Source organism: Aotus nancymaae, unplaced genomic scaffold (assembly GCF_030222135.1).
Source record: "Aotus nancymaae isolate 86718 unplaced genomic scaffold, 86718_ANA_hifiasm-v0.15.2.pri h1tg000040l, whole genome shotgun sequence".
Taxonomy (NCBI): Eukaryota; Metazoa; Chordata; class Mammalia; order Primates; family Aotidae; genus Aotus; species Aotus nancymaae.
In genome coordinates, this window is record NW_026988454.1 from 11,239,618 (window position 1) to 11,383,796 (window position 144,179).

At 42.4% G+C, this 144,179-nt stretch overlaps 1 long non-coding RNA gene and 1 pseudogene across 1 annotated transcript; one reads left to right on the forward strand and one right to left on the reverse strand.

Annotated features, from left to right (window-relative positions):
* The first annotated feature begins 1,394 nt into the window (after window positions 1-1,394).
* Window positions 1,395-81,394, forward strand: LOC135268279 (uncharacterized). Its single transcript, XR_010336544.1, has 3 exons — window positions 1,395-1,481; window positions 3,709-3,830; window positions 81,259-81,394. It is a non-coding gene; the product is annotated as an uncharacterized LOC135268279 (long non-coding RNA).
* On the reverse strand, window positions 48,877-48,958 carry LOC135268457 (U4 spliceosomal RNA; annotated as a pseudogene).
* Window positions 81,395-144,179: the final 62,785 nt, after the last annotated feature.

Below are 144,179 nucleotides of genomic sequence, written 5' to 3' on the forward strand. Positions count from 1 at the left end.
GAAGATCACTGAAGTTAAGTGACAAAAAAATTCTGTGAGCTGCAGAACAGAAAAGCGTGTCCAGACCCGACCCAGCTGCTTCTCCTAGTGTATGAACTTGGCAGGAGAAGCGCGGAAGTCCCCTGGTCTGCCCTTGTCCTTTTCTAATGGATAGGATTTCCCCTGCGTACAGGCCTCTAATCCTGTCTCCTCTCTGGCCTTCCAGAGAGTGGAGAAAAAGTGCTCTGCTTCAAGAAGAGGACAGAAAGAGGAGGGTGAGAATAGAAGGAAGAGGAGGAAATGAAAATGGCTAGTGAGAAATACTTGGAGAGAAAAAGAAAGGTCAAGAATGAAGTCAGTTCTCATTTACGTTGCACTGAAACTTGAGTTTAAATAGGTAGTGCCGCAATGAGCTCATTTGCACGATTTTACACAAATATCATCGCCGCCGTGGGCCTTTTTCTTGTCTTACTAGGGAGATATTCACAGCAACCCCATCCAGCTCTGCGAATTTTTGCGGAAGTGCCCATGTGGGGCTTCTGCACAGTGGGTGTTGAATTTAGTTTTGAAACTAACATTCCTCTATGACCGACTGCAAAGCAATGCAGTAATATTTACGCTTACATGAGATTTAAGGTTAGAGGCAGGCTTTTTAGTGACAGGGAAAGCCAGGTCTAAAAGGAAGGAGCGACCTTTGGCCTAGCCAAAGGGGAGGTGGGCCGCTGTCCCGCACCCTTAAGCGGGAGAAGGTTCCAGGCTTTTCCAGAGTGATCTCTCTGTTCTTCCTAGGGAGGGCTGAGGGCAAGGGTTACCTTTAGGTGATTTCTTCTCTCTGAATTCAGCTACTAAGCATGTAAAGGAGGGGAAGCTCTGAGCTATTCCTACCGACGCAGTGTTGCATGTGTGTGTCCGTCTGCATGTGTGTGTCTGTGTGTCTGTGCGGTGCTCCTGACAGGTCCCCAGTGCAGTGCAGAACGGCGCAGCGCACAGGCAGCCGGAGGCCTGCAGCCGCTGGGCGTTTTCCCAGGCTGGCCTGCGGCGCGGCCGGCGTCCCAGACCGGTGCTGGGCGGCTGCACCAGTTTCGCTGGGCCGGCGCCTCCCCGGGGAGCGGGTAAGGGCGGGAGAGGGGAGTTGAGCAACAGGGCCCGCCCCGCCCCCGTCCCGGGCCGGCTCTGCGCAGAGGAAGCGTCTGGAACGCCGGCACTGGTGTGTGGCTCCCCGAGGGCGTGTGGTGTGTAAACAGAATTGTTGTCAATCAAGTCGCTTCTTAGAGGCTCCGGGGGAGCCCGTGAGTTCCAGGAGCCCCGCGGTGGATCCCTGTGTGGACGCAGAGGCTTTTGCCGGGAGCACGCGCACCCCTGTGCCTCCCCCACTCAGGCTCTGTGACCTCCCAGCTTTAGTCTGTAGTTTCTCTCCTCAGCCCTCCTTTCTGATGCGCTTTTCCGCCCTGTAACCCTACGTTTCCCACTCGCCAGAGCTGCTGATACCGCGTGGCCATGAGGTAGAATTTCCCAGCTTTTAAGCCGGAGCTTTTAACCCCCAGACTGTGGTGGGTGGGTCACAGAAAGGACGAGAACGTCCCTAAACCCTCCAGGCTTTGAGACAGTGTGTGTGCTTTAAGAGAAGTTAATGGCTGGGCGCGGCGGCTGACGCCTGTAATCTCAGCACTTGGGGAGGCTGAGGCGGGTGGATCACCTGAGGTCAGGAGTTCGAGGCCAGCCTGGCCAGCATGGCGGAAACCCCCGTCGCTACTAAAAATACAAAAATTAGCTGGGTGTGGTGGTGCATGCTTGTAATCCCAGCTACTCAGGAGACTGAGATAGGAGACTCGCTTGAACCCAGGAGGCAGAGGTTGCAGTGAGCCAAGATGGCGCCACCGTACTCCAGCCTGGGAGACAGAGCGAGACTCCGCCTCAAAAAAAAAAAAAAAAAAAAAAAAAAACGAAGAGAAGAGAAGTTAGTATGTAAAAATATTAAAAAAAAAAAAAAAAAGAAAAGAAAAGACAGCGTGGAACCCTTGAAACACCCACCTTTGATCTTGTGGAGCAGGGGTCCTCACCCCACGTGTGGGCCCCTTGGGGACTGGGTTGCCCCTTAATTCTCCCGAAGAGACAAATATATTTCACTGGGGATGAAATGGTTTAAATAGTGTTTTGGAGGTCCCAGACATGCACAATGCAGCATGACTTGAAGGTGCAATTATCCTTAAGGGAAAATGTGGACTGCACGGAGTGTTTTCCTTACCTGCTTTTCAAGCTAGCTTGACTCCGTTGCACTGACGAAGCTGTTGAACCACGTGCAGATGTGTAATCCAGCCCCTGGCGGAGTCGGCCACGCTGTGCTGATCGGGTCTGCCAAGCCTGGAAGCTGGGCTGAGTCACCCAGGGGCTGCTCTAGTCATGGATTTTCCCCTCAATTTAGAATATATTGGTAGAATAAAATGACTACCACTTTTCACATATACAGTGTCTTCATATCTCTCTCTTTTAGACATGTATTCTTTTTAGGAAGGGAAGCGTTTTGTCTTAATTTTTCCCTCCGGTGGAGACACTTTGAGTTTTAAAAAAAATTGAGTAATAATGACAATCAAATATTCTCATTAAAAATCATTTCTGTTTTGGAGAAATTAAATGGTTTGGAAATCCTGTTTTTGCCAGAAATAAAAATGTAAAAATATTTTTTCAAATTATTCCAAAAGTTGATGATTTTACCTTCAATTAGTTACATTTTGAGAGACACATTTAAATTAATTTTTAATAACTTTCATTATATGAGTACTACTTTCAAATTATGAAACATTTCAGGCATACAGACAAATATCTACAGAGAATTTTATAATAAACACATGTAGGCTGAGGTGGGAGGATGACGAGCCAGGAAGTTTGAAGCTGCCGTGAGCCATGATTGCGCCACTGCACTCCAGGCTGGGCATCAGAAGGAGACCCTGCCTCAAAAACAACCCAAAACAAACAAACAAAGAAACACCATATGTAGTCCACTACCTAGCCCAAGAGATAAGGCCTTACAGGTGTAACTGAAGCCCCTCACCACTGACGTGTCCCCTTCCTAATCTCATTTCCCTTCTTCAAATTCCAGAGATAAACATTACCTTACATTAGGTATTTATCGTTTCCATGTATTAAAATTTTTACTGCGTATGTACAGGCATATACAGATAAACAATACATCATAAAGTGTTATTTTGCATTTTTTATTTTTTTGAGATGGAATCTTGCTCTGTCGCCCAAGCTGGAGTGCAGTGGCACAATCTCGGTTCACTGCAACCTCTGCCTCCGAGGTTCAAGCGATTCTCCTGCCTCAGCCTTCCAAGTAGCTGGGATTATGGGCGCACACCACCATGCCTGGCTAATTTCTGTATTTTTAGTAGAGATGGGTTTCACCATGTCGACCAGGCTGGTATCGAACTCCTGACCTTGTGATCCGCCCCCCGGGCCTCCCAAAGTGCTGGGATTACAGGCGTCAGCCACCTCACCTGGCCATTATTTTGCATTTCAAACAATCTTTATATGAACGGTATCATACTGCACTTACATTTCTGCAGTTGGCAGCTGTATCACTCCAGCTATATCACAATATTTTTCTATATATACACATTGATGACAGCAGCTCTGCTGCCGAGGTTTCCCTTGTCTAGAATGGCCATGCTTCTGTTGTTGATGGATATAAATATAAATTGTTTACATCTTGTTTTTTTTTCTTTTTCCCAGACCGGGTCTTGCCCTGTCACCCAGGCTGGAGTGCGGTGACATGATCTCGGCTTACTGCAGTCTCAACTGCCAGGGCTCAAGTGATTCTCCTACCTCAGCCTCCCAAGCAACTGGGACCACAGGTGTGCACCATTATGCTAGGCTAATTATTTTTTATGTTTTGTAGGGAAGAGGTCTCATATGTTGTCCAGGCTAGTCTCAACCTCCTGGGCTCAGGCAATCCTCTGGCGTCCACCTTCTGAGTGTTAGGATTATAGTCATGAGCCACCGCGCCTGGTCTTGTTTCTACTTTTTCTCTACTGTAAACTGTGTTGGTGTAAACCTTCTCGTCTGTGTTGCATTGTGCACATGTAAAGACTTTCAGCCAGGAGTAAAAATGTTTCAGGATTTTAAGTATACAATCTGCAGCTTTATTAGATACTGCCAAATTGTTCTCCAGAGTCACCAGTTTTACATTTTCACTGTAGAAACATAAGAATATGCAATCAATGAGAGAAAAAAAAGGAAAAGTCATTCCCCATCTCTACATTCAGAGAAACCCACTTCTAACTACTTAAAAATCTTTTTGGTATATAAACTTCCAGGTTTTTCTGTGCTAAACACACACACACACAGAATCCAGTATACCATATATGTCTCTATATATGTACACATAAATGCAGAAACCACATATATACACATAAATACATTATATGTCATGTATGTATACATTCATATATGTTATATATATATATACACACAAACATGCATATATGTGTGCATCTGTAGCTCTGTGTTATGTATATATTTATAATTATATTTAATGTTTGAGGATCCTATATTTTTAAATTTAATATAACATTAATGTATAATAATATAGTGAACATTTCATCTCACTAAATATTCATTAAAAATACAATTTTAATGGCTGCAAATTTGTTTGATGTAAGAATATTTATTTGGTTTATTACTATTCACCTATTAAATATCTAGATAGTAATTTCTCACTCCTATAAAAAGTGCTGTGATGAAGTTCAATGTGGTTTTAAACCAAAACTTTTTTTGAGACAGAGTCTTGTTCTGTCACCTAGGCTGGAGTGCCGTGGCATGATCTTGGCTCACTGCAATCTCTGCCTCCTGGGTTCTAGTGATTCTACTGCCTCAGTCTCCTTAGTAGCTGGAATTACAGGCATGCACCACCACACCTGGCTAATTTTTGTATTTTTAGTAGAGACAGGTTTTTGCCATGTTAGCCAGGCTGGTCTCGAACTCCTGACTGCAGGTGATCCACCCTCCTCGACCTCCCATAGTGCTAGGATTATGTGAGCCAACATGCCTGACTCCCAGATATTTTTGATTTATCTTCTTCACGGTCACTTTAGTGGCTTAATCAGTCCTTTGTCACTAGAGCAGCTAAAATCTTTCAGGATAAAATAAAGAAGGTATTTTGATTTAATTTTTTATACTCTTATGTTAATGCAGCGCAGTGGCACAATCTCAGCTCACTGCAACCTCCGCCTCCCTGGTTCAAGCGATTCTCCTGTCTCAGCCTCCTGAGTGGCTGGGATTACAGGTGTGCACCACCATGCCCTGCTAATTTTTTGTATTTTTTGTAGAGACAGGGTTTTACCACGTTGGTCAGGCTGGTCTCGAACTCCTGACCTTGTGATCTGCCCACCTCGGCCTCCCGAAGTGCTGGGATTACAGGTGTGAGCCACTGTGCCCAGCCGATGGGTCATCTGCTTTTCAGTCAGGGAGCTTCCCCCAGGCTCTGGTCCTCCAACTCAACCAACAACAGCCAGTTACATGGCCCAAGAAGATACTTCACTTTTGTGAGTCTCAACTTACATCATCTGCAGAATGGAACTAACAGAAGTAATAACTAATATTTATTGAAGGCTTATGAGAAAGCAGCAACTGCTCGGAGTACTTCACATGAATTACTTTATTTAATGCCACATCTCTATCAAGTATATACCATTACTACTCCTATTCTGCAGATGACTAAGTCAAGGTAGAGAAAGCTTCAATAAATTACCCAGATTACAATCACTCATTGCCAGAGCCATGATTCAAACTTGCAGACTCTGCCCCCAGAGCCTGCCGCTCCCTTTTCAAGACATTTTATCACATTTGCTTTCTCTGTTTCTCTCTCTTTCTTCCTTGTCTCTCTCCACAATTTTTTTACAAAGTTTTTTGCTGAACCATTTAAAAATTGTAGACATCTTGACATTTCACTCCTAAATACTTCAGAATTGTCACACAATAAAATTAACACTAATCTAATATCACCTAACCGTAACATACAGTCCTGTGTGTGTGTGTGTGTGTGAGTGTGTGTACATATGTCTCCCAGAACAGAATGCCTGGGATAGAGGGTGTGCGCACCAACTTTACTAGGTAATACACATTGCTTTCCAACACGCTTTACCCATTTAGACACCTCCCCACCCCATACCATTTTGTACGAGAGTTTCTGTAGTTTTACGTCCTCATCAACACTTGGTATTGTCAGACTACAGATTTTTGCTAATCTGATGGAGTGTGAAATGGTGTCTCACTGTGGCTTTAATTTGCATTTTCCTGATTATTTATGAGGTTGAACTTAGGAGACTATTCTCTTTCCCTCTTATGTGAAATGCCTGTTCATTTCTTTTACCCATTAAAAAAATGGTTTGTTTGTCTTGAAGGCTTTTCTTTTTAAGATGGAAACTGGCATGATGAATTCTTACTGTAACCTCTGGTTACTCAATGACTTGGCATCACAAATAAATAAATGGTTCATAGAGAATGAAGCTGAAAATAGAGGAATGCTTTCCTAAAAGTGATTACTTAGAAATTTGGATTTCAGAGGTGGAAATGAAGCATATTCATGCTGAATAGCAAAATATACCAATACTTACAAAATTTCACAAGATAAGTAACAGAAATAGCAGCAGTGCTATATTTAAGTAAGAGAGATGAGTTGAATTCAATGTCCTATTTCCCACCTGTCCTATTTCCAGGCGTTGAAATCTAAGTCATGAGGATGGTTGTAAGGATGAACTCCAAGTGGGTCTTCTGCCTTTGTACCTGTCCTTTAGACAGTGAGGGGACTTCAGTCATTAGAGCGGCAAGTTGCTCCATTTTCACCAGTACTGAGTGCTGAAAATCAATAGTAGGATCGTTTAATAATGCTCCAAAGGCTTGAAAAGAGCCTGTTAAGAGAGGCTTAAGCCAAATAAAGGAACTTCAGAGTGAGGTGTGCCTGTATTTGTTGTTATTTTCTTTTGACTTAAAAAGAACTATTTGTAGCCCTGTACCCCTGTGGCTAGAATAGAATTCAGCCGAGGCTGTTAATCCAGATTTTTCAGATAGGACAGAAGATAAGATGTATCGCTTATTCATGTGACGGCGTAAGAAAATTTGAAAGAAATAAAGTATGATGAATCGCTTTTCAGCATATAAATGTTAAGATTTGTACTTGAAAATACAAATCACTTTACAGTGATTTATAGCATTTACTGTTGCTTATCTAAGTGACTACAGAAAATAGAACTGTTCTTACAGATGGGGTAAAATGCACTGTTTGCTACACTGTCTCTCATTAGCTTTAAGTCTTTGGTGCTATTTCTACCATTTCAAATAGAAGATTTGGAAATTGAAGAAGTTATTGTGCTTCATTGCTATTGGGTCTATCCAGGTAATAAACTCCCTTTAAAAACGACTTTAAACTGTATCCTGATTGAGATGGGTATATGGTTTCATCAAAGTTAACAGAATTGCATATTTAAATTATGTACATTTTATAATATGTAAATTATACCTCAATAAGAAAAGAGTATTGGGGAAAAAATTCCATTTCAGACTCTCCCACTGGCTGGAATGGTAGAGGTTATATCGTCCTCAGAGTGTCACGGGACCCTCCTACAGTCAGTGAAGGCCTTTACAGGTCTGGCCCAAGAAATAATGTCTGGTGGTCTTGATGTCTGGGTAAAAATCTTTGTCATCACTTTGAGAAAAAGACAAAAGAGCAGAAGCTCTCTCTCTGTCTTTCTCTCTCTCTGTCTCTCTCTCTCTCTCTCTCTATATATATATATATTTTTTCTTTTTCTTTTTATAAGACGGGGTTTCACCATGTTGGTCAGGCTGGTCTTGAACTCCCAACCTCAGGTGATCTGCCCGCCTTGGCCTCCAAAGTGCTTGGATTACAGGCATGAGCCACCATGCCCGACCTATATATATATATATATATATTTTTTTTTTCTTTTTCTTTTTCTTTTTATAAGACGGGGTTTCACCATGTTGGTCAGGCTGGTCTTGAACTCCCAACCTCAGGTGATCTGCCCGCCTTGGCCTCCAAAGTGCTTGGATTACAGGCATGAGCCACCATGCCCAATCTATATATATATATATATATATTTTTTTTTTTTTTTTTTTGAGATGGAGTTTTGCTCTTGTTGCCTAGACTAGAGTGCAATGGCATGATCTCGGCTCACTGCAACCTCTCCCTCCTGGGTTCAAGCGATTATCCTGCTTCAGCCTCCCGAGTAATTGGGATTACAGGCATGTAATCCACTATGCCCCGCTACTTTTATATTTTTAGTAGAAACAAGGTTCCTCCATTTTGGTCAGGCTGGTCTCAAACTCCCGACCTCAGGTCATCTGCCCACCTCGGCCTCCTACAGTGCTGGGATTATAGGCGTGAGCCACTGTGCCTGGCCCAGATGCTATATTTTTAGTTGCCATAAACTTAGTAATAAAAACTAGTAGCAAAATTTCCCACTGATCCTTGATTTGAAAGAGAAGTAATTCTATCCTCCTTTCTCTCGACTCTGGCCAAGGTAAAGGAGGCCAATACCTGAAGAATTGTGTAGAAAGCTATCAAATTTATTCAGATTCTCTTTGCATCCATCTCTTTCCTTTAGTGAGAAATGACAGAGAACAAGTAGGTAAAAGTAGGTGAGTGATTTAGTTTTACTTCTGAGTTCTTCCTCTTGTTCCTCCCCTTTCTCCTCCCTCCTTCCTCGCTTCCCTCCTCCTCCTCTACATAATACTGGCAAACGGTGGTGGGTGGAGGGACCTCCCTAGCTTGAGGATTTTAGAATTGGCTCACAACTCTAATCCCAGCATTTGGAAGGCTGTGGTGGGAGGATTGCTGAGCCCAGGAGGTTGAGACCAGCCTGGGCAACATAGTGAGATGCCTGTCTCTACAGAAATTTAAAAAAAATTGCCGAGGTGTGGTGGCATGCTTCAGTAGTCCCCGCTACTCAGGGGGCCAAGGAAGGAGGATCTTTTGAGCCCAGGAGGTTGATGGTGCAGTGAGCCGTGATCGTGCTACTGTACACTAGCCTGGGAGACAGAGTGACACTCTGTCTCAAAAAAAGAAAGAAAGACAGAAAAAAAAAGAATTAGAAGCATCCTGAGGGGTCTTTTACTTGTTCAACACCATTTGCAGTTTTTACCCCCAAATTTTCAGATCAGTAAGTTTGAGAACCAATGATCTAGTGAACCCTTTTGACTTCAGAAAGAGGTCTTTATTAAATTAGTTGAATTATTCTTATATGTAAATATTTCAAGGAAACAAGACTCTTCTAAAATATATACACTAAACTCTGTCAAATATTAAAATATCCTAGAGTCAATAGTCATCCTTCATTCTAGTATCAGTCTTTTTGCAAATTAAATCCATTTTCTTTTCCAGTTAGGAGGTCAAAGCCAATGCCAGTAACTGAAGGCAAACTTTTTTTTTCCTTTTTATTTATTTATTTATTTATAGGGACTGGGTTTCACCATGGCCTTGATCTCTTGACCTCATGATCTGCCCGCCTTGGCCTCCCAAATTGCTGGAATTACAGGCGTGAGCCACCGTGCCTGGCCGGCAAACTTTTTTTATCTTCCGTTAGCACCATGCCAACCAAAGATGCCATTCATTTCCTGCAAACGTCTATTGAGACTGATGACAAATTTGATGATGGTTTAATTGGATGTTTTTTTGCTTTTAGGAGATTTGCTTTTGTCCTTGTTAAGATTTTTCTTCTTATCACTGACCTTCTGAAGTTTCATCATAGTGTAGCAAATTGTGACATTTAATACTTGATTTTTATACCTCTAGGGCTTTTGTATGCTTCTGAAATCTGAAGACTTGTTTATGTTTTTCTTTAGTTCTGAAAAATTCTTAGCTGTTTTTTAAAAATATTGTCTCTCCTCCTCAAGCCCCTTTCTCTGTTCTTTGTTCTGCCTGGAATATCTACTTGATATATATTCATCTTAACCACACTTTCGTTACTTTCATAGTTTCTATTTTTTTTCTGCATTCTGAGAAATTTCCTAAAACTCTATCTTCTGATTTATGGATTCTTTCCTCACTTTTATCTATTCATTACCCTGCTCATTAAGGTCTTTCTCCTTTCCTTTTGCCTTCCCTTTCCCTGTCCCTTCCCTTTCCCTTTCCCTTTCCCTGTCCCTTCCCTTTCCCTTTCCCTTTCCCCTTCCCTTTCTCCTTCCCTTCCCTTCCCTTTCTCCTTCCCTTCCCTTCCCTTCCTCCTTCCCTTCCCTTCCCTTCCTTTCCTTTCCCTTTCCCTTTCCCTTTCCTTTCCCCTTCCCCTTCCCTTTCTCCTTCCCTTCCCTTTCCTTTCTACTTCCCTTCCTCTTCCCCTCCCCGCCCCTTCCTTCCTCTCCCTTCTCCTCCCTTCCCCTTTCCTTCTTTGTTTTTAAGATGGAGTCTCACTCTGTTGCCCAGGCTGGAGTTCGGTGGTGCAATCTTGGCTCACTACAACCTCTGCCTTTTGGGTTCAAGCAATTCTTGTGCCTCAGCCTCCCAAGTAGTTGGGATTACAGGCTCACCTCACTATGCAGGGCTAATTTTTGGAATTTTGGTAGAGATTAAGTTTCACCATGTTGGCCAGGCTTGTCTCGAACTCCTGACCTCAAGTTATCCACCCACCTCAGCTTCCCAGAGTGTTGGGATTACAGGCATGAGCAGGATTACAGGATTACCACCCCTGGCCCTGTTCATTGAGTTTTAATTTAAATTACCATATTTTTCACTTATAGAGACTCAATTTTTTTTTTTTTGAGTTGGAGTCTTGCTCTGTCACCCATGCTGGAGCGCAGTGGCTCAATCCTGGCTCACTGAAACCTCTGCCTCCTGTTTCAAGCGATTCTCCTGTCTCAGCCTCCTGAGTAGCTGGGATTATAGGCACGCACCACCACACCTGTCTAATTTTTGTATTTTTAGTAGAGACAGGGTTTCACCGTGTTGGCCAGACTGGTCTCGAACTCCTGACCTCATGATCTGCCTGCCTCAGCCTCCCAAAGTGCTGGAATTACAGGCATGAGCCACCGTGCCTGGCCTCTGGTGCTTGCTTTTTATTAAGTAGATGTGATGTGAATAAACTTGTTGAGGGCTTTAGTTTCATAGCTGGATATCATGGCATCTGTGTCAATATTTAATCCTATTTTCCTAACTATCTGCAAAATGATGTCAAATAATTGTTTTATAATGACTTGGGGCTATAATTTCCTTTTAACTTCTGGAGAAGGTACAGGAAGAGAAGCAGGGATCCTGTGTCCACACAGGCTCAGGCTCATGGTAGTGAGCCCCATCGGGAGGACTTGCATGTAAGAGGGTGATCTTCTTGCGGGGATACCATTCTCTGAGCATGCAGACCTCCCACTCATTGATGTCCTTGCCACAGCTTGCAGGGATTCTGGAGGGCTGTGTGTGGCTCAGTACCAGCGGACTTCTGCCTCATGATTCTAGCAACAACCAGCTGTGACAAAGGCCATTGATGACCCACATGTTGCTAAATCTAATCGAGGCGGCTGGGTGTTGTGGCTCATGCCTGTAATGCAGCACTTTGAGAGGCTGAGAAGGGCAGAAAACAAGGTCAGGAGTTCAAGACCAGTCTGGCCAACATGGTGAAACCTTGTCTCTATTAAAAATACAAAAATTAGCTGGATGTGGTGGTGCGCTCCTGTAGTCCCAGCTACTTGGGAGGCTGAGGCAGAAGAATTGTGTGAACCTCGGAGGTGGAGGTTGCAGTGAGCTGAGATTGTGCCACTTTACTCCAGCCTGGGTGACAGAGCGAGACTCTTGTCTCAAAAAAAAAAAAAAATCTAATAGAGGCTTTTTTGCTCCTCATCTTTCTTGAGTTTTGAGCAGTCTTGCCACTGTTAAGACTGTTATTTGCTCTGTTTTTTCAAAAATACTCTTGTCTTTAGGGGCTTCTGAGGCAGTGTATTCTCCTGATTCTCTTCTCTCCCCTCTGGCTAGCCCCTCTTAATATGAATAAGTTTATTACTCAGATGTTAAATTTGGAGCTTCTCAACATTAGTCATGAAATCTCTCGCCCGTCTTTTATACCCAGACAAACTCACCACTGCCTATGGCTACCATTACATGTCAGTGATTCCTACATTTTTATGTCTAACCCAGGCTGTCCTTTGAGTCCTAGATTTGTAGCCAACTGCTACTCAGCATCAGTTGGCTGTGTCAAAGCCACCTCAGATTCCACATGTTCTAAACTAACTTCATGATCTTTTCCCTCAAATATTGTCCTCCTTTAATTTTACACATTTCGTCATAAGTCACCATCATCCTTGATACCTTCATTTCTCCATTCTTCCCTGCCACCAACAAAAGATCCATATATATCACCAAGCCCTAAAAACTCTACCTCTTAAACCACTTTTGGATATATCTACAGCTTTCTATCTCTGTGTTCACCATTGTCCAATATACCATTATCCTCTATTTGTGAATATAATAACTGCCTGACTGGTTTCCCAGAATCTCTGTTAGTTTCGTTTCAGTCTACTTCCAGAATAGCAGTTACTCATCTTTTTAAAATATAATTTTCATTATTGTCATGGACTGAATACTTGTTTTCCCTCAAGATTCTTTTGTTAAAAGCTTAATACCCAATGTGGTGGTATTTGGAGGTAGGGGATTTGGAAGGTGATTAGGACATGAGGGTAAAGCCTGCATGAATGGGATTAGTGCCCTTTTAGGAAGAGACAGGTGACTTTCACGCTCTCTGCTCTTCACCATGTGAGGATACAAGGAGAAGACAGCTATCTGCAAACTGTGAAGCAGGTTCCTTACCAGACACTGGATCTGCTGGCACCTTGATCTTGGACTTCTCAGCCTCCAGAACTGTGAGAAACAAATTTCTCTTGATTATAAGCCACCTAGTCTGTGGTATTTTGTTGTAGCAGCCCAAATGGACTAAAACAGGCATGTTCCCTTAGGCCTCGTAAAACCCTTTGTATTTGTCAGAATAAGTGAAGTAACACTGTGGTAACAAACAACCTCAGAAATCTCATTAGGTTTCAACAAGAACAGTTTATTGCTCATTCATGGTATATCTGTGGCCTGCTCCATGGAAACTTTGGAATTCAGGCTGAGGAAGTGGCCTCTATGTAGAATATTGCTGGTCAAGGTAGAGGAAAAAGAGAAAGGGCAACCCATATGCAGGTTCTTAAAGCTTCTGCCTGGAAGGGATGCTCATCACTGCTGCCTACATTTCATTGGCTAAAAAGCAGGTCACAGAGTCTCCTCTGAGTTTGACAGCCACAGGGAGGTGCACTGGAGGAAGTGAAGCAAGGGTATTTGGTGACCAGTAATACAATTTACCATAGCTTTCAGTGACTTCCTATTGTTTTGAGTATAACACCCAAACTCTAACAGGCCTTTAGGGCTCCCGAAGATATTATTTCTGCTGGACTCTCTAACTTTACCTCTCACCTTTCTATCCCTCATTCTCTGTACCCTAACCATGCTATTCTCTCGTGCTTTGAGGATGCCATGCACCCTGTCTTTTCAGCATCCATGAAATCAATGAACATGCTTTTTCCTCTGTTTGTCTTCCTCCCTTCACCCCTTTATTCTGCTATTTTTTCATGTCTCAATTCAATCATCTCTTTATCAGAAAAATCTTACCTGGATTCTCAGAGGCGGTTTCCTTTGTCTTACGCTTGCATAGAATGGTGATCTTTTCCTTCTGAGTCCTTATCTGAGCTTTTAATTATCAATCCACTAGTGTGATTACGTGCTAAATGTCTTCCCTGTCTTGACTCTGAGCTCCATGAGAAGAGGAACTATGTCTGATTTTGCTCATCATTATACAGATAGCATGTAACACAATGCTTTAAACATAGTGGATCTTCAGTAAAAGGATTGAATGAATGAAAGAGAAGAACGTTGAAATGCCTAAAAGAACCATTGGAAGAATCAAAGCCCTCTGACTTGGAGAAGAGAATATTCATGTGGAAGAGTGAAAAAGCTATGGATTTATGAAGGGCTTTCTTGGAAAAGTGGGAGCAGGCTTTTTTTTAATTCCTTCAAAGAGTATATTTAGAACCAAAGTTTAGAAGTTAGAGGTAATGGGATTGGGTGTGGTGGCTGTAATCACACCTGTAATCACGCCTGTAATCCCAGCACATTGAGAGGCCGAGGCAGGTGGATCACCTGAGGTCAGGAGTTTGAGACCAGCCTGGCCAACCTGGTGAAACCCTGTCTCTACTAAATACAAAAATTAGCTGGGTGTGATGGTGGGTGCCTATAATCTCAGCTATTTGGGAGGCTGAGGCAGGAGAATTGCTTGAATTCGGGAGACGGAGGTTGCAGTGGGTGAGCTGAGAACATGCCATTGAACTCCAGCCTGGGCAACAAGAGGGAAAGATGAAACTCTGTGTAAAATAATAATAATAATAATAATAATAATAAGTTAGGGGTAATGGATCAAGTGTTTGTTGACTATAAGAATAAACTTTCTGACAATGTGGACATGACATCAATATTAGAAATGTGTTATATGCACATTTCTAATATTGATAGAAATATTCAACATCACATGCATTTGTTGATGCAAAGACCAGATGACCAGATGTAGACAATGTCAATGGACATTCTAGGTAACAGCAGTAGTGGAAGGAAGGCATGATACTTGATCCCTTCAAACATCAAAGCGTTATAATTCTATTACAAAACATAGAGATAGTAAAACAAGGAGACAAGAAAACACAAGGCATCAAATACAAAGCACCATAGCTGTGTCTACAGAGTGGCCCAGCTGCTAGGCGCCATACTGATGATGCTCCTCTTGGCTTATAATTTTAAAACTTGTTAAAAAAATAATCTTTGGGTAGGTTATCTACTAATCTATGTCTTCATCTATTAATATCATTGCTGAAATAAATTGAATATATATATATCTCTTTTAGAGGGTTATGGGAGTAGGCAAAGTAGTTTATAAACATGAACAGCCTCAAAAACGAAGACCTCCAACACTATAGCATGTTATGTTAAGCAGTGCTTAAGTAATGGTCAACGTTTAGACACTACATGAAAACATATATATTAGAGCCATTGCCTAATGCCATAGCATATATATAGATTTCTCAGAAAAACTTTCCCTTTTTACACTTTTATAGAAATAGCACGCATGATTTCCTTTACATGGTAAAAATAATCTGGATGAAGTGATTACATAATATCATAATATACTCAATAGATATAATCAATATTATAATAAGACTATTTCTCAAACTACCTGTTCAGAAGGAGATTCACACTACATTGGAATAGCTAAAGCAGTTTTCTTGAAGAAGGACTTCTCGGATTAGTCCCTAGACAATGGGGTAGATTTTAATAGATGGCTGGAGAGGAAGAAATGCTATGGATAGGGCTATCTCATGTTCTAGATTTTCTGGAATAGTGTTGATTTCAGATATAACCCAGATTATGCAAATACGGTCATAATTGTTAGAGTGGGCCTCTCTTTTGAGTCTGAAATATGGTCAGTGTAGACATGAACAAGTGTGTGGAAGTGGGAAGAAGATGGCCAAGCAATGAATCAAGTGGAGCAGTGAGTATGTGTCTTCTCCCACCCACCAGCCTCCCGCCCTCTCTCCCTGTTATATTGTCCTTTCTTCCAATAGTAAGCCAATGTAACATCCTCCTGTTCCAGAGGTAGAAACATTTGCAACTGCTGGAAATGTGATGGAATCAGAAATGTGTAACCGGTATATGCAATCAGCTGCATAGATTGTGAAACAACAGTCATGGTTCTGTTTGTTCTGTGACAGGATAAAAACTGCAAATCTTTTATAAGACAGGAACTGAAGCCTAAGAGAGACCTCAGCAGCATTCCCTGTGCTGTGGGTCCATTTCACTTTTTGTAATCTCCTCCCACCTTCTCCCTCCCCAAGTCCTATTTTTTCAGCCAGTGTTCTGCCCAGGGACACAAGGCACAGGTTTTGGAGGGGCAGAGCAGTTTGGTTGGATTTTGCACACAAACACTGTAGGTGTCCTGTTTTTCTTTTCTTTTTTTCTTTTGAGACAGGGTCTTTTTCTGTTTCCCAGTCTGTAGTGCAGTGATATGGTCATAGTTCACTGCAGCCTCCAGCTCCTGAGATCAAGTGATCTTCCCGCCTCAGCGTCCCAAGTAGCTGGGACAACAGGTGTGTGCCACCATGGCTGGCTAAATTCTAAAAATTACTTTTAGTAGAGATGAGATCTTGCTATGTGGCCCAGACTGATCTGCAACTTTTGGTTTCACGTGCTCCTCCTGCCTTGGCCTCCCAAAGTGCTGGGATACAGGCGTGAGCCACCGTGCCTGACAGTCTTGTTTTTCTTTGCTGTTACAGTAGCAAGGGCATAGAAATGCCATAGAAAAAGGGAAGATGGGACTCCCAGAAAGTAGGAGAAACTAAAAGCAAATAGGGTTTTCAGTTTTTTGTTTCTCCAAATGATGAATAAAATGCTTATGAATAAAGAAAAAGGTGCCTATAGAACACATAATAAATACTATGTATTTAATAATATTAGCCCATTCAGATCACTCAGAGGAAGAACATGCTTAGGATGAGAAGGTTTATTTCATTTTTAACTTTTCTTGGGTATCAGGTCTAAATTTCATCATAATACCTGAAAAAATTCATTCTTTTTATAAAATGGGAATATTTATATGGAGCTAGCTAAATGTTTGAATAGTAAGTAAAGATTCATTGTGTTCATGTTGCTTTTCTTTTGTTGATTCCTGCTTAAATTCGCGTCATTCTACTATTTTGGCCTAAGCAGTCTTCCTTTGATTAAGAATATTCAGTGTCTGGCATCTACATGGTAAAATCACAGCAAGAGATTGAAACTCTAGAGATTGGAACTGTAGCCACAATAGAGACGGCTGACTCCTGTGGTCCACATCACACTACGAAACACCATGCCTGGAACTTTATCCACAAACACACATTTTCCTCTCAGTATTAGAATGTTTAATCTCCCTCAGGCCTCCCTTTTAGAATTCCCTGGATTCCCGAAGTCCACCTAAGTCTGCAATATGATCACTACATGTATATCAAATTAAAATAAAGACCTGTGTAAAAGATAAAAGTAGCTTTTTTGTCTCTCTTTCTCTTCTGTTGCTGCTGTTTCTTTTCAGCTGATTCAGCTGTCCACTTCATTCCAGGGCAGCTCTGAGCACATGGTCATATAATTCATTAGCAGTTAGAAAGGGGCTCCATCTCAGCCCTGAACACATTCATGCTAACAGCTTTCGGAAAAAGGTTTGATAAACATCTTGTAGCATTGGTCTGTGGTTTTAGAAAGACCAGCCTCAATCTTCTCATTTTCTTTCTTTCTTTCTTTTTTTTTTTTTTTTTGAGACAGGCTGGAGTGCAGTGATACTATCTCAGCTCACTGCAACAACCTCTACCTCCCAGGTTCAAGTGATTCTCCGGCCTCAGCCTCCAGAGTAGCTGGGATTACAGGAATGTGCCACCACACCCAGCTAATTTCTTTGTATTTTCAGTAGAGGTGGAGTTTCACCATATTGGCCAGGCTGGTCTCACTCCTGACCTCAAGTGATCCGCTTGCCTCGGTCTCCCAAGGTGTGAGCCACTGTGCCCAGCCAATCTTCTCATTGTCTGACTCATCTATTTCTCATTCTGTTTTTCCTCTCCTTTTCCTTTTTCTTCTTTCTTTAGAACCTCTTAAGTTTTTTCCTACTCAGATTTGTCTTGATTTTTTAAGTTTTTCTTTCATCTCTTGGATGTGAAATTTTCCCATAAAAATCTGTTGTTTTCTTGCTTCATTCCTTTTGGAAAGGAATATCCTTCAACTAGAAAAGTGAAAAATATCCACCAATTTTAAACGTTAAAATAACTGTGCAAATATATAACATATTTTATTTTTAATTATGAAATTATTAATTCAGTCATTGATTTGTTTGTTTGGCATGAGACCATGCTGTTCAGGGAATTTCTGCCCATTTTGAGAATATCTTTCTTGCATTCCTTACTTAATGGACTAAGCAACTTAGCTAAGACTGAAATAATTTTAACAAATATGAAATTCTGCAAGAAAGCATGGCCAACAGAAAACCTTCATTCACTGTGTTAATGTTGGTACTGATCTTCACTGCATGCTGTTAACCCAACATGAAGCTATGCTTTTTAAAACAATTCAAGTTCAAGGGCATCCCATTTATAACCAGTCATGTTCCAGGCCTATAAAGCATTTGCAATAACAATCCAAACTGGCATATAAGTTAAAGCTCACCCTAGGCAGCTTAAATTTACACGATTAGCCTGGGACTTGCTCATCCTGTAGCATCGGGAAGCACAACCTCATGATCAAGCACAATTCACATCTCACAATTCTAGCAATCGATGTACATGGATACACCATTATATTATTATTAAATCCAATTGCTTTACAATTAACCCAATATGACACCTATACAAATGATTTAAATAAAGAGCCCCATGTTTCACAGGGGACAATCAATATAGTGAAATCACAGCTACTGACAATGCCAGCAATTTGGCTTGTTACTATAGTGCTACATTTTTTCTCAGGTTGACACTACTATTCCCGCTTCTGAATTACAGCTACCATAACTTTCAACTATTGGCAATGCCCACACCTCAAAAAAGCATAATATTCAAACATGCTTGGCCATTCCTAACCTACGTTAGCGGTGTCATGAAAAGTTACACCCCGTCTAAGATATGCTAAATCATAATTTTAAAAATCGTCTTCCTTTGCTAAAATGAAATTAGGACTTCTTTTTCTCCAGGAAAAGCTCCTTAATGGTGGAAAAGAAAAGTATTAGACTTATCGATAGATTAAATGAGTTTTTAGGGAAAAATGATTCTTGCCCTTCCCCTTGCACAAAACTCTTACCAGGAGATGTCTGAAAGCAAAACCAATCACAACGGCATCTTCCCCAACTATATTATTAGTAGTCTGTAGCTTTATCATCTCTATTTTAACTAAGTGAAAGCACTTTACAGTTATAATCTGATCAAAACCAACCTTTTAAAAACATTATAACCTTCATTTTATGTCACCCTCTTTTGGCAGATTTTGCCAGTGTATGTGTTTGTCAGACAGCCTGGCTTTGAGCACCATTTCCCATCAGCCATTTCTACAGAATTGCGTGCTGACATTCAACAGGTATTTATTGACAGACTATTTGAGCACTACTTTGTTAAGACCCCACAACTCCTTATTTCAAGTTGACTGAACTTGACCTTTTGAAGCATTTAGGACAAGCACTGACCGAAAAATGTATCTTTTCTGTGTACCTTTCTATATTGTTTCCAGAGACCATTTGAGTCAGATATGTTTCTATGAGGCCATTTCCATCTCCTAAATGGGGAGAATAGTACATTAAGTATGCAATAAAATGTCTCTGCTTTTAAATATACAGTGTGGACAACTGAAAATAATGACTTATTTGATATTTTAATAGAATCTGCATGAATCATACTGTATACATAATGGTGATGAAAATGTTCAGGTTTGAAATGTCTCCCTTGCTAGAGAGGAAACCATGGGGGTGAGTCATGGTTTTAGTGATGACTGTCCTGGGAAAGTGAAATTGGAAAGCCACAGGTTCAAAAAGGAGTGAGGAGTGATTCTTTAACAGGAATGCCATAGTCATAAACTCCAAGAAGGTGAGAGACAGTTCCTTCTGCTACTCGCACCTAGGCAGGAACCCGCAGAAAAAGAGCTCTTGGTGGCTTACCTGCGGGAGAGAAATCCCAAAAGCCTAGGAAACCAAATGCAACATTTAAAGTCACCTATAGATCGGGAAAAGAAAGATGACCAGGACTTCGTATTGGGGGAAGAGCGATATAAATGACTGCCCGTAAAGGGGAACAGAACTGAATGCAGTCACTCAAGTGAACAAAATTCATTTAAGAGCAATAGGATTAGAGATGGAGATTTACATGGCTGACTTTTAACGAAGAGAAGCGTGCAAGAGACAGGAAAGATGCACATCAGTCATTTGCTACAAAACTGTAACCAGCATTGTTAAATGGGAAAATGGGCCACTAAATTGTAATTAAGCTATGGCGATAATGATGTGTGCTATGGGCAAAGACTGACTGGGACTACATAGAAATTAACCTAGTTACTGTGTTAATGTATTGATGTTATTTGTTTTCTGTTTTTAAATTGTGTGGTGTGAACATGAGGATGGGGGTGGGGCGAGACTATATATAGAGAGTTTAGTAATAAGACAAGGAACCAGGAAGCTGTCTTTAAGTTTCACACGGCCACGCCAGCTGCGATTGTAACCTCCCTGAGTCTCAGCGTCCATATATAGAAAGTGAGAAGAAGAACACCTGCCCTGCACTAATACGGTAGTGAAAGCACTTTATAAATTTGGAAGTATTGTATATTGTAGGAGATTGCGAGAGGAATTAAGGTCAGAGCGCTATCTAGATGAGAGACTTAAGAAGTCCAGACCTTGAAAAGTTATACTGAATCTCTTTTCTTAGCAGTTACTGTGGAAGCTGGAGAACATGTGTTATCTCATTTAATTTTACAGTAAACAAATTACAAACACTTATTGGGCATCTGCTAATTGTTTCACTAGCCAGGTTTTCCAATATCATTTATAGAAAAATCTGCTTTTCCACCATTGATCTGAAATGCTCCCTTTATCACAGCCTGAGTTTGTATCTGAACTCTGCTATTTTACTGCTCACCATTCTGTTTTAATTATTGTAGACTGATGACATTTTTTAATCTGGTAGGGCAACTTGTTACGGTTGTTGGTTTTAAAAAACAGGATGCAGAGCAGAGAGGGAGCTATTAAGGAGGATAACCAAGCTTGAACCCAAGGGAGTAGCTAACCAGCCCAAGGGCATGCTGCAGTGTAGCAGATTCTTAGAAGACATTCTGGAATCAGAGGAAGCTTACTTCAAATCCTGGTGTATGATTTATCATCCACATGACCCAATGTACATCACTTAATTTCTTTAACCTCTTTCCTCATCTGCAAATTGAAGACAATACCAACTACCTCAAAGTGTCCTGGACCGTACAAAACAGTCAGGCAGTCCAAGTCTTAAAAATTAAGACTTAAAAAATTAAAGTTAAAACAAAAAAAAAGTACAAAATGGATGTCAGTTTCTTTAGGACCATACCTGGCAACCAGCTGTCACATTCTTTCCTTCTTTTGAAGGCGTTCCTAGTGGTAGGGACATGGCTTCCCTTTCTTAGGTTTGCTTGCATCTGCAAAAAAGAAAGAAGAACAAAGAATGCTCACAGCATTCTGCAGGCTTGTTTCGCTGAGTGGAGATAGATACATGGTAACTGTCTAGGGCATTTCAGCTATGCTTGTGTATTTGCTCCTCCCTGAACATGGCAGAGCAGGAGATACTGTAGGCCATAGAATTCATAAAGTGCACTGTCATTATCCAGCCACGAACAGGGGGTGTCAAACCAGGTAGGAGTGCTTGGCGGTACATTCCCCCTGAGGGGAAGCGAAAGGGGAAACCGCCCAGGCCCATGAGCACTGGTTAGGGAACAGGTGCAGAGTGATGGGGCCTCTCTTCTCAGCCAGGTTTAGACTTTAAGTGATTTGAGGGGCAGAGCTCACATTGAGTACCTCCCTTTTTGTAGTTTCTTAGAGATTGAGTAATATTTTAAAATATTTGATGATTAGAGTGAAGAAATGTCTCATGGGGCCTCAGAGCAACCCTCCACCTCCAGGAGTGGCCAGGATGACTTTGGAGGGACACCTCTGTCATCTTTTCTCCCTAAGTGATGAATGGATAAAGTCTGATCATAATTAATTTTAATAGAGACTTGATGTGCTGGGAGAGAATCTTGGCCATTCAAATGAAATAGAATCGATAGCCGGCCAGGACAAAAATAATCTCAGTGCTAGCTCACCACTGGCTTTAGAACATAAGAAGTCTAGGTAAGAAGTTTTTATAAGGGAATCTGTGCCTAGGACTATAGAAAGGGATATAAAAAGACCCTGTCTGACATTCTCTGTCTGAATTGGACAGACAAGAAATATAATAAAATAATAATGTACCATCTGTGAGGCCCTGACATACGGTATACACTGAGTTATATGCTCAGTGGGCATTATCCCGAATTCATTAATTATTTTCACTAATGTTCGTGGAGTCCCTATTCTGTGCCAGGCATTCTAGTTGCTGGGAGAACTATAGGGCAGAAGGCAGAGCAAGTCCCTGCCTTTGGGAACATCCTAGTTCTTATAAGCAAATGAGTATACACGATCATTTCAGGGAATGATCAGTTCTTTTTTTTTTTTTTTTTTTTTTGAGACGGAGTTTCCCTCTTGTTACCCAGGCTGGCTGGAGTGCAATGGCGCTATCTTGGCTCACCACAACCTCTGCCTCCTGAGTTCAGGCAATTCTCCTGCCTCAGCCTCCTGAGTAGCTGGGATTACAGGCACGTGCCACCATGCCCAGCTAATTTTTTTTGTATTTTTAGTAGAGACGGGGTTTCACCAGGGAATGATCAGTTCTATAAAGAAAAACAAGCAGGCTACAGGGATAGAGGGGGGGATTTGGGCCCAGCTGGGGATATTTTAAACAGGCCTCTCTGATGAGGTGGCCTGGGAGAATGAAGTAAGCCCCAGAGGACGAGGGTCCAGGCAGAGAACAGTAAGTATAGAGGCGCTGCGTGAATTCCTGAGGCCAGGGCTGCTGGAATGGGGTGAGGCAGGCGGAGGGGCAGCAGAAGAAACCAGAGAGACGGTTAAGTGACTCTGCTGTGTCAGGTCTTGCAGGAGATGACAGTCATTGCAGGTTTCATTCTGAGGCCAAGGGCAGCTCTTGAAACATTTTGAGCAGGAGAGGGTTACCTGGAAATAGACCCTGAGCTGGAGATGCACATGCAGAAGTCGGAAGAACAGGAGAGAGGCAGGACTGGGAAGAGGGAGAACGTGGGTATCTCGACAGAGACCCCAACTGATCCCGTTGAAGCTGTGGGGTTGGGAGGACCCTTCAGAGTTTTCTCCAGTTGAGGCAAGAGGGCTGGACCTTATAAGCTGGCACCAACCACTTGCTGTCTCCAAAGAGGGGTTATAAACTTGGGCTAGGCAGCTCCCTGTGGGAGCCGATGCCTGGAGAGGGGTGCAGCTGTGGGCGGCCAGCGCTGAACATTCCCAGCAGCTGGGGCAGTGGCGCCTGAGTCCTGAAGCGGGGCTCTCCACAGCTTCCGCTACAGATCTGTTGATGTTTTCATTCTTATAAAAATCCTCTAAGTTAGGTGTTTTTTTACCCCTTAGACAGGAAGAAACTGAGGCTTGGGGAGTGTAGGCAGCCTGCTGCAGGTCATACCTAGGAGATGTTGGATCTGACACTAGATCTCTCCAAATGCAAGGACCATATACTTTAAAAAATTGTGATAAAATACACATAAGTAGAATTTTCCCTCTTAACCATATTTCAGTATACAGTTGGTAGCTTTAAGTACATTCGCATTGTTGTGCAACCACCCCACTATCCTTCTCCAGAATTTTTCTTTTTTTTTAAGATATGGAGTCTTGCTCTGTTGTCCAGGCTAGTCTCGAACTCCTGGGATCAAGTCATCCTCCTGCCTCAGCCTCCTGAGTAGCTAGAACTACTGGAGGGCACCACCACACGCAACTAATTTTTATTTTTATTTTTTGTGTAGACAGGCCCTCACTATGTTGCCCAGACTGGTCTCAGACTCTTGAGCTCAAGCTATCCTCCTGCCTCAGCCTGTTGAGTAGGTGGGACCACAGATGCATGCTACCTCACTTGGTTTCATCTCCAAAACTTTTTCATCTTGCATAAGTAAAACTCTGAGCCTGTAAAATAATAACTTGTCATTCTCCCCGCATATCCCTAGTTCCTGGTAACTACCATTCTACTTTCTGTCTTTATGAGTTTGACTATTCTAGATACTTCATGTAAGTGACATCATACAATATTTGTCTTTCTGTGGTTGGCTTATTTCACTTAGCATGTTGCCTTCAAGGCTTATCCATATTGTAGCATGTATGCAAATTTCATTCCTCTTTAAGGCTGATTCATATTCCGCTGTATGGATATTCCACCATTTATCTATTTGCTCATCTGCAGATGGGCATATGGGTTGGTTCCACCTTTTGGCTGTTGTGAATAATGTTGCTGTCAACATGGATGTACAAATATCTCTTCATGACCCTGCTTCCTCCCTTCCCTCCCGCCTTCCCTTCTTCTCTTTCCATCTTTCCCTCTTTCTCTCTTTCTTTCTTTGACAGAGTCTTGCTCTGTTGCCCAGCGGGAGTTCAGTGGCAGGATCTCGGCTCACTGCAACCTCCGCCTCCTGGGTTCAAGCGATTCTCCTGCTTCAGCCTCCTGAGTAGCTGGGATTACAGGCACGTACCACGATGCCTGGCTAAGTTTTGTATTTTAGTAGAGATGAAGTTTCACCATGTTGGTGAGCTGGTCTTGAATTCCTGACCTCGTGATTTGCCTGCCTTGGCCTCCTGAAGTGCTGGGATTGCAGATGTGAGCCACCGTGCCCAGCAAACCCTGCTTTCAATATTTGGGGTATATATACCCAGAGGTGGAATTGCTGGATCCTGTGGTAGTGCTACTTTCACTTTTTGAGGAATCATCATAGTGCTTTCTCCACTGGCTTCACCATTTGCCATTTCCACCAGTATTGCACGAGGGTTCTAGTTTACCACATCCCTGCCAACATTTATTTTCTTCTCTCTATCTCTCTCTTTGATAATAGCCATCCTATTGGGTGAAGTAGTATCTCACTGTGGTTTTGACACCATGTGCTTTTCATGCCACCATACTACCTCTTTGAAGGGAATCAAAGATTTCAAGCTTGCATCCAATCCCACCATTCCACTTGTGGGTGAAAATGGTGACAATGCTTAGTCAAAACAAAAGCTTACTGGGCATGGTGGCTCATGCCTATAATCCCAGCACTTTGGGAGGCTGAGGCAGGCAGATTGCCTGAGCTCAGGTGTTTGAGACCACCCTGGGCAACATGGTGAAACTCCGTCTCTACTAAATACAAAAAATTAGCTGGGCATGGTGGCACGTGCCGATAGTCCCAGCTACTCAGGAAGCTGAGGCATGAGACTCGCTTGAGTCCTGGAGATGAAGGTTACAGTGAGCCAAGATGGCACCACTCCACTCCAGCTTGAGCTAGAGAATAAGACTCCATCTTAAAAAAAAAAAAAAAAAAAAAAAAAAAAACACAAAACCTCAGTCAATTTCCCTGGATTAACAGTGAGCTATAGAAGACCACATTCTAAATATCCCCCAAGACACCCACGCAACTGAAGAGCAATACAAAATCTGGCACTGTATGCTGAATTAGTCTTTAAAGTTTTTGCTCAAGAACCCCAAAATAGTTTAGAAAACAATGCTCTTCTTTGCATATTTTAAAATGGATACCTATAATTTTATCATACATTTGAATAGTTATAAAATTGTGAATTCTAGCATATTGTAAATGTTGACATTTTAAAAGAAAACTGTGATGTCATCTTCTAAATGCATCTCAATGAAATTCAGATTCCATCACAGTTTGTTACCCACCATCATCCATTTAAGAAATACACAACAAGCAAGCTCACCCTCAGCAAGCAAAAATTCTATTCCATTTTCTTTTTGAAATTTTATTTCCATTCTACTTCCCCTTCAGAATTTTATGCTAATATAATGTAATGATAGAAAGTCTTTTACTGAACATCTCATTGTACTTTTATCTATCAAACATATGCATACAAACTAAAATTTATATACTTTGAAATTCTTCTGACCTTAGGCTCTTAAGTGTTTTCTGAATTGAGTTATCATTGCAATGAGGAGTGTTATACAATTGATCCAGACAATCTAAATGAATACCAAATTTTGATAAATGCTAACATGAAAAGTAAAGTTTTACTGAAAGTTTGCATTTCTTAATGATATAGATGATGGCTCTCCTTTTTTCCAATGAGATGTGACTGTGGATAAATGCTACTCATTGCTAGATTGCTAGGATGACTGTGTACCATTGGCTCTAGTTCTATTTCTATTTCTCATTTTTGAGAGATGAGAAATCCTTGTTCTTATAAATAAGGAGAGGGGAATGGAAAAAATTTTGTAAAAATGTCTTTCAATTTTTTTTCTTTTGGGATAAATAATCTTTTCTGACTTATTGCCTCAAATCACATGGTAATCTATTATCGAAGATGATTTTCTAATGATCTGTCTGCTGAAAAGTTTACTAGATCCTCCTTCAGTTTTGTTGAAATCAAAATATTGGAAACCGTGTGGTTTGCAAAGCCTTTGTTACCCAGTCTGTGAAGGACTGACTTGTGTTCCTACAAATGTACATGTTGATGTCCTAACCCCTAGTACCTCAGAATGGGCCCTTATTTGGAATTAGGGTCACTGTGGATATAATTGGTTAAGATGAGGTCATTAGGGCAGGCCCTAATCCACTATGACTGGTGTTCTTATAAAAAGAGGAAATCTGAACATAGGGACAGACACATCTAGAGGGAAGATGATGTGCCGAGACACTGGAGGAAGATGGCCATCTACAAGCCAAGGAGAGAGGCCTGGCACAGCTCCTTCCTCCAGCCACTTGGAAGGGACCAACCCTGGAAACACCTTGATTCTAGACTTCTGGCCTCAGAACTGTAAGATGAGAAGTTTCTGTTGTTTCAACCCTGCAGCATGTGGTCCTTTGCTAAGGCAGCCCAGCAGACTTAGAGCCACTCACTCCTTTACACCTACACCAGTATTTTCCATTTTTCATTTACTTGGTGTCCAGGAGGCTTTTTAAAACCCCAGTGCAAGGCACCCCAGGAAGACTGGAAATGCAGGAGAGGGATGCTTCTCTTTTGTAAAGTGGAATAGGAGCCACTGCAAAAGGGACATGGGTGCTTAATAAAAAGCAGATATTGAATTTGAAGGTCTGGCATGTTGCTTTCTTTCAAAATATCTTTGTCCATGGGCCCCTTTGGAAAGTCTCAGGCCCAGAGGACTAGGTGTGCCTTGTTTGAAGATGGATGTGCTGAGCTGTAAAATACCTACTGAAATTCAGGAGTGTGTGAAGGCCTTTGTCTGTGAAGGTGTCAGTGACATTTTCATGGAGGCTATGACATCTAACTGGCCTTGTGCGTAGAATTTTGATTTGTGGCAGAGAGAAAGAAGGACATTCCAGCCAGGGAGGAAGCAACTTGGAAAAGGACTTTTGAGTAAAGTAGGAGTTGGTAGGGTGGGACCAGTCTTCAGGGGTTCACCAGCGATGGGCCTTGGAGCTTGTACTTAGGCACTAGAAAGCGTTTCGTGAGCAACTGCCATGATGACAGTGGTGCTTAGGAAGATGAGTCGGGCTGCAGTGTGAGGATGGGTGGGTGCGTGCAGAGCTGGGGCAGGAGCAATCCAGGGGTGTGGCTCTCCACGCATGGATCTGTGCAACCGAGCTCGAAACGGGGAAGCAGCTGCCTGTTGGTTGTGACGGAAACAGAAATCGAATGCCCATGTCACAGTTGAATTATGTGACCACTGCTTAATGATCTTTATTTTAGAGGGGCCGCCAAGTCCCTGAACTAACCGTGTCTTTCCTCTGCTTTTCTGCTGTCTTCTGTAGTGGTGGAGGACTTAAAAGTCTAGAAAGACTAACAATTTCCAGCGAGTCAAGTAGAGGCACAGTGGGCCAAAACTTCTCTGTTATGTGACTGATCCTTTCATTGTAAGGATGAAATGAGTCCATGTGTGTGAAGACACTTGGTTAACTAGAAAGTGCCCTGAAATGTGAAGCTATGTCTCCTCATTACTCATTACTTACTGTTGCATGCTACTCTTCTCAGAGGTAGTGAGGAGATTTTCTGAGTGCCTCACTTCACATGAGCCTTGAGTCACTGAAATCCAGGTAATAGAGACTCCACTGTGCATTGCCTGAGAATTTCCTTGGGCTTATATCCGTCTCTGAATTGGGAAGGTGTGACAATACCCCCTGCTGAGCCCTGCTGGGGAGAAGAGCCACTCACTGCACTCCTGGATTCTCTGAGGTGTCTGACCTCATGCCCAAACACCCTCACAGGACTGCTCTTTTGCTGTCAGAATTGCCAGTCTTCCTGATTAGTTAGTAATGGAAACAGAGCTTTCCTGTGCCCTGAAAAACCACATTTTTAAAAAATGGCCATATGCTCTCCACTCCCTGATCTAAGCATAAAAACCCATAAAGCATCAGAACAACCCGACACACAACTCTCAACTCTCGTTTTCTCTATCTCTTACACACACACACACACACACACACACAGACTCAATACCACTTGCGTTTTTATGACCCAGAGAGGATAAGAAAACTAGTTTATTCTAGAAGAAACTGGTGATCATTAAACTTATAGCCATCTCTCTAAATGTCATTCATGCTCTCTGTGTGACCCTGAGGGCCACTGGAACTTTCTGGTGTTCTTGGTTCTCCAGAGGATTCTCTTGGTCATTGTGGTAGAGACCTGTCCTACTGGCTATGTGGCTGCTGACTCTGCTAGGACATGAACATTTGGAAATTCTTCCACGGATGAAAAGGACAACATGGTAAATAATGTCCGAATGAGTTTTCTTACCTACGTTGCCTCCACCATCTCTTATTCAGAAGTAAGTATCTCCATTCATGTGGCTGCCATAAAGCAAATCCAGTGGTAGGAAGACAAGGTGGAAGCTTCAGATGATCCCCTCGGCATCGACACCTGCTCCCATTTAAGAGCAGGGAGAGAAGCCGGTGTGTGAGATGATAACAGCTCCTGTCATTCCATGTGTACTTACCAGGTGCCAGGTTGTGCCAAGCACTTTGGATGTGGAACTTATTTTGCCCTCCAACCCTATGGAATAGGAATGCCAACACCTACATTTTATAGGGGAAGAGATGGCAAACTGAAGCAGGTAGGTAACATTCTCAAGGTCACAAAACTAGTAAGTAGCTGTGTCACTCAGGATGACTTAAACTGGGTTTTGATAACAAAGAGCTCTCAAATCTTAGTGGCTTACAATTTCAAAGATTTATTCCTCCCTCCTGCTAAATGTCTACCAAGGTCACTGGAGGCTCTCTTCTTCCTCAGTCTAGGACCTTGGCAGACACTACCAGGACACTACTGGTTGTCATGCAAGTGGAGAAGGAGAACACAGCAAAGTGCTCAATGCTGACACATGTTCCTTGTCTTTATTTTGTTGGCTAGAGGCTGTCACGTGGTGTAACTTCAGAGGGGTGAGGAAGTACACTCTCATTAGCTGAGAGGGAGAGGAGGAATGTTTGCAGGCAGCTCTAATGAACACCACAGTGGTAGAGGAAGGATCCGAGAAGAAAGGTATTTTCTTTCTTTCTTTTTTTTTTCTGAAAGAGTTTCACTCTTGTTGACCAGGCTGGAGTGGAATGGCGCGATCTTGGCTTACCACAACCTCTGCCTCCCAGGTTCGAATGATTCTCCTGCCTCAGCCTCCTGAGTAGCTGGGATTATAGGCATGCGTCACCACACTCAGCTAATTTTATAGTTTTAGTAGAGACAGGGTTTCTCCATGTTGGTCAGCCTGGTCTCGAACTCCCGACCTCAGGTGATCTGCCCACCTCAGTCTCCCAAAGTTCTAGGATTACAGGCATGAGCCACCACGCCCTGCCTAAGAAAGGCATTTTCTAAAGCCTATGCGCTTCGCCTCCATGAGGGTTTCCACTTGCTGAGCCCTGAGCATCTCGTGGGGTCTAAGCACGAAGTGTTTTACAGGTATCATTTCTGGTCTGCACAACCACTTGTTAGGTAGATGCTAATATTCCCTTCATTTCAAGATGTGGTTACTGAGGCCTAGACAGGTCTTGAAGTAGCTTGAGCTGGATTGCACAGGGAGTAACAAATAGCACCTGTGCCGGCCTCTGATGAGCGTGACTCAGGAGGCTGTCTTCTTTCCTTCTTTGCCTTGAGGATTTCCAGTGCCACAGACATCATTTCAGTTTCACAACAAAAAACCCACACACATTTTCACAAGATTAAAACTTTGCTTAATCTTGTGTTCATTTATTTATTGTTTTATTAATTGCTCATTGAAAAATTCAGGTAATACAGGCATGAAGGAGAAGGCAAAAAATCACTAACAATCAACATATCTAGAGAGAGCGGCTGCTAACATTTTAAGTATGTCCCTCCAGATCTGCTCATCTGTAATTTGTTTCTTCACATAACAATAGATTGTGAACATCCTTCCAATAAATACACTGCATTTTCAATGACTGCATAATATTCTATTGAGTAACTGCGACAATTTATTTAAAATTCCTTAACGATGCACATTTATCTTGTTTTCAATCTATCGCTGTTCTCTTGCTAATTCTGAGTTCCATCTCTTTCTTAACAGTGATGTCTAAAATCTCCTGTGTCTCTTATGCTTTCACTGATGAGAAACGTTGTTGTGGTCAAAGATCTTTAATCAAAACACTACTTCCTCTTTGTTACTCTATTCTTTCTCCCTCTTTTATAAAGACCCCCCACAAATGGTATTGAATGTTTTGTTCTGGGAGTTTCAGGCCAGGGATTTTCCTTGAGTTTCTTTTTTACTTCATGTGATTTTTCTGAAATTCCCCTATAAGCTGTCCTGTTTTTCTTCTTTTGACTTTTGTTTCTGTATATCCACATTCCTCATTTTACTACAGATTTGCATGCGCATATTCCAGAACCCCTGAGCAGCATGTTTTGTGCTTTTCCTGGCTGTTACCTATGTGGCAGGGTATTCAGTGGCTGCCTGGCTTCCTTTTCTATGGCCCTTGAGTAACCCCCTGTGTAGATTCACCACTTTCCTACTCATGGTACGTTCCCTGCTTTATTCGTGCTGTTCCCTCAACCGGGAGTGGCCTTTACGGTCATCTAGAGCTGGTTTTCAGAATCCAGCTCAAATGCCTGGCCTTTCACAAAGCACCGTCTGACCCTTTAACTGTTCTTTCCTGTGCTTGGCAGCACTTTACGATCACCTCCAATATGTACTCTTGTAGGAGGCATCTACTGAGCACCTATGGTGTGCCCTGGCGAGCTGGGGCAGACACAAGTAACAACTAGTCTTGGTATCCACCCGGCTAGGAGTCTCCAGCCCGGGGAAATAGGAAGCCAGCACTGGAACCCAGTGTAGTACAGGCTGCAATGGAGGTCAGCAGAAACGCCCAGGGAATGACACGGCCACGCCAGCACTCGCTGGCTGTTATTTAAGGCATGTTTTCCCTTAGTAAAAGTCAAGATTCTGAGGAGAAGTCATGCTTTCGAATTAGCCTTTTCGGGACTTTGGCAGCGCTTAACGCGCCTTATGCTAATGGCGCACGTCGGGGGGCTCTCGGGAGAGGACGGGTGGACGGGCCCCAGGCGCCGGTCCAGTCCCATTACCCACATTTCCCGGAGCCCAGGCTACTTTTCACATCTTTCATTCTCCCTGAAATAGATGCACATTCGCCTCCAGATTTAGAATAGGAGCAATGACTATTTCACGAAAGCCTGGAAAATATGACTTGTCCAGAAATGGCTTAAGTCGGTCATAGATCTTCAGGCTCCTGGCAACTGCGGGACAGGGCTGTGCCCTAACTGCATCCATTTCCTCCCAGGCCTGATTGGAAATCTTGCACCGGCAACGCGAGCCCCGCTTCTCGGTTTCCAGGAGCGAGTAGGGGAAGCGGGAGAGGGGCCTTTCTTCGGGCGCGCGTCCCCCCGCCGGTGGCTTCTCCAGCTCCTCGCCCGGCTGCGCTGCCGCCCAAACTCCGCTGCGCCTTCCGCTCCGTAGTCGGCTCCGTCCCAGGTTTTGCGGCCCGCCCACCGCCGCGCTCTCCGAGCCGGAGGCTGGCGCCGCCGAGGCCGGGGCGTGGGGGTCGCACTGCGCACGCGCGCCCGCGGCGTCGGAGGCTCCCTGCGCCCCGACTACGCGCGGCCGGAACCCTCGAGCCGCCGCCCCGCCCGGAGCCGCCCGGGACCCGGACCCCGCGCGCCCCGCGCGCCCCGCGCCGGGCGGGGACTATTTTCTCTGCCCGTGTCCTCTCTTCTCCCCACGCCGGGGAGGAACATTCCTGGCTCTCCCCGCCGGGCTGCGTCTGTTCCCGCTCCTCCCCCGCCGCGTGTTTTCCGCCCCAGTAAAGATCGTGCCACACAAATAAGCCTCGAATGCCCTTTGCCGAGCGGGCGGGAGGGCAGCGAGCGCAGAGCCCGAGCGGGCCATTTTCAGGGCGCGTCTCCGGAGCCGCTAAAAGTCTTGTTTTCTCCTAAAAGTGGAAGGTTGGGGGTGGGGGGGGGCGGGCGTGGGGCCGCTTCCAACTGCTACACACGCTCGAATAGTTGTCAGTAAAATCAAACTGACGTCAGCCCCGGGGAAAAAGATAGGTCTCTTTTGTTCTCATGTTCTCCCCCCGCCCCCTGCGATCAAAGGCAAAAAACATTTTTTGGAGGTGGGGGGGAAAGGCAAAAAGGGGGAAAAATTGCAATGCAGAGAGATAGCTTCCATTAGAGCTCCTGCCCGGGCGATGGGAATGTTTAATGAATGCATCAAGCCTTTTGATCACCCTCGCTCGGCTGGGTTCAGTAGTGCCGGAAGGTTAGTTGCATCTCCTGTGGCTGATCTGAAATTCGATCAGCAGAGGGGGCAAAGAAAAGAAAAGCATTTTAATGGGAATCAATAGAGGATCATAGGTCTTGGAAGGAAATACGTGTTGATTAAAAATGCCACAAGATTAAAAAATGTCCACGACTTGTTTAAAAAGAGGAAAGGAAAAAACAGGAGAGAAAGGAGAGAGAGAGGAGAGAGAGGAGAGGGGGAGGAGGAGGGGAAAAAAACCCTTAGCAATCTATTTTCTCTGTGTGTTGCTGCCAGAGAGGCAGTCAGCAGACCAACAGTTTGTGTAATGCTTCAAGCTACAGCGGGCAAATTTAAAGCTGTATGCTCAGAACAACATAATAAATACTTATTGAAAATGCATTTCTATTTCTAAGCGGGGTTCACTCATGCATTATACAAAACACCTAGGGCTGCAGTAGCGAGACACAAGGGGACAAATAAGGTGTACTGTGGCTCAAGTTCTTAAAAGTAAACTCTCCAGCTTTAAACAGTTGACATCAGGAACATAGACACTTAAAAAAAATATTTAAAAACTAAACTAATACCTTGAAAGATACCACGGACTTAAATTGTCTGAAACTTAAGAAAAGTTGTAATTTAAAAAATCTGATAACTGAGGTTGAGGAGAAGGGTAGCAAGGGGAGTTAGTGGTAGATAGCATATTGATTGGGCTACAGAGTGGAAAATTATTGCCCTGTAGGTAGAGAAAGTGATCAACAGTGTGATAAAACGGTGGAGGGTTTTATGACTCTCCGTCTACTACAGTGGGAAAGGGAAAAGGGCTTTTAAAACTCACTCTTTGGCAGAAAAGCACAAATATACACCCTGTTTGCATAGCCTTTTAGAAAGAAATCAATAGCATTTACATATTTGCACATTAAACAAAGAAACTTTCTTCATTATTGTGAGAGAATCCAGAGAGCAATGGTGGTGGAGCCTTTCCTTCCTTCCTTTCTTACTTTCCTTTTTTCCTTCCTTCCTTCTTTTCTTTTTTCAGTGGAGCCTCGCTCTGTTGCTAGGCTGGAGTGCAGTGATTCAATCTCAGCTCACTGCAACCTCTGCCTCCCGGGTTCCTCAGCCTCCCGAGTAGCTGGGACTACAGGCGTCTGCCACCACTCCTGGCTAATTTTTTTGTATTTTAGTAGAGACAGAGTTTCACCGTGTTAGCCAGGATGGTCTCGATCTCCTCACCTCGTGATCTGCCCGCCTCGGCCTCCCAAAGTGCTGAGATTACAGGCGTGCTCCACTACCTGGCCTGAGACTTCCTTTCAATAGCCTTAATATGCTCCTCGAGGGCTCCTGCATTTTGGTCCTACCCTTCACTCATCTTATTTTTACCTTTTCTTTCAGTCTCTCTAAAGTACATAAAAAGTGTCAAAGAGGTTTCTTAGGGAAATTTCCCTTGTGTGTTCCCACATTTAATTTAAGTAGTTTGGAAAAAGGGGGATCTGTTATAAGGAGGTTTCCTTGTTCAGCCACAGATTCTCTTATCTCAATATTTTTGGTCTCTGCTAGATTATAAAATCCTTGAAGGCAGGGGATATATCTCCTCTGTCATTGATACTTCCAGTAATGCACCTTAGAACAAAACCTTGCAACTGGGAAATAGTAGAGAGAGCTCATTGAGCACTTTGTGTTAATAGTGGCAGATGGCCTGTTAGATTTCATAGAAGAAAAATCATTGCTGGGTAACCTCAGATAAGTGACTTAGCTTCTCTGAGCTTCAGGTTCTTCATCTGTAAAGTTTGGATGCTTGTATCTACCCACGAGGAATCACTTTTGTGAATGAAATAACGTTTGTAAAGCACACTGTATAATAGGTAGTATATGGATATATGTACATATATGTCTATATATAAAAATTTTATCTATCATCTATGTATCTGTGTATCTGTCTATCATCTATGTATCTATATATCTATTGTCTATGTATCTATGTATCTATGTATGTGTCTATGTATGTATGTATGTATCTGTCATCTATGTATCTATGTATGTGTCTGTGTATGTATGTATGTATGTATGTATCTGTCATCTATCTTGTTCCTTCTCCTAAGATTTCTCGAACCCAGAAGCCCTGACTCCTTTATTCACCCTCTTGTGTAGTCCGCTCTTTGAATCTGGACTGTAGCTAGATTGATGCTTTATGACATTCAAGGCTAGACTGTAAGAATCTTGCTGCGTCTTCTTGGGCCTCTTGGAATGCTCACTCTCGGAGCATTCCCTCTCAGGATCCAGCTGTAGTCTTCAGGAATCAGGGATCTTGTGTAGGTGAGATCATCAGGTGGGCAGGTTGACAGTGTGCAGTGCCCTCTCAGCCAACAGATACCGTCAACTGCCAGCCAAGTGAATAGGCCATTTTGAATGGCCAGTCCTGTCGAAACCCCTGATGACTCCAGCCCCAGGTGCTGTCTGACTGCAATTACATGAAAGACCCCAAGCAAGAACTGCCCAGCCGAGCTGAATCAGTCCACAGAACCATGAGAGATAATATATAAAATGTGCAAATAAAAAAATAATTTTACAGTAGGTACTAAACCTGCTTGTTGAATAAACAGAAATGAAATAAACTAGCTGCTCAGCAGTCTCTTCCGTACCCCTTCCCTCCTGTCCCTGTTATTCGTTGTCATTCCGAATGCCACGCCAGCCCTTATCCCCAAGGCTATTAAACTAGCTGCAGCTACATAAAAATGGAATTTGGTAAGCCCTTTCCTCAGGAGGCTTAGAGTCCAGCTGGGCAGAGAAGAAACTTCTCAAAAGGGGAAGCCATTTATGCACTGCTGGGTTCTGGCATAGACTAATAAATGTTAAACTATCTGTTGTTAAAGGAAAACATTGTTTATTTTCTGTAACATGCTGATTAGAGGAAGGAAAATTTATCTAGGATTTGAGGTCGCTTTTGATTATAGGGATTCTTTTTTCAGCTTTTTTCTGATGTAGTTCTATCTTTCCTGGGATTTTCAAAAATTTTAAGAGTTCGGGAGAACAAATTTCCACTAGTTTAGAAGCCACTGAAATGAGAAGATATAGTATCTTACTGTATTCATTTTAGTACCTGTGCACTAGCTAGTCACTTGGAATATGCATCTCCTTGTTCATAACACAGTCAGTGCCATTCGGCCCTTGGTCAGGTGTAAACAATGATTTTCCTGCGGAAGGACTGGCGCTTGGGCTGCAGGTGTCGTGCACCTCATTTGCTAGGGCCGCTGTGGTCATCAGAGGTGATGCTACCTTTCTTCCATCACAGGTGATGCTACCAAGAATGATTCCAGGAAACAGGAGGTGTGGGCAGGAAACCAATTGGGGTTCACAAGTAAATAAAGTGCAACTTAATTAATTTTTGAAAGAAATTCTGAACTTACTGACTTGTTTTAAAAATTGAATAAACAGACTGGGCACAGTGGCTCACACCTGTAATCCCAACACTTTGGGAGGCCACGGTGGGTGGTTTGTTTGAGTCCAGGATTTTGAGACCAGCCTGGCCAACATGGTGAAATCCTGTCTTTACTAAAACTACAAAAGAATTAGCTGGGTGTGGTGGCACATGCCTGTAATCCCAGCTACTTGGGTGGCTGAGGTACAAGAATTGCTGGAACCTGGGAGGTAAATGTTGCAGTGAGCTGAGATGGTGCCACTGCACTCTAGCCTGAGAAACAGAATGAAACTTCATCTAAGAAAAAAGTATAAATAAATATCATACGTGTAAAGAAAAAGCCATAAATCTCACATTGGCAATTTGAAGGCAGAGATGGACATGGAGAAGAGAAAGGTGGGTGCTTTGAGGGTGGAGAGAAGAGGGATAAGTGGCTTGGTGGATCCCAGGACGAGTCCGTGTCACTTGGATATTTACTTGAATTAGGAGTGTAGAGATTCTGGGAATATCTTGAGTTGCATGTTTCTGTGTTTCTTCTTGTCTTTACAGTAAAATGTTTACATAGATAAAACACAAAACCTTTTTTTTATTTTGTTGATACGGATATACATACACATAAGAAGCCCAGTGAAAAATATTTTTTATGAGCAAATGGGTCAGTTACTCTGCATAGCTCTTCACAGGACTTTCAAACATTGTATTCTGAATGCAGTAATTACAGCAACCTTCCAGAACAGAAATTGCATTCTGGAATGCACCAGTTGGGAAGTGCAGTATCTTCTGATGAGCTACTGGCTAAAGTTGCATTCCGATCTCTTGCTGCTATGTCTCGGTTTGTATCATTTCCATGGTGGCTTTTAATACTTCATTCCAATTGGATTGGTTGGGTCCCCAGATCCGTCTTTGGTTTTGAGCCTGTCTCTTGAAATTGACCCCTCTTCAAGAAGCTTGATCCGTGTGTTCCATTCATGTAATTCTTCATTCATTCCTTCAGCAAACATGTATTGTCTGTCAACTCTGGGCCAAACACTGTACTAGGGGCTGGGGATACATTGATGAACAAGGCTCCATTGTAGCCTTCTAATGGCTTCCAGGCTTATGGGACGGACCCACAGGCAATCAGGGGAACACTGGTAGGGAAACTGGAGTGATTTTGAACACTTAAGGAAGCCATCAGAGAAGGGAAAAGTGGGAAGCGTTCTTAGAGAGTCTGAGTTGAGACCTAGATAAATGAATCATCCAGGCGAAGCCCACGGCGTGGGGAAACATAGTAAGAAGAGATATTGGAATTGCAAGTATTTGAGATGTTGTTTGGAGGTTCCTGATTTTGCCCTGAGATCTGTAAAGATACCTAAATGTAGAGATGCTTCAGCTAGTCCTGATTTAAACAAAATTTTAAACTGAGTGATTAATGCAAGACTTAGTCACCTTTTAAGCTATGAGCTGTTTTGCAGACTAAGTGTGCTCCTCTTGCACTGATGTCTGTCAGCGATGCTTCTCCGGAATCTGACTGACCCTCTGAAGCTAAGTTTCAGTCTGTTAGTGGTGGTAGTCACTCCCATTTTGGAAAAGGGACTTTTTTCTTTCTTTCATATATATATATATATATATAATTGCATTTTAGGTTTTGGGGTACATGTGAAGAACATGCAGGATTGTTGCATAGGTACATACATGACAACGTGGTTTGCTGCCTCCATCCCCATCAGCTGTATCTGGCATTTCTCCCCATGTTATCCCTCCCCAACTTGTTATCCCTCCCCAACTCCCTATCCCCCACTGTCCCTCCCTTAGTCCCCCCGACAGACCCCAGTATGTGATGCTCCCCTGTGTCCATGTGTTCTCATTGTTCAACACCCACCTATGAGTGAGAACATGTGGTGTTTGATTTTCTGTGCTTGTGTCAGTTTGCTGAGAACGATGGTTTCCAGATTCATCCATGTCCCTACGAAGGACACGAACTCATCGTTTTTTATGGCTGCATAGTATTGCATGGTGCATATGTGCCACATTTTCCCTGTCCAGTCTATCATCGATGGGCATTTGGGTTGGTTCCAAAGAGATTTTTTTCTTTCACTTTTATGGTTGCATCTCAGTGCCATTGTTGATGGTGATTATGTTCTATAATCTTAGTTGCTTCCTTTTGTGCCTACAAACATTCCAAGATGTTAGCATTTTTTCTAGTTGCAGTATTTTAATTTCATTTCATATTTTTTTACTGTGACGACATATACACAACATAAAATTTACCGTTTTAAAGAGTATAGTTCCGTGACATTAAGTACATTTGCAATTGTTGTGCAAGCAACAGTCACCATCCATCTCCAATAAATCCCCATTTCCCCTTCCTCCAGCGCCTGGCAACCACCATTCTACTTTCTGTCTCTATTAATTTGACTTCTCTGGGTACCTCATATAATCATTTTACATTTTAAACTTTTTGGCAGAATGGCTGTCAGACTTGAAATGTTACTGGAGAAAGATTGTACAGAATGAATTACTGAAAATTTTAATGCATTTAAGTGTTCTGCACACAGTTCTAAAATTTTCTGTGAATGTATAATTTATTCTGAAGCTGGCTATATCAGTGTGTCTTAAGTCATCGTTGATGAGAGAGGTCAAAACTTTTTGCCTGATGAAGACTATTAAACAATTAAGATGGCGTAATAGCACTACTGGTATAAATTGTGTCATGAGAGTCTATCTGATTTGATTGGATCTTTCTCCCATATGTAAAATTAAATGTCCTCCAACTGAAATAGTCCTATTCAATATTCCTCAGTACAACTTCGTTAGTAGCTCCCTTAATGCATGAGAGAAGATGGTAAACATTATGATATATTTTTATAATCACTCATCTTACACATTTCTGAAGATAGTAAAAATAATATTTTGTTTCAGTTACAAATATCTGAGAAACAACACTTTATACTCTAACGTATAAAAATTTCTTAATGGTAAAAGTGACTGAGAAAGATAGAAAACTATAGCTCACATTGTCTCAAACCTTTGTAAAAAATATTTCATGGTAAGATTACAGACATACTCAGATTATAAATAATTTTATTGCCAAGTTATCCAGGTGAAAATTTAATTAACGTAAATTATACGTTGCAGTAAAAACGATCTCTATTATGGCCACATTTCGGCTTTTATAATCTTTTGCTTTCAGTATGATGTCATCTTTGCCAGAATGATCTGAAAAAGGCCTTCACTCTTAGAACTAATTTCTTTATAGGAGTTCTAGCTCTTAGGTTGCAGTAAAGACAGAGGAACCTCATTAATTCTCACTTTGCTAATCCATAAACTCTGTACTTTCCACAAAAATTCCTCAGCAATGCCATTTTACTTTACAGGAAACATTTTATAGCCAGGAGCTCTAGGCAAATCTCAAATCACTAAGAATCCATTACTTTTGCCAAATATACTACAGGCCATTCACTAGCAATCATAAAATATTATGACTCAACTACATTTATCTAAATAAACTAGTAAAGCAAATATCATGATTCCAAATTCAGATGTGAAAAAATCATGTGCACATATTCACATATTTCCCTACATTATGTGTGTGTGTGAGATTATTACGATAGCCCCTAATAATTTGTGAATTACACTTCCCTGTATTCATGGCTGCTTGCTACTCCTTCCAACAAAAGGAGAATTACTTTTTTTTTCATTCTTTGACTGCAGGCTGGTCTTGTGACTTGATTTGACCAATAGTATCTGGCAGAAGTGACACTGGATGTCTTCTGAGGCCAGGCTTATAGAGGCTGGGGAGCTTCTCCGTTTGGTCTCTTGCTACTCTGACTCCATGCTGTGAACAACTATGCTCAAGAAGAAAGACCTTCTTCAGAGAAAGGCCCAGGAGAGCTCAGTCCTAGTCAACCGCCGCTGACTATACCCAGGCAAGACCAGAAAAGAATTCCTCAGCCAAACCTATAGAATCATGAGAAATAATAAATTGTGGTTGTTTAAAACCATTACGTTTTAGGGTGTTTTGTATGAGGACGTCCAGTCGTTCCAGCACCATTTGTGGAAAAGGCTATCTTTGCTTCCCTGCATTGCCTTTGCTTTTTGTCAGAGAAACTGAAATAGAAATTGTTATCTAGCAGTAGGTGCAAGTGTAGCAAAATCCTAAAACATATGACAATGGTTTGGTGACTGGCTGGCAGGTAGAGGCTGCAATAGAAGCAAGAAGTTTGTTAGCAGATGCTGGAAGAACAGTGAGGAAATGGCTGTTGTTAAGACTTCAGAAAAGCTTAAGGAGGTGCCTAACAGCCTCTGTCACCAGACAAAGAATCTTAAGGGCATTGTTTGATAGCAACTTGACATGTCCAAAGTAGAGGTATGTCTTGAAAAGAATTATATAGATATGCCTTTTGGGCTTGGAGAGAAACTTTGTAAAATTAATAGGAAACCCACAAAGTTTTTTGAGAGTGTTGTATCTGTGAGAGCACTGTCAGCTTGGACTGAAAGGGAAAGAGAGAGTTCAAAATTAAAAAGTGGCCTCTGGACTCTCAACTTTCCACTGGCAGAAAGAAGACTAAGAATGCTTCTTAGCTGCAAACTTGGGCCATTTTTGAAGATAAATGAAAGGTGTCTCAAAGGGTAAAGCCGCAAGGCTAGAACCAACAGCTGGGAAGAATAAGAATGGAGAGAACCAATCTTAGGGAGCAGAATTGGCCCCCAGTAAAGGAACATTCTTTATTCCCAGGAGAGAAGGCCTGAAACATGTGCCCAGCTGGATTTCAGGGTTTTTATGGACCAGGGACAGTTCTATGTCTCCCATCCCCTTTGTTTTTGAGTGGAAGTATCAATTGCAGTTATCTTATCCGTGCCTTTCTATTGTACATTGGGTGTCTGTGGGGCAGATAATTGTCTTTTTAGTTCATAGAGCTCTAGATTAAGAGCTGCTCCACCAAAGAGCCATTCTTTAGCAGCTTCATCTGTATTGGTACTTGATGATCTGCATGAGATCATGGGCTCTGAGACTGATGTTGGGATTGGATGAAACTTTGGGGATTTGCATGTGAAGGAGACGTGAATCAATGAGGCCGAACGGAAGCTGTGGCCCAATAATACTTACAGTAATGGCCCCTGATGAATCGTGTCTTTTTGTGTTCATGCCTTTTGGTGATGTGACTTTGCTGCTCCTCTCATCAGGAGGTGGCATCTAGTCCCTCACTCCTTCAATATGGGCTGAGCGAATGGACTGGCTCTGACCAATGGAACGTAGCAGTAGCAACACTGTCCAGCTTCTGAGGCTAGAGCCTAAAAGGCGTGGGGCCTGTGCTTTTCTGTCTTGGACTTTGGTGGTCACCATGCCGTGAAAAACCTCTATATAAAATACTGTGTGAAGAGAGGGGCGCAGCTATTTCAGCCGACTTAGCAGAGCACAGAACCCAACTAGTCTACCAGCAGAATTTGGTTGGATAAGTCAGCTCAGTGGGAGCAATGGAACTTCCTGGTCAACCCCCAGAATCATGAGTAAGAATAAACTGTTGTTATTTTAAGCCACTAGGTCTTGGGTGTGGCTTATTATACAGCAATAGATACCTGATACAAATTAGAATTTAGAACTGGTTGTTGTGAATAAAGATTTCATTTATTATTTTATTTATTAGTCATTTTATTTTATTTTATTGAGACGGAGTCTCACTCTGTTGAGCAGGCTGGAGTGCAGTGGCAGGATCTTGGCTCACTGCAACCTCTGCCTCCCGGGTTCAAGCAATTCTTGTGCGTCAGCCTTGTGAGTAGCTGGGATTACAGGTGCCCACCGCCATGCCCAGCTTATTTTTGTATTTTTAGTAGAGACTGGGTTTCACCATGTTGGCTAGGCTGGTCTTAAACTCCTGACCTCAGGTGATCCACCTGCCTTGGCCTCCCAAAGTGCTGGGATTACAGGTGTGAGCCACTATGCCCAGTGTAATATAGCTCCTTGATGTGTGGCTTGGTTGATGGTGTGAGGTCTTTGGCTGCTGGAAGTTAAGTTAAAGCTGGAAAACCTTAAGAAGAAAGAGTCCAAGAAACGTAAAGTGTGACAGGGTCCAATTCCGTTGCTCGGGAGCTGCAACTGTAATTGAAGGCTGGGTGTGGTTTACCTCTGTAATCCCAGCACTTTCAGAGGTCTGCTGGCATTGCCAAATCAAGGAACAATTTTAGAGTTGACTCCATCTGAGGTAAAATCTTAGCTCTGGCACTTACTAACTTTTTAAACAAATTAGTAGATTTTATATTTTAGATTTTAGGTTCACAGAAATATTGGGCTGAAAATACAGAGTTTCCATATACACCTATCCCCACACACGCATACCTCTCCCAATATGACATCTCCCAATACAGTGGTACATTCGTCACACTCCATGAACCTACGTTGACCTGTTAATAGCACCCAAAGTCCATGTTTTACATTAGGCTCCACTCTTGGTGCTGTACATCCTACGGGTTTTGACATGTGTATAATGACATACGTCCACCATTGTAGTGTTATACGGAAGAGCTTCACTGCTCTAGAATTCCTCTGTGCTCTCCTTATTCATCTCTCCCTTCTTCCTAACCCCTGGAAACCATTCATCTTTCTACTCTATTGTTTTTCCTTTTCCAGAATATTATGTAGTTGGAATCACACAACCTGTGACCTTTTCAGATTGACTTCTTTCATTGTAATATTTATTCAAGGCTGGGTGTGGTGGCTCATGCCTGTAATCCCAGCACTTTGAGAGGCCAAGCGGGGCAGATCATGAGGTCAGGAGATGGAGACCAACCTGGCCAACATGGTGAAAGCTCATCCTACTAAAATACAAAAAATTAGCCAGGCATGGTGGTGTGTGCCTGTAGTCCCAGCCCTTGGGAGGCTCAGGCAGGAGAATTGCTTGAACCCAGGAGACGGAGATTACAGTGAGCTGAGATGGCACCACTGCACTCCAGCCTGACAACAGAGCGAGACTCCATCTCAAAAAAAAAAAAAAAAAAAAAGCATTCAAGTTTCCTCCATATCTTTTCGTGACTTGATAGCTCTTTGTTTGTTGTTGTTCTTGCTGAATAATATTCCATTGTCTGGATACGCCACAGTTTATTTCTTTTCTTTTTTGTGTTTTTTTGAGATGGAGTCTCGCTGTTGTTTCCCAGGCTGGAGTGCAATGGCGCAATCTTGGCTCACCGCAACCTCTGCCTCCCGGGTTCAAGCGATTCTCCTGCTTCAGCCTCCTGAGTAGCTGGGACTACAGGCGCCCGCCACCATTCCCGGCTAATTTTTTGTATTTTTAGTAGAGACAGTTTCACTATGTTAGCCAGGATGGTCTCTATCCCCTGACCTCAGGCGATCCACCCATCTCGGCCTCTCAAAGTGCTGGGATTACAGGCGTGAACCATCGCGCCCGGCCTATTTATTTCTTTATCTACTGAAGGACATCTTGGTTGCTTCCAAGTTTTGGCAATTTAGAATAAAGCTGCTATAAACATTTATGTGCAGGTTTTTGTGAGGACATAAGTTTTCACTCTGTTTGAGTAAATAACAAGGATTGTTAGATCATGTGATAAGAGTGTATTTAGTAAGAAACTGCCAAACTGTCTTCCAAAGTGGCTATTTTGCAGTCCACGAGCAAGGAAGGAGAGTTTCTCTTGCTCCACATTGTCACCAGCATTTGGTATTGTCACAAATGCTTTTGGCTTTTGGTCATTTTCATAGGTATATAGTGGTATCTCATTTTTGTTTTAACTTGCAATGCACTAATGACACACGAAGTCGAACACATTTTTATATGCTTATTTGCCATCTGCGTGTCTTCTCTGATGAGTTATCTGTTCGGGCTTTTCACCCATGTTTTTATCAGGTTGTTCTTTTATTATTGTTTAATTTTAAGAGGTTTTTTTTTTGTGTATTTTGGATAACATTCCTTTATCAGATGTGTCTTTTGCAGGCCGGGCACAGTGGCTCACACCTATAATCCTAGCACTTTGGAAGGCAAAGGCAGGAGGATTGCCTGAGCTCAGGAGTTGAACACCAGCCTGGGGAACATGGTGAAACCCCGTCTCTACTAAAATACAAAAAATTAGCTGGGCATGTGGCATGTGCCTGTAGTCCCAGCTACTCAGGAGGCTGAGGCATGAGGATTGCTTGAACCTGGGAGGCAGAGGTTGCAGTGAGCCGAGATTGCATCACTGCACTCCAGCCTGGTTGGCAGAGCGAGACTCTGTCTCAAAAAAAAAAGTATCTTTTGCAAATTTTTTCACACAGCGTGTGGCTTGTCTTTTTATTCTCTTGACGTTGTCTTTCCCAGAGCAGGAGGTTTACATATTTAAAACTGATATATCATAGTTGTACATATTTTGGGATATATATGATATTTTGATACATGTATACAATGTGAGGGCAGTTAGGCGATTGAGATATCCATCATCTCAAACACGTAACTCTTCTCTGTGTTGGGAACATTACAGTTCTTCTCTTCTCACTATTTTGAAATATATAATAAATTATTATTAACTATAATTTTCCTAGTATACTATCAAATACTAGAACTTATTCCTTCTATCTAACTATATTTTTGTACTCATTAACCAACTTCTCTTCATTCCTCCCACCCCATTCCCCTTCCCATCCTCTGATAACCACTGTTCTACTCTGTACCTCCATGAGATCCACTTTTTTATCTCCCACATTTGAGTGGGAACATGTGATATTTGTCTTCCGGGACCTGGCTTACTTCACTTAGCATAGTAACTTCCATTCCATCCATGTTGTTGCAAAACACAGGACTTCGTTCTTTTTTCATGGCTGAATAATATTCCAATGTGTATATGTACCACATTTTTTTTTAACCCTTTCATCTGTTGATGGACACTCAGATTGATTCCGTATCTTGGCTATTGTGAATAGTGCTGCAAGAAACATGCAGGTGCAGATACTGCTTTGATTTACTGATTTCCTTTCTTTCGGATGCATACCTAGCAGTGGGATTGCCAGGTTGTATGGTAGCTCTATTTTTAGTGTTTTGAGAAATCTCTATGTTGTTTTCCATAGTGGCCGTACTAATTTACATTCCCACTTACAGTGCACGACGGTTACTCTTTCTGCACATCCTTGTTAGCACGTTATGCCTTTTTGATAAAAGACATTTTAACAGGCAAGATGACATCTCATTGTACTTTCGATTTGCATTTCTGTGATGGTTAGTGATGCTGAGCGTTTTCTCATATACCCAATGGCCATTTTTATGTCTTCTTTTGAGAAATGCCTATTCAAATATTTTGCCCACATTTTAATTGGATTATTATTATTATTTTTTCCTACTGATTTGTGTGAGCTTCTTATGTATTCTGGTTATTAATTCCTTCCCAGATGGGTAGTGTGCAAACACTTTCTCCCATTTTGTGGGCTGTTGCATTGTTTCCTTTGTTGTGCAGAAGATTTTTAGCTTGATGTGATCCCATTTATTTATTTTTGCTTTTGTTGCCTGTGCTTGTGAGCTCGTACTCAAGAAATTGTTGGTCAAACCAACATCCTGGAATGTTTTCCTAATGTTTTCTTCTAGTAGTTTCATAGTTTTAAGTTCTGGAGTTAAGTCTTTAATCCATTTTGATTTGATTTTTGTATATGGTGAGAAATAGATAGGAGTCTAGTTTCATGCTTCTTCCTATGGATATCCAGTTTTCCCAGGACCATTTATTAAAGAAACTGTCCCTTCCTTAGTGTATATTCTTGGCACTTTGGCTGAAAATAAGTTGGCTTAAGTGCATGGATTAATTTCTGGGTTCTCTGTTCTGTTCCATTTGTCTATGTATGTGTTTTTTATTGCAGTACCATGTGGTTTTCGTTACGTAGCTTTGTAGTATAATTTGAAGTCAGGCAGTGTGATGCCTCTAGCTTTGTTCTTTTTTCTCCAGATTGCTTTAACTATTTGGGGTCTTTTGTGGTTTCATATGAATTTTAGGATTGTTTTTCTATTTCTGTAAAGAAGGTCATAGGTATTTTGAAAGGGATTGCATTGAATCTGTAGATTGCTTTGGGTAGTATGGATATTTTAACAATGTTGATTATTGCAATCCATAAACATGTCATATCTTTCCATTTTTTGGTGTCGTCTTCAATTTTTTTCATCAGCGTTTTATAGTTTTCATTGATGAGAACTTTCACTTCTTAAGTTTATTTCTAGGTATGAGAACTTTCACTTCTTTAGTTAAGTTTATTTTTAGATATTTTATTTTATTTGTAGCTATTGAAAATGGAATTACTTTCTTAGTTTCTTTTTCGGACTATTTGCTGTTGGCATATGGAAATGCTACTGATTCTTGTGTGTTGATTTTGTATCCTGCAACTTTACTAAATTTGTTTATTGGTGCTAATGGTTTTGGGTGAATGGAGTCTTTAGATTTTTCTAAATATAAGATCACATCATCTGCAAACAAAGATAATTTGACTTCCTCCATTCCAGTTTGGATGCCCTTTATATCTTTTTCTTGTCTAATGGCTCTGGCTAAGACTTCTAGTGCTGTGTTGAATAAAATTGGTGAAGGAGGGCATTCTTACCTTTTTCCAGATTTTAGAGTAAAGGCTTTCAGTTTTTCCTCATTCAGTATGATAACAACTGTGGGTTTGTCATATATGGCTTTTATTGTATTGGAGTGTGTTCTTTCTATACTCGGTTTGTTGAGAGTTTTTATCATGGAGGGATGTTGAATTTTATTGAATGTCTTTTAGCATCTATTGAAATGGTCATGCAGTTTTTGTCATTCATTCTGTTGATATGATGCATCACATTGATTGATTTGCATATGTTAAACTGTCCTTGCATCCCTGGGATGAATCCCAATTGATCATGATAAATGATCTTTTTAATGTGTGGAATTCAGTTTGCTAGGATTTTGTTGAAGATTTTTGTTGACTTTTTAATATTCACCTTTATCCAGCAACCTTGCTGTAATCACTCTTTAGTTCTAGAAGGGTTTTTTTTTTTTTTTTGGTCTTTTTAAAAATTTTCTAAACAATCATGTAACCTTTGAATGAATACAGTTTTATTTCTTCCTTCCTAATCTGCATACCTTTTATTTCCTTTTATTGTCTTATTGCATTAACTAGGGCTTCCAGTACAGTGCTGAAAATCAGTGGTGAGAGGGGACATCCTTCCCTGTTTGTGATCTTAGTGGGAAAGTTCTGAGTTTTTCACCATTAAGTATGATGTTAGCTGTAGGTTTTTGGTAGGTGTTCTTTATCATGTTGAGGAACTTCTCTTTATTCCTAGTTTGCTGAGAGTTTTAATCACAAATGGATATTAGATTTTGTCAAATGCTTTTCCTCATCTGTTGATATGATTTTTGTGATTTTTCTTCTTTAGCCTGTTGATGTGATGGATTATATTAACAGATTTTTGAATAGTGAATTGGTCTTGCATACCTGGGATAAATTCCACTCAGTTGTGCATAATTCTTTTTATATATTGTTGGATTTGATTTGCTAATATTTCGTTGAGGATATTTGCTTCTATGGTCATGACAGGTGTTGGTCTGTACCTTTCATTTCTTGCAATGTCTTTGTCTGATTTTGGTCCTGGGGTAATACTGACCTCATAGAATGAGTTAGGAAGTATTCTCACTGCTTACACCTTCTGGAAGAGAGTATATCTATAAGTCATGTAGGTATAATTTCTAGTTTAACTATTTGGTAGAATTCACCAGTGAACCCATCTGGGTTTGGTGTTTTCACTCTCACAAGGTGCTTTATACAAGGAAATTTTAAATTATTGATTCAATTTTAAATTATTGATTCAATTTCTCTAATAGATATAGGCCTATACAGATTGTCTTGTGTGAGTTTTGGCAGATTGTACCTTTTAAGAAATTAGTACATTTCATCTAGGTTATAAAATTTGTGGGTGGGTGTTGATCATAATAGTCCTTTATTATCCTTTTAACGTCCATGGGATCTGTAGTGATGTTCTCTCTTTCATTTGCGATACTAGTAATTTGTGTTTTCTTGCTCTTTTTAAAAAAAATTTAGCCTGGCTAGAGGTTTATCAATTTTATTGATCTCTTCAAAGGGCAAGCTTTTACTTCTAGTTGCTTTTTTCTGTTATTATTATTATTAATTTTGAGACAGGATCTTACTCTGTCACATAGGCTGGAGTGCATTGGTGCTATCTCAGCTCACTACAACCTCTGCTTCCCAAGCCATCCTCCCATCTCAGCCTCCTGAGTAGCTATGACTAAAGGTGTGTGCCACCATGTTTGGCTAAATTTTTGTATTTTTAATAGAGATGGGGTTTCACCATGTTGCCCAGGTTGGCCTAGGACTCCAGGACTCAAGCAATCCACCAGCCTTGGCATCCCAAAGTGCAGGGATTACAGGTGTGAGTCACCACACCTTTCTGTTTTTCTGTATTAATTTTCTGTTTTCAATTTCCTTGATTTCTGCTCTAAGTTTTATTATTCCTTTTGCTTACTTTGGGTTATTTTCTTCTTCTTTTTCTAGTTTTCTAGGGTAGAAGCTTAGGTTATTGATTTTTGATCTTCTTTTCTAATATATGCATTCAATGCTATAAATTTTTTTTCTAAGCACTGCTGTCCCTATATCCACAAATTTTGGTAAGTTGTATTTTAATTTTCACTTAGTTCAAAATATTTAAGACTATATCTTGAGATTTCTTCTTTTTCTCATGTGCTACATAGACATGTGTTGTTAAATCCAAGTATTTTGGATTTTTAAAGCTATCTTTCTGTTATTGATTTCTAGTTTATCTCCATTGTGGTCTGAGAGCATACTTTGTATAATTTCTATTCTTTTAAATTTGTTAAGATATATTTTATGGCCTAAGATAGACCAGAATGTGGCGTATCTTGGAGAATGTTCCATGTGAACTTGAGAAAAATGTATAATTTGCTGTTGTTGGATGAAGTAGTCTATAGATGTCAATTATATCCAGTTGATTGATGGTGCTGTTGAGTTCAGCTATGTCCTTACTGATTTTATTTTTCAATTAGCAGTAATCGCGCCTCGGATAAACCGCATTGGCTACAATACTGCCACTGCGCAAAGCTTACTGATTTTATTTTTATGCCTGTTGGATCTGTCCATTTCTGATAAAGGTGTGTTAAAGTGTCCAAATTTAATAGTGCTTTTATCTATTCTGCCTTGCAGTTTCAGTTTTTGCCTCATGTATTTTGGCACTCTGTAAGGTGCCTGCACATTAAGGATTGTTATGTCTTCTCTAAGTATTGACTTCTCAATTGTCATTATCATTATTCCTGATAAATTTCTTTGCTCTGAAATCTGTTCTGTTGAAATTAATGTAAATAATCTCACTTTCCCTTGATTAGTGTTGGCATGGCAAATCTTTCTCCATCCCTTTACTTTTAATCTACTTATGTCTTTATGTTTAAAGTGGGTTTCATGTCTACAACATGTAGTTGGGTCATGTTTTTTGATCCACTTTGAACATCTATCTTTTGTGCAGTGGTAGGAACTTGGCTCACTTCAGCCTTGACCTCCCAGGTGCAAGCGATCCTCTCACTTCAGCCTCCAGAGCAGCTGGGACTACAGGTATGTGCTACCATGCTTGGCTAGTTTTTGTATTTTTTTTTTTTTTGTAGACATGGGGTTTTGCATGTTGTCCAGGATGATCTTGAACTCCTGAGCTTAAGCGATCTGCCTGCCTTCTCCTACCAATATATTGGGATTACAGGCATGAGCCATCACACCCAGCCCTCCATTTATCTTTTAAGTGCTATATGTGGATGATTGACATTTCAGGTGATTATGGATATAGCTGAATTGATGTCTGCCATGTTTGTTATTGTTTTCTATTGGTTGCTCTTGTTCTTTGCTCCTATTTTTGTCTTCCACCTATTTTTTTGCCTTTTGTAGTTTTTTAAAATTCATATTTTAATTTTTTAAATAATTTAATGCATTTTAAGATTTACAGGAGCAGCACAGAAGACAGACAATATTAGAAACATGTACTCATGTAGGGTAACTCAGAATAGTGAATAAATGGGGTCTACTGTATGATAAAAATGCTACAAACACCATTTGGTTGCCATCCATAGAAGTGGAATTGTTTTAAAAAATTCAAATGCTGGCATTGTCCAGAAAAATTTAACAGGTTTGTTTATAATTATTATAAAGTTGAATCGCTGAAACTTGTTCACTGAAACATTTTGACTTGCATTAATGCCTTATGTCCCTATATTTATATTAAAAATTCACACACAAATAAAAATGGAAAAACTGCCAATACTTGATTTAAGTCCTGTATTTTTCCACTCACAATCACGTACATAGGTTCCTTTTGACCCCATGGGAAAAAAAAAAATCTTAACGTTCAGAACTATCAATAACAGGTGAAGATGATTTTTTTTTTTTTTTTGAGAATGAAATGTTTCCCATCATAGTGGATCTTTAGAACTGTCAATAACAAGTGAAGATAATGAAATGTTTCCCATCATAGTGGCCCTTAAGCGTATTCTCCACATATGGGGCATGTTAGCTGCATGTCTTCTGGCACAATAGTTTTACGTTCGGCTGGATACCACACAGGTTGGTGTTTTCAGAAAGGCCTCACTTGTCTCCTGCAAAGCACCAATGCTGCGCTCTGGAAGCGCAGATTGGTTTTAAAGTCCTGAGCAATTTCTCACCGCAGATGCTGGGAGGGAGGTTTGCGAAACAGGAGTTCGTGGACTTCCGATGACGTCTGATTTCCCGTAGTGCCACGGTACCGGGCCTGGAACCATGAGTTCCTTCGCCCCTCCGGTAGAGGGCGCACTCTGCCAGCAGCTCTTGTGGCCAGTGGCTTCCTGGGCGCTTCACATCGGCGGCCTTGCGGGCAGCGGGCTTTGTGGGGAGCCGAGGTGTGGAGAGCTGCTGGCTCAGGCCCCCTCCTTCATGGAGCGCACAGAGGTAGAGGCGGCGCTGGTGTTAGCGAAGGTAGGGCTGGGAGACTCCTTTTGCAGTTTTAATTAAGCATTTTATATGATTCTATCTTCTCTCCTTTTTCAGCATATCAATTACACTTTTTTAAAAAAATTGGGGCCGGGCGCGGTGGCTCAAGCCTGTAATCCCAGCACTTTGGGAGGCCGAGGCGGGTGGATCACGAGGTCAAGAGATCGAGACCATCCTGGTCAACATGGTGAAACCGCGTCTCTACTAAAAATACAAAAAATTAGCTGGGCATGGTGGTGCGTGCCTGTAATCCCAGCTACTCAGGAGGCTGAGGCAGGAGAATTGCCTGAACCCAGGAGTCGGAGGTTGCAGTGAGCCGAGATTGCGCCATTGCACTCCAGCCTGGGTAACAAGAGCAAAACTGTCTCGAAAAAAAAAAAAAAAAAAAAAATTGGGTTGCCTGAGAGCTCGCAATGTACATTTACGATTAATCCAAATTCACTTTCAAATAACACTATACTGTGTCAGGAGTAATGCAAATATTTTTTGAAAAATGTTGGGGGAAGGGGAGGGAGGAAAGTAAAAAAAAAAAATATATATATATATGTATGTATGTATGTATGTATGTATGTATATGTATATTTTGAGACAGAGTCTCACTCTGTCACCCAGGCTGGAGAGCAGTGGTGCGATCTCAGTTCACTGCAACCTCCGCCTCCCGGGTTCAAGTGATTCTCCTGCCTCAGCCTCCTGAATAGCTGGGATTACAGTCATGCACCACCACATCTGACTAATTTTTTTTCTGTACTTTTAGTAGAGGCAGGGTTTCAACATGTTGGTCATGCTGGTCTCAAACTCCTGACCTCAGGTGATCTGCCCGCCTTGGCCTCCTAAAGTGCTAGCAATACAGGTGTGAACCACCACATCCGGCCACAAATAAAACAAAACACAGTCCTGATTCCATTTTTGTGTCCATTGTATCACTGCTGTCATTCATTTCACTTATACGTAAGCATAAAGAAACACACACATATGTATGCATACACAAGCATGTACACACACACACAGAAATAAATACATCGTTGCTATTATTTTAAACAAATTAAGGATGAGAAAAATACGTTTTTATTTTGCCATCACTTATTCCTTCTCTGATGCTCTTCCTTTCTTTTTGCAGATCTGACTTTCTGACCTATATCACTTTTTTTTCCCTCTCTGAAGAACTTATTTTAAAATTTATTACAAAGCAGGTCTACTGGCAACAATTTCCCTCATTTTTTTTTTTTACTTTGGTTTTTTCCAAGATTTTTCCTTTTGGTTTTTCTGAAGTTTGAATATGATATGCTCAGGTATAGTTTTTTTCCATTTTGCATTTTCCTGCTTTATGTTCTCTGAGCTTCCTGGATCTGTGGTTTAGTGTCTGAAATTAATTTGAGGGAAATTCACAAATTGCTTCTGTTCTTTTCTTTTTTTCTCCTTCTGGGATTCCCCCATGCATGTATTACACCTTTTGTAATTGTCGCATAGTTTTTTGATATTCTGTTCAGTGTGTTTCAGTCTTTTTTTGTCTTTGTGTTTCAGTTTGGAAGTTTCTGTTATCATATCCCCCAGCTCAGAGATATTTTTCCTTGGCCATGTCCAGTCTCCTTGTGAGCACATCAAAGGCATTCTTTGTTTCTGTTACAGTGTTTTTGATCTTTAGTATTTCTTTTTGATTCCTTCTTAGACTTGCCATCTCTATGCCTACATTATCCAGGGTTCTTACATGTTGTCTACTTTCTTCGTTAAAGCCCTTCTCATACTAACTCATATGAGATATAGGAGCTGGGATTTTCCCTTTTCCCACATGGAAGGCTAGAGCGGGCTGGGATTGGTTATTTCCCTTCTCCAGGTCTGTTAGGCTCTGAAAAACACCTGGCAGGTGAGGCTCAGGTAAAACAGTTTCTCTTGAGGGCAGGTCTTTTTAGAAGAACAGAATGCTGTTTTATCTCAACCCCACCCCTTGCTGGAAGCTCAAGGTGTTCCTTCCTTCCTCCCTTCCTAACTTCCTTCCTAACTTCCCTCCCTCCCTCTATTCTTTCTTCCTTCCTCCCTCCCTTCTTTCTTCCTTCCTCCTTCCCTCCCTCCCTCTTTCTTTCTTTTTTCTTTCTCTTTCTTTCTTTCTCTCTCTCTTTCTTTCTTTCTTCTTTTCTTTCCTTACTTTCTTTTCTTTCTGGCAGAGTTTTGCTCTGTTGCCAGGCTGGAGTGCAGTGGTGCAATCTCGACTCACTGCAACCTCTACCTCCCAGGTTCAAGCAATTTCCCTGCCCTAGCCTCTCCAGTAGCTGGGATTACAGGCACGCGCCACCACGCCTGGCTAATTTTTTGTATTTTGGTAGAGACAGGGTTTCACCATGTTGACCAGGATGGTCTCGATCTTCTGACCTCACGATCTGCCCACCTCAGCCTCCCAAAGTATTGGGATTACAGGCGTGAGCCACTGCGTCAGGCCAGGGTTTTTCTTTCTTTAACATTCACTGTGCAGCTGCTTGAGCTCCTAAAGGTAAACTTACAAAAGTATGGGGGACCCCTGTGACTGGGTTGTCCTGGAATTTTTAACTCTCAGATTGTCCACACTGAGCCTCCAACAATATCAATTACAGTTCAGGGGTTTCTACCCTGGTACTGGTTCCCACAGAGGTTTCTGCTCTGGTAAGATGTGATTCTCTGTATCTGCCTGCCTGACTCTCTAATTTTGGGGCATCAGTGTGCCTTTGGCCTCATTTCTCTGAGGGCTATAAGAGGAGTTATTGATTTTGCAGTTTGTTAATCTCCTGGCATAGATGGTTGATAGATGGTAGCTGTGGTGGGGGGACTCTCGGAAGCTCAAGTTTCATTTGGGCAGCGCTGTGGGGTTGGAGCTTGTCCATGCTCTCAACTCAATGCCCTTATCACTAGGATGCTCAGCAGTTTCCTGATACCCCTGCTGTTTCCTGGGTTATTGCGGGTGAAGGAGGTATGTCTCTCCTACAGCAGCAAAGGCTTCCCAAGCTACTCTTTGTAGCATCAATTTTTGTCAAACCAGAGGCATGAGCTGACCATCCCACTGTGGGCAGGAAGCCATGAGCTCCCTCCCCTTGGACCAAAGGCTTCAGGTTACCCATGAATCTAAGGAGCAGAGCAACAGAGAGTGACAAGACGGTGGCTGCAAACCACGGAACAATTTATGGAGCATGGAAAAGACTCTGGAGTTTCCCATTGGTATTTAAGCCACATTCTGAGGCTCAGAGAACAATCACTGTCAGGCACATTATCTTTGAATACAAAGGACAACAAAGTGTAATACAGTCTGCCGTTCAGCCCAACGTTCTTGTCGGTAACATTTTCAATTTTTCATTTTTCTCACTACTTGACAATATTATGATTTCTTCCTACAGGGGATGAAGCTACAGGCCCTGCCTATTTCCCTGCTTGGCTATTATTTGAGGTTCTATTATAAGCCTCTGGCAGGCTGCAGACATATAAACCTTTTTTTTTTTTTTTCAAGGCTACACACGTGGTACTCAGTTTCCATTCATCCTCTTTGTCCACTCTGGTCAGGGATGGTGCTGACGACAGAACCCAAGATCTCAGTAATCTTGGGAATTAGCTTGAGGTTTCAGAACTCGTGATTGCAGAGTCAAATCATGCAGACTTGGCAAAGCCGTCCCTGCCAAACGCCCCTATTATCTGAATTAAAAAACATGGTGCCAGATTCCAAGCTGTGTGCTCATTCCGAAATGTCTTATGTTTTCTGGCATCATTTAACTTTCAGGTCAACAGAATTTAAAATATATCTTTGCCTTTTTCCATGAACACCTAACAAGGCCCTACGTAGTTTTAGAAAAGCGCTATCAATATTACAGTATTTTGTATTTGAAAGAAAAAAAAACAAAAAAAATCTGACTATTTCTATTTCTTCTTAAAAAAACTGAGGAGCAAGTAAGCAAGCAGACTTAGTATTCAAAGTATTATAACATGTTTTTAAGTTAAGGTCTCTTTCAAGATAAAAGCGCATTTTAAATATTACTGTTTCGTACTTAGCTGTGGTATGTGGTTTATTTTGCAACTTCAATGACCCTTAAAGGAGTGTGTGATTTTGTGCTTATCTTAGAGGGCATGGGTTAATACAGGTTGAAAAGACTGTTGTAGATTTCAGTTTTATTACGAATTCCTTGCTCATTTAAAGTGATAGTTACCACCTACGTCTTCTCCAACAGAGACACCAAGGTGCAGGTAGGTTCATTACAGAAAAACACAGTATGTTGAAAAACACTCTTTGTTCTGTAAATTGATTGGGCCAAATTTCTGGATTTAAAGAGAATTGGAAGGGAGCTCCGGTGCCATGAAGGGCCCAGCAGAGACAGGGGCATGTGGCGTGGTGATGCTTGGAGCTGCCCCATGTCTGCCTTGCACTGCGGGTGAGTGTTTGTTTGAAGGTGTCGCCGAGTGGGTGAGGGGTGGCCCTGGCTGGTGCCGCAGCCTCTGGTGCTCCTAAGTGGCAGTGACAGCTCATTCAGCAGCATCCTGACCTTCAGGGGAATACCTGCCACTCGCCGGCTTGGGAGAATCCCAGACTTTCAGGCCAAAGGCCCTTTACCTAGAAAATGAGGGATATAGATTAGGTGATTTGCAAGGTCCCTCTCCAGTCTAAAATGCTATGATTCTATGAAATTAAGCCCATTCGATCTAAGATTAGAACCAAAAACCTTCTGTGTGTGTGTGTGTCTGATTGTAATGTAGATAAGACAAAACACTCTTTCAGCCTTATTTTTGCCTTTCCCCATCTCAAAGGTGTGTGCGTGTTTTTTCCCCTCAGTGCATATTATCTGCTCTGTTCTGAGCAGGTTCAGAAAAGTATAAGTCATATTCCTTCCCTTAGGATGCTGAAAATTTCGTAGAGGAAGTCACTAACACATGAAATAGTAACATGGAGCCACGGATAATTCTTTCTTTCTTTTTTTTTTGAGACAGGGTCTGTTCTGTTGCCCAGGCTGGAGTGCAGTGTTTTGATCTCTGCTTACTGCAGTCTCCACCTCCCATGCTCAGGTGATCCTCCTGTCTCAGCCTTCATCTCCCTAGTAGCTGGAATTATAGGCTCACACCACCATACCCAGCTACTTTATATATATATATATATATAAATATAAATACGGTAGTCTATATATATATAGGTTGAAATATATATATAATTATTTGTTTTTGAGACAGGGTCTTGCTCTGTTGCCCAAGCTGGAGTGCATGGCTTGATTTCCACTCACTGCAAACTCTGTCTCTTGAGTTCAAGCAAGTCTCTCACCTCAGCCTCTTGAGTAGCTAAGACTACAGGCATGCACCACCATGCATGGCTAATTTTTTTTTTTTTTTTTTGTATTTTTTGGTAGAGATGACGTTTCACTATGTTGGCCAGGCTGGTCTCGAACTCCTGACCTCAAGTGATCTGCCTGCCTTGGTCTCCCAAAGTTCTGGGATTACAGGTGTGAGCCACCATGCCCAGCCTAATTTTTGTATTTTTTGTAGAGACAGGGTCTAGCCATGTTGCCCATGCTGGTCTCAAACCCCTGGGCTCAAGCAATCCACCTGCCTTGGCCTCCTAAAGTGCTGGGATTACAGGTATGAGCTATTGCACCCGGCCAGCCATATATAATTCCGGGTGGAAGGGAACTGTAGAGCTGAACTGAGAGGAACAGCTTCAGGTTTTCACTCGGATCCCACCTTGTCAGTGGGGTTGAGCCCCACCACCTGTGTATTATTGCAGTTTACACCTTGGTGTTTCCCCCAGTTCTGCTCCTCAGCCTTAGCCTACTCTCCTTTGTTTTTTCTTTGCTTTTGTTTACTAATATTTCCCAAGTGCCTCAATAAATTAGGCACTGAAATAGACATTTGTTGAATGAATGAATGGATGGATGAGGGAAAGTAGGGAAAGAGAGCAGAAACAGAGAGGTGGGATTTAGATGGGCCTCGAAGGCTGGGTACATTCACCTTTGCAGAGATGGTACCAGGCCACTTGTAAATGATAGGGCTCCTTACACTGTTAGGTTGACAGGTCTCTCCTTTGAGCACTGTTTGGTGAGATCAAACTCCTGAAAATACCCTGGAGACCCCCGATCCTGTGTTCTCCATGGACACAGTAAACCCCCGCAGAGGCCGTTTTGATTGTAAGTGAAGCTTTTTACTTTGGACAGTAAGGTATCACTGGGTGGGCCCCATCCTGTGGCTTTCTTTCACTCCAGGCAAGCCATTCTGAGAAGTGCCTCTCCGTGCTCAGTCACTCAAACAGCAACAGATGCTCCTGGGCCCGTCCTGAGTACCTGGAGGAGCAGAGTGAGGTGAACACGAAGGGACCTGAGGATCTTCCAATCTGCTGGTTCCCCAATGCTGGCTGCACATTAGGATTCCCTAGGGAGCTTTTAAAAAAATACTGGGGCTTTGGCCTCCACCTCCGCCCCCAGATTCTCACTTAATTGGTCTGGGAAGGAGGGGCCCAGGCACCGTGGTTAGTTTACAAGTTCCCCAGGTGATTCTAATATGCAGCCAGGGTTCCAGCCACCAACGGCTTCTATCTCTCTCATTTGATTAGCAAGGGAGCCCAGGCCCAGAGAAATCAAACGGCTTGTCTAAAAGTGACAGGCTGTTATTACCTTCAGGTGGCCATCAGAGGAGCTGCACAGAATGTCTTTGGACTGACAGTTTTCAGTTTGCCAGATTCTATGGCAAATTACATTAATCTAGCCTAGATAATTAAGTCATAGACACAGAGCACTTACTGGAGATGTGCAAGGTGCCTATCTGGCTGAACAGGCTCAGGCGTGTTTACCATGAGGACCCCTGTGTCACAGGTGCCAGTAATAAGTGACGCAGAGCCCTCGATGAACCACAGATAAAGGCGCTGGAAATGGTCAACACTGCAGGTCACAAAAGGGAATTGTCCTGGCTTGGGTGTTTCCTGGAGAGCCTTGATTGCAGAGCTCATGGTTTTTACATGGTGTGCTCTGGGAGTCCCGGTACTGTCGGGCTGGGCGCTTCCTCCTCTCAGAGGGGCCTTTCTGCGTCTGATCTTGCAGTAGGGAACCACACCATTGCAGAAGAATAGCCAAGGCTTGCTTTTCCACTGGGTGCTCAAAATCGTATTGGGAAAAAGGAATGAACAAAACAACCTTGTTACCAATGTGCTGTTCTCAGAAAGATACACTGTCAAGGAACGAGCTGTGTCTGCCGCTTAGGACGACTGGGTCTCCACACAGAGCCCTTATACCCAGTCAGTGATGGTTACAAGAATACTCACTCCCAGTGAGATGAAAAATTAAAGGAGAAAGTTTCCTAAGAGTCCAGGGGGGTCAGGAGGAAAGGCTCACACCCAGTGTTTTTTCTTTGGGGGGCGAATGTGACACCAAGGGGTGGCTTGGTCTTAAAGCCAGGCACAGGTGGGGTTGGGCACCTTTGTTCTGGCTTTTAGTGTTCTCTGGTTTTGCAGCTCCTGGGCCCCATGACTGTTCTGTGAGAAGGAACTGTGGTACTCCCTGTTGAAGGCAGCTGCTCTAAAAGAGAAAATTGTGGTCAGTGGTCTGCACTGTCAATACTTCAGGCCACGGGGAGGATATTGAGCTGTGGAAAAGATATGTAAGAGGTTGTTTCTTGGGTAGGGGGAATTCATTCAAGAGACATTCATCAAGTTCTTACTTGAGAGTCTGCTAAGCCTGGAGAGAGGGCAGTGGTTGTTTTAGATGTAACCAGAATCAAAAGCAATGAGCTGGACAGGAGAGGATAAATGCATTTCTCTCTCTCTTTCTGCTTATGGAAATAATTATTGGGGAAAGAAAGCCCTGTCTAGGAATTTGATCTGGCCCAAAGAACATAGAAACTATAATTTTGGAGTTGTATATTCTTTGTGAAATTAAGAGGGAAGATGAGGGAAAGGTGATTGGTGTTTCCAAAGGACAATTCTCGGATACCGCATCCCTGTTCTCATAGAGCTTATAGCCTGGTGGGGAAGATGAACAACACATAAATAACTAACCACACACACACACACTTACATCTGTATGTGTGCTGATAACTTCAAGGAAGAAAAATGAATCAGGGTAAGGGTTGGAGGACATTTTAGATAGGGTGGTGGAGAGGCCTCTGAGGATATGAATTTGAGTGAAGGCTGAAGGAAGTGAGAATTTAGCTACATGGAGTCTGGTGAGGGCCTGGTAGCCAGAAGGAAGAGGCGTCCCAAAGACCTTCAAGGATGAAGGACTAACATCTGGCGTTGAGAAAATATCATGAGCAAGGGCAAGAGCGCAGTGGTCAACGGTCACTTCTGGCTGGGAGATAAAAGAGGAGTCCGTGAAGGTGGTGGGACCTACTCTAAACCCGGCAGGATTCGTAGGATTTCAGCAGGCTGGATTCTAAGCAACCCGAGGGAAAACAATGCCCTGATGTTCACCAGACCTTATACAAGGGAGACGTTCAATAATATTTATGGAATAAGGGAACAGGTGGAGAGGAGGAAGGTATGAAAGATGAAGTGCTGCAAATAAAGATGTAGAGGTGGAAACTGTGGGTTATATTCTGGGAATGGTGGAGTTTGGTTGGAATATTGGTTATGGAAAGGATAAAAAATGGGTCATGAAAAATGTCGATCGGTGAATTGATACTAAACCGTAAGAATACTAAATTCTGCAGCTTGGACTGTGCTGTGCAGGCAAGGAGGAGTCATGGTGGGTTTCTGAATAATGCAACTGCACACACCAAAACAGAACCTATGCTGAGAATAGGCTGGCTGGTTGGGAGATAGAGTGGAAGTGGACACCTGCTATGGTTCCTCCAGAGAGAACACGATTTGAGCTAGGGCTGGGTTTCTGTGATAGAAAGGTAGGTTAGATATAGTACAAACAAATGGCTAATATTCTGTGACTGTTCAAATGTGGGAAGAGAAGAGAGAGGTAGAGTCAAGGATGTCTAATATTTCACATCTGACTAACTGGGAAGATGGCGGCCTAACTGATGGTAAAACAGAAGTAAAATGATATGGGATGCTTTAGAGATGGCGGTAGTGCACCCAGGGGTTGATGTTTAGCTAGTGGAAAAGCAGGGATGGTGCTCAGAGAACAAGTTGGGATTGGAGAGGGAAGCTTGGAATTTCTACCTAGAGGAGATACAGGTATTTAGGAAATGGAAAGACAAAAGACACCAGAACAGAAACACAGAGATTCTCACATTCAGGGATGAGAAAGAAGACGAGGAAGCCACAAAGGCGAGTCAGAGGAGCAGCGGAAGAGGCAGAAGGACCGGGGATGCCAGGATCGGAACTTTAAAGTGAGGGCCAGCAGTGGTGCCAAGCATTTCACCCAAAAGCAAGTATTTTGGCAACCAGGACTCATGGCCGACTTCCAGGAGATGATGCATCAGTTAACCATTAGTGATGTAACTATGACCTTTGTCAAAGGGGACCAGTCTACTCTCATCAGAGGGGCTCTGAGGCTTTCTGCTGGCTCAAATCTAGAAATTGGTTGAGGGGTCACAATTCTGTTGGGATGATTCCTGTCAGAATTCTATTCATCAGACCCAGCAGGTGGAATGTCTATTTCAGTTCTAGAGATAGCAAAGATTTCCGTAGGTCAAACCATTGTGATTTCTCCGGTAGCTCTGGTGCCCATGATGGTGCCATCCTTGTCTCTGTGAATAAGGGCATCTGTCACCTGACATTTCTATCCTCATGAATTTGGCAGTCTGACTCGGTGACTGCAGTTCCCACTGTTGTTCCTGGCCTGCAGAGAAGAGCCACCCTAAACTCTTCTATCTCCTGGTAGATATGTAATTTTATATCAGCCTTGGACTCTCCTGGCAGGTACAGTTAGGAATGGGTGAACAGATCTTTTCTATTTGAGACAGAGTCTTGCTCTATCGCCCAGGCTGGAGTGCAGTGATGTAATCTCAGCTCACTGCAACCTCTGCCTCCTGGGTTCAAGTGATTCTCCTGCTTCAGCCTCCAGACTGAGTAGCTGGACTATAGGCATGCGCCACCAGGCCCAGCTAATTTTTATATTTTTAGTAGAGATGGGGTTTCACCATGTTGGTCAGGCTGGTTTTGAATGCCTGACCTCAAGCGATCTGCCTGCCTCTGCTTCCCAAAGTGCTGGGATTACAGGTGTGAGCCACCATGCCCAACCTGAACAGATCTTAAGTAATAAATCCACGCTACAATTCCGATTTCCTAAGCCTCTGGATCTCATCTTTTAAAGTTTGCTGAGCAAGTGCTGGCCTTTCAACGTCAGTCAGTAAAGGCCATTTTTGTTCCTGCATTTCAGAGAGTGAGCTGTACAGATGTTTAGAGCCACTCCCGACTGCTCACATTAACACACTGAATCCAGAGTCTCTGCTCAGCGTATCTGTGTCAACAAATTTGGCTTAATCTGGAATCTTCCTTCCACCTGGATCCAACACCGTGGGAATTCATTCCCAAGCATGTTTTCCAGGATATGTTGATAAATGTCACTGTCTTTTGGTCCTTCTGGTGCATATGGTGCCTCCCGTGGGTTACACTTTGTGCCTCAGCTCCTGAGACCTGCCAGGACGTGAGCCTGGTCAGAGGTCTAGAAGCAATGGGAGGCAGCTGGGTAGGGTCAGGGGAGAATTGGTCCCTGAAAGGCAGTGACCTCGGTGGAGACCATGACAAGCTTCTCAGGCACAGAAAGACCTCAGAAAAAGGAAGCTCAGACAAGGAGGAAGGGCTGCTTCCACTGAAAAAAAGACCTGGTAGAAATGATCTCACATTTTCAGGGACCCAGTCCATGCCCTGATTTTTACATATGAGATTTTTGAAAGGTTGTGAATTCAATGCGCTTTGTCATTCAGCAGTCCTTAGGATTGAATTTAGGATTGTTTTTCAGAGATCTTGGCTACAAAAGAAAAGAAATCCTTTAGGGAAGTCCTAGAAGCTTCATGTTGTTTTTTCTCCAGACCTTGAGCTGAGAATTGGAAGCCCCAATCTCTTCATTTTCTTTTGCTAAGTTCTGCACTACTCTTAAAAGCAACCAACTCCATTAGACTCTTCATTTTCACCGTAAGTATTATAGCAACAACTACTTGGTCACCTAAAGCCTTGTCTTTCAGACAGTTGATCACAAATGACAATTTAGTGAATATTTTGCCCTTGCATGTCACAGGCTACCAATGCCCCTTGGCTACGGTCATAGGCTATTAGTGCTTTTAAATCTAATCAGATCAGAGAACCAATTCTAGATAAGCCAGTTCCAAGTCAAAGAATCCATTTTCAAAGCTCTGTTCCCCTGAAACCACTGCCAGCCCCAATATGTGCATCAGAGAAGCAGAACCACTGTGAGTGATGTGCCTTTGGGATCATCTCTTATGGCAGTTGGGCTGTATGCAATCACAGAAGCTGATGAAGACATCTTGGAAGGCTGTAACCTCTGTGTTGGGTGGGTGAGGGAGTCTATTCTAAGTCAGCAGGACCAGAAGTTGGGAAGAAAAGCCAGACGTGAATGAAGCACAGGAAATTGAGGATGAACTGGAAACTGTGAAAACAAACTAAACCCACAAGGACAAATGGTCAGCCAGGCGCGTTGGCTTACACCTGTAATCCCAGCCTTTGGGAGGCTGAGGCGGGCAGATCACAAGGTCAGGAGTTCAAGACCAGCCTGGCCAACATGGTGAAACCCTGTCTCTACTAAAAATACAAAAATTAGCTGGGCATGGTGGCGCATGCCTGTAATTCCAGCTACTCCAGAGGCTGAGGCAGGAGAATTGCTTGAACCGGGACCGGGGAGGCGGAGGCCACAGTGAGCTGACATTGATCCACTGCACTCCAGCCTGGGCTACAGAGCGAGACTTGATCTCAAAAAAAAAAAAAAAAATCTGTCATAAGATTAGTTATATATATATAAAAAAAGACAAATGGTCACTTGTGTCTGTCTCTTGTCACCTGCAACCTGGATGACACAAGTGACCGGAAGAAGCTGGCATCCTTTGCTGTGGAGCTGTGTGGTGCTTGACTCAGGACACAGATAAGCTGGAGGGGAGGTCCAGTGGGAGGAGGAGGCCCCAGGCCAGCACCCGAGCTAGCAGATTGTACCATCATGGGACCGCTGAGTGGCAGCCTGTGGCTTTGATCCTGCCTTACAGATCTCACATCTGTTTCTCCGGTGGCCAGTCCTAAGCCAGAACCACACAGGTTAGGAAATTCTCTGACTTGCAGTTTAACTTAGCTGTGTTGTCACATTACAAAAATGTATTTTTCTGGCTGTTTCTAAAAGCACGGCATAAACACAGGATGTGGATGCTGGAATCAAATCAGCTGGGTGAAAATCCCAGCTCTGGTCCGTGCTGGCTGGGCAAACCTGGGTAGGTTTTTACCCTGGGTCTCTGCCTCTTCCTCTCTAAGTGTGGGAACAACCACATGTAGGCCAGAGCAGCCTGAGCAGTGAATGCGGAGATCCAGGTGAACACCGGGCGAGGCGCCTGGTATCCCGCCAGGGCACCAGCATTCTATCAGCTGTTGTGGTCAGAATATTTGGGGATGGTCAAGAGTGATTTTGGAAATAGTGGAGTGTGGATCTGGTTTCAAAATGCAACTATTTTGGCCAGGTGTGGTGGTTCACGCCTGTAATCCCAGTACTTTGGGAGGCCAAGGCAGGCGGACCACCTGAGGTCAGGAGTTCAAGACCAGCCTGGCCAACATGGTGAAACCCAGTCTCTACTAAAAATACAAACATTAGCCGGGCGTGGTGGCATGCATCTGTAATTCCAGCTACTTGAGAGACTGAGGCAGGAGAATTGCTTGAACCCAGGAGGTGGAGGTTGCAGTGAACCGAGATCATGCCATTGCACTCCAGCCTGGGCAACAGAGCAGAGACTCTGTCTCAAAAAAAAAAAAAAAAAGAAAAAGAAAAAAAAGAAAGAAAAAAGAATAAAATGCACCCATTAGAGGTCTAGTCAAGAAGCTTCCTGGTGGATTTGGTATCTTTTATCTGGCTTTTCAATAGCTGGAGTGCAGTGGCGTGATCTCAGCTCTGCAACCTCTGCCTCCTGGGCTTGAGATAGTCTCCTGTCTCAGCCTCCCAGGTAGCTGGGACTATAGGCATGTGCCATCACACCCAGCTAATTTTGATATTTTTGGTAGAGACAGGGTTTCACCATGTTGGCCAGGATGGTCTTGAACTCCTGACCTCAGGTGATCTGCCTGCTTTGGCCTCCCAAAGTGCTGGGATTACAGATGTGAGCCACTGCACCAGCCCCGGACAGGACTCTTGAATACCAGTTCTCCGTGTCCTGCTGTCTTGTCTGGCCCTGGTATCTGGCCTGCTGTTTCCCAGCACGTGCTAGGAGTGCCCCTCTCCTCCTCCCAGGCCCTGACTTCTCTGGTCACTTCCTCCTGGCTCCTGTCTGCTCAGTCTGTTGTTTACTCTTCGGATTTTCTAAAACATGGCAGCCCTGAGTCTTGGGCCCATGAAGGAGAGAACAGGAACCTGAGCAGGTGACCTCCATCAAGCCTCGTGTGCCGGGAGAATGTGGTGCCCTGTGGAGGGTGACAGCAGCTGCTGCCTCCCATCACTGCTGGTCCCTATGGGGGCTGTTCATGGAGAGTCAGCCTCTCCAACTGGGGAGCAGGAGGGGCACAGGGAGAAGAAGGGCAGAGGGAAGAAGGGGGAGCATTCTTCTTAGCTTCCTTGCTTCCCCTAGTCAGGACTGGGCTCCTGGGCTCCGAGGAAGTGAGAGGCAGGTCGCTGTGGCGATTCCTAGCGCTCACATGGGCAGAACTGCATGGGTATTCACACCACAACTCTCCTGTGTGATGGCGAGGAGGGTATTTTATTAGTTTGGAATTAATGGCTTGTCTCAGTGATGGAGTCTTTTTTCTTTTTCTTGTGGAGGACGGGAAGGCTGTGCGGAATATTTTATGCACAGTAAGGCTGTCTACCCTCTGTGTCGAATTGAAGAAGAAAAATGGAGAAACTCAGCCTTGTAAGAGTTCCCTTCTCCCAGAGGCCGGGAACATCCATGTGTGTAGTGCTTTTGATTAGATCTGCTGTTTTGCCCATGGCTGTTATCCATAAAAACACTCTTCTCATACACATTGTTCAAGCCTCTATGCACGATGCAGTTGCTCCTTTCTTTCTTTCCTTTTTTCTCCATCAAAGCCAAACAGGGTGGTGTTTTTCCTTAGTAAAACCCCTCTTCTTTTTGGCTCTATGCCTGGCTCTTCCCAAGGTGCTTGGAAAGAGAAATTCAGAATCATTTCCTTTTGTTCTTGACTGATTCATGGGTGGAGGGAGGAAGGGGTGGTTTTCCGTTTGAAACATAGAACTGTGTTCAAGCAGTTTTCACCAACGGTGTTCGCGGATCCGGATTGTGTGGCACTGCCCCATTAGTTGCAGGTTCCTTTTTTGTTTCTTCTCGTTTCTTTTTCTGCTTGTCTTTGAATACCCAGCACCCAGCACAGTGCTTGGCACAGAGTAGGTTTCTGGTGAGTGTCGACCACAGAATGTTGACGGTGCACTCGCTCCTGTGAAGCACGCAGGCGCTATCGCGTGGGGCTGAGTGCTGATTAATACACATGTGAATTAAACACAACATTTGTGGCTACACTTTCCTACTTCCAAAGCTTTATTCATGGAGTGCTGTGGCATAAATCAGTCTCAACTTTGCTCAACCCCAAACAAGAGTTATGTAGGAGCAGGAAAATCAAACCAGTGCTTTCTTAATTATAGTAGTGGTTTGAAAGCAGTTATTGACCTGTAGAGTCTCATTATTCGTCTTTCTGTCCATCCATATATCCATGTGACTTGCACAGTCAAGAGGTCAGATAGGAAAACAGCCAGAAATATGGTGCCTCTAATGTAACTGATAAGAATCTGAATTGGTGTGAATCTCCGTGGCGGGGGTCTACTTCCAGCACCTGATAAAACCAGACCGGCAGCCCTGGGAGGGAAGCCCTTCAGCACGATGGTTCTGCTAACGTCATCATGTGAAAAAAAGGCATATGCTTTTATGGGTATATTTTGTGAAACCGAGAAAATAAAAGACAAAAGAATATGGCTGGAAAAAAATAGTACCATCGTACACATTTCTTAAAAGGAAAAGTCATTCTGTTCTCTTAGCCAGTGCAGACTTGCTGCCTTAAAGGAGAAGCCCATTAAAAGAACATATTTGTGTGTGGAACAAGGTCACGCACTTATTGGTTTTCTGCTGCGCAGCATAAATATACCAGACAAGGAGAATCGGTGCTTTTACTATGGCCTTGTACTGTGCACAAAGGCTGCAGCACACACATATTTTCTAATCCAGGCAGTGCCGAAGTACAGAGGAACCCAGAGTCAGGGGTTTCAAAATTAGAGAAGAGTCCAGTGTTTGTTGCAAGAAATAAACATATTACCTGGAAAAACCCACTCTGGTCTTTTTTATAATTCCTTTTCTTAAAAATTTTAGTGGACAGGAGGAGTCTCGTTGTGTTGTCTAGGGGTTGGCCTTGAACTCTAGTCTCCAGCGATCCTCCCACCTCACCTCTTGAGTAGCTGGGACTACAGGTGCGCGCCTGGCTTCCAGCATCACATTCTGAGCAGTCAGTGACTGTGGTAGGAAGCGGGTGGGGTAGCCTGGGTCATCCAGGTTTCCGTGAAGCTATTCCACAGACAAATGACTTCCGTGTTTCTCGGATTCTCCCTTCTCTCCTGCGCCAATTTGTCCAGCCATTGGAGTTTGACTAATGTTGTTCATCTCCATTGTGCTGCTCTTGTATTACTATTACTAATGTGGTGACTCCTCATTCATCCAGCCTCATCCAGGCTTAGTGTTCCACGTAAATGCATTTTCCAGCCCACTGACATCACTTCTTCTGTTTTTTTCTTTTTACTTTTTTTGAGACAGAGTCTCGCTCTCTTGCCCAGGCTGGAGTGCATTGGCATGATCTTGGCTTACTGCAATCTCTTCCTCCCAGGTTGAAGCGATTCTCTTGCCTCAGCCTCCTGAGTAGCTGGGATTACAGGTGCCTGCCATCACGCCCAGTTAATTTTTGCATTTTTAGTAGAGACAGGGTTTCACCATGTTGGCCAGGCTGGTCTCAAACTCCTGACCTCAGGTGATCTGCCCGCCTTGGTCTCCCAAAGTGCTGGGATTACAGGCATGAGCCACCGTGCCTGGCCGACGTTACTTCTTTGAGTGTCAAACTTTAGTTTGTTTTCATCATTCTGAATAGCGATTTTCCTAAAATGTTTTAAACTCTTGCCTTCTTGAATAGCTTCCACACATTTGATGTAGCCTCATCTCAGGGATTCGGGGCATTTCTGCATGGACTGGTTTAGCTGTGCTGTAAAGCAGGGCTGTCCCTCCAGGCCATGGTGTTACCTAGGACTGCTTGGCTATGCTGAATGGCTCCGATCATTCACTGCTCATTCTGAGTGAGGGCAAGTTACTTTACCTTTCTTAGAATCAACTTCTTTACCTGTAAAATAGAGGCAGTAGTGCCTACCTCATTGGACAGATGGGCGAATTAAATTAAATTACACTTAGAAGGGTGCATGGCCATGACAGCTGTTCAATATGAGTGAGCCATTCTTAAGTGAGGAATTCCATCAGTCATCACCAACACAACATTAGTGCAATAATGATGACATTGGCATATATGCATGGAACACTTTAAAGATGTATACGGGGCTGGGTGTGGTGGCGTACACCTGTAATCCCAGCACTTTGGGAGGCCAAGCAGGTGGATCATGAGCTCAAGAGATTGAGACCATCTTGGCCAACATGGTAAAACCCCGTCTCTACTAAAAATACAAAAATTAGCTGGGCGTGGTGGCGGGTGCCTGTAATCCCAGCTACCTGGGAGGCTGAGGCAGGAGAATCGCTTGAGCCTGGGAGGTGGAGGTTGCAGCGAGCTGAGATTGTGCCACTGCACTCCAGCCTGGCGACAGAGAGAGACTCCATCTCAAAAAGAAGAAAAAGAAAAAAAAGACATATGTGGATATTTTCTCCAACAGTTTAATATAATTTACTCACTACCTGGGAGGGCGCTCCTGGCTGATCAGGGAAGCCTGGGAGTGGTTCTGCCCCATCCCTTCCTTTCTCCCCCAGAATGTGCCTGAACACTCATCCATGGCCTGCTGTTCAAGCTGAGGTTCCCCAGGAACACTTCCTTCCTCTTTTTGACCTAACTTGCATCTGACCCACTTTTGTGCTTAGTATCCCCTCAGCTCCCTGTGCTCCATTTGTTCCGTGTCAATTTCTGGTTGTAGATCGGTTGCTTTGTCAGGTGTTCTTGGATGTGAAGTGGGCTGTGGACCTGCAGGCTTCATTAAGTCAAGGCATCCAAATGCCCATCGCAACCACCCAGCGTCCTTGTGGCCATGTTGTCTGGGATGCATAGAATGGAAAAGATGATGACGGATTTGTAATCAGCCCCGATGGGAGGGGAGGGCAGATTCTGACATATCACAAAGGGCCCAATAAGAGTGGAAGTGGGCAGCGCTGTGGCTCCGAGAGACAAGCTGTCTCCATCCACCTGGGGAGACTGTCCCAGGACCAGGGTCTTGGTGGCATCAAGGCTGAGTGAGTGGATGTGGCGTGTGGGGGCTGAACTTCCACCATGTGGGGAGTGCTCCTCACGTCTGGGCTTCTGGAGGCTGCCTTTGGGCTCTGTGCAGGCCTGGACATCTCTGCCCCCACCTCCTTTGCCCTTACTCGGGAGATTCCTGCCTCCTTTCGCTCAGGCCCACTCCTCCCTCCTGAGCTGTTTCCTTGAACTGACTACTGAGCTTGACACTTTATTGACAGTGGAAGCTGACTCTATCCAGAAGAGAAGCTCAGTGTCTTAACTTCCAACGAGAATCTAGACTTAGTCATACCTGGAGCCTCCTTACCTTCCATTCACTCCACCAACCGTGCAACTAACTTTGTGTTTCCAGCATCCTCTCCGGGGTGCTCCCATTCATTTTCTCTTTCTTTGGGGAGCCATGTCCCTTGTTCTTCTGCAGAGCAGAGGTGATGACATCAGGAGCCCAGGGCACGAGTTCTCCCGGAGAGTTCTCTCACGGCTCTGAGAGATGTGGTCCTCCTGGGTGGTGTCACTATTGCTTTGCAACAGGAAAAGAACTACAAGAACAACAATTTCAACTCACAGTGAGAGAAGATGGTGTTTCTTTCACACACCATCTTACATAATAAGTGTATATCATTGAAATAAGTAAAATCATGTTTAAAGAGAGCTAGGCCAGTCGTTCACAAACTTGTTTAGGCCATAGTATAACTAGAAGTCTTTATGTTCTTTCCTGTATAAACGCATGATACAGAGACACATTCAGTGACATCACGTGAGTCAGGGACAACTTTACCAGCAGAACGTACGACTATGCCATATAAGTGCAATATAAAATCACAAGCATAAAATCCCCCAAAAATCGGGCTGTCAAATGTGACATGATCGGTTTTTTCTTTAATGATTGCTTAGTATGTGTTTGTTTGCTCCTTTATCAACTCTTCCTTAAGAGCAGATAAGTGGTACAAGCACCAAATGTTTAGGAAAAATATATGGGAGACCAAATTTAAATGGTTAAAATTATATCCAGTAGTCTAAGCCTAAAATTACATCCAGTAGTCTAATTTAAAATTCTGCCATTTTTTTTTCAGTTTTAGTGGTCAAACACTTTTGTTCTGCTTATGGGCAGTGTTTGGCACTTGGTTTTGAAAGTTTTTGCTGTAAGAGGACTCAGCCTCGATTTTCTCTCCATAAAAATGGAAATAGTAGTCAAACCTACCACACACGATTAGTGTGAGGGTGAAATGACATAATGTATGAAAATCATATATAAAGAGTGTTTGGCTGAAAACAAGTTCATCCTGCCCAAAGCAAGACAAAGATTTAATAAAATCCCTACAGAAACTCTGATGGCATTTATTACAGAAATAGAAAAAAAAATCTAAAGTTTTTTTTTTTTTTTTTTTTTTTTTTTTTGAGACGGAGTTTCGCTCTTGATACCCAGGCTGGAGTGCAATGGCGCGATCTCGGCTCACCGCAACCTCCGCCTCCTGGGTTCAGGCAATTCTCCTGCCTCAGCCTCCTGAGTAGCTGGGATTACAGGCACGCGCCACCGTGCCCAGCTAATTTTTTGTATTAGTAGAGACGGGGTTTCACCATGTTGACCAGGAAAATCTAAAGTTTTATGGAACAACAATGGGTCCCACTCAGTAGATGGTAGATGTCGTTTATAGTCTAGACTGCAATTCTTAATGATTTAACTAAGACATTTAAAAATTATACAAACATTTTGGTGATACCATGTACCAACTTACACTACTTACTGCACAATGCACACTGCACATGTGGGTAATAGTGGTTGTGTGTATAAGCGTTCAGACTGTGGTACGATGGCCCTTGGAGAAATTTGATTGGAACATTCTGCATTGGTCCTCAGTGGCTAACCAGGTGAAAGCGGGTTTATAAGAGTAGGATTCTTGGAGTGCCTATGGTGACTGAAGAGGTGTTTGATTGAACTACCACAGTGGACGTCATGCTGGCGAATAATTGCAGTAAGATTGTTCCTGTGACCTTTGATTCTATAAATGCAAAGTTTCAATGAAAGGGAGCAGCAAAGGGAGAAGAGAATTAAACATTTTGGGTAGGTCGAGCATGGTGGCTCACACCTGTAATCCCAGCACTATGGGAGGCTGAGGAGGGTGGATCATCTGATGTCAGGAGTTCAAGACCAGCCTGGCCAACATGGAGAAACCCCATCTCTACTAAAAATAAAAATAAATTATCTGGGCATGGTGGCACATGCCTGTAATCCCAGCTAGTTGAAAGTCTGAGGCAGGAGAATCGCTTGAACCTGGGAGGTGGAGGTTGTGGTGAACTGAGATCGCACCATTGTGCTCCAGCCTGGGCAACAAGAGCGAAACTTTGTCTCAAAAAAACAAAACAAAACATTTTGGGTAATGAGCTGGCAGCTAATGGTGGTAGACACTGATAATTTCCTCCCTTCCCTCCTTTTTTCCCTCTCTTTGTTCTGTCCTCCCTCCCTTTTCTTCTTTCCACCATCTCTGCACTCCCCCCAGCTTTAAAAAATAAGACACTTTTTTTTATAGGAAAGGATAAACTTTTCCCCCTTAGAACCTTCCCAAGTACTTTTCTTAGGTATATTTATTGTTCTCGTCTTGTAAATTGGTCATGCAGGGCTTTTTAAAAGGGAAATTTGTCCTTGACTGTAAGTCTTCTGTTCATCTTCAAGAACAGGCTAAATGCTTGCCACAGCTACCACCTCTTCTTCCTGGATGTGATTTTTACATTTACTTCCCCTCAAAAACCACGTCATTTTCTGCCACTTCCCATAAGGCAGTCAAGCTGGTAACTGTATTTTGATACTACTTACCAACCACCAGATAGAAGCCCTGACAATGATTACTGAAAATAGCCGCTAAGGATGGGTGAGCGTTTTCTTTTACCTTTCAGGCTCTTTACACCATTTGTCTCCAAACCTCTTTTGTGCCTCTATCAAAAAGAATACTGCAAACACACAGTGTATACGTATGTGTGTTTTAGATGTATTACATGTATGTGTAATTATGCATAGTTGTATTATGCCTATCATGAAACATACATAAAAATATAAGTAAATGGGATGAGACATGTGAGAGAGCTAATATGTTAAACATTAATTTATTCTATTTTTTTTTTTTTTTTTGAGATGGAGTCTGCTCTGTCGCCAGGCTGGAGTGCAGTGGCATGGTCTTGGCTCACTGCAACCTCCGCCTCCCAGGTTCGAGTGATTCTCCTGCCTCAGCCTCCCAAGTAGCTGGGACTAACAGGCGTGTGCCACCACACCCAGCTAATTTTTGTGTTTTTAGTAGAGACGGGGTTTCACCATGTTGGCCAGGATAATCTTGATCTCTTGACCTCATGATCTGACTACCTTGGCTTACCAAAGTGTTGGGATTACAGGCGTGAGCCACCGCGCCCAGCCTATTTTATCTTATTTTAATGGTTGTGATGGTTAATTGTATGTGTCAACTTGACTGGGACACAGGATATCTAGATATCTGGTTAAACATTATTCTGAGTGTGTCTGTGGGGGTGTTTCCAATGAGATTATGCTTGAATGGGTAGACTGAGTAAAGCAGATGGCTCTCCCCAGTGTGGGGGGCCTCATGCAATCTCTTGGAGGCCTGAATAGCACAAAAGGCAGGGTAAGGGAGATGCACATTCTGGGCCTGACTGTTGGGCTGGAACATTGGTCTTCTTACACTGGGACTTACACCATGGGCGCTTACACCATGGATCTTAGGCCTTCACATATGGTCTGAATTTTATCACCAGATTTCCCATGTCATCAGCCTGCAGATGGCAGATCATGGGACTTCTCAGCTGCCGTAATTGCATGAGCCAATTCTTTACAATATCAGTCTCTTTCTCTCTCTCTACACACACGCGCGTGCGTGCACGCACACACACACACATGAGAACCCAGACTAATACCATGGTATGATTAATTTTTGCTGTCATTAAATATCTCACAACCTCCAAACCTCAGGTACTTTTGGGGTAAATTTCACTGGCCTTTGAGGAACCTCATGTGCACCTGGACCTGATATAAATGATGAGACTCTAAACTTTGAATGGAGTCTGTAAGGAGATGAAACTTTTGGGACACTTGAGAGGGAGTGAGTGTATTTCGCATGTGGGAAGGACATGAATTATTAGGGGTCAGAGGGTGGACTATGGTAGCCAGCCTTCAAGGTGGCCCTCAGTGGTCCTCGCCTCCTGGTATAGTCCATTCCATACTATATCCAGGCTGACATCCGGGTTGGTTTGTGTGACCAACAGAATATGGTGAGAGTGATGAGTGATGGTGTTGACTTCTTCTTTTTTTTTTTTTTTGAGGAGTCTTGCTCTTTTGCCCAGTCTGGAGTGCAGTGGTGCAGTCTTGGCTCACTGCAACCTCTGCCTCCCAGGTTCAAGCGATTCTCTTGCCTTAGTTTGAGTAGCTAGGACTACAGGCGTGCACCACCGTGCCTGGCTAATTTTTGTATTTTTAGTAGACGTGGTTTTCACTATGTTGGCCAGTCTGGTCTCGAACTCCTGACCTCAGGTGATTCACCTGTGTTGGCCTCCCAAAGTGCTGGGATTACCGGCATTAGCCACCACGGCTGGCCTGATGGTGCCGACTTCTATGGCTAGGACTTTGCCACTTTTGCCTTGCTCTCTTGTAACACTCAGTCTGGGGGAAGCCAGCTGCCATGTTGTGAGGAGACTCAAGCAGCCTGATAGGGAGGCCCATGTGATGAGGAATTCAGACCTCTTTCTAAAAGCCAGCCAAAAGAGGAAATCTTGGAAGTGGCTCCTTCAGTCCTAGTGAAGCCTTCAGATGACTGTAGCCTTGGCCAACGTCTTCACTGCAGTCTCATGTGAGACTCTATGCCAGAATCACTCAGAGAAGTTGCACCCAAATTTTGACCGATAGAAACTGTGTGAGATACTAAATCCTTATTATTATTTTAAGTCACTAAGTTTTGCAGTGATCTGTTTTACAGCAATAGGTAATGAATACAGATTTGAATAGTTTTGTGGACCGTTTTTCAGATATGATTAATTTTTCCACTCTTTTTGTCTTTTTGTGACTAACACATGTCATATTAGGACTTGGAGATGTGTGGGTTTTGTCATGTTTGTGTTATCATTTGTGCTTGTATTGTTGGTATTGTGTTCGGTCTGAGGGTTCTTTGTGGAAATCGTACAAACTGTAATGTGCTATGAGGCACTGAAAGTAAAGAAAGACTGAGGACCACTGGCTGTGCTTGGGCAGCTCTTTTCCCTCATGATTCTTTTCGTACCATGTGATCTCATGCTCTGACATCAGATTGAGGCCGCCAATGTCAACCTGTATATTAAATATTAATAGATTAGTGTCTTTCTGGATTTTTTTGGTGGTGGGGGATAAAAATCATAAACAAAAGTACTAACATTTCTCCCCCACCACATCCCAAGGCTCGAGGCTCATCTTAGTTGTTTTTTTTTAGACAGAGTCTCATTCTGTTGCCCAGGCTGGAGTGCAGTGCCCTGATCTCGGCTCAATGCAACCTCCGCCTCCCAGGTTCAAGCAATTCTCCTGTCTCAGCCTCTCAAGTAGCAAGGGCTTCAGGCGTGTGCCACCATGCCTGGCTAATATTTTGTATTTAGTAGAGATGGAGTTTCACCACATTGGCCAGATTGGTCTTGAACTCCTGACCTCAGGTGATCTGCCTGCCTCGGCCTCCCAAAGTACTGGGATTACAGGTGTGAGCCGCTGCACCCAGCCCAAGGCTCATCTTTCAGGACCACTGCTTTAGAACAGGGGTTGGCCAATTACTGGCTGTTTTTATAAAAGTGCCATTAGGACATAGCAACACTCCTTTGGTCATGTATTATCTTGGCTGCTTTTGTGCTACCATGGCAGAGTTGGGCACTTGCAACTTGTGATCTTCAAAGCCCAAACCATTACTAGATGCCCCTTTACAGAAGGTCACCACTGTTGTTTTAGAAAATGGATGGAGCTTGAGGGTGCTTAGCATCAACTGACTTGCGCCCTTATGCAGGGGCAGGCAATATGCAATACAGAGTCACCCAGGGAGTTCTGAGAAAACACAGTTCTGTGTCTGCCCTGGCAGTGTCATTCTGGCCTGGGGCTTTGATTATCCCAGACTGTATCCTAGAACCTAGTTACGACTTGAACTTTAACCAATAGCAATATGGCAATGCAAGTGACAGGGCAGATCTGAACTAGGGCATTTTACATTCTATGGCTGACGGAAAACATCCTTCTCCTTTCTTTCTACTATGTCCATCCTAAACCATGATCTAAAGGCTTTTGTTCCTTTCTTTTCTCAGAGCCCCTGTCCTCAACCCTTCTTCCCTTTGGATTGCTCTTCTCAAAGACCTTGGCTTGATTGGCACCTTCTCATCTAAGCTCAGCTTAAATGCCACCTCTATAGAGAGGCCTTTTCTGGACACCTAGTCTAAGATGGCCCCAATGACAGCTCCATCACTCTCTATCTTATGTTCTGTATTATTTTTTCTTATACTTATCAATATCTGAAATTATTTTATTTATGCCTATTTATTGTCTTCTAGATAACAAACTACTAGAATGCAAGAACCTGAAGAAGAAAGACCTTGTCTGTCTCATTTGTAACTGTATTTTCAGGGCTTAAAAATAGTGCCTGATTCAAAGTTTGAATATTTGAGAATGAACAGGAGGAATTGCCTGATATTATTTTGTGTTTGGCTGTAGAATGGTATTGCATCATGGCTCATAAATCATGCAATTGGCTAGGAAAAGGTCTGAGCCTGAATAAAACATGTTGCTTTTTTTTTCCCATGCTCTGGATTCATTAGCAGTTATCAATTATACCAGTGTTTAACCCATGCAATGATGTTGTTTTTGAAAATTGTAATGATGGTCTATTTGCTTATTCCTATAATTCCTATTTAGTTTGTCTTTTATTCTTTAATGCTACCTCTTCCTTCTCCCTCTCCCAACCTCATTACTTTTCTGTTCTTTTATTATGGTTTATAGACAATCTTTTGTATCTTGGGTAGGAATGTTTGCTTTATATCTCTCAGAGAACACATTTTTCCATTTGCTGCCTCTGCCGATTATTCCACAGTGACTCATTTCCCTATGTGGCTTGTCATCTTTGCGTGTGAGCTCATCTTCGGTGGGAATTGATTTTCTGGGATGACATTGGATCCTGATTGTGCTTTTGTCTAGAGATTCTTATTTTCCATTTGCTCTTTGCTTTTCCCTGGTCTGTACCAGTTTTCTTTTTAATTTTTAAATTGTGGTAAAATAATCATAATGCAAGTTTACCATCTTAACAATTTTTTTTCAGTAAACAGAGTCGTGCTCTGTCACACAGGCTGGTGTGCAGTGGCACGATCATAGCTTATTGCTGCCTCAAACTCTCTGGGCTCCAGCAATCCTCCCACCTTGGCCTCCCAAAGTGCTGGGATTACAGGTGCGAGCCACTGCACTTCACCCATCTTAACAATTTTTCAGTGTACAGTAATGTTCAGTAGCATTAAATATATTCACGGTATTGTGCAATCAATTAGCAAAACTTTTTCATCTTGGAAAACTGAAACTTTATACCCTTTAAGCAGTGACTCGCTGTTTTCCCCTCTCCCCTCCACTAGCAACCACCATTCTACCTTCTGTCTCGATGAGGTTTGGCTACTCCAAGTACCTCATATAAGTGGAATCACACAGCATTTGTCATTTTGTACCTGGCTTATTTCAGTTAGCATGATGTCCTCAAAGTTCATCTAGGTGACAGAATGTTCTTCCTTTTCGAGGCTGAATAATATTTCTTATATGTATATACCACATTTTATTGATCAGTTCAATTGATACCTGGGTACTTGTGTCTATCACCTTTTGGCTGTTGTGAATAATGCTGCTATGAACATGGGGGTTCAAACACCTCTTTGAGACCCTGCTTTCGGTTGTTGTGGATATGCTTGGAGAAGTGGGATTGCTGCATCAGTGCCTGTCTTAATTTCTCAGCTGGGGTTCCCTCCTCACGTAGGTAATAGAGATGTGAACGCTACACATGTGCGTAGCAGGCACTGGCTCCAGCTTCCTACGGGTGAGGCTTTCTACCCATTGCACTGAGCTGATGGCGAGCTTTCTTGCTGATTCTCTAAACCAGGGCGTCAACTTTCTAAGCTCATTGTCACCCTCCAGGCAAAGCTTCATGGCTTCCAGTTTAAACAGGAGCTTTGTTTCAGCTTTGTGTCTTGCACGGGCCCAAGGCCTCATCTCCTTTTCCTGTACAGGTGTTAAAACGAGTCCCACGCCTGTTAGGCTATGTCTGTTTACAACACCCCGTCGTCTGTTTGGCTTCAGCTCACACTCACCTCTTTTTCTTTGAGTTGTTCTTTATTCCTGACATCAGGGAATTTTCTTTCCTTGCTTTTGAGTATGCATTAAAAAACAGTTTATCCAGCATTTTCAGTATTCGGTGTGTATGTGTATGTGTGTGTGTGTGTACTTTCAGTTCTATTCGACCTGTAGTGCCAATAGATATTTATTTGTTCATTCAATATTTTCTGACCATTTATAGCCTACACAATGATAAGCCTATGAGAACTAAATAGTAATCTTCTGAACTCCTGTAACTCAGGAAGATGTTAAATCTTAATACACTAACAGGCAAGATGTAGATATTGCTGTGCAATTGAGGCAGTGGAATCCGTTTTTAGCTTGGATCCCAAACAGAAAGGTTCTTTTCCTACCAAAGCTGCAAATGAGCCCCTCCTCAAGTAGTGTGAACCCCAGGTGCAGAGTACAGAGATCCGCGGACCAGAGCTCTGAGCACTGATGTTGCAGAGAAGATCTGGAGCCAACACACCAGAAGGAAGGGGCGTTTCCCTGGGTCAATCAGTAAGAACAGGCAGGCAATTTTGCAACACGCATTATAAGATAAGCTATGTCACAGACACATGGTCTTGTTAATTAATGTTTAATATATATGTAACAAGCATATCAGCAAAGATCAAGAATTTTCTGCAGATAAGAAAAAGGGCAGTGAGACTTGCTGGGGTTATTTTTGTCCACACCCATTGGTTTCAGGGTTGCCAGCTTCTTTCTTTCCAAGTCTAGGGTATATGAGACAGAAAGAAAACCCAGGGAACTCAACACTCTTCATTCCTTGCGTCCCAAGGTCCCTATTCAGTCTACCTCCTTCCATTCACCTTTCAGAGTCTTCTGACGTTTGATTTATATACATAGGTAATGTCTAGGGTTTTTAGTTGCAATTAGTGGGAGAAATAAAAGAAGTACAGCTACCCTATCTTCTTGGTGGATGATTTTTTAAAAATAAACTTGTTGTGTTATTTTACTCCAATCATTAAATTACTATATGCTTATTAAAATCTTTATAATATAGAAATGATGAAATTGAGAATAATAATTGGGCTGGGTAAGATTGTGAATATATGAAAGAAACAAACACAGTTCAGGTAAGAATATGGGATTAGAAAGCTGCTTTTTATTTCACTACAACTTCAGACATTTTGTGTTCACATTTTTTTCCTTTTTTCTTTTCTTCTTTCTTTTTTTTTTTTTGAGATGGAGTCTAGCTCTGTTGCCCAGGCTGGAGTGCAGTAGCGTGATCTCGGCTGACTACAACCTGCGCCTCCTGGGTTCAAGTAATTCTTCGGTCTCAGCCCCCTGAGTAGCTGGGATTTACAGGTGCCTGCCACCACGCCCAGCTAATTTTTGTATTTTAGTTGAGACGGGGTTTCACTGTGTTGGCCAGGCTGGTCTTGAACTCCTGACCTTATGATCCACCCACCTCAGCCTCCCAAAGTGCTGGGATTACAAGTGTGAGCCACTGTGCCCGGCCTCACATTTTTTTTCTGTAACAAAAATTTTCTTTCTTTTTTTTTTTTTTTGAGACAGAGTCTTACTCTATCACCCAGTCTGGAGTACAGTTGGTGCGACCTCGACTCACTGCAACCTTAGCCTCCCAAGTAGCTAGCATTACAGGTGCCCACCACCACGCCTGGCTAATTTTTGTATTTTTAGTAGAGGGGGGTTTCACCATGTTGGCCAGGCTGATCTCAAACTCCCGGCCTCAAGTGATCCACCTGCTTTGGCCTTGCAAAGTGCTGAGATTACAGGCAAAAATTTTCAGTTTTATAAAGACAGATGAATAGAGATGAACTTCCCTTTAAGGAAAACTGTTACCTATAGATTTGGATTTACAAAGTGAACAGATAAGGATGTGATTCTGAGTTTTACTCTGAGTCACCCCAAAATTTTCAGGAACTCATGTGTTGTATGAAGTCAACTCGAAATAATTTTACTTGATTATCACTCTGGGATTCTTGATATCAATAGAATTCACATTAGTAAGTACAGTAAACCCCTGGGTCAAATCATTTTCCAGGTATAATTCCTGATATATGACTTGAATAAAACAACCTCTGAGGCAAATATTATTCTTGCATTCTGATACCAGGTCACAATAGGGTTCTACTGAATTATTAGGGAAAAAGATGCTCAATGAGATTTCTTGCCCTGGATGTAGACTTCAGCCAGGCATTGATGTTTTTGCCATTAGACTCATGAAGCTGAATGTTACTGTAATGGTATTCTACTGTCACACAACATTGGGGTCTAAATGAGTTTTTCCTAAAACAGGCCCATTCACAAGGTGGGCCCAGCCATCTCTCACCATTTCCTTCATGCCTCTGTTTCAGGAGACATTTTCCCAATCTTCATTCATCTTCCTGCAAGAAACAACTCCAATTCACACCAGGAATTGTAATGTTAACTATACTGTAAAGTGGTTATTTAAAAGCCACAATCCGTGTTGTGTGAAAGCCAAACTTATAGTGGGGGAAGGGCAGACAGCCCCAGTCATCAAAGGATAAAAATCTATACTAATCTTAAAAGCAAAACACAGTGCAGTGTTTCTTGTTTATTTTTCTACAAAAGGAGGCCATTGTATTTCTGTTCCTGGCCATGTCAGCAGTGATGGGCCTCCCCAACCGCCCCCACCAGTTTTTTTCAAGCATTGATTGTTGACTTCCCCTGACACCCCATCACAACCCATTAGTACTGGAAACTGACAAGCCCAGCTGCAGCAGCAAAATGGCAAGTTTGAAAGAAAATATCAGAAGCACAGGCAAAGCCCAGCTCTTAGGGACCCGCACAAGACCCAAATGCAGTGACTCCTCCCCGCCCCCACAACACCTTTGCGAAGGTCAGCAGAATCAGCAGATTTTCTTTAACCCACACTTCAAGGTCTTGCGGAAATTATAAGGAGTATTGCTTTATTTTTACTTTCATTTTCAAAGGAACCGGGTTGAGGCATATGAAAACAGAGTTGGCTAAAGTGCTTTTGCTGAGAATGCTAATATACATTATGTCTCTTTTCAGACTCAAGCGTTTCAGGCATTAGTGGCTCAGCAGTCCTGGGCCACTTTAAATCCTGGCAGCTTCTTAAGTTATGAGTCTTTTTCTTCTTTTTTTTTAATTCAGCAGAGTTATATGGTGCCTGTGTTCCGAGAGTTACAGTAATAGCAATCGCCAGCATTCCCTGTGATTGTACAGTTGATTGCCCAGGGGAAAAAAGTGACAACTCCAGATTTCCAATAGACCTTGTATTTGCAGAGATATGAGTTCAAGCAAGGCCAGCCAACTTGTCAAAATCTTAAGAGCCAAGACACAAGGTGAATCTAACTTTAGCTAAAGGGCTGGATGTAAGTTTTGTGCAGTCAAAGCCCTGGAGAGGGGGTAACTAAAAAAATGGTGACCATCATCCATGTAGGTGAAAAAATCTAACTGCAAATGGTGGTTGAATCAAGAGTAGATAATAAAGAGCCACATAAAAAACCAGCATCAAGCAGGAGTTCCTACATTTTTACCCCTTGTGAGCAGAGAGGCGGCAATACACAAGCGTGGGCTAATGGCAATGATGGTCTGCCTCAGGAACGGGCACTTGGAAGCCATCGTTTAGCACCGATCTTGCCTGGGGATGGCAAGATGGCCTTAGGGGGAAATAAGAGCAAATCCTGTAAGTGACTTTTTTTTTTTTTTTGGATGGAGTCTCGCTCTGTTGCCCAGGCTGGAGTGCAATGGTGCGATCTTGGCTCACTGCAACCTCTGCCTCCCAGGCTCAAGCCGTTCTCCTGCCTCAGCCTCCTGAGTAGCTGGGATTACAGGTGCCCGCCACCACACCTGGCTAATTTTTGCATTTTTTAGTAGAGACAGGGTTTCACCATTTTAGTCAGGCTGGTCTCGAACTCCTGACCTCAGATGATCCACCTGCCTTGGCCTCCCAAAGTGCTGGGATTACAGGTGTGAGCCACCATGCCCAGCCCCTTAAGTGAGTTTTATGGCCAGCTCTACCATCAAGCCTGTGTGCACTTGGGAGTTACCCACTTCCTCCTTCGCCTCTGATTGTGCTTGATGTCTTACTAAGCTGATGATGTGTTTCTTGCCTTCCCAGAACCCCTAGGAGAGGTCTGGGAAGTCTGGAGTATGGGCCACCTCTGAAGTCCTGCATCTTAGACTTGCTTGCCTGCTGCCCAGACAGCTGGCGGACCCACAAACTCTCCCTAGTTTCCCATGAGCCCTCCATGTTCTCTCCCTTTGGTAAAGATGGCTGCTCTGGCAGAGGAGGGGCCCACAGGGAAATTGCAGTGCTCCTAGGCTTCAGGGCCTCCCCCCTGGACCTTGCTGCATCTGCCAGGGTGCAGGCTGAGCCCCAGTCAGAGAGAGCTCCTCAGTGACAGCCATGCAACCTGCAGGCAACAGGCCAGCCTAGGTCGCGAAGCCTCAGTATAGAATGGCTTGCCTGGTACATGGTCCAGCACTCAACCCATGTCAGCACTGAAACCTGGAAGATGTGGCTTCAGCTCTGCCTTTGGCTCTGAACCAACCCTTTTCTTCATCTGCAGGAGCCTCTGAGAGGACCTGGCCCTGCCTTGTCCTCAGTGCTTCTAGAATGACAGCCTCGTGCTTCTCTGCCCTGTCCCCAGCATCTGCAGTACTCGGCTCCCCTGATGCCACCCGAGAGCCTACTTGACTCCCTCGGATCACCTGTTCTCCCCTGACAAGAGCAGCCCTTTGAGTTTGGGCTGGGTCTGGATCTTTGGCAAAGATTTGACAGCTTCAGCAGCTTCCTGGTTTTGGGTCATCTCTGGACTCTTGGCCCTGTGTGCCAAGTCATCATTTAACCATCTTTGGAGTTGGTTTCATGCTCTGAGCCCAGCCCTGTGCCCATCTGCAGATGACCAGTTCAGACCTTCCTTGTTCTAGCCCATTTGGGCCGCTTTTGTATCCAATCTTTCTAGAAAGCATTCTTTTGCATTATTTGGTTGCACCACACCTGACATTGTCCTGAAATGCCTGAGTGTCTGGTTCTTCTCCCTATATTGAGGAAATAGGAAGGGTAGATCTTCTCCATGGGTGCAGGGTGGGAGAGTAGGGGGCAAAGGCCAGAACCATGAGCAAGGGAGAGGCTGGAGATTGCATGAGAAAGGTGAGTTTAACATGGGCCACAAAGGCAACCAGACCCTGACTGTGCATCGGGAACTGAGGCATATTCCCAGAGAATACTCAGAGAACCACCCGGGATGAAGATGGGTGTGAGATTCGCCAGGAAAGAATTTGTGCCTGGGAGGTGTCCAGATGGAATCCAGAGAGGGGTGCGGAACTCTGGTGGTGGTTTTCCGTGCTTCTGGCTCTTGTTTAAGTGAGGCAGGGCCATTTAAAGCTGCTATGATATGAAACCTTTTGGCTTATCATCAATAAAGATTTAGTAAGTACCTCTGGCTACTAACCTGAGTCCTTACAAGGTGAGAGAGCTGAGGTGAGGGCTAGTGTTCTGGAGTGGAAGTTGGAGGTGTGGTAGTAGCTATGCACATAGATCATGAATTTTCAGGGCTCTCTGATGAAAAAATCCCATGTTCTGATTTCAAAAGGAGGTCAAGGTAATGAAAAAATGTGGATGGAGGCAACGATTGCACCCTTACTGCTTGCTAGGCAATGAATCTCTCTCTCTCAAAGATGAATATATATATATATAAATATGTATATGTATATATCTAATATATATTTCTATATTCTTAGAATATATATATTCTAATATATACACTATAAATGTATATAGTATGTATATTCTTTGCAATATATACTATATATTTTTATATTATATATTTATAGTGTATGTATTCTTAGCAAGGTATACTATATTTTATATGCTATTTATAATATGTATTTACAGTGTATATATTCTTAGTAATATATACCATATATTAATTATATATATTTATAGCATATATATTCTTAGCAATATGTACTATATATGTATTATTTATAATGTATATTTATAGTTTATATTTTCTTAGCAATATGTACTTTATATATTATTTATAATGTATATTTATGTATTCTTAGAAAAAATATATTCCTATATATAGATAATATATTCCTATATATAATAATGTACTCCTATATATTATACATATTAATCCTATATATATTCCAATAATATATATATATATTTTCCTAAGAATATGTATGTATATGTTCTTAGTTCTGACAAAATCTTTTGAAGCTTGGATTATTATTATTAATACCATCTTATATTAATTGATGAAGCAACTCAGATCGCAAGATTTAATTTTCATATATTTCACACCTGGGCCCTTCCATGACCCCATCATGGTTCCCTTCTATTTAAGAAGCGTTTAAACTAAGTTTTATTAAGACAAGTTCCAGCTACAAATGATTAAAATGGGCTTGAAGGAGACAGATACCCAGGTCCTCCACTTAGCCAGATCTGAGATATGCAAGACTGTCTGGAGGGAGATTTTGTACCTTGACCAGAAGATGTGAAGAACAATTTCAAGAAACATTTACTTAAGCTTTTTCATGAAAAAAAAAAAAAAAAAAGTGAAAGAATAACTCCAGTTTCCTTGGGCTGATTCTTTTGTGAAATACTTTGGCAATGATCAAGAAATGGATTTAAAATACTGGTTGAACTATCAGATTCATCTTCACTATTTGGTATTATTTTTCTAGGTCTCCACTGAGGGAAAAAAAGAAGTATGTTAAGAAATCGGCCCAATAATTTAAACATTATGTATTTCAGTGTGTCCAAAAGCAGAAAGGAATAGAGGACAAACTAAGAGGATTAAAAAAATTATACTGCTTTAAATAATAAACCAACAAAATCTGGTAAAGCATTTTTCCTAACTCTGAATTAATGTAAATTTCACCTCAATTTGGCAAATGGGAAGCAAACCTGTGATCAGCGGGCTTGGGTGGGAGGTTCATACAGCAGGACTTCTCCACTTCCCTGGGGAGTATCCGAGACTTCTGAAACCATGATCATCATGGTTCTTTGGATTCTAAGGGCTCCTCCAGGTGCGTTATTTAGTAGACCCAGGTGCGAGCACTCAGATGCCTCTAAATAAAGTTTTGCCGAGACAGGGTATCTTGAAATTTAGAAATGCTAGGATGCTTCAGGAAGCCTCAGAAGTGCTCTGCTACCACCAAGAAGAAATTGGTGACTTGAGAAACCAGTTCCACATTCAGACACACAGGTGATGATGCTTAATTGTTTGTGATGAGTGTGGGACCAAATCCAGAATTGTGAACAGCCCTGGTCTGAGCAGGCAGGACATTGCTCCCTGTCTGTCCCCAGCAGCCTACCTCAAACCTGACAAGTCACCCTAATAAGACACATCCTAGCCTGGGAACCGGGCTTCCGGTCGTGGGGTTGCGCTCAGGTCCCTTGGATCCGCGAGGCTGCAGTTCTTTAGGCTGGGCCAGGTGATCTGTCGCTGGGCAGTGAAACACTTCCTAATGCAAAACACGACTCAGCTGCAGGCGTTGTGCTAAAGCTCCTTTTCAATGGCAGCCTTGGGCCCCACCTCCAGGGCCCCCAGCCTGGACTCCGCTCACCTGCTCCCTGCCGGCCCAGCCCTGTCACCCGCGAGCGTCACTGTTCTCGGCTTCCTGGTCATCACACATCGCCACTTTTCATAGGTAAGAGGAACAACTGGAGCGCCTAACATATGCTGGACGTTGCGCTGAGTTGCTTCATGCATGGGTATTACCTCCTGAAAGCCAAACTGTGAGGTGGCTGCTATTATTAACTCGTTATCCGCGGAGATGTCTGGTCCCTCGCGTAAGGACGCACCAGGGGCACGGTTGAGCCAGGATCCGAACTAGGTTCTCTAGGCCCTTGCGCCTGACCTTGACCTGTACGCTCCTCCCAACCCACGAGCTTTCTCACGCCTCTCTGCAGAGGAGGGCCCCATCCCCTCACAGCCACTCTTAAAATCTACCTGCAGTTGGCCAGGTGCGGTGGCTCAGCCTGTAATCCCAGCACTTTGGGAGGCTGCAGGTGGATCACCTGAGGTCACGAGACCAGCCTGGCCACCATGGCGAAAGCTGTCTCTACTAAAAACACAAAAATTAACCGGGCTTGGTGGTGTGCCTGTAATCCCAGCTACTAGGGAGGCTGAGGCAGGAGAATTGCTCGGAGGCAGGAGAATTGCTCGAAGCCAGGAGTTGGAGGTTGCAGTGAGCTTAGATCGCGCCACTGCACTCCAGCCTGCGCCATGGGAGCGAGACTCTTATCTCGAAAAAGAAAAAAAAAAAAAAAACTACCTGCAATTGGACTCATCTTTCCACTAATAATCTCCCTGAAATACTTTTTTTCAGTTTCCATAGACACGATGTAAAGCCATTACAGTATCGTTGAATGTATAAAGGGGTGACTCTTAGTCAACCACATAGCATTTGTCTTTAGTTCATTCTAAGATGAGTCTTAGATTTGATTTGTGGTTTATGAGACAAAATGGTAAAATTTTCTTTTCTTTTCTTTTTAGTTTTTTGTAAGACAGAGTCCCATTCTGTTGCTCAGTCCAGAGTGCAGTGGCATGATCTCACAACCTCCACCTCCTGGGTTCAAGCAATTCTCCTACCTCAGCCTCCTGAGTAGCTGGGACTACAAGCACCCGCCACTATGCCCAGCTAATTTTTTGTATTTTAGTAGAGATGGGGTTTCACCAGGTTCTCCAGGTTGGTCTTGAACTCCTGAGCTTAGGCAATCCACTGTCTCAGCCTCCCAAAGTGCTAGGATTACAGGCATGAACTACTGTGCCTGGGGCCAAAATGGTGACATTTTTAAATGTCATTTTTAATGGATTTCAAAGCAAGTTTGTACATGACCAGAGATCATGGAAGGGCATAATTCTATTGAAGTGCACAGATTAAAAATCATTTGCACCTGTGGTTAACTGCATATGAATTATTCGTGTATATGTTGCATATATATATATATATATACACAGTCATGTGTCTATTAACAATGGAGATGCATTCTGAGAAATGTGTTGTTCAATGATTTAATGATATGCGAACATCATAGAGTGTACTTACACAAACCTAGATGGTACTGCCTGTTACATACCTATGCCATATAGTACAGCCCATTGCTCCTAGGCTACAAACCGGTACAGCCTGTTACTGTTCTGAATACTATAGGCAATTCTAACACAATGACAAGTATTTGTATCTACACACATGGAAACATAGACAAGGTACAGAGAAAATACAGTATAAAACATAAAAATGGGCCTGGCACAGTATGCTTATAATCCCAGCACTTTGGGAGGTCAAGGCGGGTGAATCACTTCAGGTCAGGAGTTCGAGACCATCCTGGCCAACATGGTGAAACCTGTCTCTACTAAAAATACAAAAATTAGCTGGGTGTGGTGACGCATGCCCGTAATCCCAGCTACTCGGGAGGCTGAGGCAGGAGAATCACTTGAACTCAGGAGATGAAGTTTGCAGTGAGCTGAGGTTGCGCCACTGCACTCCAGCCTGGGTGACAGAGTGTGACTCTGTCTCAAAAAAAAAACCCAAAACAAAAAAACGTAAAATTGGTGCACCTGTATTGGGCACTTACCATGAATGGAGCTTACGGTACTAGAAGTTGCTCTGGGTGTCAGCGAGTGAGTGATAAGTGAATACGAAGGCACAGGACATGACTGTACATGCCTGCAGACTGTATAAACACTGTGCATTTAGGCTACACTAAGTTAATTCAAAAACGTTTTCTTCCTTCAATAGTAAACTAACCTTGGCTCACTGTAACTTTTTTGCTTTATAAAATTAAAAACTTAAAAACTTTTGGACTCATCTGTGATAGCACAGCTGAAACACAAACACATGGTATAGCTGTACAAAAATATTTTCTTTATATCCTTTTCTGTAAGCTTTTTTTCTGTTTTAAAATTTAGTTTTTACTTTCAAAACTTTTTTTCTAAAAACTAAGACATAAACACTCATTGGCTTAGACCTATTCAGGGTCAGGATCATCCCTGTCACTGTCTTCCAGCCCATCTTGTGCCACTGGAAGGTCTTCAGGGGCAGTAACACACATGGAGCTGTCATCTCCTGTGGTCATGATGCCTTCTTTTGGATACCTTCTAAAGGACCTGCCTGAGGCTGTTCACAGTTAAGTTTTTTTTTTTAAAATAAACAGAAGGAATATACTCTAATGATTAAAATATAGTTTAGTAAATACATACACCAGTAACATATTTATTATCAAGTATTATGTACTATACATAATTGCACGTGTTAGACTTTCATAGGGCTGCCAGCGTAGTGGGTTGGTTTATACCAGCATCACCATAAACAGGTGAGTAATGCATTGCTCTATGACTTTATGGCAGCTATGACATCAGTAGGTGATAGGAATTTTTCAGCTCCATCATAATCTTATGGGACCACCTTTGTATATGTGGTTTGCCATTGACCGAAATGTTATTGACTGTATATACATACACACGTATACATATATATTTTGTCACTTGTGTTCATATACACATCTTCTCTACATTACCACACCTTTGCTGTAAATTGTCTAAAGACCGAGTTCAACTAGAATTTGAACCCAAACTAAAATGAAGACGACATTTCAACCTGAAAAACAGAGATATCGATTATGAAACAGATATCAACATGGACAATTTTGAGGCTGGTTTATAAACTTACTATGCATAAAGAGGTATTTTGATTTAATTTGTGAAATAGCTGTTTCTGCAAAGTTGTAAATACAGTGTTATTTAAAATGCACTGGAAGGAAAGACAAATGGCTAATTAACATAAAAAATGTTCAAACTTAACGACTATCAAAGAAATGTAAATTAAAAGAACACTGACTCTTGTTTATCAAATTGGCAAGTTTGAAGCATTATTAAACTCAGAATCTGAGAGGATAAACATTTGTTGGGAGAATGCTTTGGCACTATGTACCTATACATTTAAATGTTCATATCCCTTTTCTTGGTAAGCCTACTTCTAGGACTTTATCCTAAGAAAATACTGAAATATTTATAATGCAACATTGTATATGGCGGGTACAAATTAAAAACAACAGAATATTCATAATAGGGGAGTAGGGCAATTATGATAAATTGACATTACACATTACATATATATGAAAGTGTTTATATTAACAAAAAAGTAAGATATAACCCTGTCTATAAGTATGCCATAATTTTATAAAACAGTATGTTTATAGATATGCATAGAAAAAGACTAGAAATAAATGCATCTAAATGTTAATAGTGGTGATGGGTTAAGGTTGATTTTTATTTTTACATTTCTTTGGGCTTCTAAAGTTTTACAAGAGTAGGCCTATTTGTAAAAAGCTCAAATATAACAATTAAAAAATGCATTGGGATGGCTTTCAGGCAAGGTGTCAAAATGAGTAGATGCGGAAACTTCTGATCCATACATACACAAAATTAGGGGCGACTTAGAAACAAAAATTAGAACTGCATAGCTGTGCTAAAGGAAAAGAGGGACGTCTAGGATCAGAGTCCCACAGCAGTGAGTGTTGGCTGAGGCTGGAGGCCCGTGGGAGGTGGGGAGAAGGTAGTCAGTTTGGGATCTAGGATTTCAAAGTGGGAGTGGAGCAGAGCGGGTGAGTGGTGAGTCTCACCTCAGGCTGCTGTCATGAAGCCAGTGCAGGGAGTGTGGTTCTGTGCAGGTGATTGGAAGTGGAAGAAACTTCAGCTAGCCCAGCTGGGGTTTCAGCAGGTTTATATACTTACTATGCTTAATAAGTAAACCAGCTGATTACCTGTGGCAGAGGGTGGAAGCAGAGGCACCTGTGTGACCAAGAGGTGGACCAAGTTCTGTCTTGGTTTAAGGTCGGGAACCATAAAGTCCCAGGAGGGTGAAGTGATACTTCTGAGATTCTATCTCCCAGAAGTCAGGTTGAGGCATCCCTGCCTAGGGACAGGAAAATCCTCCTGTACCAGTGTGGAATGATTTTAGCAGCAAGTGATAAGAGAATGGAGGTAGGCTGCCTGAAGGTGGTCTAGTAGCTCAACAATGCTATGAAGATCCAGGCTCCCTCTAACATTCTCTTTTCTGCTTAGTTTGCTGTTTGTTGCCTTAGGTCATAAGATGGCTGCTGTAGCTCCAGGTATCATGTGTGATTCCTGTCTTCTCAGAAGCTCCCAAATAGAATCCCCATCATATATTGTTAGGATGAACTTGGTTGCAGAGGAGACTGGGAAATTGAACATCTGGCAAAGGGAAACAAATGGTCACAAGTGTCTTGGAGCATCTGTTGGCTGGAAACATTGCCACTGGAGATAAGACTGGGTTTTATTAGTGAAGAAGAGGGGAATGACTGCTAGGTTGGCAACTCCCATGCAGTATGAACTCTCAAACAAAATTGGAAGGATTCATGCTTGGAAAACTACAAATAATAGAAGAATCTGAAAATTACATTAAAGTAAATACATTTACAATTTTCAATATGATAAGTAACAACTATAAAATATAAATTAAGTAGGTAATTACATCAATAATAGATAAATACAAATAAAAACCAATTAGAAATCTTTCGAATGAAAAATAGAGGCCTTGAAAAGCAACCCTGGTAAATGAAATACTGAACTGAATATATAGTTGAAGAAATTGAGATGAAAGCCAGAATTTTACATATCACCTGGAATGCAGCGTTGAGATATAAAGAAAGGTGAATTAAGAGGGACCTTTAATGAAAGGTAAGTTGAGGAATTGCAAATTGTTACAATAGGTATTTCTAAAACACCATAGCAAGAATAGGAGAGAAGTAGTATTTGAAAAGGTAATAGCTAAAGACTTTTCTAGAATTAAATGTAGACATAATCCTGGGATTATAAGGGCATTTTGTCTGTCAGAGCAAAACACCTCACACCTAGATACATGCTAGTAAAACTGCAGAATGATAAGAATAAAGAAATAAAAGGCACCAGAGAGAAATATAGATTACTTAACAAAGGAAGAGCAGTCTGACTGATAGCAACATCAGATGCCAGGTGATGATGGAATAATATCTTAAACATGCTGAAGGGATGGCTGGCCATGGTAGCTCACGCCTGTAATCCCAGCACTGGGAGGCTGAGGCAGCAGGTGGATTGCTTGCGGTCAGGAGTTTGAGATCAGCCTTGTCAACATGGCAAAACCCTGTCTCTATTAAAAATATAAAAATTAGCTGGGTGTGGTGGCACACACCTGTAATCCCAGCTACTAGGGAGGCTGAGGCAGGAGAATTGCTTGAACCCAGGAGACAAAGGTTACAGTTAGCTGAGGTTGTCCCACTGCACTCCAGCCTGGGTAATAGAGTGAGACTCCATCTAAAAAAAAAAAAAAAGTACTGAAGGGAAACAACTACAAAGTTAGACTCTGCATCTGGCTAAGTTATCTTTTCAGAGCAGGTAAAAAATAGAAAAAGAAAACAACAAAAATAATACAAAAACACCAATGTGGAGCACAGCCTAAAACAGAAAAGCTAAAGCCATGAAACTAGAAGAAAACATAGGAGAAAAGCTTTGTGACTTCAGGAAAGATAAAGATTCTTCAGCTAGAACACAAATAAGCATAAAACATAACCCCCAAAATTGATACTAGAACTTTATCAAAATTAAAAACTTTTGCTTTCCGAAAGATGCCATTAAGAAAATTAAAAGCTTAAGCCAGTCATAGTGGCTCACACCTGTAGTTTCAGCTACTCAGGAGGCTGAGGAGAGAGGTTCACTGTCCAGGAATTGAGATTACACGGAGCTATCATTGCATCGTACTCTAGCCTAGGTGACAGAGTGAGACCCTATTAAAAAGCTACAGAGTGAAGTAAAATATTTGTTACACATATATCTGAAAAGAGTTTGTATGCAGAGTATATAGAACTCTTAAAATTCATATTAAAAAGCAAACAACTGAATACAAAATAGACAAAATATTTGAATGCTTTTCAAAAGAAAAATGACTGGACCAAAAAATGTACGAAAAGATGTCTAATGTCTTCAGCCATCAGGGAAATGCAAAAATAAAATTACAAGGAGAAACCATTATTTACCCACTAGAATTTCTAAAATTAAAAAGACTGACAAAACCAAGTGCTGGCAATGTTGCAGGACAAGGGGAATTCTCATAACCTGTTGTTAGGAATATAAAATTATACAGCACTGTTGGAAATCTGTTTGGAAGTTTCTTAAAAAATTAAACGTATAGCTACCATATGATCATTCCACTCTTAAGTATTCACCTGAAAGAAATGAAAATGTATGTCTGCAGTAATAAACAAAAAAATGTTCATAGAAGCTTTAATAATTATAGCTAACCTCTGGGATAACTCCAAATATCTATCATCTGATAAATAATATATTGTATATCTAATATGTAGGATATTAATAGCAAAAAGGAGCAAACTACTGAAACATACAGCAACAATGGAGAAATCTTTAAATCATGCTGAATTACAGTTACACAGTCATGCTGAAGCCAGATATGAATGAGTGCATACTATATTATTTCATTTATACAAACCGTGGTGAATTCTACAGTGACAGAAGGCAGATCTATGGTTGCCCAGGGCTGGGGCAGGGGCAATGATGGGCTGCAAAGGGGTGCCAAGAATCTTCTGGGGTGATAGAAATGTTTTGTATCTATTGTGGTGGGTGTTTTATGAGTATTTGTATCTTATGAGACTCATTTAAGTGGTTTCAGTTCGTCGTATGTAAATTATTCCTAAATAAATATAAGGAAAAATAAGTGGGTATAAAAGAGGAGACATTTTTAGACATACACATATAAAGAGAATTTAAATTTTATTAACTTGTAAAATACTTAGGAGGAAAGAAAAAAATGAACTTCAAAGAGAGGGTATGTGGTAAAAGACTTAATGCTTTGATTTAAAAAAATGCTTTGAGGGCCTCCCGATCCTGGGTAGATCCTTCTGTAGCACAATTGACTAGCAAAACTCAACAATTTGAACTTAAAACTTTTGTTTTCAATTAAAAAAATGTCATATGCACAAAAGTAGAAATAGTGGCATAAAGAACTCTGTATATCTAGACATTTTCATATATTGAGCTTGCTTGAAATAGGAAATACTGTATTTGTTCATCATTATATAGACCTCTTTGTTTTAAAAGTGTTGTTTTATTTTCTCTGAGTGTGTGTCAGACGAAAATTATCATTTTGCATATTTACAATATTTAGGAAACATAAAAGATAGTTAGGATATTAAGAATTCAACATGGCGTTAACACTCAAGACCTTAAATCATATTCAGATATCTTACAATTTGCAAAAACTTCCCTATTGCATGCACTTTTCAAATAAAGACTTTTTTGGATATTGATTTTACTTTTCAAATACATATTACATAGCTTGAATGCTTATGTAGATTAATCCAAATTCTGTGTTCATTGAGCAACTACCTTTTTCCAGTCACGCAATGGCGTAGCCTTAGGGCGTAAGAAATTTTAATAAAACTTGGCCTTAACCCTAAAGGAGCTGATATTTCTCCAGAAACTCTGCTCCACTCCTGCAGATTTCCTTCTATACTGATAGATGGGAGAACATCGTTCCTATCAGTGTGTGTCTGCTTTGGGATGTAATGAAGACACGCACGTGCTAGCTTGGATCGCTCCTCTTTTCTCGAGGTGGACTCCGAAAGCCCAATTTCCTAAAGCCTTCTTTTGTTTTTACAGAGTTGGAGGGAACAGCAAACAGTGTGCAGTCATTCCTAGCACACACGCTGTCTAATTCCTGAAAATTTATGAGTGAACGTACAACACTTCGTGGGTGAGCAATGGTTGTCCTTACAGCAATTTGTAGTGAAACAATGTCATAAATCACGGGACTGGCCAGCACCTAAAATAAAAATACCTTTGGCTTCAGACTACAAATGTCTCACATGCTAAGATGTGTCTGTTCTGTTAATTCCAATCACAGAATATTCGAACTGTAAGAAAACCAAAAGAGAAAAAAAGTTTTATCACCTCCAGTCTGCTATATTCCCTATAAATTGGTAATAAACACACCGAAGTTACTTTACTACAATGTGATAGATTGTAACAGCAACTGTGAAAGTCCATTATATAAATCATTTAAATAGAGATTCAGACATTTTGAAAATTCCCCATTAATTACCACAAAGTCAGTAATAATGACACTGTGAGGTTCAGTTTACCCTGCTCTTGTGAATACAGACACTTTAAAATGAAGATTATGACCCAACGGAGCAGAGTAGCTCATTAGTCATGTAAAATCTTTTTATTTTTAAATTTTGATGGGATGAGAATTGTTGAACTAATAGACGATAATTGATCTTTTAGAATAAAGAGGCTGCAGTATCTTTAGTGCAACATCCTGCCTGAATCACACTGAGGTTTTTTTATGGTCTGTCCATATTTTCAGAAACACCCAGAGTTTATCACATGATGAACACCTTTGGTGTGCTGAGCCTTGTAAAAGAGGGAAAATATTTAGTTGCTTGCCTGGAAGGTGAGGGGAGATCCCTCTGCTTTTTTCCATTTTGTGGACTATCTTAGAAACCAGGAATGATGCATAGTACAGCTCCACCACTGGTTAGGGATTTACAAGTCATCTTTCCTAGCACAGCCCATTTGTTTTCTGCTTCTAAGAGCCAGCATGTCCCTAATATCTTCTGTGCCAAAGGTCCCATGGTGTTACTCATCACAGAATGTGAGACTGATTACTTTCCTTTCAGCTCTCTACCCTTTTCCCAGCTCTGGTTGATACTCTTCAATTACTGCAAAGGATGCCTCTTTTCTCTTCTAAAATCTGAGTATCTTGAGGGCAAGGATCGTATATTACCCACAGGTATCCATGCTTGGTTCTCGATTCAGCAATCTGCACAGAATTCATAGTCATTAAACACACACAGGACGAATAGAGGCTGCATATTGAAATCTGAGTGAATTGGATAGGATCTGGGCATCCCGTCTTGCTTACCACACTCCACCTTCCTGCTCGGAGTCCAGCCCAGGTACCTGGGCTTATGCTGGTGCCCTAGGCTGGCCTCCCTCTTCGTTGTCACCTCCAAGTCACCTGTTTAGCAATGTCTCCCACTATTCTCTTCTCTCCATTCCCACCATTCTGGACTGATCAGGGTCCTCAGGTGCGTGCCACCGTGCCCGGCTAATTAAAATTATTTTTGTAGAGATTGGGAGCTTCTTACTATGTCACCCAAGCTGGTCTTGAACTCCTGGACTCAGGTGATCCTTACATTAGAACTTATGACTGGCCCAGCCCTGTTCTATGTACGCCACATAAATCAGTTCATTGAATCCTCATAGCCTATGGCGTAGATATTACCTGCTTTTTGTAGATGGAAAAACTGAAGGTCAGAGTGGCTAATGCCTTGTCCAAAGTCACACACACCCAGTAAGTGGCAAAGCTGGGATTGAAACCCAGCCTGGCTCCAGGTCTGTGCACTGATTCTCTCCTGTCATGGGCAAGGAGGGCGAGGGTGCTAAACCCCGAAAGCGTAACCAAAGCCGAGATTTGCTGAACATTTACTGAGTGCCAGGGAGGGTGCTAAGTATTTTACATACATTTATTACTTTTTCTGTATTTCAAATTTCTCATTTTGCAAAATTTAAGATGCACAAAAGTTGCAATAGTATAAAATATTCCTGTATATTCTTCACATAGACTCACCAAATGCTAACATTTTATCACACTTCCCTCGCATTCTTTCTCTTTCCATAAGTGTGTATATATGTTGTATGTGTGTGTCACATACACATATATATTTGAAACATTTGAGAATAATTTGCAGACATGATGCTCCTTCACCTCTAAGTACTTCAGTTTGTATTTCCTAAAACAAGGTCATTTTTTCCATGACCAGTACAATGACCCAAATCAGAAAACTAACATTGATACAAGAGTGTTAGCTATGCAAAAGATCTTCGAGTTTTCCAGTTGCCCCATTAATGTCTCTTTCTGATCCGTGATTGAATCCAAGATCACACCTTGTATCTAGCTGCCATGCACCCTTCGTCTCCTTTAATTGTAACAGTTCCTTGTTCTGTTTTTGTTTTTGTTTTTGAGACAGAGTCTCGCTCTGTTGCCCAGGCTAGAGTGCAGTGGCATGACCTTGACTCACTGCAACCTCTACCTTTTGGGTTCAAGTGATTCTCATGCCGCAGTCTCCCAAGTAGCTGGGACTACAGATGTGAGCCACCACAACCAGCTAGTTTTTGTATTTTAGTAGAGACGGGTTTTTGCCATGTTGCCCAGGCTGGTCTCGAACTTCTGGCCTCAAGTGATCCACCTGCCTTGGCCTCTCAAAGTGTTGGGATTACAGGTGTGAGCCGCAGCACCTGGCCTGTTTCTCACTCTTTGTCTTTTATAACTGTATTAGTTTTCTATTGCTGCTGTAACAGTTTACCATAAAATTAGTGTCTTTAACAACAAAAGTTTATTATCTTACAGTTGTGTAGGTCAGAAATCTAACATGGTCTCCCTGTGCTAAAAAGAAAGGTGTGGGCAGGGCAGTGTTCCCTTGTGGAGACTCTGGCAGGGGGCAGAGGGTGCGAGGAATCTGTTTCCTTGCCTTTTCCAACTTCTAGATGTCACCTGCATTCCTTGTTGTATGACCCCTTTCTCCATCTGCAGGGCTATCCATGGCTAGTTGAGTCCCTCTCACATTGTCACATCTATCTGACCTCTGACCAATGCTGGGAAAGTCAGGGTTCCCCTTTAAGGCCTCACATGATTAGATTGGGTCTGCCTAGCTAATCCAGGATAATCTGTACATCTACAAGGATGCTTTTGCCATGCACGCTAACCTCTTCACAAGTTCCAGGTACTATTTGGGGCCATTATTCTGTCTACTGCAGTGACTTTGACGTTTTTGAAGAAGACAGGCCAGCTATGTTGTGAACTCTTGCTTGGTTTGAGTTCATCTTGTGTTTCCACATGCTTCGGTTCAGAGATGCTGTTGTGGTTTGGCTGTGTCTCCACCCAAAGCTCCTCTTGAACTGTAGCTCTCCCACCGTCCACGTGTTCTGGGAGGGACATGGTGGGAGGTAATTGAATCATGGGGGCAGGTCTTTCCCGTGCTAGTCTAAGGACAGTGAATCAGTCTCATGAGATCTGATAATTTTATAAAAAGGAGTTTCCCTGCACAAGCTCTATTCTCTTGTCTGCCGCCATGTGAGACGTGACTTTCACCTTCTGCCATGATTGTGAGGTCTTCCCAGCCACGTGGAACTGTGAGTCCATTAAACCTCTTTCTTTTGCAGATTGCCCAGTCTTGGGGTATGTCTTTGTCAGCAATGTGACAATGGACTAATCCAGATGCAGTGTTGGCAGGTGGTTCTGCTACTGTGTTCTCAATCCTGTGTGTCAGGAGGAGTGTGCTATGCCTCTGTCTGTTTTCATGGGTGCCGTTAACTTTGATCCCTTGACTAGGGTGGTGTCTGGCCATTTTCTTCCCTGTAAAGTTACCATTTTTCACTCTGTAATTAATTGGTATCTCTTAGAGATTCTTTGAGACTAGATAAGTATCTGCTTCCCAGCCGACTTTCTCATCCTACTTTCACCCACTAGTTTTCGCATTTGTGGATGATTCTTGCTTCAAACAATTATTACTGTGGTGGTTGCCAGATGGTTACATTTTCTCATTTAGTCTACAAACCACGAGATGGGTAGTATTATTATCCTAGTATCACAGATGGGAAAATAGGCTTACATCAATTAAATAACTTCTTCAAGGTTATGGCTCATACATATGGTGGGACAATAGTGTGGACATTTCAGGGCATGCTTCATAGACCCTCCTGGCCAGAAAGGTGGTCAGTAAGATACATTGTAGCTGTTCTTAAAAAAAATAAATTAGAAAGTACAATGGACTTTATTCAATGTGATTCTGCATCAAGTTTGATCCATTTATTGTTTTGGAAAAATAACCTTCATGATGACAAATTCTAGGAATAGAACAGTAGAAATGAAGTCATGGTCAAAATTGCCGACTCTGAGAAGGGTCCTTCTCAAGGAGACAAGTGGTACTTCAGCTGAGCCCCCATTTGGGGGTCGTTCCGTCACTGACCTCAGGGCGTGCAGGCAGGGCTGCCTTAGAAGGGAGCTATGCTCGAAAACAGTTCATATGCTGCTGCTTTTGGTAACAGAATCCCTCTGGAAGAGCTCCAGCGTGGGCTTGTGTGAGATCAGGTTTCACACTCCAGCGAGCAGACTCCCCAAAGTTCCAGTTAATTGGTATTAAGCACCCAGCTCTCTTTTCCCACTTATCTTCCTTGAACCCTCTCAACCAATCAGAGACGTGGCATGCAAACAAGTCTTTGGAGGGGTTTCTATGACCAATAATCCAAGGCCCAAGCAAGCCGGGTTTTGGGCAGCTCTGTACAGAGCACTTCAAAGCTTATCGGTGGAGAAGCTACGAGAGGAACTGAGACTGTCATCGCTGGGGTCCCTGCAGGGCTGTGTGGAGTGCCCTCCAGACCCCTTTAAGGAAAATAAAATTTACCTCTGCTGCTTCTGGTTCTGTTCTGCAAACTCTAACCTTAATGAGTAACTCATCGCCACAAAAGGGGATAATTAGAAGCAGGTGATCTGGGATAGTGCCTGGGCTGTGGGTCTTCTGGTTCTCACTTGAGACTAGAAATTAGGAGCCTAGGATTCTTTCCCCACGAATTCTGTGCAGCGAGGTAAGTCCTCTTACTGTGCTTTAACTTTCCCACCAGAAGATGGTATTTTATTTCCTAGCAGAAATGTAGTCGTGCATTAGGGCTAATATGTTTGTGATGTTCTCTGAGCGGCCCAGAGCAAGAGGCTACTGTACAAACCCAGCGGCACTCTGTCTGCAGAACAGATGACCATGGTAGTAAAAATGTAACAGGCTGAAGACACCCTGACTTTGTCATATTAGATCATGTGTTCTGGTAAATCCTAGGTCTGTATACTACACACTTTAAAAGAAAATTGACTAAATGGCTTATGAACTTTGTTAAAATGAACACAACAAAATACAAATGTGCTTGATTCTAGCTGCCTTTCTGCAGGTGACTTCCTAAGATGAAGCAGCTATCCCTAGAGTAACAAGAAACCTAAGGCTCACACAGAATCCCGTACAAGCAAGAGAGGAGTGACATTTCAAGGGAGCATTCAAGAATAGTTAGAATGCCTTGGACTCTGGTGTATTTAAAGTTCTGCAGAGGAACTGATCCTTACATTTCCTAGGGAAGGTGATGGCATTGCTTTTCTTGGCAATGTGTTCTAGGACAGCGTGAGTTCTTTGTGGGCAGGGTTCTACCTTTGCATCACCCTGGCCTGCTTTAGTCCCTGGCAAACAGTAAGTGTTCAATAAACACTAGTGGAATGAATATCAAAGTGATTACAATTCCTCCACTAAGTTCATTCTTCTCATTTATCAACCTTAATATCTCTTCTTGCAAATGGCATCTTTTTGGAAATTGAGTAAAATGACTCACGTTACTCAATGTAGAGGATAGGTCTATTATAGCTTCTTTGCCCACAGCTTTTCCTGCTGTAAATGGCCATCCACCATTAAAATCCGCCACTCCTCCTGGCCTTGGGTGATAGGACTGAGTGGGTTCCTGGCTCTGCCCTGTCCGGGAAGTTAAGTCTTGCATGGCTTGGCTCTTTGCCAGTCATTTGGAATTAGGAAATGAGAGAGAGTAGACTTTGGTCTGGGGCAGGGGGCTGTCTGGGGCCCTAGCAGACTAATAGTGCACCTAGGAAGCTGGTCTGTAGGGACGAGAGTGGGGCAGTGAGCAGCGGAAGATGGGTGGAATGCTGCATGGCCCTGAGAGGCAGAGAGAGGCTCGGTTCCCAAGGGCATCAGGAATGCCACCTGCACATGGTTTCTTGGATTTGAGAGATGTTTCTTGTGCTCACCTTGAATCTCTCTCCATTCTATTCTAGCTAACCTCAGTGAAGAGTGTTCTTCCCACATCCCATTATCTTGTCTGGAGTGGAAACAAATTCTTATCTTAGACTCTTAAAAAGTCTGTATGAGCTCCTGGCCACTTGTTTGAATGGAAGGAGTCTCTTTCTAAAACTTTTAAGTGTTCTTTGTTTCTTTGCTGTAGCCTCTTCTGTATTCTTGTCCCTCACCTCTGAGTGGGTATCCTGAACAGAAGATGCTGCTGCTTCTTAAAAAAAAATTTTTGTTTGTTTGTTTTTTAGAGACAGGTTCTTGCTCTGTCACCCAGGCTGGAGTGCAGCGGTGTGAAACATGAGGCTTCTAATAAAAGTCTGACAAATGCTGTTGAGACTGAGAAGAGTATCTCAAAATTCTGATGCACTCCTGTCTCAGTTACATTACCCATAGCCATTATTAAAACAATTACTGGGTTCTCAAATGAGAAAATATAGTTTATTTTCAAATACATAAAAACCATTTGAAAATAATCCTATCTCTCTCTATCACCTATCTATCATCTAATTATCTATCATCCCTATCTATCAACTATATATGTAGGTAATGTATCTATCTGTCTGTCTATCACCTGTGTATCTATCTATCCATCCGTCTAACCCTATGGTAATTATGCTGTTCTCCAACCTTCTACATCCTTCTATATGAATCTCCTACATCCTACATCCTTTATTTATTATTATTATTTTTTGAGATGGAGTCTCCACCCAGGTTGGAGTGCAATGGCATGATCTTGGCTCACTGCAATCTCTGCCTCCTGGGCTCAGGTGAATCTCCTGCCTCAGCCTCCTGAGTAGCTGGATTACAGGTATCTCTGCCTCCTGGGCTCAGGTGAATCTCCTGCCTCAGCCTCCTGAGTAGCTGGATTACAGGTGCCTACCATCACGCCTGGCTAATTTTTATATTTTTAGTAGAGACAGCGTTTCACCATGTTGGCCAGGCTGGTCTCGAACTCCTGAACTCAGGTGATTCACCCACCTCAGCCTCCCAAAGTGTTGGGATTACAGGTGTGAGCCACCATGCCTGGCCCTTTCTATTTTATATTCTGCTTAATCTACCAGACATTCAGAGAGACATGTGCTAGAATCTCCCACAATGTTTTATAATTAGTCTCTTTTTCCTTATAATTCTAACAATTTAATATATTCTGAGGTTGTTTTATTAAATTAATATATTAAAGATGGGGAACTTTCCCTTTATCACTGTGTAGTGAGCATCTTTTCCCTTGGTTAAGCTTTTCGTCTCAATGTTTGTGCCGCCTCATGTTATGTAACAATACCAACCTACATTTGATGTGTGTTTATTTGATGTGTTTTTTTTCTTTTCTTTTCATTTTTTATTTATTTATTTTGAGACAGAGTCTCACTCCGTTGTCCAGGCTGGAGAGCAGTGACGCAATCTCAGCTCACTGCAACCTCCTCCTCCTGGGTTCAAGCGATTCTCTTGCCTCAGCCTCCCAAAAAGCTAGGATTACAGGTGCATGCCACCATGCCCGGCTAATTTTTCTATTTTTAGTAGAGACAGGGTTTCACCATGTTGGCCAGGCTGTTCTCAAACTCCTGACCTCAAGTGATCTGCCATCTCAGCCTCCTGAAGTGCTGGGTTACAGGTGTGAGCTACTGTGCCCAGCTGGCATGTTTTTTCTCTATTTCTTTATTTATAATGTTTCTTCACTAGTGTGTTTTAAACATATCTTTTTTTTTTTTTTTGAGACAGAGTTTCACTCTTGTTGTTCAGGCTGGAGTGCAATGGCATGATCGTGGCTCACTGCAACTTCCACCTCCTGGGTTCAAGTGATTCTCCTGCCTCAGCCTCCCTAGTAGCGGGGATTACAGGCATGCACTGCCACACCAGGCTAATTTTTTGTATTTTTAGTAGAGACAGGGTTTCTTTATATTGTTCAGGCTGGTCTCAAATTCCCGACCTCAGGTAATCTGCCCGCCTTGGCCTCCCAAATGCTGTGATTACCGGCGTGAGCCACTGCGCCTGGCTAAACATATCTTTTATAGAAACATGTAGCCAGATTTTGATTTTTAAAAAGTAATTGAAGAATCTTTCTTCTACCTGGTAGATAGATGCCCGTTATGTTACAGATCAATTTTTCCTTTTCACTTATTCTACCTTTTCTTTGCTTTAACTTCCCTATTAGTCACTTTGTTTGTTAATTTAGTTTTCACTATTTTTCCTCCTTACATCTTGATTTCATTGGAAGCTATGCATACTATCTCTTTTTTTTTTTTTTTGAGACGGAGTTTCGCTCTTGTTACCCAGGCTGGAGTGCAATGGCACGATCTCGGCTCACTGCAACCTCCACCTCCTGGGTTCAGGCAATTCTGCTGCCTCAGCCTCCCGAGTAGCTGGGATTACAGGCACGCACCACCATGCCCAGCTAATTTTTTGTATTTTTAGTAGAGACGGAGTTTCACCATGTTGACCAGGATGGGCTTGATCTCTTGACCTCGTGATCCACCTGCCTCGGCCTCCCAAAGTGCTGGGATTACAGGCGTGAGACACCACGCCCGGCCTATGCATACTATTTCTCTTTTTTTTTTTGCTGATTGTCCTAAAAGTGTAACATGATACTTCATATTAGTGTCAAGGTCAGTGTTACTTACATACTTCCTGACTGATAATACTTGATTAGTACCTTAGAATATTTTAATCTCAACCACACTTCCCATTCGATACGCTTTGGCTCTGTGTCCCCACCCAAATCTCATCTCAAATTATAATTCCCAGGAGTCGAGGGAGGGACCTGGTGGGTCACAGGGATGGTTTCCCCCATGCTGTTCTTGTGACAGTGAGTGAATTCTTGTGAGAGCTGAGGGTTCTGGCAGTTTCCCCTGCACTCTCTCTCTTCTGCCACCATGCAAGACATGCCTTGCTTCCCCTTTGCCTTCTGTCATGATTGTAAGTTTCCTGAGGCCTCCCCAGCCATGTGGAACTGTGAGTCAATTAAACCTCCTTTGTTTATAAATTACCCAGTCTCAGGTAGTATCCTTATAGCAGTATGAAAATGGGCTAATACAGAAGATTGGTACCAGCATAGTGGGATACTGCTATACAGATTACCTGACAATGTCTAGGAGTTTTGGAACTGAGTAACAGGCAGAGGTTGGAACAGTTTGGAGGGCTCAGAAGAAGACAGGAAGATGTGGGAAAGTTTGGAACTTCCTGGAGACTTGTTGAATGGTTTTGACCAAAATGCTGATAGTGATATGGACAATGAAGTCCAGGCTGAGGTGGTCTCAGATGGAGAAGAGGAACTTATTGGGAACTGGATTAAAGGTCATTCATGCTATGTTTTAGCAAAGAGAATGGTGGTATTTTGCCTATGCCCCAGAGATCTGTGGAAGTTTGAACTTGAGAGATGATTTAGCATATCTGGCAGAAGAAATTTCTAAGTGGCAAAGCATCCAAAAGGTGACCTGGCTTATTCTGAAAATGTTCAGTCATACGCATTCACAAAGAGATGGTTTGAAATTGGAACTTATGTTTAAAAGGGAAGCAGAGCCTAAAGGTTTAGAAAATTTCTAGCCTGACCATGTAGAAGAAAAGAAAAACCCATTTTCTGGGGAGGAATTCAAGTCAGCTGCAGAAATTTTCGTAACTAACGAGGAGTTAAATGTTAATAGCAATGACATTGGGAAAATGTCTTAAGGGCATGTTGACGACCTTTAGGGCATCCCCTCCCCTCACAGGCCTGGAGGCTTAGGAGGGAAAAATGACTTCCTGGGCCTGGCCCAGGGCTCCACTGCTCTGTTCAGCTTTGGGACTTGGTGGCCTGTGTCCCAGCCATTCCAGCTCCAGCCTTGGCTAAAAAGTGCCAAGGTACATCTTGGGCTGTTGTTTCAGAGGGTGCAAGCCCCAAGCCTTGGTGGCCTCCATGTGGTGTTGGGCCTGTGGGTGCACAGAAGACAAGAATTGAGGTTTGGAAACTTCTGCCTAGATTTTAGAGGATGTTTGGATACTCCTAGATGTCCAAGTAGAATTCTGCTGCCGGGCCAGAGCCCTCATGGAGAACCTCTGCTAGGGCACTGTGGAAGGGAAATGTGGGGTTTGAGTCCTCACAGAGTCCACACTGGGGCACCATCTAGTGGAGCTATGAGAAGAGGACAGTGGTTCTTCAGACCCCAGAAAAGTAGATCCACCAATAGCTTATACCTTGCACCTGGAAAAGGCACAGGCACTCAACACCAGCTCTTGAAAGCAGCCTCAGGGTTTGTACCCTACACAGCCATCCAGGGCTGTGTGCTCTGGATGTGAGACATGGAGTCAAAGGAGATTTTGGAGCTTTAAGATTTAATGACTGCCTGGCTGGGTTTTGAACTTGCATAGTGCCTATGGTCCCTTTGTTTCGGCCAATTTCTCCCAGTTAGAATGGGAATATTGGCCGGGCACGGTGGCTCAAGCCTGTAATCCCAGCACTTTGGGAGGCCGAGGCGGGTGGATCACGAGGTCAAGAAATCGAGACCATCCTGGTCAACATGGTGAAACCCCGTCTCTACTAAAAATACAAAAAATTAGCTGGGCATGGTGGTGCGTGCCTGTAATCCCGGCTACTCAGGAGGCTGAGGCAGGAGAATTGCCTGAACCCAGGAGGCGGAGGTTGCAGGGAGCCGAGATCGCGCCATTGCACTCCAGCCTGGGTAACAAGAGCGAAACTCCGTCTCAAAAAAAAAAAAAAAAAAAAAAGAATGGGAATATTTACCCAATGTCTGCACCCCCATTATATCTTGGAAGTAACTAAGTTGCTTTTGATTTTACAGGCTCATAGGTAGAAGGGACTTGCCTTGTCTCAGATGAGACTTTGGACTTTAACTTTTGGGTTAATGTGGAATGAGTTAAGACTTTGAGAGACTGTTGGGAAGCCATGATTGCTTTTGAAATGTGAAAAGGACATGAGATTTTGGTGGGGGCAGGGATGGAACAATCTGGTTTGGCTCTGTGTCCCCACCCAAATCTCATCTTGACTTGTAATCCCCAGGGAGGGACCAAGTGGGCAGTGATTGGATCATGGGGATAGTTTCCCCCATGCTGTTCTCAAGATAATGAGTGGGTTCTCAGAAGAGCTGATGGTTTTAAAAGTGTTTGGCAGTATGCCCTGCACCCTCTTTCTCCTGCCACCATGTAAGACATGCCTTACTTCCCCTTCACCTTCTGTTGTGATTGATTGTAAATTTCCTGAGGCCTCCCCAGCCATGTGGAACTGTGAGTCAATTAAACCTCTTTTGTTTATAAATTACCCAGTCTCAGGTAATACCTTTATATGCAGCATGAGAACAGACTAATACACCATTTTTTAATATTTGTGCCCAGTATTTTAGTTTTACTTTTTTTCATCTCATGTTTCATTATCATTGCTTTATACTAGTCAAAGCTTCTTTACAAATATCCACATATTTACTGATTTCTTTGCTTAACTTTCACCCCAATCTTTTCCTCTATGTTTAAATTTTCTTCTTGCTGAAATAATATTTTGTCATTTGTTTTCAAATGAAGTCTTAGTTTGTTTGAAAATGTCTGTATTTGTCCTCATTCTTCAATTCTAGTTTAGCTGGGTTTAGAATTCTAAGATGACTGGTTTTTTTTTTCTTTTAATACTTCAAAAATATTTTCTATTGTTTGCTGGGTTCTATTATTGTAGTTGAAAACTCTGTTGTCAATCTGACTTTTGGTCCTCTGTGAGTAATCTATGTTTTTTTTTCTGTGCTTCATATAACATTTTTCTCTTTGTCTTTAGCATTTTTACAGTATTTCTCTAAATGTGTTAAGTGAGATTTATTTTTATTTACTATGTTTGGTATTTGAAGTGATTCCAGAATTATAGGATTCCTGTCTTTCTTTAATTCTGAAAATATTGCCTCTTCCTCTTTCTATTTTCTCTCTCTGAATCTTCTTTTAGAAAATTGTTGGATATTCTCATTTTATCCTCAATGTTTCTCAAATTAAAACATTTTCCATTTCTTCATCTCTCTCTTATTCATTCTTGGAAAATTTCACAGAAATATCGTCTGATTCACCAATTCCTTCACTCACCTCTGCCTAACCTGCTGTCTAATTAACCTATCTGTTTAGTTTTAAAACACAGTGACTACATTTTACATTTCTAGATGTTCTGTTTGGATATTTTAAAAAATGTCTGTTTTTAAAGGAGTTTCTTGGTTTTATGTCTTTGTTTCATCTTTTATGTCTTTTAAAAATACACTCATACATAGAGTATCTAATTGCTCTATTATCCTGAGTTTTTAGGGATTTAATTGTGTTGTTTTGGGTGCTTGTTGATCCTTTTCTCTCATAGTGGATTTTTTCCTCATGTATTTTTACATTCTAGGTCATGAGTATTTCTTTGGTGGGGTTTATCTTTGTGAATTTTTCTGGGGAATGAGTTTGTGATGCAACCCCCGCCCCCACCCCCTGAGTAGTTTTTGAGTTTTTTTCTGCAAGACACCTTAAGAATATAAGCATATCAGAAATATTTCTATCTTACTTTCTTGGCATGGAGGTTTCTGGACCACATGAGTGTATAAAATCAAACCAAAAATTTGAGTGAGGGTAAGTTCACTGTTGCAAATTCTAAAAGGCTATTTCCAGCTAAAGCTGAGTTAATAATTAAAGAGCTTCCTCAATGTTTCTCTGGGCTAGTGAATGGATTTTTAAAAATCATCTTTTTATTGAGAATATAACCATTTCAGGGCTCTGTCTTCATCAGGGGGTCTCAGTTCTAACTCACAGTCTTGTTGGGGCTGAGCTCTTATTGTCTGTGCTTGTGAGACATTAAAACCTAAGCCTCTTGGTGTCGTTGAAGCTACGGATGCTCCAACAGGCAGCCTTAACTTTCTAGTTTCTAATTTCCAGTTCATTTATAGCCCGTGGGAGATTCCTTGACTTTTTTTTTTTAAAATCAGTTTCACTATGAATTTCACAGGATATTTCCCATACAGTTGTCCCTTGGTGTCTGTCGGGGATTGGTTCCAGAATTTCTTGCAGATACCAAAATCTTGTGGATGCTCAAGTCCCTTATATAAAATCGTGGCTCTAGTATTTGCATATAACTTACCTTACACGTATTCCCCCTTATACTTTAAGTCATCTCTAGGTTATTCATAATGCCTAATACAATTTAAAAAAGCTGTGCAAATTGTTGTTTCACCATATTTTCTTTAATTTGTATTTTAAAAACCATTGTATTATTATTTTTTGTTTTATTTTTATTTTTTGAATATTCTCATCCACAGTTGATTGAATCCCTGAATGGGGAACTCACAGATATGGAGCACTTATTGTACTTTATTCACATTTTTAAGGCATAGTTTTAGTGGGAGGGTTTTCAGGTTATTTATTCCACCTAATAGATAGAACTAGAATGATCATGATTTTTTCTTACATGTCAGCACTGAACTCCTGCCTTCTAGTGTCATCTAGGCTAAAGAGAAATAATTTGGTAAATAAAGAGCAAAATCACATTATTGACAGTAAATGCTCTACAAATTATTGTGTTATTAGAAGTGAAATTTCCTAAATTAGTCCTTTATGTTTGACTTTGGAATGTGCTGTAGTGTTATTGGCATTGTGTATGTAGGAGTAATAATATGGAGTTGTCATGATAAAATAATGACTTCAATAAAACACAGTCAAGACATTAGCCAGTATATAACTTGAAATTTGTATGTATTTATATCATATATATGATATATATTTAGTATGTATATGATATATAATTAAATGTTGTTCATTATTGACTCAAAAGTTGTTTTGAGAAATTATATAACTTTCCTGTAATATTTTCCCAAAGTGTGTTCTTTAGTACACTGGTGTATTAGTCTGTTCTCTTGCTGCTAATAAAGACATACCTGAGACTGGGTAATTGATAAAGAAAAGAGGTTTAATAGACTCACAATTCCACATGGCTGGGGAGGACTCACAATCATGGTGGAAGACAAAGGAGGACCAAAGACACGTCTTACCTGGCAAGAGAGCTTGTGCGGGGGAACTCCTGTTTAGAAAACCATCAGACCTAGTGAGACTTATTCACTACCACGAGAACAGTATGGAGTAAACTGCTTCTATGATTCATTATCTCTATCTGGCCCCACCCTTGATGTTGCCGGGGGTGGAGGGGTGGGGGGGGAGTTATTGCAATTCAAGGTAAGATTTGAGTGGGGATGCAGCCAAACCATATCAACTGGTTTCCCAAAATACTTTATAAAAAGTGTTCCAATGGCAAATAAAGTTGGAAAATCTTGCTTCTAATTATACTTCTTCTTGACAAATTTTAAGAATGCCAGTATAGGACACTAGGATCCTTGAGGTAAAGAAATCAATTTGAATTTTGTTAACTCAGTGTGTCCCAAACCTATTTGACCAAAGAAATATTCTTTATTATTGTAAGTAACACTTGTTAGTATTCCATTCTGTAAAACAGTTTGGGAAATGCTGTGCTTTTGAGCATGGTTTTGTCAAGATCATCTTTAAATTCTTAGTTAATTTACACACAAGAAGCATTCCATGTAATCTTCTACTATCAAATCTTATTTATTTAAAATTAAATTAAATTGATATATACAATTAAATAACGATGTCCTTCTCTTATAAAAGAGGCAATCATTTTGTTATCTGTAAAAGCACTTAAGTTTATTAAACATGATTTTTAATCGATGACTATAAGCTAACATATGGATAAGAAAACATTTCAGGTATGAATTCTGTTTTTCAATATTAATAATAATATTTCAAGTTTAGTCAAATCCTATTTGGGACATATTTCTACTGAATATTATATTATTCGATGTAATGGAGAGATGAACATAAAGTGGGTTCTCATATTTCCATTAATATAATCAGGGCCACAGGAGTTCTCAGTGGCAAGGAGCTTGTTATAGTGTTTGTTTTTTTAGATAGCCCCATGGCCTGAGCTCTCAGGGCAGTGTGATAGAGGAATTCTGCATATTTATCTTATTATTACTTTAATTTTTAATTAAAAATTATTGATTTTCTTTTTCTGAGCTCTGTCACCCAGGCTGGAGTGCAATAGCAGAGTCACAGCTCACTGCAGCCTCAACCACCCTGGGCTTAAGTGATCTTCCCCCCAATCCCCAGAGTATTTGGAATTACAGGTGGCTAATTTTTGTATTTTTTGTAGAGATGGGATCTCACTATGTCACCCAGGCTGGTCTCAAACTCCTCGGCTCAAGTAATCTGTCCACCACAGCCTCCCAAAGTGCTGGGATTACAGACTTGAGCCACCCCACTCAACCTGCATATTTATTTTTAACATTATCTATCTGTCTGTCTATCTATCTATCTATCTATCTATCAATCAATCATCTATCTATCTATCATCTATCTGTCTACCATCTATCTACTACCACATATGACAGCATGTTAAACACAGTTCTTCCAGGCAATGACTTTCAGCTGAAAGTCATGAGACCCCAAAGGCTGAGAACAAGCATTAGTTGTCACGTGTAACCTCATTCTGAAGGGAGGTGCTAATCACCCAGGCAGGCCTTGCAAAGGGGAGTATGGAAATGTAGGTGCCGCCAGCATCAGCCCAGTAGCCACCTGTATCAGGCTCTCTAAGAGAAGCGGAAAATTCATCAGGAGGCATCTCGGTCAGGGTTTGGCTGGAGAAACATCACTGCTCTGTGTGATGGGCAATGTCACGCGGTCAGATGCAATGTAGCCGTGGGAGCCAGGGTGGCCATGGGGGCTGCTCCTCTGCACCTGCTGCTGAGTTGGAGCCAGCTGAGGATCAGGCAGCTGAGCAGTGGGAAGGGACATTGCATGTGAACGAGAGCAGAGGAAAAATGAAACCTGTGAGATGAGCTGGGACCCACAAGAGTGACTGAAACCTGCGAGGATCGACCCCTGACTCTCACCGGCATCAACTCGGCACTGTGGGGGTCTGCAGAGCTGTAGCCCTGGGGGCTGCACCCAGTTGGTGAAGGACCTGGAGAGGCTGAGTAGATATGAGGGGAGCTGGAGAGGGTGGGCATGTGGGTACTGCCCCATGGCAAAGAGGTGAGACAGCAGATTATTCTGCAGCCAGCCTGCCTTCAGGACATCAAAACCACTCTGCAGTTCCACCTCCATCTTCTAAATCTTGTGCAAAATGTCTCTGTGGCCCACCCTAGCCTAGAACCGTACACAGAAGAGAATTCTGGAGAATATAGTACAAAGCCACCCCAGAGGCCAGAGGCTGATGGTGAGGGTATCTTCGGAGAGGATATCAGTGTGCTGGGTCCCCTCCCCCAACCCGCCGTGGAGAACTTCCACAAGTTCTGTTGGGAGTTGATTCAGAGGGATTGACATGTGTTCCTTGGAGTCTGGGCACGTAGGAACTGAATGTCTGCCAAGAGGTGATGGAGGTGTGAGGTGTCACTGCCCTGCCACACGCCACCACAGCAGGGCTGCCTGGAGTGAACTACACAGCCAGCATCTGTCGGGGCAAAGTGACAGCATCCCCAGAGGGCTGGGTGTGGACCCTGCAGAAGGGAGCTGGCGCTGAGCTGACATTCAATACACGTTTGTTGAATGAATGAAAGTTTTTTCATTTCAGTTTTATGTTAAACGTAATTTATCAGTTGCTTTCCGATATTCAATGTTCTCTTCTTCCTTCGTAAGAGCACCCTCATTTGACTTGGAGTAACGAGGCTCAGTAAAAGGCTGGACCATTTGGCTTCCCTTGCAGTAAGATACGAGGAGCTGACTAGGCTGCCCAAGATATGTGAATGGAGGTGTGAGTGGGGACTTCCAGGAGGCCCTGTAAGGACAGCCACTCAGCTGGGAGAGGCCCCTTGTAGGCTTTCCAAGTGGACATGATGGGTGAGGTCCGGCAGCCACTGTGGACTGTGGGGTGATACCGGGGTGAGAGGGGTGGGCTCAAATGGAAAAGCAGAAAGGCAGCAGTTGCTGGTGCCTCTGTGGCACTGCATTAAGCAACGTGACCAGCACCATCCCAGATCATTTTCTTTCTTTTCTTTTCCTTTTCTTTTTTGTTTTTTTGAGACGGAGTCTCGCTCTGTCGCCAGACTGGAGTACATTTTGGCGCGATCTTGGCTCACAGCAACCTCCGCCTCCTGGGTTCAAGCAGTTCTCCTACCTCAGCCCCCCGAGTAGCTGGGACTACAGGCGGGCACCACCACGCCCAGATAATTTTTGTATTTTTAGTAGAGACAGGGTTTCATCATGTTGGCCAGGATGGTCTTGATCTCTTGACCTTGTGATCCACCTGCCTCGGCCTCCCAGGGTGCTGGGATTACAGGTGTGAGCCACAGCGCCCAGCCCATCCCAGATCATTTTCATAACATTTACCCAGCACAGTATTTTGTGAGTGAAAGACTGGGCATGGGGCTGCTGGTATTGAAGGGTGAAAGCGTTGGATTCTCTGTGAAAACAAATACTTTTTTAGAGGAAGGATCCAGATAAAAAGCCGTATGAATGGGGCTTGTGTGAGTGAGAAATGAGGCAAAAGACTCAGAAAATAAGTTCTGGAATGGACTCTGTTTCTCCAGGAAGTTGAAGAGGATCATTGTAAGAAAACCCGGAAAATGCAGGTTATAAACCGTCACAGCTAGTCTAAGCCTTGGCCCACTGCTTTTCCCGTTAGCAACCCATGTGGACAGGGACGGGGCGTTCTTAGCTCCGTTTCAGGTGGAACATGTAGTAAGTACCAGGAGATGATATCATGAATTGTGCTTACATTCACAAAAATACAAAGCTCTGACATTAAAAAAACAAAAATAACCAACAGTCTTTGTCTCAGCCTTTGAAGGGCAAAGGACAGTTTGAGTTGCGGCTTTCCCGGGAGTCTTCATGGCCGAGGCTCTCAGTGCATCGTTCTCTGCATCTGTGTCTTTGTCCCAGTTATGTGGTTTTGGCAAATCTCTCTCTCTCTCTCTCTCTCTCTGTGAGAGAGAGAGAAAGAGAAAGAGACAGAGAGACAGAAAGAGAGACACACGCATAGAGACAGAGACACAGAAACAGAGAGACAGAGATACAGAGACAGAGAGAGAGAGAGTGAGATGAGAGAGAGATGGGAAGGGCAAAGAGAGACAGAGGAACAGGAAGAGACAGAAACAGAAAACCAGAGACAGAGAGACACAGAGACACAGAGACAGAAAGGGACAGGGAGAGATACAGAGACAGAGATGGAGAGGGACAGAGAGAGATACAGAAACAGAGATGGAGAGGGACAGAGAGATGAAGAAGAACAAAGAGAGACAGAAACAGAAAAACAGAGACAAAGAGACAGAGAGACAGAGAGAGACACAGAGACAGAGTGAGAGGGACAGAGGGATACAGAGAGATGGAGACACAGAGGGACAGAGAGGGAGAGAGACAGAGAGAGACAGAGAGAGACGGAGAGAGACAGAGAGGGAAGGAGAGAGACAGGGATGGAGAGAGACAGAGAGGGACAGAGAGAGACAGAGAGGGACGGAGAGAGACAGAGAGGGACGGAGAGAAACAGAGAGGGAAGGAGAGAGACAGGGATGGAGAGAGACAGAGAGGGACAGAGAGAGACAGAGAGGGACGGAGAGAGACAGAGAGGGACGGAGAGAGACAGAGAGGGACGGAGAGAGAGAGGGACGGAGAGAGACAGAGAGGGACGGAGAGAGACAGAGAGGGACGGAGAGAGGTGACTCTGTGTCTGTCGCTTCTCCTCTCATGTTCCCTCTCACCCTTCCTGGCTCTTCATGTCTTTCTAGTTTTTTCTCCCCGTGGGTTTGATTCCTGATCCAGCCCCATGAAAGCACGGAGCCACATTGCATTTTCCATAATGATGGTCTTGATTCTGTGCCTGGTGTGGGCCCGTCGCCTGGGCAGAGAACATGCTCTTCACCTGGCCATCTGGTCCTTCAGGGAAGGGGCATTGTTAAGTCCACAATAGTTTGTCCGCGATTGCCCCGATGGGACTTTGGTAGGGCGCTGAGTGGCACCCGATTCAGTGACTCACACGGAACCCTGCTCCTACCGCTCCAATCGCATCTTCATTTGAGAACGGCCTGAATGGAGCTAGCTTCCCATCTGGGTTCTTAAGACGCTTCCATGCGGTTCCTTGGGTCCCTTCTGGGGCAGGGGTGGGCTGCTGGGATCTTTGGTCCTGGCCTGCCCTTTTCTGGGCTTCTGTTTTTCAGGGAGCTCTGAGAGGTTTGAGGATGCGTATTAAGCACACGTGTGACTCTTGAGGCCTCGCTGAAATATTTCCACAGGTGACAGCATCTTTCCCGGGCTAAGCCCCGCTAGGACAGGAGGGACGGGAAGTGCGGAGGAGTGTGCATAATTCCGGAGCCGAGAGGCTGCCGGGCCCTGCTGTAATAAAGCTGTCTGTTAGGAAGTTATCTTTCATATACAATTGCTTCCCCTAAGCTCTTAAGCACATTAACTGCACCTGTAATTATACACACCTCAGAAAATGCATAAAAGCTGCCTTCTTAGCCAGACTAAATAAAACTGCCGTCTCCCTCATATCCTCTATTGCCTACTATACCTTAACGCTAGGGGGAAAAAAAAGGAAAAAGGAATGAAAGCAAAGAGAAGAGGTAATTGCCCATTAGAGAGTTGCTCGTAAGTGAACTTTGCCTCGCGTTTACAGCATTAATTTTGCTCTGCGTGAACTGCACTTGACAGGGCTCGGAGGCTGAGCGTTCCGGCTGCTCTCGCCGGCCTGCGAGGCGATTTGCTGCCGATTTGCATTTCAGAGAGTGCGTGTGGAGAAACAACACAACAACGCCTTGCGCTCCACTCCCAGGAATCGCTGTGACGGGGTGAAGAGCACGGATGATTTTCTCCGGGAGTCTCTCCTTTCTTTCTCAATGACCTACTTTCTTGCATCTGACTATTTTGCACCATTCGGTACTAATGAGCCTAAAACCCTTGCAAAGTTCTCCCTTTATGCCATACCGATCGCCGCCTCCTCCTCTTCCTCCTCCTACGATAGCTCTTTCTCAGGTATGTTGGGGACCAGAGGGAAAAGACAGATTCCCTGAATCTGGGCTCCTCAGGCATAATCCTGTCCAGCTGGGGTTTATCCACTGGCAGGGCATAGTCACGGATGCAAATCTGGTCCAGTAGCCAGACACGCTTTTCCCATTAGGAAGGTGGATAACAGGCAATGGCTTGCCAAGGCCTCCTTTCAAAGCCCACTCTAATAGAAACCATTCCTTGTACAGTGTCAGTAGAATTAATTGGCTGCTAATCCACAGGAGATGTTCGGATCGCCTACAGTTCATTTTATGAGTCCTCCAGGATCAATTTCATGTTTGAATGACTATCCTATCATATATTTACATACACAGTTGTCCTTTGTATTCAGAAATGACTTGGTTGCTTTTTTACTCCCCAGGCGTATTCTTTTTGGAAAAGGCAGGTGTGTTACTTGAAGTTTTTTGGAAATTAGCAAATATGTATCCAGCACCTAATCTGCAAATACAGATGCTCCGTGACTTACGATGGGGCTATGTCCCAATAAACCTACTGTAAATGGAAAATATCATGTTGAAAATGTGTTTGGTACACCTAGCCTACTGAACATCACAGCTTAGCCTCGCCTTCCTCACACATGGTCAGAACACTTACCTTACTCAACTGTAGAGTTGGACAAAATCATCTAATGCAAAGCCTGTTTCGTGATAATTCATGAGGTAGATTCTCAGTCTCATTTTGGGTTTAATTGACCACAGGGACAAACTATGCACTTCGTAGATTTGTAGCGTGTGCACCTCTCTTGCCTTTGAGAAGTTTCTTTCTTATCGTGTCCTGGACCCCCTCCGTTGATCTGAAAAGTGGAGAAAGAACGCTAGGGTGCAGCTGGCGTTAGTTGTGTGAAGAGTGTGAATCTATTACTATCCAGTCATTTAAGAGGATGTGGGGTTACTAACCTCTGAAAAGTGGAAGAGATCAAAAAGGCCAGAGGAGGAGGTGGGGCAGCAGAGAAGGAGGAGGCATGGTCAAGGGGCGAGTGCAGGCAAGCTGGGGGACAGGGGAGGGGTCAGGGGCAGCTGCGATGTGATGCCCAGACTCCTAAAGGAGAAATAGGCGAATGGAATTTGGGGGAGGTTTTGCTTCTTGTATGTCTCCCTTTGGGAACTCTTTTAGAGTCATCAGTAAAAATGTGACTTTGCAAGGATTTCTGGAATCCGGCTTATGTCTCTTTGTGGTGCATGTGGCAGAGTGCAAGGTTAGCGTTGGAGGAAAGCAAGGCTGCTCGGAGACCCAGCTACTTTAGAGGGCAGCAGCAATTTGATTTCTCTTATTGAGATGTATTGGAGCACAAATAATAGGGAAGGAAATAAATCCCTTAAATTTTGAGGCCATGACAGACATCTCATTACAGGTGGCTATTTCGCTTGCTGTTGGGGACGTGAAGAGGTTTGCAGGCTCATCATTTATTCATTCATCCAGTCAACTGTAAAACACACAACATCCCTGTCTTCATGAAGTTCACATTCTAGTAAAGAATGCTTTCACAGTTGGAATTAAACTTTGCTGTTTATCTGCTTTGACAGATCAGGAGATCATTCAGATATGACTCAAACCTAATACTTGTTGTTGACCAAATTTAGGAAATCAGTGTTGGAAAAAACAGAACCTTTTGCAGTAGTTCCAAAATGCAGGTCTGCAGATGAGGTTTGCATCAGTAGTTCAGGTTCATAGGCCCCTGAGCTACCTCTGAAGAGTGGAGAATCCCAGTCCTCCACCTTGTACAATTTGATTCTGAAGGTTCAGGGTAGGGACAAAGAGTATGTATTTTTAAACAAATTTCCCTAGTGATTCTTTTGTGAGTTAAGTCTTGATTATACCCGTAATTCAGAAATCTGTATTTGGTAAAGTTGCTCTCAGTCCAGCTTCATTCCTGAGGAGTCTGGTCTCTATACATCTAGACACACTTCTAGGAACTTACATATATAGATTTATTCTACTACAAAATGTATAACATTGTTTTATAAACTCATTTTAAAAATACAAATAGGAGCATTCTTTACATGTGGTCAGTTTCTCAGTCTCCCGTTTGCCTGAAGATGGTGTGCAGGTGCATGGGTTGGAGGGGCATGGCTTATGCTATCTCGGAGCTGCTAGAGGAAGTGTGGGTCTTTGGAATCAGTGTTTTTGCTTCCTCCGACTCAAGGGCTATGGCCCCAACTCAGCTGGCAGCAGTTTGCACCTGCTGTTCCCAGTGACGTCTGCAGTGGGGTAATGTCACTCTTGCGTGGCTGGGCTCGGGCAGAGCCTGTGATGCTCCTGGCTGTCTCAGTGCCCGTGATTTCTGCTGCTCTCAGCTGCATCCTCCATCCAGCCTGCAAGCCTCCAGCTCCTCCAGCCTTTGCTGTGGGGCCACCTCCTGCTGCTGCTGGGGTTCCGACACTGCACGTTCTCTCTCAGCCCAAGGCCTCTTTATGGCCCATTCTGCCAAACTGGCCCTTGATGTCCAGCAGGGGAAGTGAAGGAATACAAACAAGTCCATGTGAAGGAGCGGTCTATACTCTATAAAGTTATTTGCTTGCTGAAAAATTTCATTTGCCTGTGTGTCAAAAGCTAAGGTCTTTCTCTTGGCATTCTTTTGGTATCAAATCCTAGCCATCCTGCAGGGGGATGAATGTCGCAAATAGAGCAGGTTAGGGAGGAAAAAAGAAAAGTAGATGACTCATTTTCAACATATTGCTCTTTTTCATCTCATAAACATGGTGTCTGCTCATTTCTCAATGGTTTGTGTGACTGACAGTCAAAAGCCAGAGGGGCTACTATGTCTTGCACCTTTACCCTGTTGAATGTATTATTATTATTATTTTTCAGACAGAATTTAACTTTGTTGCCCAGGCTGCAGTACAATGGTGCAATCTCTCAGCTCACTGCAATCTCTGCCTCTCGGGTTCAAGCGATTCTTTGCCTCAGCCTCCTGAGTAGCTGGGATTATAGGCACGCATCACCATGCCTGGCTAATTTTTGTATTTTTAGTACAGACAGCATTTCACCATGTTAGCCAGGCTGGTCTAGAACTCCTGACCTTGTGATCCACTCACCTTGGCCTCCCAAAGTGCTGGGATTATGGGCATGAGCCACCACGCCCGGTCAATGGATGTATTTGAGGGCAGTTTTTGAACAAAGATTAAGACAGACTCTCCTGTCCTAGCCAGCCCCTAAATTAATTAATTTATTCTTTTCATAGTTCAACAAGGAAATGAATCAGTAGCCCAAGAGACTGATGTAGTTAAAAATCCTTCATAACAACTCCATTTCATTTTCTACTTAAGAAAATACGGCCCAGTCATGGTGGCTGATAGGGTTAGGCTTCGTGTCTCCACCCAATTCTCATCTGGAATTATAATCTCCGTAATCTTCGTGAGTCAAGGGCAGGATCTGCTGGGAGGTGATTGGGTCATGGGGGCAGTTTCCTCCGTGTTCTCGTGATAGTGAGTGAGTTCTCATGAGATCTGATACTTTTATAAGGGGCTCTTCCTCCTTCACTCATTCGTGCTCTCTCGCCTGCCGCCATGCAAGATATGTCTCTGCTTCTCTCTTGCCTTCTGCCACAATTGTAAGTTACCTGAGGCCTCCCCAGCCACGTGTGACAGTGAGTCAGTTAAACCTCTTTCCTTTATAAACTACCCAGTCTCAGGTATGTCTTTATAGCAGTGTGAGAATGGACTAATACAGTGGCTCACATCTGTAGTCCCAGCATTTTGGGAGGCTGAGGCAGGTCGATCGCTTGAGCCCCGGAGTTTGAGATCAGCCTGCGCAACATGGCAAAACCCCGTATCTACAAAAAATAGAAAAAATTAGCTGGGTGTGGTGGCCTGTGCCTATAAGTCCCAGCTACCTTGGAGGCTGAGGTGGGAGCATCACCTGAGCTGGGAGGTCGAGGCTGCAATGAGCCATGATTGCACCACTGCACCCCACCTTGGGTGACAGAGTGAGACCCTATCTCAAAAAAAAAAAAAATGGAATAATTGTGGGTGATGCACTGGAAAGGGATTCCCAATGAGTCACAGGTTTTCACAATCTCCTCTCCCTGAGTATTTGTAGCACCTGTGATTTGTTTCTGGTCAATAGAATATGTTAAAGGTAATGGGATGCCACTGCTGTGGTGATATTAGTTGTATGGCAAAGATAAATGGATGTATCATTAAGGTCTCTAATCAGCTGGTTTTGAGTTAATCAAAGAGATCGTTCTGGATGGGTCTGAATTAAAGGTGAAAGCCCTTAAAAGAGGAACTGGGACCCTCCTTGATGTCAGAGACACTCTTTCCTTCTGGCCTTGAAGAAGCAAGTGGCTATGAGTTCTACAGCTGCATGGAAATTAAACCTGGGGAGCTCGAAAGCAAATTTTTCCCAGTTAAGCCTGTGATGAAATGCAGCCCCACTGACACCCAGACTGCAACCTTGTGAGACCCTGAGTGAAGAAACCAGCTAAGCCTTGGCATGCTCCTGACACACAGAAACTATGAGACAATAAACGCCTGGTATTTAAAGCCACATTTGTGGTAGTTTGTTAGGCGGCAACAGAAAACTGATACACAGTTGACCCCCGAACAGAGCAGGGGTTAGGTATGCTGATACCCCATGCCGTAAAAAATTTGAATATAAGTTTTGACTCCCCAAAACTTACCTACTAATAGCCTACTACTGACCAGAAGCCTTCCCTTTAACATGAACAGTTGATGAACACATATCTTGTATGTTATTTGTATTATATACTATATTCTTACAATAATATAAGCTACAGGAAAGAAAATGTTAATAAGAAAATCAAAGGGAAGAGAAAATGTATTTACTATTAAGTGGAAAGGGATCATCATAAAGATCTTTATCCTCATTTTCTTCGTGTTGAGTAGGCTGAGGAGTTACCAGAGGAGGGCTTGGTCCTGCTGTCTTGGGGTGGCAAGAGGCAGAAGAGGTGGAGGAGGTGGAAGTGAAGGCAGAAGAGGCAGGCACACTTGGTGTAACTTTTACTGAAAAATATCTCATATAAGTGGACCAGTTCAAACCCATGTTGTTCTAGGGGTCAGCTAGAGTAATAATCAGTTATCGTCCATCCTGGTTTCTCAGCCCTCTGTTAATGAGGGTTTCCCACCCTCCTTCCTTTCCCTCCCCTCCCCTCTCCTTCTCTTCTCTTCCCTCCCCTCCCTCTTCCTTCTTTCTTTCCCTCCCTCCCTTCCTTCCTTGACAAACCTGACCATGTTCTGTGGATGTAATCTGGTTATTGCTTCCCTGAGATGAGATGAACTCATTTAAGATTTATTTTAAAATATACTTTATTTTTTTGTAGAACATTTTCAGATTCACAGCAAAATTGAGCAAAAAGACAGTTCCCATATATCCCCCACATGCACAGTCTCACCCATTATCAGTACCTTACACGAGAGTGGCACATTCGTTACAATTCTTACACACCATTATCATTCAGAGTTCATGGTTTACATTAGGCTTCACTCTTGGTGGGGTACATTCTATGGGTTTTGATGAATGTTTGATGACATGGATCCACCATTACGGTATCATACAGAGTAATTTCACTGCCTTAAAAATCCTCTGAGCTCTGCCTATTTAACCCTCTTCCAACTCCCAACCCCTGGCAACCACTGATATTTTTACTATCTCCATCATTTTGCCTTTTCCAGAAATGTCATACAGTAGAAATCATACAGTATGTAGCCTTTTCAGAATGCTGCTTCAATAAGTAATATGCATTTAAGTTTCCTCCATGTCTTTTCATGGCTTGATTGCTCATTTCTTTTTAGCACTGAATAATATCTTACCGTCTGGATGTACCACAGTTTATTTATCCACTCACCTACTGGAGGACGTCTTGGTTGCTTCCAAGTTTTGGCAATTGTGAATAAAGCTGCTATAAACATCTGTTGCAGGTTTTAAGCAAACATTAGTTTTCAGTTCATTTGGGTAAATACCAAGGAGCATGATTGCTGGATCACATGGTAATAGTATGTTTAACTTAGTATGAAACTGCCAAACTGTCTTTCAAAGTAGCTGTACCATTTTGCATCCCACCGGTAATGAATTAGAGTTCCTGTTGCTCCACATCCTCGACAGTATTTGGTGTGTAAGTATGTAGCGGCATCTCGTTGTTTTAGTTTGCAATTTTCTAATGACATATAGTGTGGAGCATCTTTACTTACTTCTCTTTTATATCTGAGATGATGGCCAGTAATGAAATCCATTGTGATTTTCCTTCTTTCTATGGGGATGTGAGAGGTGGGCTTTCTCTAATTTCAAGCATGTGTAATATCTTAGAACAAGAAAGCATGGTGTTAGAAATTTATAGGACATGTTCACATTTCATTCCTATTCTTTGTTGTAATTTATGTACCTTTTCTCTGGGACATGAAATAGTGTAGAACTTATAATTCCAAATGAAGGAAGGATTATCACATGGTAAATTGACAAAAAGTCTCTTAGGATACTCTTAGGGGAAGGTTCCTTAAGGGTCTCCTAGAATGGGGGTGAGCAACAGAAGTGACATCTTAAAACATTGCTTTGTTATACCTTTTATTTTCTAGTGTGCATGTGGGGAAGAGTCAGGAACGTAGGCTTTGTGGTTCTTGTATGCTCCAGTCTTTTCTTGCTCACTTCTTACTGACCATGCCAGGGAGCAAGGTCAGGTGAAGAAACTGCCCAGTTAATATCAGCAGTTAGCTAAGTTCTCCCTTTGGGCTACGGAAGCATAACCTAGACAACTGGATTGGTTAACCTAGTTTTGGTGTTAAAGGACTATGGTGAGAAATTACCTCTATTCTCTTGCAAGTGATATATTATTGCTCTATTTTACAATTCCAAAATTTAGATACAAAGTGTCCAGAGCTCTGGCAATGGTACAATTTAGTAGGCTGCGCCATTTCATAGCATTGCCCTAAAATAACAGTGGCTAAGCTTCGTGAAAAATGGTCCAACTCATGCTGTAAATGATGGTCTTGTTACTGGAGACATGAACAATTGATAATGGCTGGGGCTGGCTTTTCTCAGTGCTTTCTCCGAGCTTGAAAACAGACTATATAATTGTAGGTGGTCATATTTGCAAAAATGTCTGCAGTAAGGACACAGCTCACCTGTTTACAATTAAAGCTTGTGGGCCCTAATGTTTTGCATGTTGAAAGTAGACTTTGTGTAAAACCCTTAGCTCACATAAGGGCTTAGGTGCAAATTTTTCTTGTCCGTGAGTATAATTTTGTTTCAAAGAGCCAGTTAAGCATAGTGCATTGAACAAATATGTTTATTGCTCCTCTGAAAATTGCATTAGAATGATAAAAAAGGAATAAAAAAGGCATAGACCTACAAGGACGAAGTGAATAGGAGGACACGCTCACTGAAAGTAACAGCGCTGGAGAGGCTCTAAACCAGATGCATATATTGGTCACTGATTTTGCAGAAGGGGAAACCTACAACCTAAGCTGGTCAAGAGGAATCCGAGACACAGGCTGAATTGAGCCATAGCTTCCAGGAAGCCTCAGGGATTGATGTCATCAGCCACCTCTTGGAGGTGCAAGTGGGAGCAAAAACAGGAGGACTGGTTGAAAGTCTTCCTAGGAAGCAATGAGAACCCTTCCCAACCCCAGTTCCTCTAGCAGAGGGAACACCAGGCTCAGCTCAAGGCAGAGGCCACAGCAATAACAGGTAGTCTAGTAAGAGTCCTTATACTGAGCATGCGCTCTGCTTCTCCTCCCCACCAGGCCAGCAGGGCATCCAATCCAGGAATCCCTCTCTGAAGCCTGCTGGTGCCCCTGCGCCATGTTGGCCCGATAATGGCGGACCCAGGCTTTGGGTTGGGTAGACCTGCTCCTGTCCTAGATGTGCTGCTCACACAGCTCCCTAGCTGTGTGATTTAGAACAAGTTACTTAATCTCTGTAACCCTTATCTGAAATTGTGGGAAAGAAGAACTTTCATCTTAGAGGGTTCTGAGGACTAAGTGAGGTGAGGAGTATAAAAATTCTAAGAAAAGATCCAACTATTTCTGAAAGCCATCACTTGGTCTTTGAATGACAGTAGAGAAATGTTTGCATTGCTCCTGCGAAGAATCTATTCTTTCATCTGACTCTTTAGAATTCAGTCTAATAGATAACATAATAAATAATTAAGAGAACTTTTCTACCCCTCCCCTTAACAGCTGTAGTGGCCATATTTAAAATGTTAGCCACAGAATACACCTGGTTAGATGATTCCTTTTTAAACCAGTTTCAAATCAGTCTGATAAGACTTTTCTTTTAACTCCTTTCTTTTATCTCAAGTGTGCATCAATTTCACATCCCGAATACTTTTTCAAAGTCATAGCTTTGATTTGAAAACATCCTCATGATCCAGAACATATTTTATGTACTACTTGACTGTAAGCTCTTTCCAGACATCAGTCTCTCACACTCTGTGACATCTGTTATTGAATGAACATCACTTATACCTATATCTTGAAGAACGTCAATCTCAATTAAAATATGCCGAGTTTCTTAACAGCATCAACGGATTTCCTAATTAACCTATGAATACTGTCAATCTGTTAATATGGTTCTCTTGTTCTTTTAGAAATGAGTTATATAACATTTCTTTTATTTACTCTAGCAATTTCAGAACTAAAGTGCTCCTGTGGGTATTCCAAACTTCCTTTCAAAAGTAAAGCAAATATGAGTAACATGAATTAGTTCATCATATTGGCTGAGGACTTTTTGGCTTCTAGGATTTTTTTCATACCAGTAACTTGAACTTCATGCATTGCCCTTTCTGCAGTGCTCCTTGTCTTTAACAGTCTATCCTTATAGATTCTTGTGGTGAGGTGGATTCCTGAGGTTTGGTTCAAGGAGCATGTAGGCAGTAGCGTTTATGATCCTTAGTCTGGCATTCTTAACAAAGTTGCTAAAATGTGTCCTTTCTCCCCAAGAATGGACCTCAGTGTGTGTGGGGGAATTGGATTAGCCACAATCCTGGCTTTATGGCACAGTCTCATTATTAATCCATGCACAGCTTTTATTATTTATTACAAAATAATGGATACCTGAAGATTCACCACCCAACCCCATTAATAGAACATTTATAGTGTCTTCTGTTTTTCTTTGCCCTTCCCTGTACGTTCCTCATGGGGTCTTCTGGGACTAGCTCTTTTTTCTTTTCAGTTTTTTTATTTCAGTCTTTCATTGTGTTCTAATATTCGTTCATCTTGTAGCACGTGGCTATGGTGAGTTTTTACTGCTGGGTGTTATTTCACTCTGTGGATATAGTATAATTTATGTATCTGTTTTTCTACTAAAAACAGGCACAAACTGCATCTTCACTCTGGCCAACTCTTGGCAACGCCAGAGGACAAAAAAGTAGGACAATGTTTGTCATTGGTGCCTTTTGGTATGTATTTCTACCCTTTCTTATTCTCTTCTCAGGGAATCATCTGAGCATTCTGCTTGGCACATAGTCGACAACAATAAGTGTTTATTGAATGACTATTGTAAATGACATAAAATTTAGGGCAACTCCAGACAAAATGGGACTGCCCTGAGCACTGAAATGAAGCCTTATCTTGGCTTAGAGGAAAGAGTGCTGTGACTAATTATCACTGTCTACATGGATGGGGCTTGGGGAAGTGGGCACCTAGGAGCCATTTATTACCACCCCAGGCTTAATGCATTACCTTCCTCATGGATTTTAACAAATTAGCTAGTCATGGGCATGGATTAAAAAGAAAGGAATAGAACTTCCATTGTGGAATTTCAAGTTTCAGTAAGTCTGGGTATTCTTTGGACACTGGAGATGGTCAATGCAATTCTGATGAACAATGCACACTGTAACTTTCTTTTTTCTTTTCTCTTTTCTTCCTTCCCTCCCTTCCTCCCTCCCTCCCTCCCTCTCTTTCTTTCTCTCTTCTCTCTCGTTCTTTGAGAGAGGCAGGTCTCATTCTGTTGCCCAGGCTGGAGTGCAGTGGCACAGTCGTAGCTCACTGAAGCTTGAGCTCTTGGGCTCTAGTGATCTTTCCGCTTCAGCCTCCTGAGGTGTTGGGATTACAGGCATGAGCCAGCATGCCCAGCTTTCACGTATTTTAAAAGTTGGTCCTGGTATTTATTTTATGCTAAATATATAACGTAAAAAATATGCACACTTTCCAGGAAATCAACTGCGGAAAAGGTGCTGTTTTTCATCCCTGTGGTTAAATGTAGATTTTCTAAGTCAATCTTTCACTTGTGAAGATTGGATCTGATGACACTTAAAGTAATGTGCTTTTAAGTTGTCTAGTTGTTTAAATGTAGTGATGAAAAATTAATCAGAATATTTCTGGCTATGGCCCCAAAGACCTTTTCCTGAAACTTTTCCTTGTTTTGTTCTCATTCAAGTGTTGATAGCTTTAGTGATGCCACTTCCAACTCTAGCCTCACTTTTAAATGGCTTATCATAAACTGTTAGAGCTGGGATAAATATCAAATATCATTTGGTCGAGTGTGTTTCATTTCTATCACCTAAGGAGAGGGCATAAAAGACCAATTTCTGGGCTCCATCCTTGAACTAATAAATCCGGTTACCTGGGTGGAAGCCCAGGAGTGTGCATTTTACACAATCTCCCAGGTGACTGTGCTGCTTATTAATGTTTGAGAAACACTGATTTGTTATAAACTTCCACAGTGGAGGAAAGTGAAACAAAAGAAGTTAGGGACTTATCAAGGGTTGAGCCCTAACAGATTCATATCTTGGCAATCACATGATGTGAGGTTATAAGAAAAAAATGGATGTTTGTTTTTCAGTTGATGTGATGGGATTTTAAGTGTCTTATTCTCAATCCCAAAACCCCCAGGCTGTAACTGTAAATGTGCCTAAAACTCCTGTAATTCGGAGTTCGTTGTTTCCTGTTACCCTAAGTATTCTTTTTTTTAAATGCAATTACTTGATGTTATTGGGGATCCCTGAAAAATTCTCAAGATCCTCTGCTATTACGGGGTCACAATTCTTTTCGGGTTTTTTTTTGAGAGCAAAGTAATTAGTCACTATTCTTATTCAAATTACGCCAAGATCTATGAATCCATTTTCCAAAGATACTTAGGTTTTGCAACATGGGCTAATGGTCACATCAAAACATTTACTTCTTCAAAATCTCCCTTTTTTTTTTTTTTAAGGAAATTTACTAGTTTGTTGTTTTATGATTTAGTTGAAGTACAGGGAGTCACCTGCCCAACAGTACCTCATGATTAAAAGCCCTAAACTCCTGTCTCTTCCCCAAAGAGGGAATAAAAGGAAATAGAACCTCCCATCCTTCTCCCCACCTGGATACTTGCTAGACCAAGTCCATGGAAAACACCTCTATATTTGTAAGCTGAATAATCCAAGTAGGCTGTGTCAGCTGAATAATCCAGGACTCTTCAGATATTTGAAAAACAATTCATATTTCAGTAGCGTAGGTTGACTTTTGCTTGAAACTATTGATTACAGAGAAAAGGGAAGTAAAAATCTTTGGTTGAGGTCTTCTGATGCCTTGATACTTTACTGTCATTGATATCACATCCATTTACAGAGGCAAAGACCTACAAGTCAACTCTAATTTGGGCTATTTTTAAAATACTCAGAATTGGTATTATATTAATTCTGTAACATGAATTAATTTAATTTGTGTAATTGAGGCAGAGGAATAGGGTCTGGAGATAGAGGATCTAAGGACAACTTGGACAGACTCCCTGGAGCTGAAGAGTCTGCATACTGACCTGTGATTGGCCCATTCCAGGACCTTCATTTGCATAAGTTGCCAAACATCAGCCTCCGATTGGCCACAGGCCAAATCTGCACACTGGCCAATGACTGATTCATTCTAGGACCTTCCTTTGCATAAGGTGCCAAATCTTACCAGTCTTGGATTGGCCATGGGCCAATTCACCCTAGTGTCTGATTGGCTGTGAGCCAGTCCTTCATTTACATGGGGTGTAACCAGCAAGAAACCTCTCGAGGTACTTAAGCTTCCAAAGACTACCAGGGCTCTTGAGCCAATTGCTAGAGCCCGCTCTCGTCTTGTGGAGTGTACTTTTGCTTTTGCTCCTTCACTGCTTTCTGCTCTAGTAAATTCACTTCTTCACCTCTCATTTGTCTGAGTTATTCAATTCTTTGTTTAACATGCCAAGAACCTGGACACCTCACAACTAGAACCCTTAATTCAGTAACATAATCAGGAAGGCACTGGTCTTCCCACCTTAAAATTACCATATCAGCTTGTGAGCTTATCATAGTTCTTAGAAAAACAAAATCAATAACATTAATCATAGAGTACACCTGGGCGGGCCCATGATCCAGTTGGATTTAACCTGCATTATTGGTCATTATCCTGCTACTATTCTAGTTACCAAAAAAAAAAAAAAAACTTTCTTGGTTTCAGCATTTAGGACCAAACTCTAAAATATTCATAGAGTTTTTGAATTCCAAAAATACTTAAAATCTAGAAAGGCTTGTGCACTTTAATAATTGTTTCTCTTGAAATAGTGTATGTGTGTATGTCTTTTCATCTATGTTGTATCAGTAGTTTCTTCCGTTTTCATTCACGTTTTATCTTATGAATGTACCACAATTTGTCTTATCAATGATTGCTGGACTTTTGACTTGTTCCCAGTTTGAGCTACAGTGGACACAGCTGCTATAAAAACTTAACTGTAGGTGTTTGTGTGGACATAAGTTTTCATTTCTGTTGGGTAAGAACCTAGGAGTATTGCTGGGCCACATGGTAAATGTATATCTATCTTCTAGAAACTGCAAAACAGTTCTGCAAGTTGGTGGTACCATTTTGTCTTCACCTAGGCAGTGTGTGAGTTCTAGTTGCTGTTTGAAATGGTTTCTGATGGAGGCATAAAGAGGAATAGATGAGCTGTTATTTTGATGCAGGTGTATAATGTGCCATAATCACAACAGGATAAATGAGGTATTGATCACCTCAAGCATTTTTCCTTTGTGTTACAAACAATCCAACTATGCCGTCTTAGTTACTTTAAAATGTACAATTAAATTATTATTGACTATAGTCACTCTGTTATGGTATCAAATACTAGAACTTATTCACTCTAACTACTTTTTTCTTTTTTTTTGAGACAGAGTTTTGCTCTTGTTACCCAGGCTGGAGTGCAATGGTGCGATCTCGGCTCACAGCAACTTCCGCCTCCTGGGTTCAGGCAATTCTCCTGCCTCAGCCTCCTGAGTAGCTGGGATTACAGGCACGCGCCACCATGCCCAGCTAATTTTTTTAAAATATTTTTAGTAGAGATGGGGTTTCACCATGTTGACCAGGATGGTCTCGATCTCTTGACCTCATGATCCACCCGCCTCGGCCTCCCAAAGTGCTGGGATTATAGGTGTGAGCCACCGCGCCCGGCCCTCTAACTACTTTTTTGTACCCATTAACCATCCTCCTTTCCCTTCACCCCTCTGTTACTCTTCCCAGCCTCTGGTTACCATTCTTCTACTCTCTGTCTTCACGAATTCAATTGTTTTAATTTTTAGCTCCCACAAATAAGTGAGAACACACAAGATTTGTCTTTCTGTGCCTGTTTTATTTCACTTAACATAACGATCTCCAGTTCTACCATGTTGCAAATGACAGGATCCCATTCTTTTCTATGGCTGAATAGTACTCCATTGTGTATATGTACTATATTTTCTTTATCCATTCATTTGTTGATGGACACTTGGGCTGCTTCCAAATATTGGCTTTTGTGAATACTGCTCCAATAAACACGGAAGTGCAAATCTTTCTTTTTGTACTGATTTCCTTTCCTTTGGGTATATACCTGGCAGTGGGATTACTGGATCATCTGGTAGCTCGATTTTTAGTCTTTTGAGGAACCTCCAAGCAGTTCTCCAAAGTGGCTGTATGAATTGACATTTCCGCCAACAGTGTAGGAGGGTTCCCTTTTCTCCACGTCCTTGCTAGCATTTGTTATTGCCTGTCTTCTGGATAAAAGCCATTTTAACAGGGGTAAGATGACAGCTCATTGTAATTGTGATTTGAATTTCTCTGATGATCAGTGATGTTGAGCACCTTTTCACATGCCTGTTTGCCATTTGTATGTCTTCTATTGGGAGATGTCTATTCAGGTCTTTTGCCAATTTTTAAATTGGATGATTAGATATTTTCCTATAGAGTCGTTTGAACTCCTTGTATGTTCTGGTTATTAATCCCTTGTCAGATGGATAATTGGCAAATATTTTCTCCCATTGTGTGAGTTTTCTCTTCACTTTGTTGACTGTTTCCTTTGCTGTGGAGAAGCTTTTTAACTTGATGTGATCCCATTTGGATGAGTTGGTTTTTCATAAGAAAAATGTGCTCACCTCCAGGGATGAGTTAGTTGTTAGTGGTGATCAGGGCTGGTGCTCAGCATTCTCTGAGGCTGTCTCTGAATGGGCTAACCCCTAACACTGCAGAGTCCACTTACAGGTGTTTCTCTCTTCCTGCACTGAGAGCTGCTCGAGGATGGGGGTCGGGTCTTAGTCATGTTTGCAGTCTGAACTCCCAGCGGAGTCTGGGACAGTGTATGTTTCAACATGCGTTGTTGAATTGAAGAGCAAATCTCTCCAGTGACCGGGATGGTGTTGGGGAGGAAAGGCTAAGGTGAGTGTGGCCTGCTTTTTTACTTCTCATTTTCTGTAGTGGTAAAGGCACCAATGGTCATGAATTTCATCTAAAAACACATTTTTTTAAATCTAAAAATAAACTGAAGCACAGTGAAGGGTATCAAGGCAGTGGGAAGGTCCTATTAAAGACAGAGTATGCCTGGTCAACACGGTGAAACCCCGTCTCTACTAAAAATACAAAAAATTAGCTGGGCACGGTGGCGTGTGCCTGTAATCCCAGCTACTCAGGAGGCTGAGGCAGGAGAATTGCCTGAACCCAGGAGGCGGAGGTTGCCGTGAGCCGAGATCGCGCCATTGCACTCCAGCCTGGGTAACAAGAGCGAAACTCTGTCTCAAAATAAATAAATAAATAAATAAAGAGAGAGTATGAAAACTGCTGAAAAACAAAAATCAAGCACATTATAATTTTAAAAAAGAAGAGTTATGAGGGGCAATGCCATACCTGAATTGCCTCGCCCCACACGTGGGTCTGGCTGTGGGTGGGAGGGGAAAGCAGTGTTGGAATTTTTAGCTGCTGCCTGATTTTCTTTAGGGCTGAAATGCTCTGAGCCCCGTGAGGCATGAGTGGTGAGAGGTCCTGATTCACGGTGCTCCTTCCTGCAACATCAGTGATCCTGCTTCTAAACCATTCCTTGTCCCCTTCTTTTCTGTTTGTTGTTGTGGTTTAGCTGGTGAAAGTAAAATATCCAATTGAAGAATGTGGGGGAGGGGGAGGGTCGCTCCTTAACCAAGTCATCCAGCTGCTGGACCCTCCTAGAGGTGCTTCCATTTGGCAGGGAAAACTCTATTTTTTCTTTCTCCTTCCTCGCCTCCCCTACCTCCACTTTTATCCCCTAGAGCAAATTCAGGGCCTCTCTGAGTTGGTACCACCTTAGATTAATTGGCACTAATGCAAGTATTCACGGCTGTGCGTGGGATGCTTCTGAGTGCAAAATGGATCTGCCTGTGCCTGGGAATGGTTCTTTCACTTCAGGTGTGTAATATACTGTTCTGTGAGGTGCGTTTCCTGGGCGCCCCTGCTGCACAAGCAGCACCTCAGCTGCCACTTCAGAAGGGCTCAGCGACAGACATTTGGTTATGGTCATAAATGTTAGCAGACATCCCCTACATGACCACAACATGCAGTTATAGAAACAAAGAACTTCCCATCAAGCCGAAACTGATCCAGGAGATGTAGGTGCCTTGGCGGCAAGGGTGGGGGCTCATTACCAGGAGAGCCCAGGTGACGGTGGAGGAGCTCAGGGAGCACCCTAGAGGTGGCCGGGCCTTAGGCACAGTGAGCTTTGGTTGAGAGAGACTGGGATTCAGAATTGCTTTCTGTTCTCATCCACTAATAAGCCCTGTCATTGTAGGCAACTTACCTTAAAGTTCTGAGCTATGGATTTCTCAGATGACACTCTTGGAATTTAGATCTGTCATCTTAAAATTTGTTTTCTATTTATCTCACTTTTTTATGTTCCTTTTCATCTCCTTTCTTGCCCATTTTTTGGATTATTTATGCATTTAAGGATTATTCATGGCTGGGTGCAGTGGCTCATGCCTGTAATCCCAGCACTTTGGGAGGCCAAGGTGGGAGGATTGCTTGAGCCCAGGAGTTTGAGACCAGCCTGGATAATGCAGTGACACCTATCTCTATTAAAAAAGAAAATTAGCTGGGTGTGGTGGCACGTACCTGTAGTCTAGCTACTCTGGAGTTTGAGGTAAAAAGATTGCTTGAGGCCAGGAGTTTAAGCCTGCAGTGAGCTATGATCATGCAACTGCACTCCAGCCAGGGTGACAGAGAAAATAAAAAACAAAAAAACCAAATTCCATGCCCCATCTCTATCAGTTGTTAATTTATACATTCCTTTACTGGTTATCCAAGGGCCCAGAGGTTACAGTAGGACTGCCTTACTAAAATTGAATATAAAGTTGCATATCTATTCCTGGACAATGCATGGACCTTCAAAAGTTTGACTCTATTTACCTTCAATCTTGCCTTTTGTGCAGGATTTAATTCTAAATATATGTAAGACCTCACAAAATATCAGTCATTATCGACACCAGTATTCTTTCAGATTTACCTCTGCAGCCATCCTTTCTCTTGTTCTTCATTTCTTTCTGCATGTGGCAGACAGAACAATGGCCCCCACAAAGACGCCTCCATTCTGATCTCTGGAAACTGTGAATATGTAAGGGGGAATAAAGGTTCCAGGAGGAACTAAGGCTGCTCATCAGTTTAGAGGGATTATCCTGGGCCGGCCCCATTAATCACTGGAAGCCTTAACTGTGGAAAAGGGAGGCAGGAGAGGAGAAGGAGAGAGGGCAGTGTGAGACCTCTGCCCAACGTTGCTGGTTTTAAAGATGGTGGACAGGACCTTGATCCAGGGAACACAGGAGACCTCTAGACCCAGACAAGTCAAGAAACAGACTATCCCCTGGAGTCTCCAGAAGGGAATGCAGCCCCAGGGACACAGTGAGACCTGTGTCAGATTTCCAATCTCCAGAGCCATAAGCACATTATTTTAAACTATGATGTTCGTGGCCATTTATTACAGCAGCAAGTGGAAACGAATACTCTGTTTCCATGTTTTCATGTAGGATCGTTTTGCTTCCATTTGAAGAACTCGTTTTAATCATTTTCTTTATGGAAATATGGGTCTGTGGTAATACATTTTGTCAGATTCTGTTTGAAAATGTCTTTCTCATGCCTTCGGTTTTTTGGTTTGCAATTTTATTGAGTTCTGCTCTTCATTATTTCCTTCCTTCTGCTTATGCTGGGTTGAATTTGCTTTTCTTCTCTAGTTGTACAAAATGAAAACTTAGAGTATTGATTTAAAACCTTTCTTCTTCCCTCATATAAGCATTTAATGCTACAAACTTCTCTCTAAACAATGCTTTAGTTGCTTTCAACAAATTTTGATGTACTGTAATTTCATTTTCATTCAGTTCAAAATATTTTCTGATTTCCTTTAAGACTTCCTCTTTGACTCATGAGTAATTTAGAAGTGTATTGTTTATTTCCAAATATTTTGGAGTTTTACAGAAATCTTTCTGTTATTGATTTCCAGTTTAATTCCATTATGGTCTGAGAACATACTTTTTTTTTTTTTTTTTTTTTTTTTGAGACGGAGTTTCGCTCTTGTACCCAGGCTGGAGTGCAATGGCGCGATCTTGGCTCACCGCAACCTCCGCCTCCTGGGTTCAGGCAATTCTCCTGCCTCAGCCTCCTGAGTAGCTGGGATTACAGGCACTCGCCACCATGCCCAGCTAATTTTTTGTATTTTTAGTAGAGACGGGGTTTCACCATGTTGACCAGGATGGTCTCGATCTGTTGACCTCGTGATCCACCCGCCTCGGCTTCCCAAAGTGCTGGGATTACAGGCATGAACATACTTTGTATAATTCCTATTCTTTTAAATCTGTGGAAGTTTGTTTTATGGTCTGAATATGGTCTCTCTTGAGGAATGTACACTTGTAAACAACGTGTTTTCTGCTTTAGGTCAATTTGATCAATAGTGTTGATCAGCTCTACATTCTTACTGATCTTCTGTTTACTTGTTCTGTTGATTCCTGAGAGAGGAATATCGAAGTCTTCAACTATAATTGTAGATTGGTCTGTTTCTTCTTTCAGTTTCATTGTGTTTTGTTTCATGTAATTTGAAGCTCTGTTGTTAGGTCCATTTAGGGCAGTTTTGTCATCTTGGAGAATGGACTTCTTTATCATTATATAAAGTTTCTCTTTATCCTTAATATTCCTTGTTCTGAAGTCTACTTTGTTTGATATTAATATAGCTACTCCAACTCTCTCGGTTAGTGTTTGTATATCTTTTTTTTTTTCATTTTCTAAGAACTGATTTTTGTATTTTTGCTTAAAAGAAGTTTGTTGTAGATATCACGTGGACAGGTCTTGCTGTTTTAGCTAATTTGTCAATTTTGTCTTTTAACTGTTGTGGTTAAACTGTTCACATTTAATGTGATCACTGATATATCCGTATTGAAATCTATCTTGTTAGCCATTTTCTATTTGTTCCCCCGTCTTTGTTTTTAATCCTTCCCTTTTTGCCTTCTCTTATGTGTAGTGACCATTTAAAAACTTCCATTGTTCTCCTTTATTGATATTATTAATATCTTACAGTTTGTTTTAGTGAGTGCTGTAGAGTTTAAACCCACATCTTTAAGAAAGTTTACATTCAAAGCATAGTATATCACTTTATATGTAGTGGAAGACTACAGCAGTCCATCCCCAGTTCTTCCCTCTGTCCTGAATGCTATGATTGTCATTTATTTTCTTTTTTATATGTATTATACAATACATGCCTATTTTTTTCTTTAGACAATCAGCTACCTTTTAGAGCAAGTAAAAATAAGAAACACTTTATTGTACTTTCATTCATTCAATTTCTAGTCTCCTTCATTTCTTTGCATAGGTCCAAGTTTCTGTCTGGAGTCATATTCCTTCTGGCTGAATAATTTCATTTAACACTCTTCCAGAACGTATCTGCCAACCCTTGAATTCCCTTAGTATTTGTTTGTCTGACAAAGTTTGTATTTTTCCTTCATTTTAAATTTTGTTGTGTAGAGAATTCTGGTTGACAGCTTTTTTTTTCTTTTATCACTTGAAAGATGTCACTCCATTATCTCGTTCTAGCTTCTGATGTGAAGGCTGTTTAATTCTTACTTCGTTTTCCTATATATAATGTGTCATTTCTCTGGCTGCCTTCAAGGTTTTCTTATTGTCTTTTGTTTTCAGCAGATTAAACATAAAATGCGAAGGGTGTATATGTGTGTATGCATGTTCCCATTTTTCTTTTTGCTTTCTGTTTGGGTAATGTCTAGGAACCCCCATCACTGGTTCACTCCTTAGCTGGGTCAAATCTACTGATGAGTTCATCAAAGACGTTCTTCATCTCTGCTACTTTTTGTTGTTGCTATTGCTGTTGTTTTTAAAATATCTAGCATTTGCTTTTTTTTTTTTTTTTTAGACATAGTCTCGCTCTGTTGCCCAGGCTGGAGAGCAATGGCATGATCTTGGTTCACTGCAACCTCTGCCTCCCAGGCTCAATTGATTCCCCTGCCTCAGCTTCCTGAGTATCTGGGATTACAGGTGCCTGCCACCATGCCCAGCTAATTTTTGCATTTTTAGTAGAGACAGGGTTTCACCATGCTGGCCAGGCTGGTCTCAAACTCCCAACCTCAGGTGATCCACCCACCTTGGCCTCCCAAAGTGCTAGGATTACCGTCATGAGCCACCGCATCACACCTAGCATTTGCTTTTAATTATTTCTTAGAGTTTCAGTCTCTCTGCTGAAATTTCCCATCTGATCTTGCCTGTTGTCTACCTTCTCCATTAGAGCTTTTAATATATTAATCAAAATTACTTGAAAATTTCTATTAGATAGTTCAGAAATCTCCATCATAGTTGAGTCTGGTTCTGATGAGTGCTTTGCCTCTTTGAGAGTGTTATTTTTTTTCTTGTCTTTTCATATGTTTCTTCCCTTTTTGCTGAAAGCCAGGTTATCTCACATATGCAGTAAACTAGGGTCAATTGTTTTGTAGGCTGGCGCAACTTTGGTTCCTGATGGGCATTTTGTGCAGGGATGTGTGTTGGGATCTGTGAGAACGGCACGTCTGCAGGGGTCTCTTGACCTGCAAGAGGGTCCCAATACCTGGAAGAGAGAGTGCACGGAAGAAAAGAGAGACAGAAAGCTGGAGTCTGGAGGGCTGGCTAGGCAATTGCCCAATTTAGCAATGCCTAAAACAGCAACTTTATTGTGCACATAGTTAGTATATATCTTTGTCCTACCTCATTTACAGGAACATTCTTTGCCCCACCTCATTTACATGAGCATTCTTTGTCCCATCTCATTTACCGGAACAGATGCCATTATCTTATGAAAGGGAAGAGAAAGCCATCGGGCTACAAGCTTAGGCAGCGGAAAACACACAATCGGGTACAATCAAGTCATGCAGGTGGGTCTCATTATCAGGGTGGGGAAACCTATAGTTAAAATGTTAATGATCTATGCAAGGCACCAGAGAGGCGACATACCTATTATCTTTGCAAATAGCAGTCACAGGAACAAGCACGGGACCCATCAATAGAGGGTAAACAAAGTCATAAAACTAGCCCAGAGCAGGTACTTCAAGCCTAGTAAAACCACACAGCTTTCACCCAGCCCTTAGGTCAGTGGACCAGAGATAAACTTCTGCAAACTCAAGCTTCTTTCAATTCTTTCTTCCCCTTAGCTTGACTGCCTCCAGGGGGAAGAAATGTGTCTGGGCTCAAACTCCATTATGGCGCGGACACTTAGGGGTCTCTACGCTGGAGCGATCCCCACAGATGTGAAGTAAGCTAGTTAGGGGTGAGGTTGGACTGAAGGTTCGTTGTTGCTGTGGTTACCTTCCCTTAAATTTCTCTAATGACATCTACTGTTTAGAGAAGGGGCAGATTTGCCAGAGGGTTTTTCCTTCAATGTGTATTCCAAGCTCATTTTAAAGCCTTCTGTCTTTTTTTTTTTTTTCAGAGAAAGTCTCTGTATATGCTCTTGTCCCTCTTCTCTCCCTGTCCCAGGAGTTCTGTACGATTACCTGTTATTCAATGCTAGTCAGCCTTGTAGTAGTGGGATAATGAGGGGAATGCTCTCTGTTGTTTTGACTGAACCTCAGTCTTAGGTGGGCACTATGTCCTTCAGACTCAGAAGTGTTGGCTTTTCAGTGCTCCTGCTCCTCTGCTGGCTGTAGAGCTGGGCCCAGCACATATTTCTTACTCCCTTCTCTCCTCATAATAATAGGGTATTTTTTTTTCTGGTTTTCTTCCACCAGCTGCAATGTATTTTCACTGGTGCCCTAAGGAAAATAGCATTTGTTGCCCTTCCCTGCACAGATTAAGGATTTATTTCAGACAGGTGATAGAAGAGCTGTGGATGGATTTTTCACCTCTCTCCATTGTGTTTGCTCTTCTTTTCTCCAGTTTTACACCTCAAGGAACACTTTTGTTGGACCCTTTTCAATTTTTGTGAGCTCCCAGTGGGATCCATAGAAAAAAAGCCTGAAGAAGGGATGGATTCTCCAGTTTCTTTTTTTTTTCTTTTTTGAGATAGAGTCTCGCTCTGTTGCCCAGGATGGAGTGTAGTGGCACGATCTCGGCTCCCTGCAGCCTCTGCCTCCCAGGTTCAAGTCGTTCTCCTGTCTCAGTCTCCCAAATAGCTGGGATTACAGGCATGCTTCATAATACCTGGCTCATTTTTGTATTTTTAGTAAAGACAGGGTTTCACCATTTTGGCCAGGCTGATCTTGAACCCCTGGCCTCAAGTGATCTGACCGCCTTGGCCTCCCAAAGTGCTGGGATTACAGGCATGAACCACCACATCCAGTCAACATTCTCTAATTTATTTAACTTGTAGGGGCTTCACATACTTGCCAGTTCATGCTCAGCTTTCAGCTATTCACTAACTATGATAGCTGAACTCCTCTTATAAGCATACACTTGTATCCACCTCTGGGAAACCAGTGCTCATATCTAATCTTTCCCTGATAGTCTTAGATTTAGATCTCTTTAGATTTTGGGCTATTTGATTTCTCTGAAACCTGAGTTCTCTGATAGTTTTTAGAAAGTAATGAACTTTCAGATTGTACAGTTTTTTCATATTAGTCTGAGAGCAATGCTGTTTTCAGCTTTCTATATCCCCAAGCAGCTTGCTTTCAGTTTTTATGGGTAGTTTTGCTGGGTATAAAATTCAAATATCATTCTAAAGTTTGGCAGTTACATTATTTTAGCCCTTTTATGTGATTTTTGTTGTTTGTTGGTTTCCACTATTTTTATTGAAAAGTATGTTGTCAGTCTTACTGTTGCTCCTTTGATGGTAATATGCTTTTCTCCTTCTGCTGCTTTTAAAAAAACAGATTTTATTTTTTAAAACAGTTTTAGATTCATAAAAAAATTGAGGCTGAGCATGGTGGCTTACATCTGTAATTCCAGCACTTTGGAACACTGACGTGGGAGGGTCACTTGAGCCCAGGAGTTCAAGAGCAGCCTGGGCAACATGGTGAAATCCTGTCTCTACAAAAAATATAAAACATTAGCCAGGCATGGTGTCATGTGCCTGTGGTCCCAGCTACTCAGGAGGCTGAGGTGGGAGGATTACTTGGGCCCAGGAAGTAGAGGCTGCGGTGAACCATGATTATGCCACTATACTCCAGCCTGGGCAACAGAATGAGACTTTGTGTCAAAAAAAAAAAAAATTGAGCTGAAAAGACAGAATTCCCATATACCCTTTTCCCCCAACACACACAGTCTCCTTCACTATCAACATCCAACATCAGAGTAGTATGTTTGTTAGAACTGATAAACCTACATTGGTACACCATTGTCACCCAAAGTCCATAGTTTATATTAGGGTTGACTCTTGGTGGTGTATATTTTATGGGTTTTGACAAATGTATGATGCCATGTGTCCACCATTACAGTATCATATAAAGAACTGTTTCATTGCTCTAAAAATCCTCTCTGCTGTGCCTCTTCAGCCCTCCCTCCCTGCTAGCCCCTGGAAACCACTGAACTTTTTACTGTCTCCATCATTTTTCCTTTGCTAGGACACCAGATAGTTAGAATCATACAGTATGTGGTCTTTTCAAATTGGCTTCTTTTACTCAGTAATATGCATTTAAGATTCCTCCATGTCTTTACATGGGTTGATAACACATTTCTTTTTATGAATAATATTCCATTGTCTGGATGTACCATGATTTATTCATTCACCTACTGAAGGACATTTTGGTTGCTTTCAAGTTTTGGTAATTATGAATAAGCTGCAATAAACATTTATGTGAACGTTTTTATTTGGATATAAGTTTTCAATCATTTGGGTAAATATCAAGGAGGATAATTGTTGGATCACATGGTAAGTGTATGTTTAATTTTATAGGAAACTGCCAAAGTGTCCTCCAAAGTAGTTGTGCCGTTTTGCATTCCCATGAGTCACAAATGAGAGTTTCTGTTGTTCTACATCTTTACCAGCATTTGATGTTGTTCTGCTGCTTTAAAAAATGGTCTGTTGGAGAAGAGAAGGGAGAATTCCCTGGGTTATCAGGCAATGTCTCTCACTCTTTTTCCTCTTTTCCCTGAATCAGAAGGGAAGTCTCTCTCTGAATGTCTGCCTGGAGTTGGGGGAGGGGTGACACAGGCACTCCCTTGGCCACCATAGTCGGTGTCACACTTGGTTGCAGCACAAATCTACTGCCTCTGAGACTAGTGCAGCACGAGGGCTTGCCCAAAGACTACAGTCCTTGTGGCCTGACTGCCGGTCATATTTATTCCAAGCCTCAGGCCACGTTAGTCAGCTGGTGATGAAACCAGCTGGGACCCAGTTTCCTCCCACTGGGGTGGATTATTCCTCTCTGGCCCAGGACTGGTCTGAATATTCCCTCCATAGTCATCAGCAGAATTCTGTCCTGTTTTGTGTTTCACTGTGACAGGACAGCACTGAGTTCCAATGCCAGCTCCTACACTCATTTCACTTTCCCCACTCCAAACATACAGATTTCCTCTCTGTGCTTCTTGGGGTTGGTGGAGGAGTGGTGTAGGCAATGGAGAACTGTCTTTCTTATCCTCTACAATGCTTCTTTCCTTGATATTATGTTGAAACCAGGTACTGTGATCATTCACCTGATTTTTTGTTTCTTCTGAGAGTGCTTTCTTGCCTTGATGGTTGTTCAAGTTTGTGTTTTGGCCAGGGGATGATTGCTAGAGGGTTCTATACAGCCATCTTGCCCATCTCCTCTACTGGAAGGAGGAAATCTGACAGGATTTCAGTCCACGGATAAATGATGAGGTATGTGAGTGGCAATAGCACTCAGTGCCCTGCTATGACCTTCTGAGTGGAAGAGAGTATGACTGCTACCTCACTTCTGTTTTCTGAAGCTGGAACAAAACATCTCTTGTAACTCACACGAACCCATGCTATTCAGGGAAGAAAATTCTAGCAAAAGTAATACCAGCTTGGCTAAGTTTGCATGATACAAATTCATCTCTCACCTGCTTCTCTCATTCTTCTCTTTCTGAGACTCCAAGTACGAATAGGAGACATTTTCTGGCTGCCCCATATATCTGATGCTCTATTTTGTACTTTGCATTCTTTTGGTTTTCTGTCCTTCAGTTTATATATTTTATTATTAACTACTTTTCATTTGACTAAATCTCTCTTTTATCATTTTGAATCTGATATTAAATACATTCATTGAGTTCTTAATTGTGATTTTTTCTGTCCATAATTTCCTATTCTTTAAAAATAATTTATAGTTCTCTTTCTTTCTTTTTTTTTTTTTGGAGACAGAGTTTCGCTCTTGTTACCCAGGCTGGAGTCCAATGGCACGATCTTGGCTCACCGCAACCTCCGCCTCCTGGGTTCAGGCAATTCTTCTGCCTCAGCCTCCTGAGTAGCTGGGATTATAGGCATGTGCCACCATGCCCAGCTAATTTTTTGTATTTTTAGTAGAGACGGGGTTTCACCATGTTGACCAGGATGGTCTCGATCTCTTGACCTCGTGATCCACCCGCCTTGGCTTCCCAAAGTGCTGGGATTACAGGCGTGAGCCACCGCGCCCGGCCTAATTTATAGTTCTCAACTGAAATTATTCATATTCTCACTTATTTTCTTGAACATGTTCATTGAAGTTTTTTTTTATATCTATGTCATATAATTCTAATACTATATCTTGATCTTTTGTGTCTTCTATTTCTTTTTGTTTCTATTGCTTTTTGGCACACTCTTGACTTTCTATAGATTTGTCTATTTGTTTAAGGATAGTTTTTTTGGCTATGTTTTGCAGGCTGGTCTTTAACTCTTGGGCACAAGTGATCCTCCTGCCTTAACCTCCCTAGTAGCTGGGACTACCAATGTACGCCACCATGCCTGGCTTTGCCTCATTACTTTTGATCAAATTATTATTTTGATTAAATTTCAATTTGTATAAAATTATCAAGATTATTTTATTTTCCTCTCAAGAAAATTTATTTTTGCTTCTGGTAGGTAGTAAATATAGGAAGTGATCACTTTAATCAGGTGTTGAGTTGATTCAAGTTCATCTCCAGTATTTCTTTTTTTTATTTTTTATTTTTTATTTTTATTTTTTTATTTTTTTATTTTTTTTTCTCTCAATATTTTGATTTGAAATTTTTTATTTATTTATTTTTTTATTTTTTTTGCATTTTAGGTTTTGGGGTACATGTGAAAAACATGCAAGGTTGTTGCATAGGTGCATTCATGGCAGTGTGATTTGCTGCCTCCTTCCCCCTCACCCATATCTGGCATTTCTCCCCATGCTATCCCTCCCCAACTCCCCCCCCCGCTGTCATTAAAAATGAGGAGTTTGCGTCCTTTGTAGGGACATGGATGAACCTGGAAACCATCATTCTCAGCAAACTGACACAAGAACACAAAACCAAACACCACATGTTCTCACTCATAGGAGGGTGTTGAACAAGGAGAACACATGGACACAGGGAGGGGAGCACTATACACGGGGGTCTGTTGCGGGGGAGTGGGGGGGACATCTCCAGTATTTCTAGGGTCTTGTATATCTCCATATACTCCTATACAGAAAGGCATGTATTTTCCTGGGAATGACTTTTGAGGGGTCCCAACTAAAACCATCGGATGTTTAGTAGGACTCACTTTCTTGGTGAGTGCTATATCCCAATCTTTGCCTCCTCAGCTCTGTGAGACGCCTGAAATCTTTGCTCAGCTTCTCAGCCTCTCTGCTGTTACTTTTAAATAGAAGTGCCTACAGGGAAAAAGTGATGCAGCGACTTCCTTTCCCTTGAGGGATCTTGGCATTTCAATTCTTTTCTGTCTTGGTTGTTTGCTGATACCTTTGAGCAGAGGTTTCTCAAATGTTGTCCAGGTTACCCTCAAGTGACATTCTTTAAAACATTCATTTTCAGGTTTTGTTTGCTGATATTTAGTTTTAGGGATTCTAGAATTTATAATTCTGAAAGGTGAGCATTTGTGAATTCCAAGCTCTTGCAATCTAAGGTGTGAGTCAAAAAAATGCTCTCAGTGAACTTTCTATGGTTTGGTATTCATTTTAAAAGGTAAGTAGGAGGGGGTTCAAGATGCTATTGGTGTGAATGTAAGTTAGTACAGCCACCTTGGAAAACAGTATGGAGGTTTCTCAAAAAAGAGTTCTAAAAACAGAACTACCATACAATCCAGTAATCACACCGCTGGGTTTTAATCCAAAGGAAAGGAACCTGGTTCATCCGAGGGACACCTGCACCTTCATGTTTATTGCAGCACTATTCACAAAAGCCAAGATACGGAATCTACCTACATAACCAGCAATAGATGAATGGATAAAGAAAATGTGTGTATAGACACAAAAAATACTATTTGTCCTCAAAAAAGAATAAAATAATGTCATTTGCAGCAACATGGATGGAGTTGGAGGTAATTGTGTTAAGTGAGGTCATTATGTTATGTTAAGCCAGACACAGAAGACAAATTTCACATGTTCTCACTCATGTGGAGGCTAAAAAAGTTGATCTCATGGGGGTGGTTTGTAGAGTGATAGATTCCAGAGGCTGGGAAGGGTGCGTGGTTAGTGGGAGGATGAAGATAGGTTGGTCAATAGGGAAAACATACAGTTAGATAGAAAGGATACATTCTTAATGTTTGATAGCCAAATAGAGTGACTACAGTTAACAATAATGTATTACATATTTCAAAGTAGCTAGAAGAGAGGATTTGAAATGTTCCTAATACATAGAAATAATAAATACTCCAGGTGATAGATACCTTAAATACCCTGACTTGATCCTTGTGCATTCTATGCACGTAAGAAAATATCACATGTACCCCATAAATATGTACAATATTATGTATCAATAGAAAAATTAAAAGGCAGTTGTATCATGCTGTGGGATAGGAAATTCATGATTAGCACATTCATTTCATAGAGGAAGAAATTGAGGCAAGAGCAATCGGAAGCCTGGGGAGCAAGTGACAGAGTTTCAAAAGAGACAGTTGAAGAGATGAATAGAATTTGGATAAGTGTGCTCCAATATTAAACTCAGAAAATCTTATGCCATTCAGCTTTCTCATATATATATATTTGCTTCATAAATAAGAGAAATGTTTTAGACCCCTCTCCTCAGTAATCTCTTGTGTGCTTTGGCTGAGATTTTGCTGACGCTTTGGCTCTCCTGGGTGCCATGTCTTTGCATTGTTCAGGTGACTCTTGGCTATCACCACATCTGTAGTTCATCGGGGTTGACTTGTGTAGACCTATGCACAGCAGAAAAATCAGCATCCTTTCAAATATATGCAGGGATTCTTAGAAGTGATTTCCATTTCCCAAGTCACACCTCTTCAGATTTTAATTTTGAATTCTTATTTGACTTCTGTTGTCTTTTCTCCCTGTCATCCCCATGTCCTTGGGAACCATAGCCCTAACACTGTGTTTCCCTTCCCAACTCTGCATTCAGTGGAATCACATCGGTAACCTGGAAATGACCATAGTGGCAGTATTTACACCATGGTAATGGGGAAATCAATTTTATTTCCCAGGCAGCAAAGTGTTGAACATTTCCCAGCACACCATGCCCCAATCCCTCTGTGGAACAAGAAACTGTCAGCACACGGATGGATGTAGCTCTGGTGTCACCGAGCGGAGCAGCATCCCCATTGAGTTCACAAACAATTTAATAAATGGAATATCAGCCGTTCTTATTCATGAAACTCCCTTGGCTATTCCTGCTTCCAGGGATCATGAATTCTCTTTTCCCTTAGGCTCTAGCTTCTCACTTGGATGGTTGGGAAGGAGCAGGACTGAAGTCATTTCTCTTCCTTTTTTTTTTTCCTTCAGCCCACAGTTTGTGTAACGACAGGGAGCATCAATCAGTGTATTGTGTCCCAGAGCATCTGAATGGAGTCCCCTGGCATGGTGTGAGCAGTGGTGTCAAATCCACATCCCTGATCCCAACAGTAACATGTTCACAGATCTGCCTTGATTTTGCAGCCCATGGCATTGGGGTATACTCTAAACTGAGGGTCACACCAAACTGAGGGTCACACCATCAATGTCTCACTGGAGTAGCATGTATTAGCCTTCATGTTCCCAGGCAAACCATCAGCAGAACTAATGAGAAGATCACTGCTGTTCCTGCTGCTGCCAGTGTCATGGGGTTTCTCTCTGGGAGCTCCTCCAAAGCATCAATAACACGCCCACCACTGGGACTAGTATATGGTGAATTATGAAGCTGGGATTTCATTTTTCATGTTGGTTTGCCATGCACAAGAGACAGCTATCCTATCTTTGTTTTTCTACCTGTAAAATGAATACAATATTAGTTCTGACAGCCACAAATATGCATTATTTCTGCTGTGCAGAGGTCTACACAAGACAACTCCAGTGAACTACAGATGTGGAGACATCCAAGAGTCATCTGAACAATACAAAGACATGGTACCCAGGAGAGGCAAAGCACCAGCAACATCTTTTATAACTACCCCAACCACCTCATTTCCTCTTTAGAAGCACTCTCTGTGATAATAGCAATAAAACAGTTTTAACAATTATCATGGATCGATCTCATTGTACTTACTATCACTATCCTGGGTGTTTCACACAAATTACTATGTTTAATTTTTACAAAATCATTATGGAATAGATGCTGCTACCATCCCAATTTTCAGAGGAGGAAACTAAATCTGCTGAAAGTTTAAAATGATTTGTCCAAGGTATTATAGAATGTGGTAGATTCAGGATTTGAACCTAGTATAGAACTCCAAAACTTGTGTGTTTTTTTTTTTTTTTTTTTTTTGAGACAGAGTTGCTCTGTTGCCCAGGTTGGAGTACAGTGGCATGAGCTCAGCTCATTGCAACCTCCGCCTCTGGGATTCAAGTGATTCTCCTGCCTCAGCCTACTAAGTAGTTGGAACAACAGGTTTGTGCCACCATGCCCAGCTAGTTTTTATATTTTTAGTAGAGACAGGGTTTTACCATGTTGGCCAGGCCAGTCTTGACCTCCTGACCTCAGGTGATCCACCCACCTTGGCCTCCCAAATTTCTGGGATTACAGGTGTGAGCCAATGCGCCCGGCCCAAAAACTTGCATTGTTAACCACTGCTGCTTCTCAGAAAAATGACAGAAAGATGGAAAAGAGTGTACAATGCTGTATTTTCTATCTCTCAAAGAGGACAGGTGGTAAACTTGGCCTCCTGCTTCTGGGAGGTCCTTAGGTGCTATGGAACTGTAAGGGTCGGGGTGCACAGGGCTCCCTTAGGGGGAGTTTGGACATGACTCTTTCCTGCTCTGTCTCCCTTTGCCTGGTTTCTCTTCCCACATAGGTTTCACAGACAGGCTGCAGCTCCCCAGAGAGTGAGGTGCTTCCTGGCAGCTCCGGTCTTAAATTGCAGTGCTCCGAGGAGATTAGCACCATGGAATCGGTGTGCAGACCAGACCGAGTGCCGCAAAGCAAGCATTTCACATTTCATGTTAAATCACATCCTAAAACAAGTGTGAAGAATTGGGATTAAGTGAGAAACATTCATTTCAGGGATTGAAATGGGGTTTGATGAGGGTGGAATCAAAAAAGTCCCCCTGCCCTGTCCCCACCTTTTCTTGGGGAGTATGGACATCCCGTTCCTTGTGCGGGGCGTGCAATAGAGACATCGGGAGCACACGGTGATGTGGTGAGGTAAGGTGGGCTGAGTTCCTGGAGTGAGCTGGTCACACCAGGTTTTCCAGATTCAGGGAAATAAATGGGGTTTGGAGCTCAAGAAAAGACATTTTTCCGATTGTGCATAAAAATAATTGGCACAAGGACTGGAGGGCAAGGAATGGCAGCAGATGGATAGATGAAGCATGTACGGGACCAAAGCAATATATTCTTAGAGTGACTAAGAGTTGTATAGTTTCTCAGACACCTGCCTGCACGGAGCAGCTAGCGTGCCAGCCGTCTTGCCAAGTTGTCACAAGCAATGGCCTGGAGATCTACCAGGTGCCCATGCACTGGCCTTTATTTTGGGGCTTGGCAGCTTGATTTTTCTTTCTTTTTTTTTTTTTGAGATGAACTTTCACTCTTGTTGTCCACGCTGGAGTGCAATGCCGCGATCTCAGCTCACTGCAACCTTTGCCTCCTGGGTTCAAGCAATTCTCCTGCCTCAGCCTCCTGAGTAGCTGGGATTACAGGTACCTGCCACCATGCCCAGCTAATTTATTTTTATTTTTAGTAGAGACAGGGTTTCACCATGTTGGCCAGGCTGGTCTCAAACTCCTGACATCAGGTGATCCACCTGTCTCGGCCTCCCAAAGTGCTGGCATTATAGGTATGAGCCACCGTGCCCGGCCAGCAGGTTGGTTTTTCTATGAGTGCATCCCAGGAGCTTGTCCTGCTGAGAGGGTCCCTATGCAAAGGGAGGGACCTGAGCACATCTTGAAAGAGTGTCCTCTCCCTCATTCTGCAAGTGTTCTTGCCGTGAGCTGGAGCGACGGGATGTCAGAGAAAGGCAGGGTCCTGGGTGCCCAGGAGAGCTGGGGAGGGGCCCAAAGCTGGGGTCGGGGGAGACACACAACACCCAAAGTCAATGAGCCCAGTGCCCAAGGAAGCTGGTGACAGCCGAGGCTGAAAAGGAGGCAGCTTATTTTTAGTTCTTACCTCCTTATATCGCCTAAGTGTTTGCTTATTTAATTGGAGATTATTATTTTTTTAATGTTGAAATTCTACAGCAAACACTGGCAGAAACACTTTGTGAAGACTTTTTTTTCTTTTTTAAAATTATATTTTAAGTTCTGGGATACATGTGCAGAACCTGCAGGTTTGTTACATAGGTATACACGTGCCATGGTGGTTTGCTGCAGACTTTGTTTTATCAATCAAGATTTCTGTAGGAAGCTTCCTTTAGGTTGTATGTGCCTGACACATAAATACCGGGCTGCTAGCTGGGTGTGGTGGTGGGTGCCTGTAATCCCAGCTACTCCGGAGGCCGAGGCAGGAG